This window comes from Schistocerca gregaria, chromosome X, assembly GCF_023897955.1.
Source record: "Schistocerca gregaria isolate iqSchGreg1 chromosome X, iqSchGreg1.2, whole genome shotgun sequence".
NCBI classification, from domain to species: domain Eukaryota; kingdom Metazoa; phylum Arthropoda; class Insecta; order Orthoptera; family Acrididae; genus Schistocerca; species Schistocerca gregaria.
The window spans coordinates 748,975,105-749,119,283 of NC_064931.1; the positions used below are offsets into that span (position 1 = coordinate 748,975,105).

General features: G+C 43.3%; 1 long non-coding RNA gene across 1 annotated transcript; it reads right to left on the bottom strand.

Annotated features, from left to right (window-relative positions):
• Window positions 1-2,411: 2,411 nt before the first annotated feature.
• Window positions 2,412-119,594, bottom strand: LOC126298647 (uncharacterized). Its single transcript, XR_007552637.1, has 3 exons — window positions 119,351-119,594; window positions 31,305-31,366; window positions 2,412-2,544 (listed from the first exon to the last, which is right to left on the bottom strand). It is a non-coding gene; the product is annotated as an uncharacterized LOC126298647 (long non-coding RNA).
• Window positions 119,595-144,179: the final 24,585 nt, after the last annotated feature.

Genomic DNA, 144,179 nt, shown 5'->3' on the forward strand with positions numbered 1-144,179 from the left:
ATACTAATGTATTCAAGTTCATTCTCTTATGTAGCCTGTCTATGTATTCCTTCCACTTTTGAGCTTTCACTGGTTTTCCATCTGAGTTCTTGACAGTCATACAGTTGCTTCTGTTTTTTCCAAAGGGCTCTTTAATCTTCCCATAACCGGAATCTATCTTTCCTTTAGTTATACATGCTTCTAAAGTATTGCATTTTTCCTATAGCTATCCCTGTTTAGCCATTTTGCAATTCCTATCAGTCTCATTTTTTAGACGTCTGTGTTCCATTTTTCCTGCTTCATTTGCTGCATTTTTATATGTTCTCCTTTTATCAATTAAATTCAGTATATCTTGTGACATAAAAGAAATTCTACTACGCCTTGTCTTTCTACTGTTTCATCATCGACGGCCTTAATTATTTCATCCCTCAAAGCTACTCGTTCGGTTTCTAAAGTTTCCCTTTCCCGCATTTCAATCAAGCGTTACCTCCGGCTCCCTCTAAAATTCTCTACATCCTCTGGTTCTTTTAATTTATACAAGTTTCGTTTTGCTACCTTTCTGAAACTTTTTCAGTTTTAATTTAGAGTTCGTACCCAGTAAATTATGGTCAGAGCCCGCATTTACACCTTGAAACGTCTCACAGTTTAAAAGCTGGTTTTGAAATCTCTGTGTTACTATTATACACTGAAGCGCCAAAGAAACAGGTATAGGCATGCGTATTCAAATACAGAGATACGTAAACAGGCACAATATGGTGCCATGCCACGTCGTGTTGAGGCACTTCTGCACTCTCGCGGAGACCCTACACGATACTAGTTAGGTGTACCAGTTTCTTTGGCTCTTCAGTACATAAACAATTTTAAACTTTAGAGTGTTCCCATGTTTCTTTCAGATATACAACCTTCTTACATGATCGTTGAACCACGTATTACCAACGATCAAATTATGCTCTGTGCAAAATTGTAGCGGCAGCCGCTGTGGCCGAGCGGTTCTAGGCGCTTCAGTCCGGAACCGCGCTGCTGCTGCGGTCGCAGTTTCGAATCCTGCCTCGGGCGTGCATGTGTGTGATGTCCTTAGGTTGGTTAGGTTTAAGTAGTTCTCAGTCTAGGGGACTGATGACCTCAGATATTAAGTCCCATAGTTCTCAGAGCCATTTGAACCGCATCTTTGAATCAAAATTGTAGCAGGTGGATTTCTCTTTCATTCCCTTCCTGAAGTCCATGTTCTGTTAGTATTTTTCCTTCTCCTCGTTTTCCTACTACGGAGTCCCAGTCCCACTCCCATTACAATTTTTCATCTACTTAATGTATCTGAATAATTTATTTTATGTCATCATACATTCTTTCAGTTTCTTCATCATCTGCGAAGCTATTTTGCATATGAACTTGTACAACTGTAGCGGATGTTCACTTCCTGTCCATACTGGCTATGATAACGCGCTCATCATGCTGTCCATAGAAGTTTACCAGGATTCTTACATTCTTATTCATTATTAGACCTACTACGGCATCACAACTATGAAGTTTTGCATACATAACCCTGTACTCACATGACCAGAAGTCTTATTCTTCCTGCCACCGCACTCCACTAATTCCCACTATATCTGACTTATAACTGTCCATTTAGTTTTTAAATCCTCTGAATCTAGCTACCCAATAAACAGATCTAAGATTCTACACTCGGACCGGTAGATTTCTAGTTTTATATTTTTCATTTTTTACATGACGACGATATCCTCCTGAACAGTCCCCACCTAGTAACCAAAGAATAAGACAGTTAAGCTGCATCAATAGCAAAAGCCATGTATTTGTTAATTTTTCATGAACAGCTGACCTGGAGCCAGCAATGAAGCTCACAACGACCTGTAAGTGGCGACGGACTGTTTTTGATAACGATTCAAGGAAAATGATACCACTAAATCACCCAATATTATCCTTACGTGTCGTAAGGCTGCTTCTGTTGTGTCAGGATTGACTGGGAGGGATGGTGGTAAATGGGATGTATCACCTCCCGTGGCTTTCAACGCACTCGTACCCTGCCATCGACCTGTATCAACGTGTTCTGAGACTCATCGGTCCAGGGGACTTACTTGCAAGCTTCGAGCGTCCAGTGGGCCGTGGTAACCTTTCTGACACGTAATGAGTGATGAACAGAGGTAAACATGTGGAGTGATGGCTTCTGCATCTCGTAACGACGTGTTTTTGGGTGATCTGAGTGCTCATTGGGCGTTGGTATCCTGAACGAATTGAATTTCCAGATGGTCAGCGACGCTCCCTGTGATGAACACATTACTGTTAACTCTTGTGGCAACTGTTTTCCACAATTTAAGGGGGTATTCCTCTTTGAACTCATGAAAACTCCGTGAATTTCGTAATTTTTTTCAAGTAAAATAAAAAGTAATGATAAATTTGATGATTCAGTTTTACTCCATACACTTTTGTCTTCAATAAATCATTTTTGTGTCCACATTTGGCGCTCCCTGTAGGCGCTGCGGCAGGTGGATGGACCCCTTGCAGCCGGAACGCTGATCATCTGCGGGAATTCTCGAAGCTCTCCTATTCGACCTGTAACAAAATAATTTTCTGTTAGTCTCTTTCAATATATTTTCTGTCAGCATACATAGGATAAATGGAAAATATTAAGTTCTAAAAAGTGGGTTTCTTGTTGAAGCAAATGTTAGTTATTTCGCAAAAAAAAAGAAATCGAAAAGAAAGGGTGCATCGAAAAAAGACCTTTGAAAAAATCGCAAAATGGCTATGTTCCCTGATAGAGAATTCCATTTACAATTCCGGCATCAAATTCAGATCAACACCATATGTACCATTCTCAAGTTATGTTTCTCGCCAGTTTAAAAAATGCGGGTGCAAGACAATTGCGTTTGAAGTTTTGGGTTACGTTTTTGATAGCTCAGTTAAACATACCTCTAGTCAGCGACCACTGGACCTTAATGCAATCCTTCCAGATCCAAAAGAAGGTTCTCCTCCACCTTATTCATGGCCACAGTAATATTCTATCCCCCTTTGACACCTTCTGTCATCTGCTGCTATGCTCGCTCGATACACTTTTCGTACGTTTTTATGCAGAACTATTAACTGGCTAGACCGGTCACAAGTTCGAGCACGTTCATAATTTCCACATTGCCTGTTACGCCGTTGTTGAAATATACATGCTGCTACAACAGCCGCAATGTCGACTGTTTTTTTTAGTATGAATGGTTTTTTTGGAGACATTTTTTTACAAATCACCTTGTAACTCGGTAACGGAGTTTTTGACTTACTTAGGATGAACACTACAAAAGCAGATATCTCACAGGACATTTGAAGCGAAATAAAAACATCTAATTTTTGAAATTTTGAAATGGAGCACCCCTGTTATGGGAGTCTCGGCACACTTTCGAGACGGTAGTGCGTGGAAAGCTCAGTGCCTGACCCGGAGATGGAGTGTCCCAATACGCCGGGCGCCCACGATCTGGTGATGATCAAGTACACCATTTATATAGTGTAGTCAAAATATTTACAGGAACACGGACACGGGATTGACACTGGTTAATGGACATCACAGAACATGTTGGAAATGGCCACCGTTGATGCCGATGCAGCTCTGTGTTCGATTTATCGAACTGTACGATACGCATGCCAGTTCTGCCTGAAGGATAGCAGCAATAGCGTTTCCAGTGTCCTGCTGTAGGCTTTCTAGTCCCTGACGATTATTTGAGTATACCTGACCAAAGGTAAAAATCATAGGGAGAGAGATGATGTGATCGAAGTTGCGAGGAGATTGCACTGCCTCTGCTGAATTACGTCCGATTACATCTTAAGTTACGGTACACGAGTAAGAAAAATAACTATGACATTTCTTGAACGGAATGCAACGAGTATGACATGAGGAAACATTGAATTTGGAAAAAAGGTCGATTAATCACATCCGCCTATAACTGTCACAAACTACTGTCAAACAAATGTGGCAGTATGATGCACTTATTGTTACTGACTATCAGAGACGTGTACTCTAAACACAGACTGCTTCTGCGCCCTGCATTTCCTAAGAACTGCGGACGGACCATCGAAAAAGTACGTATTATATGTTATAAAAGTGTATATACACGAAGTGTTTAACGGTAGAATTTTTTGCAATGTAAACAGAAGTCCGTTACGTTTCAGTTCAGTGCTTACTTTTACTAATAACTGCGTACTCTGATAAAGATTGGCGTCAAACGAACAAGTTTTGCAAATAATACCTCCTGCAGACCACAACAAAAAATTACAGTTGCTTGCCTTCTAGTTGCCACCAGCTGGACTCGTACCTTGAAAGAGGAAGTTTCAAATGCACAAATGTTTCAAATGAATGTTGCAGCTCATACGAAGGCTTTCGACCGTCCTCCTTCCATGCACCAAACGCGAATGGTGTAGGAAAGGAGGAATATTGATAGCAGCTCATACGGTGAGTTGGCTAGCGATGTTTGGGTTGTGGTGCTAACCTCAACGTGTGTGGCAGAGCAGCGTAGAGCAACCGACGAGACTCATCAGAATCGGAGAAAATCGTGAGATAATACAGACACAGCTCTCGGATAAATGCCCCATATCACGGAGCGTGTAAAGGCCATCATTGCAGAACTGCGGTACACAAAACTGTGTGCATTGTGGATGTCGTGACTACTCACTTCTAACATGGGACAAAGGAGATCGGGCATATGTCGACAATTGCTCTTGCGGTTTGAATGTGAAGCTAATGCGTTCCTTAACAACACTGTGACATGTGAAGAATGCTTGGTTAACCATTTTGAGCCCGAAAACAAGAGATCATCAATGGAGTTCCATCACAATGTATTACAGATGCCAAAAGAGCTCAATACCACAACATCAGCAGGAAAAGTCATGCTCAGAGCTTTCTGGGACGTTCACGGTGTGTTCCATTTGGAACTGATGCCTATCGTCAAACTGAATTCTAGTTGGGACAACTGTATTTCGTCACCAGTGTGACTATGTTGACTAATAAATACACTGAGGGAAAAGAACTGCAACGCCAAGAAATAACTTAAGTAGAATAATGAATTTCGGGAACAAAAAGGAAATGTTTCAGATGGCTCTAAGCACTATGGGACTTAACATCTGACGTCATCAGTCCCCTAGACTTAGAACTACTTACACCTAACCAACCTGAGGACATCACACACATCCATGCCCAAGGCAGGATTCGAACCTGCGACCGTAGCACCAGCGCGGTTCCGGACTGAAGCGCCTAGAACCGCTCGGACATAGCGGCCGGCTTCAAGTAGAGGTATACTGCAAGTAGTTAAGCCGACGTATAGAGACCTGCACCGTATAGACTGTCGAGAGGTACTGCATCAAACCAGTCAAACTGAAGAGCACAACAACCGACATGAAGAACTTAGACCTTCCAGCATTTAAGCGTGCATGTATTGTGTTATACAGGTGCCGGATATCAATTTGTGAGCCGGCCGGTGTGGCCGAGCGGTTCTAGGCGCTTCAGTCTGGATCAGCGTAACCGCTACAGTCGCAGGTTCGAATCCTGCCTCGGGAATGGATGTGTGTGATGTCCTTAGGTTAGTTAGGTTTAAGTAGTTCTAAGTTCTAGGGGACTTATGACCTAAGATGTTGAGTCCCATAGTGCTCAGAGCCATTTTTTTTATCAGTCCCCTCGAACTTAGAACTGCTTAAACCTAACTAACCTAAGAACACCACACACAATCATGCCCGAGGCAGGGTTCGAACCTGCGACGTAGCGGTCGCGCGGTTCCAGACTGTAGCGCCTAGGACCGCTCGGCCACAACGGCCGGCGACTGGGTGTTGTTTTGTCCTAATCACCATCATTTCATCCCCATCGACGCGCAAGTCGCCGAAATGGCGTCAAACCGAAAGACTTGCATTCGGTGAACGATCTACCAGTCTGCCCCGGGGTAGCTGAATGGTCAGCGCGACAGAATGTCAATTCTGAGGGCCTGGGTTCGATTCCCCACGGGAGGCCCTAGTCACACGACATTTTCATTTATCACATAGCCTCACTTGTGGGAAGGCAAATTAAATACATCGATTCATTTGTAGTAAACTGGGAAACTTCGGTTTGTCTATGAAACAGACAGTTGCGGAAAGACACGTAATTTAGTAATCGTTTTACTTAAATAAACTTTTTAAAACAATATTTGTGGCTGGTCGCTGTTTTTAATTATAAATCTTATAATTCCTTACTGTCGCGCTTCTCCTAATGTTTGCATTTGAGAAGAGAGCATAAATCATGTATAAGGGACACTGAAATACTGTACAAGAGCAAGGGATCCATATAAGGTCGGAGCAACAGAGGATATTGATGGTATACAAGGAAGAAGAATAATATCGCTAACGTCCATCACTTGCACGAACTTAGAGCATATTTTAAATTCAAATAGCAGCGACGCTCAATAAGTAATGCAACACTGCTTTTTCTTAAGGCAGCCTGGTTTTACTCAGGATTCCAATACACCATATTATTCCCCGTTCATCTGGCTACAAAACTCCATTTTTCAACATAATCTCTGTTCAGTGCGACGGCCTTACGACATCTTACTGGGACGGCCTGTACGCTCACATGATACCTCTCTACTGGTCAATGTTGGAGCCAACGTCCTGCTGCATCAATAACGTCCGCATCATCCATGTACTACACTACTGGCCATTAAAATTGCTACACCACGAAGATGACGTGCTACAGACGCGAAATTTAACCGACAGGAAGAAGATGCTGTGATATTCAAATGATCAGCTTTTCAGAGCATTCGCGCAAGGTTGACGCCGGTGGCGACACCTACAAAGTTCTGACATGAGGGAAGTTTCCAACAGATTTCTCATACACAAACAGCAATTGACCGGCGTTGCCTTGTGAAACGTTGTTGTGATGCCTCGTGTAAGGAGAAGAAATGCATACCATCACGTTTCCGACTTTGATAAAGGTCGGATAGTAGCCTATCGCGATTGCGGTTTACCGTATCGCGACACTGCTGCTCGCGTTGGTCGAGATCCAATGACTACTAGCAGAATATGAAAAGGGTGGGTTCAGGAGGGTAATACGGAACGCCGTGCTGGTTCCCAACGGCGTCTTATCTCTAGCAGTCGAGATGACAGGCATCTTATCCGCATGGCTGTAACGTCTGGATACCTGAGTCAACAGATGGGGACGTTTGCAAGACAACAATCATCTGTACGAACAGTTCGACGACGTTTGCAGCACCATGGACTATCAGCTCGGAGGCCATGACAGCGTTTACCCTTGACGCTGCATCACAGACAAGAGCGCCTGCGATGGTGTACTCAACGACTAACCTGGGTGCACGAATGGCAAAACGTAATTTTATCGGATGCATCCAGCTTCTGTTTACAGCATCATGATGGTCGCATCCGTGTTTGGCGACATCGCGGTGAACGCACATTGGAAGCTTGTATTCGTCATCGCCATACTGGCGTATCACCCGGCGTGATGGTATGGGGTGCCATTGGTTACACGTCTCGGTCACCTCTTGTTCGCATTGACGGCACTTTGATTAGTGGACGTTACATTTCAGATGTGTTACGACCTGTGGCCCCTCATTCGATCCCTGCGAAGTACTACATTTCAGCAGGATAGTGCACGATCGCATGTTGCAGGTCCTGTACGGGCCTTTCTGGATACAGAAAATGTTCGACTGCTGCACTGGCCAGCACATTGTCTGCTCAATGGTGGCCGAGCAACTGGCTCGTCACAATACGCCGGTCACTACTCTTGATGAACTGTGATATCGTGTTGAAGCTGCATGGGCAGCTGTACCTGTACACGCCATCCAAGCTCTGTTTGACTCAATGCCCATGCGTATCAAGGCCGTTATTACGGCCAGAGGTGGTTGTTCTGGGTAATGATTTCTCAGGATCTATGCACCCAAATTGCGTGTAAATGTAATCTCATGTCAGTTCTAGTATAATATATTTGTCCAATGAATACCCGTTTATCATCTGCATTTCGTCTTGGTGCAGCAATTTCAATTGCCAGTAGCGTACTATCTGCGGAGTGCGTCCTTCTGTGAGCCAAACGGATGGTAGTCGGAAAGTGTGAGATCTGGACTGAAGGGTGGACGAAGGAGAACAGTCCAATGAAATGTCAGCACCACAAACAGCGACGTCCAGCTGAGAAGCGGTGTGTTTGATTTTGACACGTCAATCACCTCGAATGGGAGGGTCTGCACATTGCAGGAGTCACAGCTGTGTGCGGCCGGCCGGGCGCGGGAGATCGGACAGGTTTGCGCGACGTTGCCGCGATGATGACACACGCCTTACCCAACGACTCGCCGTGCTTTTGTTCACTTCCAGGTCTCTGTAGATATTCTGTAAGCGCCAATAAATACCTGCGATGTTCTGGTTTTCCGCCAAGAGGAACTCTGCTTGATATACATCTCCGTTACAGATGCCATTTTGAAGGCTGTGTACAGCGGCGCCACCTACCGGAACATCATTATACTATAGGGTCTGAAACGGGAATATTCCAAGACGTCCCACAACAATTTTTTACAACCTAAATTGGCAGGGAAAAAGTATGTTACATTACTTACTGAATGTCCTAGAGGAAAAGAAGGTTCTCTCAAACAATCAGCGCGAGTTCAGAAAGGAGAAAGGAGAGAGAGAGAGAGCGCGCGCGCACTAGTGTGATACCAGTATGTAGCGAGAACTAAATGCCACCTTCACAGATATCCAAAAGTACGCTATAGTCGTCTAATGGACAAAATACGACCATACGGAGTATCTTGCAGATACGTGATTGTCAAGAGGAGTTTTAGACTGACAGGCGTTAGTAGATTGCACTTGGCAGAAAATTTTAAATGACACATTAGGCAACATCGACAGTTTTACAACGAAACGTAATAGCACTACTGTTTTCAATATGCATAAACAATTTATCTCAATGTCTGCAACACTACAAGACTGTTCACTAACGGTAGTGTTATAAGTATAGTGACTGCACGACCGTAATGAAACGTAAAAATGCGGAATTTGGGATATCACGTAATAAATGGATTGTGTCTTTAAATGGGAATAAAAGCACTGTAATTCAGATAAGGAAGAAAAGGAAAGCCCGGTAGTATCCAATAATAATAGTATGGAGTCCGTCATAGCGTTTAAATAGATTCGTTTAAGACTAAGAAGCGATATAAAATGGACGAATACTAAGATCTGTAGTAGGGAGAGCCAATGAAGCTCTACGAGTCGTAATAGAGTTTCGAGGAAGGTGCAGCACATCTGTAAAGGAAATTGTGTATAAGACGCTAACGCTATCATTTCTTGAGTAATCAATCAGCGTTTGTAGCCTTCATCAAACACGCGTGACAGCAGATATCTAATTCAGGGACGTGCCGCTAGGGACATAACAAGTAGGTATAGGCCACAAGAAAGTGTAACACAGTTAGTCAGGAAATTAAATTTAATCTCACTGGAGAAAACGGGGCATTATTGCCGCAAAATCGTTCTCCCCAATTTCCATCCATGTATGTATCAATAATCAACGCCAATACATGGTACAAAAGGTACCACCCCCTATCGTGATTATACAACTATTCGTAGAGTATATATGTAGGTGTAGGATTACTGAAAGTTTAAGATAATAGGATTAGAATTGTGGACTTGGTATCATGCGAGCTGTGTCCAGTATTGTAATGCATTGTAGCATTAAGGAATATCAACATAGAATAACACCGAATATATCAGTAAACATACACATGTCGCAAAATACTCTCCACAGTTCACATTTGAACTTCACACATTTGTAATCGCTGATTACTTTTGTACTTAATTGATTAACGTATTGAGAGTAGGAAAGCAGCTACAGGCTAAGCCGAGAGTGTGCCTGTGTTTAGCTGCTCGTTTAAGCCGAAGGATTGCTGTTGAGAGCGTCAAAGTAGCGAGGTAAACGTTATTTTAATGTCGCTAAATGTCTGGGGAAAAATACAGAATAAAATAAATTTCTTTGGAGAAGACAGTGGTCGTGTAGGTACATGCCAAATATCCAACCTGGATACGGTGATCTCACGCGAACACAGACGTCCACGCGTTTCTCACACTATATGTAACTGAAAAGGCAGCACTCGAAGGAAGAGTCACGAAGAAGGCAGCATTCAGAAAGAGGCAGAACACTTAGAAATTCAAATGCCTGGACTGTCACGCCAAATTCAGCAGTACATTATCGCGTCTAAACCAAAATGCCTATGTACAGCGTAGACAACTGCCCTAGGGAACTCTGAGACATAGAGGAAAATGAAAGGAAATTGCTAAGGAAGAGATTGGGGTGCAAAAAGTAACAGGGGATGAGTGAACATTTCACTTGAGATCAAACAAGGAATTATACGAACAGTTTGAAAAAAAGGCAACCAAAATAAAGGAGAAAAAGTTGTCTCCCTGATCGTATTAAAATAATAAAACGAGGAAGGGTTGCAAAGGAGCTATTGACTCGCCAGTAGAACAGAAACACACAAATCCCAAGGGTGAAAGAAGTACGCTAGCTTCTAGAGCAGTTGTCAATAAAAAAGATTCAGAGCAAAAACAGCGAGAATGAAAGACCTATTCCACACCCACGAGAAAGCGAGAAGAACAGGAAGAGTATTCTCTGAAGAAGAGCCAGCATAACTAAGTCGGAGTATGAAGGAAGACTGGTGAAACATAAAACAAATTATGGCAGTTGTACAACACGATCAAATAAATAAAAAAACAAGTGTGTACCGTGAGTTGGGGCATGTGGTCGAGTTTCTTTGTAGAGTTGGTGGATAAAAACGTAGCCGTCATCAAATCCTTTGTGTGGCTCGCGTGCCCCCGGCTCGCTGCCGGGGCTGAATAATAATGGCGCTCGGACTGTCCCGGCCAAACAGGCAATTGCGATTTAGCCTGTCAGTTAACGATCCCCAGCGTCAGCGGGCCTACAAGGAAGCTGGCCCTCGTGCTGACAGCCGTCGCCCGTCGCACAGAAAGGCAGCAGGGGTGCCGTCTGCATATCGATGAACGGCACTCTGTCAGCGCGCTTGTCCTTATTAGCCCAGGTGCGCCCAAGGACAAAGGCACCACTTGGCGAGGGGAGTAATTGTGCGCTGCGGTGACAGCCTCTCCCCAGCCCCTGTCCCACACCGTCACCGCACGACACACTGCTGCTCTCCTGCAGACCGTATCTACTTATTCTGGAAACGCGGACAAAAAGGAAGTCCGTGACGCTGCAGTCCGCGACAGACTCCAGCTGCCTAGCAGATTTTTCAGTTCCCCTGCATACGCGACCAGTGACTTCACCACGTTTTTCCGCTTGTAAACACCGGATCGTCTACATCTGTACTCCGCAAGCTACCGTGAGGTGTGTGGCGCTTGGCACATTAAGGCCCAGTACCTCACCCCCCCCCCCCTCCTCGCCCCTCCACTTTAAGCCCATTCGCGGATGCTACACGGGATGAAAAGCTGGCCCATCCCCTCCACGTGAGGGCCATAATTTATAGAATTTTAGTATCGTGGTCAGTATGCGAAATGTATATATGCGTTAGATGAGTATGTGCCAAGCAAGATCGTAAGAGATGGGAAAGAGCCACCGTGGTACAACAACCGAGTTAGAAAACTGCTGCGGAAGCAAAGGGAACTTCACAGCAAACATAAACATAGCCAAAGCCTTGCAGACAAACAAAAATTACGCGAAGCGAAATGTAGTGTGAGGAGGGCTATGTGAGAGGCTTTCAATGAATTCGAAAGTAAAGTTCTATGTACTGACTTGGCAGAAAATCCTAAGAAATTTTGGTCCTATGTCAAAGCGGTAGGTGGATCAAAACAAAATGTCCAGACACTCTGTGACCAAAATGGTACTGTAACAGAGGATGACAGACTAAAGGCCGAAATACTAAATGTCTTCTTCCAAAGCTGTTTCACAGAGGAAGACGGCACTGTGCTTCCTTCTCTAGATTGTCGCACAGTTGACAAAATGGTAGATATCGAAGTAGACGACAGAGGGATAGAGAAACAATTAAAATCGCTCAAAAGAGGAAAGGCCGCTGGTCCTGATGGGATACCAGTTCGATTTTACACAGAGTACGCGAAGGAACTTGCCCCCCTTCTTGCAGCGGTGTACCGTAGGTCTCTAGAAGAGCGAAGCGTTCCAAAGGATTGGAAAAGGGCACAGGTCATCCCCGTTTTCAAGAAGGGACGTCGAACAGATGTGCAGAACTATAGACCTATATTTCTAACGTCGATCAGTTGTAGAATTTTGGAACACGTATTATGTTCGAGTATAATGTCTTTTCTGGAGACTAGAAATCTACTCTGTAGGAATCAGCATGGGTTTCGAAAAAGACGGTCGTGTGAAACCCAGCTCGCGCTATTCGTCCACGAGACTCAGAGGGCCTTAGACACGGGTTGACAGGTAGATGCCGTGTTTCTTGACTTCCGCAAGGCGTTTGACACAGTTCCCCACAGTCGTTTAATGAACAAAGTAAGAGCATACGGACTATCAGATCAATTGTGTGATTGGATTGAGGAGTTCCTAGATAACAGAACGCAGCATGTCATTCTCAATGGAGAGAAGTCTTCCGAAGTAAGAGTGAATTCAGGTGTGCCGCAGGGGAGTGTCATAGGACCGTTGCTATTCACAATATACATGAATGACCTGGTGGATGACATCCGAAGTTCACTGAGGCTTTTTGCAGATGATGCTGTGGTGTATCGAGAGGTTGCAACAATGGAAAATTGTGCTGAAATGCAGGAGGATCTGCAGCGAATTGACGCATGGTGCACGGAATGGCAATTGAATCTCAATGTAGACAAGTGTAATGTGATGCGAATACATAGAAAGATAGGTCCCTTATCATTTAGCTATAAAATAGCAGGTCAGCAACTGGAAGCAGTTAATTCCATAAATTATCTGGGAGTACGCATTAGGAGTGATTTAAAATGGAATGATCATATAAAGTTGATCGTCGGTAAAGCAGATGCCAGACTGAGATTCATTGGAAGAATCCTAAGGAAATGCTATGCGACAACAAAGGAAGTAGGTTACAGTACGCTTGTTCGCCCAATGCTTGAATACTGCTCAGCAGTGTGGGGTCCGCACCAGGTAGGGTTGATAGAAGAGATAGAGAAGATCCAACGGAGAGCAGCGCGCTTCGTTACAGGATCATTTAGTAATTGCGAAAGCGTTACGGAGATGATAGATAAACTCCAGTGGAAGACTCTGCAGGAGAGACGCTCAGTAGCTCGGTACGGACTTTTGTTAAAGTTTCGAGAACACCTTCACCGAAGAGTCAAGCAGTATATTGCTCCCTCCTACGTATATCTCGCGAAGAGACCATGAGGATAAAATCAGAGAGATTAGAGCCCACACAGAAGCATTCCGACAATCCTTCTTTCCACGTACAATACGAGACTGGAATAGAAGAAAGAACCGATAGAGGTACTCAGGGTACCCTCCGCCACACACCGTCAGGTGGCTTGCGGAGTATGGATGTAGATGTAGATGTAGATGTAGAATTAGTATACTTATTCACACACTGTGGGACGCCGCCTCCCGGAATTTTGTGAAAAAGGCTGCCAACCATCCATAATTTTTTTTCATACAATGTTTCTCATTGTATCCAGAATAAAATTTTCACCCTGCAGCGGAGTGTGCGCTGATATGAAACTCCCTAGCAGATTAAAACTGTGTGCCGCACAGAGACTCGAACTCGGGACCTTTGCCTTTCGCGGGCAAGTGCTCTACCACTTTTTTTTTAAGCTATCAACTACATATTTATCTAATTTTGTTCGATGAATCTGTTCGTGGCAGACACAGGTTCTTTGTCGATCTGTTCACTCAGTTTTCTTACTACAGAGGGTAGCTAACCCTCTGACCGAACACGCTGAGCTGCCGCGCCGGCATCACTGAGCTACTAAAGCACGACTCACGACCAGTCCTCACAGCTCACAGGAGAGCTTCTATGAAGTATTGAAGGTGAGAGACAAGGTACTGGCGGAATTAAAGCTGTGAGGACGGATCGTGAGTCGTGCTTGGGAAACTCCGTGCCGGCACGGTAGCTCAGCGTGCTCGGTTAGAGGGGTAGCTGCCCTCTGTAATAAAATAAATACATAAATAAACTGAGTGAACGGATCAACGATGAACTCTAACAGGGGTCGTGGGACGTCCTCAGCTCCGAGCATATCCGACTATATAAATGAGATTAAAAAATGATTAATAGAGCACTTGCCTGCGACAGGCAAAGGTCCAGACTTCGAGTCTTAGTCCGGCACACGGTTTTAATCTTACAGGAAGTTTCTCATTGTAGCTGAACATTTTTCTGCGACACCGTGGAGGGCCGTTACATTCTCCCAGGATATCTCAAGAAACTAGAACCACTTACTTCATCGCCGAAAATGTGTGAAATTCCACAGTTTGCTATTCGAAATTGGCGTATGTCGAGTCCCACGAGGATGTGGTCGCACATCATATTAGGTTGGTGCTAATGTTACTTACTTACTTACTTACACGTCACTTAATCGTATGCTTGCCCTACACTTCACCCCCACGTTTTATGGCCAGTGTTAGTTCGAAAGTAAGTTTAAGGTTTCGTCGACAACGAGATCATTAGAAACGGAGCTCAAGCTCGGACCAGGGAACGGTGGGGAAGGAAATGAGTCGTGCCCTTTAAAAGGAACCGTCCCGCAATTTGGCCGAAGCGATTTAGGGAAGTCAAGGAAAACCTAACCTGGCAGGGCGGACGGGAATTTGACCGTAGTCATACCGAATGCGAGTCCAGTGTGCTAGCCACTGCGCCGCCTGGCTGCGTAGTGTTAGGTCGAGTGCTGTCACTTTTTGTCAGTACAATCTCTTCATTACATCTACCGACGCCTCCCTCGTCTCCTGCTGCCGCCTAAAAACCCTGGTGACTTTCTACCTTTTTACATCTCCACCACCTGTCTCGGACAATTAAGCCTTCTCTTTTCGTTCTAATCACAATGCTGGGCGGTTAGTACTGATTCGTCACTACTGTGCTTCTATACTCTTTCGTTTTGGGGGGGCTTATATTGCCACAAAGGTTTCTTAGAAGTTTCCATGTAAAAGCTGCCAATTTTCGGTCATCATCTTTACTGAGAGTTGATGCTTCACGTGCATAGTGGATTAGTGGTTGGACTGAGGAGTGGTACTGTCAGTCTGATTCTTCTTCACAGTGATATGTTTCTTAGTACACATACTAGATTAAAACATGCTGTATTAGCTGCTGTCCTAGTGATCTGGTTCTAAGTATATGTGCTGGATTAAAATATGCTTTATTAGCTGCTATCTTAGTGATTTGTTTCTTAGCGTATGTGATACACTAATACTTTTTGTGTTAGCTGCTGTCCTAGTAATTTGTCTCATAGCGTATGTGCTACACCAGGATATGTTGTACTAACTGCTGAGTGTCTTGTCTTAATTTCGGTTTCACAGCTCTCTGTTATTAATATCAGAACACTACTCGAGACGTCTCTTTAGTTTCGTTACTTGTGAGCATATTCTCTGTTTCCCCCTCTCTAATTTGTACTACTGCCTTTAGTGCAGCGTTTCTGTATGTACTAATCATGTTAATGTTTTGTTTTCTTTCATTTACACTCTAAGGCAAATGAATTATCCGAATGGGACGGAAATCGGTAGATCCGATGAACATATACAGACAAACAAATGATTCACGGAGCTATGTTCCGTCTACAAAACTAAATATACAAAAGCAGCTAAATGCGTATGGAAAAAAAACTGCCTTTCATGTAGTCGCAAACATGGAGCATATCTCCACGTACACTGAAGCGCCAAAGAAGTTGTTATAGTCGTGATTATTCAAATACAAAGATATGTAAACAGGCAGATTACGGCGCTGCGGTCGGCAACCCCATATAGAACAAGTAAGATCGGTTACTGCTGCTGCCGGAAAGAGATCCTGCAAGAACGGAACCAACGACTGTTGACGAGAATCGTTCAACTTGACCGAATTGCAACACTTCCGCAGATTGCTGCTGGTTTCAATGCTGGACCACCAACAAGTGTCAGCGTGCAAACCACTCAACGAAACGTCATCGATATGGGCATTCGGAGCCGAAAGCCCACTCGTGTACCCTTGATGACTGCACGACACAAAGCTTTACGCCTTGCGTGGGCCTGTCAACACCGACACTGGACTGTTGATGACTAGAAACATGTTAGCTGATCCGACGAGTCTCTTTTCAAATTGTATGGACGTGTACGGACATGGAGACAATCTCATGAATCCATGGATCCAGCAGGTCAGCAGAGGACTATTCAAGTTGGTGGAGGGTCAGTAATGGTGTGGGGCGTGTGCAGATGGAGTGACACGTCTAGATAAGACTCCGACAGGTGACACGTACGTAAGCATCCTGTCTGATCGCCTACATCTATTCATGTCCATTGTGCATTTCGATTGAGTTGGACAATTCCAGCAGGACAATGCGACACCCCGTACGTCCATAATTGTTACAAAGTGGCTCTAGGAACACTCTTCCGAGTTTAAACACTTTCGCTGGCCACTAGCCACTAGCCACTAGCCACTAGCCCCAGAAGAGAACAGGACGAATTGTAACAGGCTGCTTGCGGATAACCCCTATTGACAAAATCTACCACCTCATGGGCGTAGCACCTCCAGACATCAGAAGGAGAACAGCAGCTGAAGTGGAAATAAAGAATTAGGAGACGAATCAGAGACACTCCCTGTATGGATGCGAACAACAAACACCAAGATTCAAGACGAGAAAAAGTTTTCTCCGGGCAACGCAACTAATCCAGACATCACCTGCAGGCCATAGGATACAACTCTGGCGTAGCTCATTATCAGAGAAATACTGGGACAACCCCAAGGAAGAACTTGCTACAGGTCATCATCTCCCATACATGACATAGAAAGTACCCAGCAGAATGAGAACTGGAGTATCTCGGTGTAAGGAGTAGATGAAGAAATGAGGTTACATCTCAGGGGACGAACTATGTAAGTATGGTGAACCTCAAGACCATCAGCACCTACTCAACTGCAGGAAACTGTCGGAATCAGTGGCCATGGACCATCTGATTATCGTCAATGAAAAGCCAGTCTGTGCAGCGGAATTCTGGTCAGCACATGGAGTATACACTGCTGGCCATTCAGATTGCTACACCACGAAGATGACGCGCTACAGACGCGAAATGTAACCGACTGGAAGAAGATGCTGTGATATGCAAATGATTGGCTTTTCAGAGCATTCACACAAGGTTGGCGCCGGTGGCGACGCCTACTACGTGCTGACATGAGGACAGTTTCCACCCGATTTCTCATACACAAACAGCAGTTGATGGGCGTTGTCTGGTGAAACGTTATTGTGTGCCTCGTGTAAGGAGGAGAAATGCGTACCATCACGTTTCCGACTTTGATAAAGGTCGGATTGTAGCCTACAGCGATTGCGGATAATCGTATCGCGACATTGCTGCTCGCGTTGGTCGAGATCCGATGACTGTTAGCAGAATACGGAATCGGTGGGTTCAGGACGGTAATGTGGAATGCCATGCTGGATCCCAACGGCCTTGTATCACTAGCAGTCGAGATGGCAGGCATCTTATCCGTATGGCTGTAACGGATCGTGTAGCCACGTCTCGATCCCCGAGTCAACAGATGGGGACGTTTGCAAGACAACAACCCTTTCCACGAACAGTTCGACGTCATTTGCAATAGCATGGACTATCATCTCGGAGACCGTGGCTGCGGTTACCCTTGACGCTGCATCACAGACAGGAGCGCCTGCGATGGTGTACTCAACGACGAACCTGGGTGCACGAATGGCATAACGTCATTTTTTCGGATGAATCCAGGTACTGTTTACAGCATCATGATGGTCGCATCCGTGTTTGGCGTCATCGTGGTGAACGCACTTTGGAAGCGTGTATTCGTCATCGCCGTACTGGCGTATCACCCGGCTTGATGCTATGGGGTGCACGTCTCGGACAACTCTTGTTCGCACTGATGGCGCTTTGAACAGTGGACGTTACATTTCAGATGTGTTACGACCCGTGGCTCTACCCTTCATTCGATCCCTGCGAAACCCTACATTTCAGCAGGATATTGCACGACCGCATGTTGCAGGTCCTGTACGGGTCTTTCGGGATACAGAAAATGCTCGACTGCTGCTCTGGCCAGCACATTGTCTGCTCAATGGTGGCCGAGCAACTGGCTCGTCACAATACGCCAGTCACTACTCTTGATGAACTGTGGTATCGTGTTGCTGCTGCATGGGCAGCTGTGCCTGTACACGCCATCCAAGCTCTGTTTGACTCAATGCCCAGGCGTATCAAGGCCGTTATTACGGCCAGAGGTGGTTCTGGGTACTTTTTTCTCTGGATCCATGCACCCAAATTGCGTGAAAATGTAATCACATGTCAGTTCTAGTATAATATATTTGTCCATTGAATAGCCGTTTATCATCTGCATTTCTTCTTGGTATAGCAATTTCAATGGCCAGTAGTGTATGCATGATACGCTATGTATGATAAATCATATTTAATATGTTATGTTCTGGATACCTATAAATAAATAAATAAAATCCTTGCTGGTGCACAAGCGGCATTCGTAAAAGTTCCTTTCCTTGAGCCCTAGAAAAATAAGCGTTTGCGGACCGCACATCTAATGTAAAGTGCTCAGTTTTCATTTATCTCTCGAATCCGTCAGTTTTGAGGCGACTGTGCGTTATGAAATTTATGGGTGGTTTTCTAAAAGCGCTGGGTGTGTTGAACCAAAAACAGCCTAGAATCTTTCATTTTAGGTTGTCCACAAGTGACCTGTCAAATACGAGCCTAATCGGTCGGCCGTATCTGAGGCGTTCCCCCTCTAAGAGCGACGGTTGGCGAGTCCAGTGACGTACTACAGCAGACGTTTGCCCGTGTGCGCAGCAGCGGTTCGCTGCCGCCTTCCAAGCAGATAAAAGCTGCCCGGAAGATGCATTAATTACGAACTACACAGATTATTGAATACACAGTCGTTAAGTCCCGGGGCGGTGTTTAGGTAGGAGTCAGCCGAGTTCGGGAGGGAAAAGAAAAACGAAACAAAACCAAATCCGCCTTCGAATAATAAAGTAAAAGATTGAAAACCGGTAATTATAATGACCCGTGGTTTGTTGCGCTTGTGATCAATATATATTCCTTACTGAGTCCGATGGGCGGAGCTGTTACATTTAAATAATAGGTTTTCGGTTGTGCATACAGGAACACGCTGTGCCTAGGAGCAGTCACACTTAATTGCAGCGCTACGTCTTCCAGGGCACTCCGGCGTGCACTCGTAACGTCGGCGTAGCTTATTAAATTCCGGCCGCACTGTGACGATAAAGCAGCGCCAGCCACAGGCCTACCGTCAGTAAAAAGCCACGGATATTACCAAAACACAAACTGTCACAATAATCTAACTTCAGTTTCTTCCGTCAGTATAAATTCTTCATCGCATTTTCTAAATTCTCACATACGACAAAGAGATTAAATCATGCTTTATTTAGACAGAAAGGCCCAAAATAATGCATTATCCCACCCTTTTCCTGTACCGTTGTGTGTGTTTTTTAGAGAGAGAGAGAGAGAGAGAGAGAGAGAGAGAGAGAGAGAGAGAGAGAGAGAGACAGAGAAAGGGTTTAGGTTGATGTCATAAAATATCCCTTTCAGTAAGGAAGTATTCTGTTTCAGAATATTGTTACACTAAAAGTTTTCAAGATTTTTCTCCTCTATCTCATTCGTTCTTCGATTTTTGTAGACAACTTCGTAGTATCTCGAACTTTTAGATACCAATTCTTTGAACACACGATATGTTATACTCCTATTTTTTGTGTTAACTAACGCTTGTGGTAGAAATTTGGAATGTCCCACAACAGCAGTTTAATCAAATGAGCACTTTCCTAGCGGAGTAATCCTAGGCTAATTGGATGAAGTCTTCTAGGTATTAAACTCAAAAGATATACGAAAACCGTCATAAATATAAGCCACTATGACTGACAAAGAATTTCAGCCGTTAAGTACAACCAGTACAATATTATTTACTGGAATTGTAATAAAATCGAATTTTCTGTTGATAGTGTAAATTATGATTATTGTATGATTAATTTTTTGTGATCTCTTGCTCTACGTAACGATGGCAGCAGGATAAAATGTTCTTGGATTTCCAGCCCCGTAAGCTGAGATAAAATTTTCGAGCTTTCGGAAGCTGTGAGCACCGTTTTCCACAGTAGTTAAAACATCTGACTAGCGGGACAGGCAAGGTTTCTGCCTCATATACGCCAGTTCGGGCCACCATTGAATGTTCTGGACACTGTTGCCTCACTTACGTAACACAGACTCCTTGCTTATACCGGCAGTCAGAAGTCTCAACTCCTGGGGACGATGGTTGAGCACCTTCCAAAAGCTCTAAAGTGTTATTTCAGTTGACGTGGTTTGATATCGGATACCATTTTATCAAGTTACAACTTCGCTCAAGACTCAGATGGCTCAAATGGCTCTGAGCACTATGGGACTTAACATCTGAGATTATCAGTCTCCTATAACTTTGAACTACTTAAACCTAACTAACCTAAGGACATCACACGTATCCATGCCCGAGGCAGGATTCGAACCTGGGACCGTAGTGGTCGCGCGGTTCCAGACTGAAGAGCCTGGAACCGCTCAGCCACACCGGCCAGCAGACTCAGATGTCTCGATGATCATTACACCACATGATACAAGAAATGAAGAATCCAAAGAGGAGGAAGGAGTGAGGCAAACTTCACGGGTTGAGGGGGTACGTGATGTCATTTCAGTGATTAAAAAATCGAGTCCAGAACTTGGTACAATGAGCCCACTTTTCAGCATGACGTTGCACCTCCTGTGTCCTGGATTCATGCACTCATCCGACTGAGAAGGGTGTCATAAAAGCGTTGTATCCTCTCATGACGCAATCTAGCCCACAATTGTTGTAACTGGTACGTGACATGCTGAATAACGAGACTGGGACAGTGTTTACATTCGAACTGGCCACAGTAGTACCCCAAAATCATGCAGACAGTTCGTAGAGACACGTGACGTTTGTGGACGGACATTGTGCTGTTGAAAAATGGCACCATCCACGCATGAGAGGTAAAGCATGAGGACTCAGAATATCCGTGACGTATCGTTGTGCAGCCAAATATCCCTCTATCACAACCAGACGTTCCCTGGAGTCAGATGCGATGGCTCCCAACACCATGGCACTAGTAATAACAAAATTATTCCTCTCCAAAGATGTGGAATAATGAGACCTCTATCCAGGTCGCAGCTATACTCACTGACGATGGTAATCCGGGGTAGTGCAGTACTACACTTCATCACTGAGCACCATGCGACACCATTAGTTCAAATGGCTCTGAGCACTATGGGACGTAACATCTATGGTCATCAGTCCCCTAGAACTCAGAACTACTTAAACCTAACTAACCTAAGGACATCACGCAACACCCAGTCACCACGAGGCAGAGAAAATGCCTGACCCCTGCGACACCATTCATCCGCAGTTCATGCTACCCTGTCACGACACAACTCCAGATACAGTCTTTTGTGTTGTGGTGTTAACGGCAGCCTAATCATGAGACGGTAAGTCCCTTGTCCGATAGCTGTTAGTCTCTGATCAGTGGTGCGGAATAACACAGAATGTTGCAGGCAGAACATTACTGGTTCTCAGATGGTCGGTGCATATGCGAAGGGGCTTCGATAAGCCTGGTGCACAATACGACGACCCTCCCTTATGGTCATTCATTCATTTCCGTGTCCGGTCAGCATTTCCAGATGGTAGCAACTCCGATGGCATTGTTGGTTCCCTCGATCAGGTCCTGTGTTGTGCAGGGCTGTTCAAGTTGATGGCATATTAGCAGGTGCGCCGGGTTTTGTTCCGCTCTCGCAGGATGTATCTCCATTAGCTGGAAGAATACCCCATTTTCTCATGTTGGTCTTGCATAGAGGAACGCCCCACGATTGAGCGATCTCCAAATAGGGCAGGCCAAGTCGTTTCCTGGAGCTAGCTCTTCCTTTACATGGATATCAGATGGTAGCTTGCTCTTCCACCTGGCGATGCGGTTAGACTCTGGTGTTCCCTCTAGTGGCTGAGCCCTGGCGATGAAGCTCTTTCTCGACTTCAGTCGACGGACTACAGCCTGATGATCATGCAGTGGATGTCGGGGATCATAAGTTTACTTAGCCCTCTCTATATCAGCAGCAACAGCCCTTCCAATAGTGGAGAAAGATATTCCAACAGCCTGCCTGTGTGTCCGAGCGGTTCTAGGAGCTTCAGTCTGGAAACGCGAGACCGCTACGGTCGCAGGTTCGAACCCAGCCTCGGGCATGGATGTGTGTGATGCCCTTAGATTAATTAGGTTTAAGTCGTTCTAAGTTCTAGGGGACTGATGACCTCAAATGTTAAGTCCCATAGTGCTCACAGCCATTTGAATCATTTTGAACTAAACACGAATGACACTAACGCACTCTGCTGATCGTTCTACATGTCACAAAGAACTGCAACTCTTATCATTTGCATACGCGCCACTGATGTGGTCGTATATGACGCTACATTGACTTCCTACCATGTCTTCTAGATGCTTCACTTTTTTGTCAGGCAGTATACACATTATCTGATCAAAAGAACCCTGACACTCCTATGTAATGCGGAATTAATCACTATATGCCACGAGATCCGGATCCACCAGTGTAAAAGTAGGCGAGAGTATTGTGGTGCCCGTAGACAGGCAGTAATAGTAGAATATTTCGGTCAGAAGACCTCAGTGACTTCGAACGTGGACAAATCATTAAATGTCACCTGAGTAACAAATCCATCAAGGAGATTTCAACTCTTCTAAAGTTGCCCAATTCCATTGTTGGTGATGTGATTGCTGGCCCGGATCTACAGGGGTGTGGGGAGGGGAGGGGGGTGGGGGGCAAAGCCAGGGTATCGCCCCGGTCAGTAATTTCAGGGGGGGGGGGGGGGGAGGGCGCCAAATTCATATTCTTGAAGAAAGGAAAACCTTATTTTACAAAGCGCCTGGCGTCTATTGATTATTCAGTTTATTTTGAAACGCATCTCTGTTGGCTCCTGAACATTTCTGACCACATCCTCCATAAGATGATTTTTGAATGCATGCATATGGTACGTAATGTCTCTGCCAGGGAAATCCCCATCGTATCTAGAAATAAAAAACTTTCCCGCAGACAAAAGGAGACGGGGCTATACGAGCTAAGCTGAATAAATGAATGAATGCCAGACGCTGTTTGTTTATGTGGTTGACTGAATGTGCGAATGAACAGCGTTATTATAATTGTTAGATTTAGATTGCAAGAGTGCAGAAAATTTTTGCCAGGTCGCTACACTACTCAAGACCAGTTGTTCAGTCCCTGGTTAGCAGCCGCTTAAGTTCTGTTCTCGGGAAAGAGCGGAAAACGCGTTGTACGAACACATAATAACGCCTAACCGGAGAATAAACGCGGGCTAACTAAACCGCTGATTCTGGCACAGTTTGTGAAGTTAATCGGGCAATACGTTTTGATAATGGCAGGTTCAAATGGCTGTGAGCACTATGGGACTTAACATATGAGGTCATCAGTCCCCTAGAACTTAGAACTACTTAAACCTAACTAACCTAAGGACATCACACACATCCATGCCCGAGACAGGATTGGAACCTGCGACCGTAGCAATCGTGTGGTTCCGGACTGGAGCGCCTAGAACCGCTCGGCCACAACGACCGGTTGACAATGGCAGGTATAGTTACAGAATTAGTGATTGGAAGATTGTTAGAACGAGGAAGGAGAAGAAACGGGGACATCACACAAATTATATGGAAGATTATGACGATTCCAAATTTGTATAATAATTTCATGCTACTACTACTTTTCGACCTCATGATTGAGAAACTGGAGCGTAGGAATGAAATGTGAAACTATTTCCTAACATAAAACTTTTTACTTGTAATAGGCCTAATTGGCATTTGATCCTGGTTCATCATGAATTATATTCTGTCGTGTTATTTATATAAATGAGGTAGATAAAATGATTATTTGTACCAAAACAGTCTCGCTTATTTGGCGTGTGCTACAACTGCTGCACTTTTAGCGAGGCGTATTTCGTTTTATCTAGCAGACAGTGACAAAATAGACATAATCAAATCGAGAAGCCACAGAACATTTTAATTTCCACTCCGCTGAATATATGTTTGATGGCTTTCATTACAAAATACGCACGTCCGAAATACAGTGACGTGTTTCAGACGGATGCTGTGTGAAGAGGCGTGGCACTTCACTTGCGCACACTTAAGACCAAATAATATTTCCTCGAACATATATTTTTTTATACAGGGTGATTATATTTAAAGTTAAACTTTTTAAAAGCTGTAGAAAAAACACCACTGGTCAGAATGACGTCAAACTGCAACGGGATATTACAGAAGAAGGGGGGAAATGTATGCCAGAAGAAAAAAAAACTAGTATGAAAATTGATCTATAGATGGCGCTGTATGTGTCAGAATACGTAAATGAAAACACCTGTCAAGCGCACGACTTATTGAAGTTGCCATAAACAAGCCGGGTAGACGGTTTTTCCTCCTTTCGCGCCTGCGAAGTTCGCCGTGACTGTCTCAATGCAGGATCGCGCTCTGCTTGCAAAGTTGCATTACAAGAATGATGACTGTGCAGACGTCGCTCTGCAGAAGTTGCACACACTGAAGGGTTTGAAAAAAGACGTTGGTACAATGACTGCCGTGGGTCTGGAGAAAATGATAAGGAAATTCGGAAAGACGGGTTCTTTTGGCCTGCAACCTGGTAGAGGGAGGAAACCAATTGATTCGACGTCAGTGAAATCAGTGGCCAATGCAATGCAGGAGGAGACGAGTGGTGGTGTGCAAACGTGTAGGGACATACCCGAGAGCACGGTGTGAAAAATCCTACAAAACATCCTTCTTGATATCCATTCAAAATTACCCATGCGCACGAGTTGCTTCCTGTTGACCTGCCAGCAAGGAGACCCTTGCTTCAGAATTTCTTGCTCGGATAGAAATGGACAATGATTGGCAGTGGAAGATTTTGTGGACAGACGAAGCCCACTTCCATCTGACAGGATATGTCAATACACAGAATTTTCGATTATGGGCAATGGAAAATTCACACGCAAATAAATCAGTACCACTTCATCCTGAAAAGGTCACAGTGTGTTGCGGGTTTACGGCGTCATTTATCGTAGGGCCATATGTTTTCCAAGAGACAGGTGCTTCCAGTCCTGTTACCTGTACCGTCACTGGTAAGCGCTATGAGTGTCTTTTGCGCAACCACGTCATTCCAGCTTTCTAACAGAGTGAATGTGTGGATGGGATCATTTTTATGCAAGATGGCGCACCTCCGCACATTGCAAATCCAGTTAAGCAGTTGCTGAAGCACCATTTGGGAAATGCTAGAATTATCAGCCGCCATTTCCCTACAGCCTGGCCGCCCCGATCACCTGATCTAATCCCGTGTGACTGTGGGGCTATCTGAAAGATGTTATGTTCAGTGTTCCGACTGCAAACGCAGTTGCATTGAAGGCACGCATTGCGCAACACATTCTGAACGAGCAGCTTCTCATAAGCCACATGTTTCTGTAACAATGTTAAGCGACGCTCGAGATGGTGTAAAGAGCGATGCCGGTGGAACTTGGGTGACGGAACGAGTGATTTTGAGTTATAAATCGCGTTTTACCCTGTGCCAGTCCGATGGTATGGCTTGGGTTTGGCCAATGCCTGGAGAACGTTACCCGCCATCACGTTTACTGCCAACACTGAAGTATGGAGTTGGTGGCGTGGCGCTAAGCGATATTGTTCGCGGTTAGGGTGTGGTACCCTTATCGCGTTTTAAGAAAACGCTAAATCCGGAAGGATATAAACCTTTTACAGCATTTCGTACAGTAGGAGAATAGTTCTGATTCGATTGTTGTTTGTTTCAGTATGACAAAGCACCTCTTTATAAAGCAGCACGTGTGTGGCAATGGTTTGTGAATAACATTCCTGAAATGGACAGGCGTGCCCAGACTCCCGACGTCAAGCCAATGTAACACCTCTGGAATGACTTAGAACGACGACTTCGCTCCATACCCCAGCGGCCACATCACTACTTTCTCTGGTTTCGGCTCTTGAGGAAGAATGGGCTGCTGTTCCTCCACAGATTCTCATACATCTCACTGAAAGTGAAGTGTCCCTAGCAGAGTTCCAACGATCATAAAGGCCAAGAGTGCACACACTCCATGTTCAAAAAATGTTGAAATGTGTGTGAAAACACTCTATGTTCATGTCCGCTAATATGTAGGTGAAATCTTCAGCATTTCAGCTTTTGTGTATCACTGTTGGTAGTTTAGAAGCACCATGAAATCTGAAGACGTGTTGTCGCATGTATATGAGAGTCCTAAATATTGCGCTTCGGCTCAAGTTTCGTGGTACTGGCACAGTCTTACAAACTTTAAATGCTACCCTAAGTATCTTGGAGCTTTTGTTTAGTCTGACGGTTATCATTTGACCTCTATCGAATTTATTTGGCGATGTCATGTCAGACTTAGATTGAAGTACCGATTGTCTTCGAATCTTCTAATTCTGCTATTGTCGTATTTCCCTACGTGTGATATTTCACAGAGACCTTCCAGCATTCCTTTCTCTCGAAACTGGTTCTCGCTTCCTACTTGTACATCCAATACGCATAGACTTCTTTGCTAACTATCCATAGCAAATGAGCGAGGTGGCCCGTTTGTAAGATACAGGACTCAGTTTCGTGAGCACGGGAGGTCAAATATCCGTCCACCTACTTACTTACTTACTTACTTATATTGGCCACACAAACCACAGCCGGTCTTCGGCCTCACTCAATCCAGCCTTCCACACTTTCCTGTCATCTGCATCTTCATATCCCAGACCCAGTATCTGCATGTCTCCCATGGTATTATCCTTCCATCTCATTCTCGGCCGTCCCAGAGGCCTCTTTCTTCGGCTTCTCCATCCATTACAACCTTTATTGCCGGGTTCTTCCCTCTCCTCCTCACATGTCTGTACAATCTTAGTATCTTAATTTTCACACTCGGTACGACGTCAGGCTGTGTGTATAATTGTCTGCGTTCTCTGTTTTTCCTTATTCTCCACTGTTCATTTTCTTTCACTGGTCCATACATTTTTCTCAGTATTTTATTTTCGAAAGTGCTGAGTTTTTTCTCTGTTTCCTTTATCAGAGTCCATGTCTCACTTGCATCGCACACTATTGGCTTGATCATGGTCTGATATATTCTTATTTTTGTCTGCCTAGATAGTAACTTCCATCTTATGATGTAGTGCGTAGCTCCTAGACATCTTCCCTGGCTTGAATTGTTGTTACTGTCTCTTGTTCTATAAGGTTTTGTTGGTTGATGTTGACATCGAGGTACGTGAATATGTCTGTCTTCTGTATTGTTAGATTTCCGATTTTTAGATGGTTTGGTCCTAAATGAGCTCTTCTTCCTACTACCATGAACTTTGTTTTACTTTTCGTCCAGCAGCACGGAATTAGATTTTCCATAATTTCCCTAATTTGCTCAAGACGAATGCCAGGATGGTTCCTTCGAAAGGACTCATCACATTCCCTTCTGTGCCATTCCCCAAATCGAGCTCGTGTTCTAATAACCTCGTCATCGATGGGACATTCAGAACTATCTTCCTTTACTGTCCACCCACGGCAATGAAACTACGAAAAAACACCGAAATTTGAGGTAAAATATTGATAGACTGTAAGGAAAGGATATTAACCCGAAAAAGCGATGTGCTAATTGGAATCGCTGTTCAGAAGCAACCAATCACACATCACATCGGTTGAGAAATATAGATGAACAGAGAAGCGTAGCAGTTGCGTTATTGTAATGGCTGACACAAATTATGCTCATTGATAGTTTACAATGCACGAAATGAGCGTACAAGTAGCTGGAAAGGCAGAACTATCCATGTTTCGAAGTTCGACAGTCGGTAAATTGTCATACCACCAGATTAGATTGAATATAATCAACCAAAACAAGTCTGGTCGGGGTGATACTGTCAGCAGTAGCGATGTTGATTTGTCGGCTCACAGTGTAGCTCATCTGACCGGCCATATTGTCACTGAATACTGGTCTGCAGCACGTCGCATTGAGTAGAGAGTCCAGCAGATCCCAACCTTCCTCTTTCCAATAGCCTTCAGAAGGGAGAGATCGTCAAACGTATCAAGGGGTCATACTGGAATATAGTGACTCATGCAGCTGGATCCTGGCAGCTATAGTGATTATGCCGCCTACACAAAACCAGTCCACTCACTTTAGAGCCTGCCATCCATGTGTGACGTCCACTGCGCTGTACATCCATGATCCCTCACTACACTGATGAGCTTCCAAGTATTCAATCGAGTTGTTGTTTGCATTCTAAGCACAATACTTCGATGACCGACCTAATCCTCCCCTTTAGGTGCTACGAGTTGCGCTGTTATCTGTACTCGCTGACTCAGCTACATGAGCAGGTTACAATCTCCTAACAACTCTATGATGATTCCACAACTTGTATTTTATGATGAGAGAGCAGGGGCTATAGGAAACTGGCGTTTCAACTAACTTAGTATCTCCGGCATAGTTATTTCATGGCGTGATTCGACAATGCCTTGTTGACGTGGCGCCAGTCAGACAAAAATAACAGGTGATTTATATCACTTTTTAATGTCGAGTCGTTCGAACTAGTTGGGGGATATCCAACATCCTTCCTGTGGTGACGAACATCCGTCCTGTGGTGGTGACTGGGAAAGTTTCAGTGAGGAGAGAAAACTATTACTTTATTTTTTTATTTTTATTCATTTTTTATTTTACTACAGCGATTTTTCTGAATCCCATGCATGGTTACCTGGTATCCAGAGAAATTTCACCAAAGTTCCATATCGCTATAGCTCATCCACCTTCGACATTTTGATCATAAGATTAACGTTGTCGTTCCTTCTTATTGCTGGAGTGTTAAGAGCTAAAGGATATCCAGTTCCTTAGGGGTTTTTGAATGAATCAGACTGGCATTATCGGTCCCCACCATTAAATTTATGTTATCTTTCCATATTAAAACTGCTCTGGATGGATGGTTATGGGTCTATTATAACAGATTATATTGATATTGTGTCATCTGTCTATTTAAGAGCATTCGCTTCGTTCTGAGACTCATTTGAAAGTATTCGCTCCTAGCATTGGACACTGTAAGTCTTGCATCCTGCCGGGCGGGATTAGCCGAGCGGTCTTTGGCGCTGCAGTCATGGACTGTGCGGCTGCTCCCGGCGGAGATTCGAGTCCTCCCTCGGGCGTGGGTGTGTGTGTTTGTCCTTAGGATAATTTACGTTAAGTAGTGTGTAAGCTTAGGGACTAATGACCTTAGCAGTTGAGTCCCATAAGATTTCATACATATTTGAACATATTTTTCTTGTATACTGCAACAGTTATTAGATGAGACCAACTCCCTTCACACAACTGCGTCATCCTCGCAGCTACCATCGTTGCTTATCAGGTCTCTTATAAACTGCTGGCCATAAAAATGCACCACTATGAAAGTAGTGCACAACAGATATCAAATTAGCATGAAGTGTACCACATGATGTGATAAGTATGCGACTGTCACTTAGCGCAACTGCACGGAGTAGGTAATAGTAACGCAATCTATGACCTGTACACAAGGGAAAAGTTATGCAGCGGAGTAATATCTACCAGCTTGTTGGCGCACTGTGACTTTCAGCCGCCAGCTGAAGGTCATACAAACGCAGGGGTAAACGGATGACTTCACAACCCACACACATCTCATCTATCATGTCATCATCATCATCACGTGACAATGCACGCCCCCTTGCCTACGACGTCATTCACAGACCAAGAAACCACACCTCATTTCTTGGAATGGTGGCAGCTACTAAAACGAAACAGCCAGTTGTATCCCAGCAATTTACAGGCCATTAAAACGAAACAGCCAGTCACAGTGTACTTCTCAGAGCTGCCATTATAAGCTTCGTCGCCAGCAACAGACACTTGCGCCAGCGCGAACACACATACCTGAATTTTGTGTCCAGTTAAAAAATATATAAACAATCTAAATTTTGCACTGTGTTCAAAAGTAACCGAAGAATCTGAGTTTTTCATTATGTTCAAAAACGTATGAATCTGAATTCATTGTATCATTTTCAAAAGTATTTATCAAAAAACAAAGTACGTACAGGGAGTAAGTTGCAGTATTTCCACATCTCAAATGCGTAAGCTTCATCATCAGCAAGACACACATATACTGCTGAGAAACATATTATACACTTGAGTACGGTTCAAAAGTTGGACAGAGAGACCGAGGGGTAGCTTCTGGGCAAGACTTCGTTCTATAGCAAAACACATTGCGAAGTCAGCAGCAGAGTATTTCATCAAATGCCCAGCTACAGAGGTGACAAAAGATAAAACACATATCTCGCTGGAAACTGTTGCTTTGTCTGCATAAAGAGAAGCCAGTACACACACATACACTCTCTCTCTTTCTCCTTCTTACAAAGCTTTTTTTTTTTTTTTTTTTGTAGTGCTGTGTTGTACGTATTTCTTACTACAGGTCGCAACATGTAATCTTCCAGCAGACACATTCTTGGGCTGTCTTCTGCACTGATCGAGTTCTGAATATGTAAGTAGAACAGATACGGATGACTCTTTTGTCGAAAATTGTCCTATCTACTAAGTCTAACAAACTGACTTTGAATTTAACTTTTCGTTGCTGTATCATCTTGGTTTTATTACACATAACAGACAAATAGCTTTTATCTTTCACATCAACATATCTCATATTAACTGTTCTATGTCATGTGTGATTATATTGATTGACTACAACTTGCACCATTACAGTCCATTTAAAACAACACTTCTTTGTGAAATGTTTAACCATTTTTCTTTTAACAGTTCTGTTGAATCACTCAACGACTGAAGCTTTCAATGTGGCAAATGATGAGCTGCGGTTAATCTTATGTTTATCCATTTGCTTCTCCAATGAGTATTGTAAAATTTAGTACCTAAGTCTGTAAGTAATATGGAGTCCCGTTCCTGCATGTGTATATTTTTCTAAACACATCTGCAGCCTCAGAATCACCTTCAATCTTTCTCTCTCTCTGTAATGCTTACTTGCGTGAGTCACAAACAATATAAAAATATTACAGAGGAAATGAGATGGGAATATCAAACAAAAATACTCTAGATACAGATTTCATTATAAACCAGATTATTTCTCAAATCGCAAATAGCAGTGATTGCTCATAATTTTTATGCAGTCTAATGAACTGCGTGCTGTTTTATTACCCATCTTATAAGCTCTTCAGGAAATTCGGTAGCATCGTCCTCTTCTTCAGCAAGATTAATAACTGTTAAAGAAAGAAGAAATCATAAGGTAATGCATTTTCTAATGATGATCTTAATTAATACAAAATGTGAACTGTAATACGAGGGTTGGACTTTAATAGTGGCAGCTATTTATTTACAGCTCCTACAAAATACGAGGGTTGTCCAGAAAGGAAGTTCCGGTCGATCGCTAAATGGAAACAACTTGTGTTGGACAGTGTCTCTAGTATGCCCGTCGATCGTGTCGCGTTACTCTTTTCAGTTTTGAGTGAACAGTGAACACGTAATGATGCCTAGGGAATAGCGTCTCCCGCCAAGTATGAGGGCCTGGCTAGAGATTTCGCCTGTGTCATGCAGCCCACGTAACACACCTTCAGAGCAGTTCCTCCTTCATGCCAATTCTCGGCCGCACAATGCAGGGGCAATGAAGACGCTCCTGCAGCGTTTCCGGTGAGAAGTGTTTGATCAGTCTCATCTCTGTTCACAAGAACCGCTAGCTATGAAGACAGAATTTGTCCGCAGACAACGAGCTGCAGACCAGCGCAGATAACTGGCTCAAAGCACAGGCGGCTGCTTTCTATGACGATGATGTTGGAAAGTTGATACGACACTATGATGGAACTCGAAGTTGGAGCGGCGACTATGTTCATTTTTGGAACAAAACCTACGACCAGCTTAGTGACAGAAGTGATGACACTTTCTGCAGGACCTGACCATCATTTTGCAGGACAATGCTCAAGCACGTACAGTGCAAGCTGTTACTGATTTGTTTGACAAATGGGGGTGCTAAGTGCTATACCACTTACTGCACTGCACTGACTTAAGCCCTCGTGAATTCAACTCGATTTCTAAACTGAAGGAAACATTTCACGGCATTCGCTTCAGAACTGCTACAAATTCGCAGGGCAATAGACCAAGCCGCTCGAACTGTCAACACAAATGGCACTGCTAAGAGTATCCTACGACTTCCACATCGCTGGCAACGGGTTATACACAATACTGGTGACTACTTTGAACGTACGTACAACTTTGAAACACGTATCTATTTTGTACGAGCTTTAAATAATTAGTTACCACTATTTAAGTTCCAACCCTCGTATATATCAAGAGAAATGAATTTACCTTGAATGTTTGGAATCTTCTTATTCTCATAACATGTGCTATTACGAACGTTCTCATCCACTGTAAGATCAATAACTAGCAAAAAAAAAAACAGTACAGACAACGAGATATTACAAATACGTGATCTTAAGTCAAAAGTAATCTGGAGATTAGTCTTGTATGGAAGTGAAACGTCGACGATACACAGTCCACGACAAGAAGAGAATAGAAGCTTTTGAAATTTGGTGCTGTAGAAGAATGCTAAAGATTAGATGGGTATATCACATAACTGATGAGGGCATACTGAAAAGATTTAGGAAGGCAAAAGTTGACTGACATCGGGGGCTCATCAGTTTGGTATTGTGGGAGGAGACCAAGAGATGAAGACAGTATGCACACTCAAATGGATGCTGCAGCAGGACCTTCTCGTAAAATTTGAATCAACAACTTTCTCCTCAGAGTGTGAAAATATTTGGTTGGTGCCCACCTACATAGGGAGATATGATCATCATAACAAAATCTTGAGACCAGAGCCCGCATGCTGTTCTAGAGTGGAGCGGTAAAAAAAGCAGCTGAAAGGTGTTTTGATGAAACTTCTGCCAAGCACTTAACTGTGAATTGCAGAGTAATCATGTAGATATAGGTTGCAATAGTTCTTCAGAGGTGAAGAAACTTGCATACGATAGAGTAGCTTGGAGAGCTGCATCAAACCCGTCTTCGGACTAGAGAGCATAACAGTGACATTGACAATAACAACACCGACAACCATAACTAACAGTGATTTCAATAAAGGAATATGTACGACCAATATCCATCTTCCTATATACTAACAGGCAGAAGGCTTATAATACCTGTTTATTTCACATCATTCGCCTCCACAGAACTGTAAAATCTTCATGGAATGCACATCTGTACAGTACGGAGAACTACCTCATGCAGACATAAAACCATCTTGAGATGCTTACTTGACAGAAAAAAATTTGTTCAGGGAAAGACATTACGTTAGTATCCCTCGATTCGGCGCAGTGAGATGCTGAAGACGAATATCTGGACAAATATAAATCATTACCAACAATATTACAGTAATATACCAAGACAAGAGATGCAATATAACATTTCGGACTTAAGAATTTGTTTAAATATTTGACATGCTCCCTCGAAAAGTGTGCATTATGCTTGAAATTAGACAAATGAAAGGTGGTGAAGACATGTTTTTCTGACAATTCAAAAAATGGTTCAAATGGCTCTGAGCACTATGGGACTTAACATCTGTGGTCATCAGTCCCCTAGAACTTAGAACTACTTAAACCTAACTAACCTAAGGACATCACACACATCCATGCCCGAGGCAGGATTCGAACCTGCGACCGTAGAAGTCGCGCGGTTCCGGACTGAGCGCCTTAACCGCGAGACCACCGCGGCCGGCTTTCTGACAATTCAGATGGCTCTAAGCACTATGGGACTATTCATCGGAGGTCATCAGTCCCCTAGACGTAGAACTACTTAAACCTAACTAACCTAAGGACATCACACACATCCATTCCCCGAGGCAGAATTCGAACCTGCGACCGTAGCACCAGCGCGCTTCCGGACTGAAGCGCCTGAAACCGCTCGGCCACAGAGGCTGGCTTTCTGACAATATTGAGTGTAATTTTGACAATTAGAAGGGCATTTTTCTGTATGAATATGAGAGTAATAAATCGTTTATACTGGAAAATAATATACCTCTAATTGTGAAGTTTAAAATTTTATTAACTGACGGAATGATAACAGAAGGCAAATACCAAAGATACTGCAGTGTAAGGAATTTATTCAAGAGTAAGACACTAGGAGAGTATTTTGATTTATATTTGAAAATGGGGGTACTGCTGCTTGTTGATGAGTTCGAAAACGTTGGTGGTATATATCTTAAAACATATGAATTTGGTCCTGCGCAATATATTATTTCACCTGGTTTGGCTTGTGATGCTCTATCGAAAATTACTAGAGCACAACTGTAGCTTATTACGGACACTGAACACTTCCAGCTTGTAGTAAGGTGTGTTAGATGCGGTATTGTTCATTGTTCATGCAGGTACAACAGGTTGATGCAGACACAACAGGTTCATGGCTAGTTATGTTGACACAACAGACCAATCTTATACAGGGTGTTACAAAAAGGTACGGCCAAAATTTCAGGAAACATTCCTCACACATAAATAAAGAAAAGATGTTATGTGGACATGTGTCCGGAAACGCTTAATTTCCATGTTAGAGCTCATTTTAGTTTCGTCAGTATGTACTGTACTTCCTCGATTCACGGCCAGTTGGCCCAATTGAAGGAAGGTAATGTTGACTTCGGTGCTTGTGTTGACATACGATTCATTGCTCTACAGTACTAGCATCAAGCACAGCAGTACGTAGCATCAACAGGTTAGTGTTCATCACGAACGTGGTTTTGCAGTCAGTGCAATGTTTACAAATGTGGAGTTGGCATATGTACATTTGATGTATGGAGTAGCACGGGGCAATAGCTGTGGCGCGGTACGTTTGGATCGAGACAGATTTCCAGAACGAAGGTGTCCCGACAGGAAGACGTTCGCAGCAATTGATCGGCGTCTTAGGGAGCACGGAACATTCCAGCCTATGACTTGCGACTGGGGAACACCTAGAACGACGAGGACACCTGCAATGGACGAGGCAATTCTTCGTGCAGTTGACGGTAACCCTAATGTCAGCGTCAGAGAAGTTGCTGCTGTACAAGGTAACACTGACCACGTCACTGTATGGAAGTGCTACGGGAGAACCAGTTGTTTCCGTACCATGTACAGCGTGTGCACTATCAGCAGTCGATTGGTCTCCAGAGGTACACTTCTGCAAATGGTTCATCCAACAATGTGTCAATCCTCATTTCAGTGCAGCTGTTCTCTTTACGTATGAGGCTTCATTCCAACGTGATCAGATTGTAAATTTTCACAATCAATATGTGTGGGCTGACGAGAATGTCTTGATTGGGCCCCATGTTCTTCCACCTACGCTCAATGGAGCACGTTATCATGATTTCATACGGGATACTCTACCTGTGCTGCTAGAACATGTGCCTTTACAAGTACGACACAACATGTGATTCAAGCACAATGGAGCTCCTGCACATTTCAGTCGAAGTGTCTGTACGCTTCTCAACAACAAATTCGGTGATCGATGGATTGGTAGAGGCCGACCGATTCCATGGCCTCCACGCTCTCCTGACCTCAACCCTCTTGACTATCATTAATGGGGGCATTTGAAAGCTCTTGTCTACGCAACCCCGGTACCAAATGTAGAGACTCTTTGCGCTCGTATTGTGGATGGCTGTGATACAATACGCCATTCTCCAGGGCTGCATTAGCGCATCAGGGATTCCATGCGACGGAGGGTGGATGCATGTATCCTCGCTAACGGAGGACATTTTGAACATTTCCTGTAACAAAGTGTTTGAAGTGTCGCTGGTACGTTCTGTTGCTGTGTGTTTCCATTCCATGATTAATGTGATTTGAAGAGAAGTAATAGTATGAGCTCTAACACGGAAAGTAAACGTTTCCGGACAAATGTCGACATAACATATTTTCTTTCTTTGTGTGTGAGGAATGTTTCCTGAAAATTTGCCCGTACCTTTTTGTAACACCCTGAATAGATTGAAGGGAATAGCCTTTACAGCTCGGCAATGTTGCAAAATGTTCCACTGTCAAGTTTTGTATGGCTTTCTACAGAGGGTGTTGAAACGTCTGATAAGGAAAACATATCCGACGATTCTTACCCAGGATAATTTTTATGAGCAGATCTCAACCGGGGCACCACAATCTGATAGTAACAATCCAAAGAAATTAATTTCGACTTTATACCATAAGAAACATTATGTTATTCATTACGGAAAATAAAAATAATGTTTCCATTATAAACTGCTATCAAAAAATGTCCTTAGAATTTTATCGTTTGGACAAGCTTACTGGATGAAACCATACATTGAGATTAATGCACAGATACGCATCACTGAAAGCAATAATACTGAGAAACAAATATTCAAACTGATTAATAATACTGTGTTTGGTAAAACAATGGAAATTTTTTTAGCTGATACCGAATTAAACAGGCCTAATGTAGTGTTTGATAAGCTATTAGCAGTAGGAATCGCTATTTTGGCTATTTCACAGAACCTTATAATAGACTTTTAATGTGGATAGATACCAAACCAGTTTCCACCAAAGCACGTACAACTGTGTAACACGGACACCAATAGCTTAATTTATCATATTAAAGTTGGGTCCATACATGAGTTGATACTCCAGGCTCCCTTGGAAATACCAGATAAAATTTTCTGCCGGTAAATATATACGGCGTTGGGTTAATGAAAGACGAGTTGAATAGTGAGCCTATTAACGAATTTATCAGTCTACAACCTAAAATGTACGCATTTGAGATTGAGCCGGCCGCGGTGGTCTAGCGGTTCTAGGCGCGCAGTCCGGAACCGCGCGACTGCTACGGTCGCAGGTTCGAATCCTGCCTCGGGCATGGATGTGTGTGATGTCCTTAGGTTAGTTAGGTTTAAGTAGTTCTAAGTTCTAGGGGACTGATGAACACAGATGTAAAGTCCCATAGTGCTCAGAGCCATCTGAACCATTTTGCATTTGAGATCCAGTCAGGATGTGTAATACGCAGAGCAAAGCGCGCGAAACAGTTTTCTGTAATGGAGTTAAACAATAATTATTATGAGTGTTGAATTCTGAAGTTAAGACAAGCGTACATCATGAAATTCAATCGAAGTGTCACTCATTTTCTACTGTTGAACAGCACAAACTAAGTTTGCCGGAATAAGATGATAAATGATTTATACTCCCAGATTAAATGAATATCTTAGCTTGAGGTGACTATCAACTAAATAATAATAATGATGACTGTTTTGAGTGTCTTTGCGTTGAGGCGGTCACTATCACCTGAAATGTGACAATGACTGATTTTATTGTGTATGTGTGGAAAATTGTAAAATGTGAGTTTAGTTGATGTGTGAAACATGTCATAGCATTGTATAATTTAAATTCTGAGTAAGATCCTTCACCATAGCTACAAAGTATGCAATATGTTCTGCGAAATCATGTATGCAAATGTACTCGAACCAGTGATATTATCATGACTGCAATTAGGACCTGATTACAGCACGCATTCTGTATCGGCATATATTCTAAAAGAAGTTTTAGCTTGTTTGCTAAACTGCATAAATTTTCTGTACTCATTCTTGCTACTAGGTGCGATACTGTTGTTTAGCTTAATCGGTGCACAGTCAACCAAGTGTGCATCTAACTTTTCTTCGGAATGCAATAATTTTTATAAGAAAATTTATGTCTGTATTACTTCCTGTTTGATTTTTTACCTCTCCCCTCCCCTCCTCCCTCTTCATTCAAGTAAACACCACAGAAAGAGAGAGGGACAAAACAGAGGTTAAACGTTTTGCAGTGTGTGTGTGTGTATGGGTGTATGGGTGGGTGGGTAGATGGGTGGGTGGCTGGGTGTGTGGGTGGGTGGTGGATGTTTGGGTATGTATGCGTTGGTGGAATAGGTGGGTAGGTGAGTTTTGCTGACGATAGAGATAGTGTATTTTAAACATAGAAACACTGCAAGTTACACCTTTTAAGTAACTTCGTTTATAAATACCTTTGAATGTGGCGCGAAATATGCTAAAAATTTATATAACTCACGTGTTTTTGAATATGGCCCCAATTTACACAGTTCAGGCGAAGCTTACATTTTTCCCAACTTGGAAATATTGTAGTACTGGCAATATCATCGAACTTGGCGCTATCTTGGATTGCAGTATTAGTAGGTCTGCAAAACGTAAGCGGGCCAATTCCGCCACCTTGGATTTTTTAAATTTTCTGCACCATCATCTTGCATCTTTTTTAAAATTTCTAGCCATCGACATCTTCCATTTTTAAATCCCCTGCGACAGTCATCTTGGATTAATAAACTTCCCGCCACAGCCATCTCGGATTTTTCGACGACTGCAGCGCCGACTAGTGGCGGATGCTAGAAATATGCACCAATGGCTCTATAGCCATACTATTCGGCGATTTTCTGATTCAGATTTTATTTCACTTTATTTTATTTTGTGAGAAGGTCACAAGAAGGAACGTCTAACACCAAGTGTCGGGATTCGACAGAAGCTGCACCCTGGCCTACTGAGATTGCAGTTTATCGTTTCACGATATTGCTGCTCGTCTTGGTCAGCATCCCACGACTGTCATACGAATATGGAAAGAATGAGACAGAAAGTGCATATTTGTGCAACGGCGTCTGGAGCACCACAGACTGTAAGACTGCGACCATTGTTGCGGCTTACCATGACGTGATTGGAGAGGTGCGCTAACGGTAGACCGCCCAGCGACCACATGGACCGCAGGAGGGGCCCCACATTGTCTTTCCAATGAGACGCGTTACTCTGTACAGTATCATGATGGAGGTATCCTTGAGTACAGGTGCCGGGAAGAACGAACGTTGCCAGAATGCATGTGTCACCGTGATACGGGCCCAGCCCCAGGTTAGTTGTATGGTGTGGGACTGGCTATACAATACAGTCTCCAGTGGTTCGCAGAGCGGGTAATTTGGGCCGTAGCCGCTACATTTCTGACGTGTTAAGGTTAGTGGCCGTGCATTATCTTCGTGGTCTCCATAATGTAATATTTCAGCAAAATGACGAAACATTATATGTCTCTCGTGCCGTCCTGGCTTCTATATGGACAGGTTGCTAGACTGTTGCCCTGGCCAGCACGTTCTCCAGGTATCTCAACCACTAGAAACATCTGGACATGAGTTTCCGAGAATCTGGCACACCGTCACTCGCTAGCTAAGACTGAGGAACTTTGACACAGATTTGAAGCAATATGGAATGATGCGTCCGTGTATGTCATCCAAGCTTAGGTTGACTCGATATTCAGTCAAAATACAGCCACTGCTGCTGCCAACGGTGCCAGCTCTATTTACAGAATTTGGCACTCTGTATACCCCCAAATCACTTACAAATGTAGTCATTTGTTCTTTTTACTAGACAGTATACAGACTATAAATGAATTTTTAATATCTTTCTGTCCTCAATGGTGTCGAGTCTTAAGGGCCAACAATGATTACGGGGTGGTTAGGAACGATCTGAAAAGCTTGAGAAGGTGTTTTAAGGTAGATTGTGCTGACAAATATCTATCAAGAAAAAAATGCGGTAAGTTGTGCCGTTTCCGAATTAGCATTGAAATTAGCCAATCAGGCCGTTGCGAGCGAAAATTCAAGGGACTCTGTAACACCTATTTTCGACCTATTTTGTATCGGTATCGATATTTCTGTGTCAATTTATAGTATTGATTATGTATAATGTTGTATCTTATTTTTTGTCTATGTATAGATGTTTCAGTTATGTGAAACTTTTGAGCGATTTTGTTTAAATTATGCTTGTGGATTTAAATAACTAATGGAATGATTGTTGTGTATTGTACTGTAAATGACTTGGTTCATAGTTAGGGAACATTGGGTTGAATGTAAAAGATGTAAGGAAGCTCCGCAATTATGGAAGTAGACTGGCGGAGTGGAAAAGGTGTGGTTGGCGCGCAAGTGGAACTGTGTCCTTTGTGACGGCTAAGGAGTCTGGGCTGAGCAGTACTGTCGTTAACATCTCGTTAGCAGTGGCGGATAATTTTGGCTGATATTCCCGGAGTTTTGAGGTCAGAAGAGCTTAAGGGCACCATTTATGGGACTCGTATGCTGCATTTGGTGATAGCAATATCATGGCACGGTTTTTGACCCTATAAAAATATAATTTCGACACCAAGAAGATATGTAACAGGGCGACCACCGCAGTATTGCTATGATTGCATCGCCGCCAGGTTAACAGCCACTGAAAATTGCGCCACCAGTGCCACCAGCCTTCCACTAAATTGTTTATATGTGGCACTCTGTAAATGGGCCAGGTATTTGTGAAATTTGGTTAATTTTAATAATAATCGTGGTGTTGCTAAAAACTCCATCTTACACCCGTCATTATCTGAAATCACAAACCTGGACAGGAATCCTATCCTAGTCAATTTAATTCCGAATGTCCTAATTTATTATGAGGAATTGGTTGAACTTGAATTTAACGTTGTGTTGTCAGTTACACAGCCAATTATATTTTTGATTAAGAAAGAAGACTGCTTATGAAAGCACATCTGTTATTTAAAGAGTTATAGTTTGTTGTGCTTTACTTAATTAATAATTAATGATATCAATACTTACCATTTATCATACATACTGGTGTAGTTTTGTTAATGAGCATGTTTCTTCAGACCATAAAAGTTTAAGGGTCCTAATGTACTAGGCTAGTTAGTTAATGAAGCAATGCAAAGGCTCCTTCAGAGCCAGTGTAGCCAGATTTGCATTCTGTTTAGTTGCTTCAAACCGAGTTTAAGAAAGAACCATTCTAATGCAAGTTGGTAAATGCACAGGCATAGAGACCCTGTACTAAACAATGAAGTTATAAATTATGATCATTAGCAGGCCACCTGGTTTCAATTCAGAATTATTTCAAGCTTTTCCGTGTCCAGTATTGCTACTAATTTCATGTGTGTCGGTAATTGGTTTTATAAACTGTTGCACCTAGTTCAAGGTACGTGTTGTTGAGAGGCATATGTTACTGTTCGCTCTTTCATTGGTTGTTGGTAATGCAATAATCTGCGAGATTAGGTTGCTGTGTTGTAGTATGAACAGATACTAGGCAAGATTTTAATGTGTATGTCAAGAGAGGTTAGGTTAGCCTTAACACTGCCTTCTGTTTACCATTTTGCTTGACACAAGACTGTCTAATTAGGATGGCGACCGGTTTTAATATGTAATGTTACAACTTACTTTTGTACTGGGAGAACGTCTGTTCCTGCCCCACCGTTTACTGATGGCTATACTTTGCTGGAGTGTTTCGGAAACGAATCTCAGTTTGATAGTTCTGTTTCCATTACGTTATCTCACGGTCACGACTACTCAAAAATTGCTCACATAGGTATAATGTTAGCATCGATTGCCGTTTAAGGTGGTCGGTGGTACAGTTTCAACCCGACGTAGACGGTGTCGCCAGAAGTATTCTTTGTTTCGTTTCCTGAAACCGAAAAAGAGAGCAGTTCAAACATTGGACATGGGACGCTAGTAGGGACCAAACCCGAGCCAAAGGGTGAGCAGTCTCATGTGCTATCTGCGCTATGAGAACAACTGACACTAATTTAATGTGGTGGGCAGCTTGAATTCGGGTGCGCGACGGCCTGATTGAATAACTTCAATGCTAATTAACTCGGAAACGTCGCCACGTACCGGTTTTTTTTGTAACTATTATTTTCGTGGTTCATGGTGTGAGTTCCTGTAGTCATGTCCTAGTTCATGAACCACGGGCAACGTATGAGTGGCCAAGTAAGTGGTCCCGACAGTCGGGATACCAGTTACTTTGGAATAAGGCTGGGCATCTCGGACATATTCTGAGTCTTGGTCACCTTTGTGCTCATACGGCAAAGACTACCAAATCCACCGGTTAGTCCCTCAACCGTTAGGGGTAAAACTCAATGGGACTCGGGGCAAGTAAGGCTAGCAACCTGCTTCCCCGATACTTTAAATATGATGCTGGCAACAATCAGAGCAAAATGCCTCGGACCTTTGGAGGTGACGGAGTCCCTCCTCTAACTGAGAAACCAGGGACTCCTAAGATACGACTTGTCAAACAAATGGTAATGAGATGGGGAGCTATTAATATCAATGGGGGCTACCCTGGGAAGAAGGTAGAGCTGGCAGAGGCTGCAAGTAAGATGGGGCTGGACGTTTTAGCTGTTAGTGACATTCGGGTAAGGGGTGAGAAAGAAGAGGAAGTGGGAGAATACAAGGTCTACCTGTCAGGAGTCAAAGCAGGAATAGCACAATGGGGTGTAGGGATTTACATCAGGAAAGAAATGGAACCTAGCGTAGTTGCAGTAAGGTATGTAAACGAACGACTGATGTGGATAGATTTGACAGTGTCTAGCAAGAAAATTAGGATTGTGTCATTATATTCGCATTGTGAAGGGACAGATCAAGATAAGATGGATAGTTTTTATGAGACACTCACTGATGTAGTTGTTAGAGTAAAGGACAAGGACAGTGTTCTGCTCATGGGTGATTTTAATGCCAGGATTGGAAATCGAACAGAAGGGTATGAAAAGGTTATGGGTAAAAATGGAGAGGATATGGAGACCAACAGGAACGGGAAACAACTCTTGGATTTTAGTGCCAGTATGGGCTTAGTAATCACAAATTCCTTTTTTAAACATAAGAACATTCACCGGTATACTTGGGAAGGCAGGGGAACCAGATCTGTCACTGACTATATAATAACAGATCAGGAATTCAGGAAGGCTGTGAGGGACACACGTGTATTCAGGGGATTCTTTGATGACACTGATCATTATTTAATCTGCAGTGAAATTGGGATTGTGAGGCCGAAAGTGCAGGAGGTCAGGTCCATATGTAGGAGGATAAGAGTGGAGAAACTTCAGTATAAGGAAAACAGGCTCAAGTACATAACAGCGATCTCAGAAAGGTACCAGTTAGTTGAATGTAGTCAATTACAGTCATTGGAAAAGGAATGGACAAGGTACAGGGACACAGTACTAGAAGTGGCTAAAGAATGTCTTGGAACAGTAGTGTGTAAAAGTAGGATGAAGCAAACAGCTTGGTGGAATGACACAGTCAAGGCAGCCTGTAAAAGGGAAAAGAAGGCGTATCAAAAATGGCTACATACTAGAACTCAGATAGACAGAGAAAGTTATGTTGAAGAAAGAAACAAAGCCAAACAGATAATTGCAGCATCCAAGAAGAAATCTTGGGAAAACTTTGGAAACAGGTTGGAGACTATGGGTCAAGCTGCTGGAAAACCATTCTGGAGTGTAATTAGCAGTCTTAGAAAGGGAGGTAAGAAGGAAATGGCAAGTATTTTGGACAGGTCAGGAAAACTGCTGGTGAATCCTGTGGATGCCTTGGGCAGATGGAGGGAATATTTTGAACAGTTGCTCAATGTAGGTGAAAATCCGATCAGCAATGTTTCAGATTTCGAGGTAGAATGGGATAGGAATGAGGATGGAAATATAATCACATTTGAGGAAGTGGAGGAAATGGTCAATAGATTGCAGTGCAATAAAGCAGCTGGGGTGGATGAAATTAAGTCGGAACTCATCAAATACATAGGAACGTCGGGTCTTAAATGGCTACACAGGATAATTGAAATGGCCTGGGAGTCGGGACAGGTTCCATCAGACTGGACAAAAGCAGTAATCACACCAATCTTTAAACATGGAAACAGAAAAGATTGTAACAACAACAGAGGTATCTCTTTAAACAGCGTTGTGGGTAAAATCTTCTCAGGTATTGTTGAAAGGGAAGTGCTAGTATTAGTTGAGGACCAACTGAATGAAAATCAGTGTGGGTTTAGGCCTCTTAGAGGTTGTCAGGACCAGATCTTTAGCTTACGGCAAATAATGGAGAAGTGTTATGAGTGGAACGGGGAATTGTATCTATGCTTTATAGATCTAGAAAAGGCATATGACCGGGTTCCTAGGAGGAAGTTATTGTCTGTTCTACGAGATTATGGAATAGGAGGCAAACTTTTGCAAGCAATTAAAGATCTTTACATGGATAGTCAGGCAGCAGTTAGAGTTGACGGTAAATTGAGTTCATGGTTCAGAGTAGTTTCAGGGGTAAGACAAGGCTGCAGTCTGTCTCCACTGTTGTTCATATTATTTATGGATCATATGTTGAAAACAATAGACTGGCCGGGTGAGATTAAGATATGTGAACACAAAATAAGCAGTCTTGCATATGCGGATGACTTTGTTGTGATGGCAGATTCGATTGAAAGTTTGCAAAGTAATATTTCAGAGCTAGATCAGAAATGTAAGAACTATGGTATGAAGATTAGCATCTCCAAAACGAAAGTAATGTCAGTGGGAAAGAAATATAAACGGATTGAGTGCCAAATAGGAGGATCAAAGTTAGAACAGGTGGACGGTTTCAAGTACTTAGGATGCATATTCTCACAGGATGGCAACATAGTGAAAGAACTGGAAGCGAGGTGTAGCAAAGCTAATGCAGTGAATGCTCAGGTACGATCTACTCTCTTCTGCAAGAAGGAAGTCAGTACCAAGACTAAGTTATCTGTGCACCGTTCAATCTTTCGACCAACTTTGTTGTATAGGAGCGAAAGCTGGGTGGATTCAGGTTACCTTATCAACAAGGTTGAGGTTACGGATATGAAAGTAGCTGGGATGATTGCAGGTACTAGTAGATGGGAACAATGGCAAGAGGGTGTCCACAATGAGGAAATCAAAGAAAAACTGGGAATGAACTCTATAGATGTAGCAGTCAGGGCGAACAGGCTTAGATGGTGGGGTCATGTTACACGCATGGGAGAAGCAAGGTTACCCAAGAGACTCATGGGTTCAGCAGTAGAGGGTAGGAGGAGTCGGGGCAGACCAAGGAGAAGGTACCTGGATTCGGTTAAGAATGATTTTGAAGTAATAGGTTTAACATCAGAAGAGGCACCAATGTTAGCACTGAATAGGGGATCATGGAGGAATTTTATAAGGGGGCTATGCTCCAGACTGAACGCTGAAAGGCATAATCAGTCATAAATGATGATGATGATGATGATGATGAACTATTATTTCTCGCCAAAACCTATCCTGCAACACCCTTAAAAGCGTGTAGACTGTTTCCGACCACCCTTTACAACATTTATAGTAGAGATCCTGCCCTACAGTACATCCGATGCTAGATTCGTTTTTGATTAGGTTCGGTAATTGAAAACGAGGTATTAAGTTCTATTCCTTCCAGTCTAATAACACAACTGGCGCCATAATTTCGACATTTCGCTGGAGGATTTCTGTTTGACCGCCACTGTCCCCTCCTGGAGCTAACATTTCGGCATGTAGTTGCAGCAAACTGTTGTGATGTGATTATTTGACATTTAGAACACAAGAAATTCCTCCCTTTAAGTTCGAATAACATGCAGAACAGACGAATGAATGATTGCGTAGACTTCAGCTGGGTAGTTATGAGTAGACACAGAGACTCTTGCGTGCCTATGGGACAGTTTTTATGCTATGATTGCTGCGGTCTATACGATCGCTCAGACGACAGTTTGACCAAGCAGTAGAAGGGTTCAAAACCCGTTGAGTTTCAAGGCCCGCGTCAGGATAGGTCTCATTTCTTGTTTCTCAGTTGTGAGGCTACATAACAGTGGTTTCACTACATCTTGAGCGTTAATTTCTTGCATTAATGTAGGATCTATGGAGGAAGCAATTTAGATAATGAGCCGATGACTCAGAATCTCTCGGGGTATTTCGGATTTTGTGTACTTTACCAATGTCTTGGCTAGGATGATGGGAGCGAAGGCTGTATTTGTGCAGAAATTATGGACTTGCTATTGAATAATTTAAGGAACTTTACTGATTTAAATTTCTGTGTATATCATTTTTGTATATAACGGACAGCATCAGTAATAATATACAATAATTTATTCTGACAGTATCAGTACTAACACACAATAATTTGTTCTGGGTTACTTGCATCTTCTTGAAGATGATGTTTTTAGGTGACGCCTGTATTTCGGAGGCATATGTGATCACTGGAAGAATAAATACCGCATTGGTTTTTAATCTTGGTGTTTAATGCATGTTTTTTTTTGTCCTGGTATCCATCTGATATAGTACCGCGCAATTTCTGTTGCTGATGTCTTCCATGTGTTATCTGAATATGAACTTTTAATCAGTAATTAGACCTAAAAAGTTTACGCTGCTTTTCCATGACACGGCTGTTCCATTTGTAATAGTTTCTATGTGTCAAATAGTGGCAGCAGGAAACTGAAAGAAAAATAAGAACGGGCAAGTGTGAATGTTCTGCTAGGACTTGGCAATATAACACAGAGGATCGGCTTTAGTCTTACAAGGCCATACTTGGGAGACAAGCGGACGTTGTTTAATATGCTAAGGCCGCACGCTTCACCGGGATGACTGCATAGCAGCTTCTATCCCACAAGACTACTGATGCAATCAGCACCTTGTCATAGTTCATGACTGTGCAGCTTGTAACCGCCTAAACATGAAATCCAGCTTTGAAAATTTAATATCTGTAACAAGTAGCACGAAAAGAGATAAACGACAGGAAAAGTTGAACTCGCTGAATAATACTTGCCTGCGATATTTTAGGCGACAGATGAATTATAAAATGACTTTGCAGTCTTCTAGGAATACTTTAGAACCACTCAAGGATACCTCGAGATGTTAAGAGAAATTACATTTCATTATAATTTTTAATATTTTATTTAAAACATCTGGAAACTGATTGGTGAGACACAGTTTTGAAGTTATTTTTGTTGTTGTAACAAATAATTATTACTATATTCGGAAATTTTGTTTAATTTTAGTGCATGTGGGTGATCTTGACACTCATGTGAAACCTAAGCGTTCATTAATTTCGAACATTCTTGCAAACATCACATGCCCATAAATCAAATATCATCAATACCACATAAGAGAGTTTCATTTTCTCCATTATTTTCTCGCACTTCGTTGCGTTCATGATCCTCCAGATTCAGCTGCAAAATAGCACAAAATAAACGATCGTATGTTCCACAGTAAAAAATGGTTCAAATGGCTCTGAGCACTATGCGACTTAATTTCTGAGGTCATCAGTCGCCTAGAACTTAGAACTAATTAAACCTAACTAACCTAAGGACATCACACACATCCATGCCCGAGGCAGGATTCGAACCTGCGACCGTACCGGTCGCTCAGTTCCAGAGTGCAGCGCCTAGAACCGCACGGCCACTACGGCCGGCTTGTTCCACAGTAGCTGGCAGGAACCTTGTGAAATGTATCATTACTGATCGTCGCTCTGATCGGCGGCTTCTAACCTTTTAAGCTTGTGCAGAGCGACAGTTACGGTTTCAAGTTTTGACGTTTCTGAGGTTTTGTCACTTTTCCATCTAGAACATGACAGTAAGTTTAGTTTTAGCCATTGTTGGCAACGAACTTAAATTTCAATTAATTTATATCTGTGACTTAACAGGAAGTCTTTCAGCTCTCACACGAAAGGGCGGTGAACTGATTAACCTGTATTTATACTCTCGCCACTTGACTGTTGTCCGAGGCCCCTGATAATATTCAAGAACATAGAGTGTTTCTTGGTATTTTGTCCCCTTTCACGGCTGGAGGAAGCGTCGTCTACTGTTCAGCAAAGTACACTGCTCCGCAAAAGTTCAAGAAGAGATCAGTAGAGTAACATAACATATCGACAACTCGGTAGAAATGACTGAAAGTGAGGTAGCATGTTGCCAGAGGTCTCTCAGTTGAGCACAGCAAACTGGACGTCACATAGTGTGCGGTCTGTGTAGCTATAGCGCCAAATGGGATTGTCCCGCAACACGAAGCAGTTGAAAGAACGAGGAAAAGACAGTATGTTTCAATCAGCGAGCATTTACGATGCTCCGTGGATGTGTTCCTCATTACAACATGGTTCGGGGACAACATCTGGACGACTTCACACGGGAAAGAATCATTGGGAAAGTGGAAGAAGGTCGAAGTGTGACGAGTGTATGCCGGCCGTGGTGGTCTCGCGGTTCTAGGCGCGCAGTCCGGAACCATGCGATTGCTACGGTCGCAGGTTCCAATCCTGTCTCGGGCATGGATGTGTGTGATGTCCTTAGGTTAGTTAGGTTTAAGTAGTTCTAAGTTCTAGGGGACTGATGACCACAGCTGTTAAGTCCCATAGTCCCATAGTGCTCAGAGCCAGTTTTTTGACGAGTGTAGCCCAAGAGTTTGATATTGCTCACAGCATTGTTTCACGTTCATTGGGAGCGTTGCAAAAACAGACATGTCTGATGGGATACCGCAATCATTGGTTATATAATGTTAATTATAACCCGTCTTGATTGCAGAAATGTTTATTCACATGACTGGTTTCGGTTCCTCTATAACCATCTTCAGATCTGCAATTTCTGTTACAGGTGTAGCCCGTCCACATACTGCAACCTTCACATGCTGCGTCACGCATGTGAAAAAACAAGACGGATTATAAGTAACATTGGGAGCGTTCCGAACCATTGCGCTGCTGCTGGAAAAAGAGGAGGTGAATTACAGCAGCAGATGACCGCTACATTGTGCAACAGGCAGAGGGTGCAATTACAGCCCCACCTAACAGGACTGCAAGGCACGCAATCTGATGCTCCATACTGGCGCAGCAAATGCACGGGGGTGGTCTCTCTGCCCGACGACCAGTGCTTTGTTTTTTGTTGACACACGTACATTGGCGGCACAGTTTGCGATGGTGCCAAGAGCATAGGGACGGGACCAATGACGAGTGGGGTCGCGCGCTCTTCTAGAATGAGAGCAGATTCAGTTTGAATAGTGATTCTGGACTATGCACTGAAACGGTCAAATATTTCTTTAAGAAAGATAATATATTTATTGACCACAGTAGACAAAGCTAAGCTTGTGGAGTACAAAATGTGTTGGAATTAATTAATTAAATATTTATTGCACATTAAGCAGCCTTGGAATACCATTTGGCATTTCCTGAGAAAACAAGTTTTAAGCTTCCAGTTTAAGAAAAATATTGTAACTGCTTTAAATAGAACAAATGTTCTTAAAAATTCCTTGTAAACTATCAAAAGACGAATCCATAATTTAAATATATGCAAATGCCTTCCAAAGCCCAACTCTTCAAATAATGTAAGTAATTACAAATCAATGCCACACGCCCAGGCAAGCGCTACTTTAACACATGAAGGTCTAGTTAGACTGTGGTCCAACACAACCACAAACTAGTCACGCCCTGCATGGCCACATACCATCAGTTCAAAAGCAAAAAACAGAAAATACGTCAAGGTTTCCTGCATCGCATAAGAACTTATTAAGCACTAAAATATAAAACAAATAGATGAACTAATAGACTCCTGCTTGGTTTAAGATTTTAATACAAAAACAATGATAAATTTTACAACTAAAGAACAAGGTGAACGAGCCCCAGTTATCACCTAAGGTCGTCTTAACGGCACAGTAGTTAAAAACACACAATGTGACTGTCATCATAGTTCCGGCAGCACAACTTGTTAATAGCAGTGCAACCCTGGAATTGAATAATTAGCACTTGACGACATCTTAAGAGCACAGTAATTTACAAGTATCTAAACTCGCCAATGACAACTAGTTTCTACCATACAACTGTTAGAAAATCAAGTATGAACCAGTTCACTTCCCTAGCCCACTATAACAACTTCCAAAGATAATTGTATTTTTAAGAAAAATCACCTGCAACTTTGTACAGTGCCTTAACTGACATGAGTGCGAGCTTTAGATTATGCCACAAAATACACGGTGCCAACACAGGCGTAGAATTACCAAATACAAAATATACCACTGAAAACTACCAGTTTTACATTTGCGGACCAAGTTCACTACTTCACATCTAATTAGCAAAAGGGAAGTGCTGACTAAATTAAATAAATCCGCAATGCATCCACTACATTTATGGCTATTTTCGAGCACTCGCAGCAAAATCAGAATGGGATTCAATAAACGGCCAGTCTGTGTCCAACGAACAGCAACGACTCCTCCCGAGGCGCCACACCCGAAGTCAATGCGTCCACTTACTTCCCGAAGCGAACCCTCGCGGTGCCTTCCTGCCTTCTTCCGGGATTCGGAATCAATTGCTTTCAGCCGGCCAGCGAACCCCACACTCCTCACTGAATTGCAAATAACTTCTCTCTCTCTCTCTCTCTCTCTCTCTCTGCGCGCGCGCGCGCGCGCGTGTGTGTGTGTGTGTGTGTGTGTGTGTGTGTGTGTGTGTGTGTGTGTGTGTGTGCGTCTGTCTCTGCAGTCGTGGAAGCACTTTCCTACCCTAGCTTTCCGTCACCGAGCCAACTGCCCAACTGCCACACACACAGAATCCGACCATTGTCCACAGTGCTCACTTCCTTCACTCCACTACATGCGTACATGCGCCCGATCGTCAATTTGACTTTGAGAGTCTCCTCTGGTTAGGACCGCCACGCAACGAACCTGCCACTCACGGACCAAAGATCATCTTGACCTAACGGTCATATCGATAGGACCACGCCACGGGTCGCGCTAATATGGCGAGAGATGGGCATATTTAATGCACCCAGGAACATTATCGAATACGATAGTTTTAGTGATGAACGTGTTATGGTGTATGTAGGCATAATTAATGCGTATTTTCAGCTGTGCATTCGTCCCTGCTTTCATTTTTATGGACGACAATGCACGGCCATATCGAGCAACGCAGATGGAAAAGCTCTTGGAGCTGAGGATATTTGGTGAATGGACTGGCCTACCAGTTGCCCCTACGCAAATCGCATGGAGCACATGTGAGATGATTTGAGTAGATTTGAGCACGTCCATATGCACCAACGACAGCCTAGAAGTTGTCAACTGTACTGGAGGAATGGAACGTCATGCCACAATCTTTTGGCCAGCGTGGGAGAACGTGGCAGAGCATACATTGCCATCGGTGGTGGTCACACACCGTATTAAGAACCATATCACGCCCATGTCATCCCTAGGTGACTATCATAAATCGCGGTAACTTAAGGGTAATTATTCTCTCTGAATAAAAGTGCCTTCTCTATTGGTCTCACAGCGTATGTCTTTCATTTATCCTCTGTATAATACTGTAGTAGTTATTTCTGTGTGTGGTCGAAGTTTCATCGACGTATTGCACGACAGAGACACACAACGCGAAAGTTACATTCGTCCTTAAGTTCTGCATACCAGTGTATTTTATTGTTGCAAACATACTTAAAAATTCCCCGTCAAAGTATACGCCTACTCTTACATTTCCTTACATTTTATACTTAAAATTGAAAATAAATTTATTGAAACGAGTGACGGCGTTAGTTAAAGGAGCACTTGATACGTGCCGAGCTCCCGCACATCCGCCGCCGAAGCATCTCTGTGCCACAACAGTTCCCAATAGACGACGGCATGTGCTGATTGCCATCCTCCCCACGCTCTTGCCATAATTCCTGCTATTACTAGCCAGAAGAGAATACACAGAACACCAATTGATCAGAAAGCACCGAGGACGTGGATCCTGAAACACGGCATTTTAAAATCAAATCAAATGGCTCCAAACACTACGTTACTTAACACCCGAGGTCATCAGTCCCATAGACTTAGAACTACTTAAACCTAACTAACCTAAGGACATCACACTCATCCATGCCCGGGGTAGCTTTCGAACTTGCGAGCGTAGCAGCAGCGCAGTTCCGGACTGAAGCGCCTAGAACGGCTCGGTCACAACGGCCGTCTCACGGCATTTTTAAGATCGACCTGTTAACCTAGTATTCAGCTCACCCATAACTGATAAATTGTGTTTTTCGGTTCTGATTAAATTTAAAACAGCAAGTCTTCATGTTCGCTAAACTAAATACAGTGAATTGTCATGAAGTGTAGCATTAGTTCTTACCGCCAGATGTCAATGCGCGTGGTTTCCGAAGTATAGACACCATGCGTCCGTCTCTCTCTCCGTAAATGACTATACATTTTTCGCAAATATGATTGTTTCTTTCAATTATTTGTTTGGAATTTGTGTGAAATAATTTTGTTCTAATATTGCCTCTCACACAGGCATTTTAAAGCAATTAAGATAACCATTTTTCTCACATTCATAATCCAGACATGAAGGTAATGTAAAGCTACCAGACAAGACTTTTCAAAAAACCATCAAGTTTCACACTCGAGCCATCTATCTACACGTAAGCTGGTCAGAAATTCGTGTACAGCGCTTAGGCAAGATGTTTATACCGTTGCTTTCGGCTGAGGAAACTCATGGAAGCCTGGACAAAAACTGACGTAAAATGACAATTTTTAGAGCGATGATACGATGTATATAATTTTTTTTTTATTTTACTGTCTTGCTCACATATTTTTTGAACGAACTTACCGCTCTCGGCTATGCAGTTGCCATCTTCAGAATCTCCATTCTGCCGCACTGCATCAAGTCACAATCATGTAAAAATATCAAGTGCGACGATTGTGCCAAAAAAATACATAGAGCAAATTGGTAGATCCTCCAGTAAAAGGTTCCAAGAACATCTGAATTTAACAAATTCCAAATATACATTAACGACGCAGTTACGGGAAGAGGGGCATATTATCACAAGTCTTGCTGAAAATCTTGTTATACCCTACAGAAAAGAAAAAGGCCAGGATTTCAATTTATTGAAAGGGGTGGAAATTTTTAAATACAGGAGAAAAATGTAGTATACAGAATTCGCTCAATAGTAAGTTGGACTAACAGCACATAATAATTTGAAAAACTTTTCTTGCTTGTAGGGTAAAATATATATAAGTGAAAAATATTTTGTATCATATTTTTAACGTGAGGGAGCGGCCCAACGTGTTTAGCCACGTGGGCATTGCGACAGAGCGTCCACGTGACCGTTGTTATTTACGCGTTGTTTCTTGGTGGCCGATGAAGGCAGTGCGCACTTCTGCATGTTGCACCTTCCATATCTGTTTTGAGACAGATAACGAAGTGGCGTGCATAGTTTATTCTACTTTGTACCTACGGCCATGCACTATTACCACAGGTACCTACGTTATGAGCCGTATCTTCGAAATCGGCTTTAGCCTACAGCATTGCTTATTTACATGTTGCTTAAATATTGACAGTACCCTCAGAATGGCAGTACCTTGACTATGAACGTTGGGTTCACGTATCACGGATAAATGTAAGACTTTTTGGGGGATAAGTCTTCAAATAGTCTTTCTACAGCAGTACAAATTTCCAATACCGTTTATAATTATATTTCAGTTCTCAAATACGTAGGGTGCACCTGAAGATGCGGCTGTACACCGTGAAATCGATACTAAAACCAAGTCTTACCAGCTGTCAGCGATGTTTTCACTCATCATGAAAAAATAATATGATTCATAATTCGTTAAACTCTTACGACTTATTGCAGTGTATCACAATGAGAGATTCTGAAGATGGCTATTGCATAGCCGAAACCGATAAAGTCTGTTCAAAAAGGTTCGCGATCAAGACAGTTAAATAAAGAATTATAAAGCCTGCATAACTAAGTACAGTTAGTTGGTAAATAATCGTCAGGTTCCATTGAAACTGCAAATTCTAGAGGCTCATCCTCCTGTGGTTTTCCAGACCATCATACAACTGCCTCAGAACTGCATACTTGCTTCTCTCAAAAATCTACCTAGGACAGTTAAATAAAAAATTATAAAGCCTGGATAACTAAGTACAGAAAGTTGGTAAATGATCGTCAGGTTCCACTGAAATTCCTCCTGTGGTTTTCCAGACCATCATAAAGCTGGCTCAGAGCTGCATACTTGCTTCTCTCAAAAATCTAGCTAGGACAATGCAGTCCGTCGGGCATAATAGCCGCAGTATAGTAGCATTACACGTGTTGAGGTTGGGTTGTTTGGGGAAGAGACCAATCAGCGAGGTCATCGGTCTCATTGGATTAAGGAAGGATAGGGAAGGAAGTCGGCAGTGCCCTTTCAAAGGTACCATCCCGGAATTTGGCTGAAGCGATTTAGGGAAATCACGGAAAACCTAAAGCAGGATGGCCGAAAGCGCGATTGAACCGTCGTCCTCCCGAATGCGAGTCCATTGTGCTAACCACTGCGCCACCTAGCTCGGTGTGGAGAGGTATTCCTGCTTTTATTAATGACATATAATATCTGTTTCACTGACTTTAGAATCTTGAGCGTTCTGGTATCACATGGCTGAGTCCGTACATTCGCTTACGCTAGCCCCACAGAAGGAAGAACTAGTGGAAGTCGACAGACCTTCGGTCACACTCCGCTTCGACAGTTGATCTACCATTTCCATTGGTGTTACGCAGGAGTCTTTTGACTGTACATGTTTATGTTGATGCTCCTGTTTGTGAGTAAGGATTTTTCTCAAAACATTTTTGAAAGGAAGTTTCTGATCACTCAATTTGGTTGCCCAGAGTCGATGTCGCTTTATGGATCAGATTTATAGCAATACTGACTGACAGAATTGGGCCGTAGCATTTTAGTGCCGTTTATGAAGAATATACAGGGTGAACCAGAAATCCACCGCCTAGATTTCGGAGGCTGTTCAAGGATATTTTCTGAGGAATTTGGAATTAGGGACCCGTGGCGTCCGATGGCTAGTTAAAAAAAATTAAAAAAGGCTCTAAGCACTATGGGACTTAACATCTGAGGCCATCAGTCCCCTAGACGTAGAACTACGTACACCTAACTAACCTAACGACATTACACACGTCTATGCCCGAGGCAGGATTCGAACCGTAACAGCCGCGTGGTTCCAGACTGAAGCGCCTAGAACTGCTCGACCACAGCGGCCGGCGGCTCATTACAGAGCAATAATATATTAAGATTTATTAGGCTTGTTACTCCAGTTACCGTATTTTTTTGGGTGGGGGGGGGGGGGGGGGGGGCAGCCTTCACAACAGTGAAAAATCCTGTAATCTGCGGTCACCAAAACGTGTAACAGTAACCAAAGAGTAATGCTACACCTCACAGCTGCAAAACTACTGTGATGTGGTTGCCGTAGCTACGGGAACAGCTCGGCACAAAGTCACGTTTCTGGTCTGCCACTGCATTCAGTAAACCCTACACGAGGTGCAGATTGGCATTCATCTGTAAACCTATTGATACTGCAGTGTATCACTGTTAACGTACAACCAACATTGCCAGAGTAACAAACTTGAGACAGAAGAGAGCAAAACTGAATGCAATCATGAAGGCGACGAGTAAAGTGGGCATTAATGTTGCCAATATAGAGGACCACGAGTGAATCGAACAAGCAACATACATAGGGCTTACTGTCGCAGTATGTACTGTTGTGCAGATATTCTCATTGCAATACAGATACAAAAGTAAATAGGTGTAAGAAATCAAACAAAATGCAATAACTCTAAAGAGCCACTGAAGACCACGGATTCCTTATACCAAAATACTCATAAAATACCCCTGTACAACTTCTGAAATTTTGTCAGTGGAGTTGTCGTAGCATATCAGTATACCAGATGGTTATAACTGAAGAGCAGCTACTCACTGAGGTCCAGTGTAGGCTGTAATTATCGTATCGCAGATAAACCTGGTAGGCTAGATACTCTAATGCGTTAATACGAAACCAATTTATGTTCGATAAAAATTAGTTCCCATTTTGGTCACCAGGTGCAAATCTGGCGCTGCGAAAGCAAGAGAGATATATTGAAATATTACCATATGTAGTGGATTAGGAACGGGATGTGGGCGGAAAAGGTCAAACAATTGAGAAAGGCATAATGTTGACATTATTAACCGCTGCTTACGCAATTTCTGCAATAAGAGCACCGGAGATGTCGTCGACAGCGCTAGGTTTCCACCTGGTGGCCAAAATTGGAACTATTTTTTTCCAGCACAAATCAGTTCATGTAGCCATGAAAAACAAAGATGTAGAATGCTGATAAGGTTTGTTTTATTTTAAAAGCTTTCTATGAGTTTTCACGTAAAAAATTCAGAGACATTAACAAAGCCAGATCTGTTGAGGAAGCGAGATTAAGTTTTCTTTGACGTTATTTCGCAATTAGAGGAAAAAACAGGACTCATATGATTACGTAAAATGGCACCATAAACTGCCTTCTAATTATTGTTTGATGCGTTTTTTTTTTCTTTTTTCGAGCAAATAAATGTTAACGTTATGAAATGCTTGGACGACACTTTTTTCTATTTTTACAGTTCGCAAAACCTGGAAAAGATACAATTCCACGTTTCTCAGGAACATCCGCTATGAATTTTGCTTTGGGCGTGTATAAATTACTAATAACTGCGAGTTCGTTAATGCTGGCACTACGTCCCGACTTTTTGGTAGGGAGACTGGATCTTATAATCTATTTTTCGCCGTTCAGTACAGGGCTCAGTGACGTGACAGTATATTTACGTTCCGTCTAGTGTGGAAATACCACCATTTGACAGTACCGTTCCGTCTCGCAGCACTCCGTTGACATTCACTGTTAACCGTTCTTTAGTGCTCCGTGTCCTAAGACGTCACTGTAACTAAGACGCTAAATTATAAAAATGTTAGGTATAAATAAAAAGATAACGGTTACCAAGAGAGCCGGAGCTATTCCTGAGGACACTTGTAGCACCATAATACGAGTCCCTCGGGCGACAGATGTAGGGCTGCTCCCGCGACGCGAGACGTCCGGAAATAGGCTGGGGAGACGGCGGGGAGATATCGGCAGCGACTCAGTCGGTGCGGTAATCGGGTCGTGGGTGACTGAGCCGGAGTGCGTGGCGCATGGCGATGCCGCATTACGCAGCGGGCGCACGCATCGCGCGCTCTTCTGGAATTCTCTCAACGTGCGTGCAATGTTATAGTACTCGTCACTTTCAGCCAATATGCCAGCCGGATTCCTGCGCAGGCGAAATACGTGACACGCCACGCTGCGACTCGCACCTACGTTTCGGGACACGCAGCGCCTTGCCCACGTAAAGCGCGCTGCCCTATGGTATTCCTCACCGTTTATGTCTCATTCAGAACTCAGAAGCGTCAGGCTCCCTTATACTCCTTGTTCCTGGACTTACACCGTTCTTTTAAGAACCGAACACTTAAACCGTCGTCACACGGGACGAAGCAGCTAACGTTGACCTGCACGCAGACGGGATATCCAACGTCACGAGACACAGCGCCGTCGGCACATGGGACGAGATGGTTAACACAATTTTGCGCTCCCAGCGTCCTCTAGCGGCAGTTGTCGGCATTAGTTGGCTCGCAAAGCATAAAGTTTGTCTACGAAATTGGACACGCGTAAGATTCTACATTAACTCTATTAAACCGCACATTACCTCCCTCGTACACGTGCTAGTCATGTTGTTCAGCCTGTGGTGTACATAAATAAAAACTTCGGTATCCGTGAAAATGGAATAAGACAAAAGCGAAAGATACATGTCCAGCCAGTAAGGACATCATCGTATAAAAGTTCACCAAACCGAACGAACTCACTCCTAACAGAGAGCTCACTCGTATTTACATTACAAATATTAAAGAAATTCTTTCTATTAATTTCATAAGAAAGACTCATAACCTTTTAGAAAAATCGAAGGTGGAAAAAAATTTGGTACATCGGGACACGAACCCCCTACCCATATGCCCTCTGTTCCATAATGTGACACCTATACTAACGAGGATGGTCTCCTAAAGGCTTTAGTCACCGACACGTTATTAATTGACATTTAATTATAGCACATCCTAACAAGAACGACATGTATCTCATGACTCTTCAAAGTACCGTTGGCTTCAAATGGCATACTTTCATAACACAGTAGTTATAACGCGAAAATAGCTAAATACGAAACTTCTTTAACCAACAATATGGCGCTTCAGTCCGGAACCGCGCTGCTGCTACGGTCGCAGCTTCGAATCCTGTCTCGGGCATGGATGCGTGTGATGTCCTTACGTTACTTAGGTTTAAGTAGTTCTAATTCTAGAGGACTGATGACCTCCCATAGTGCTTAGAGCCTTTTGAACCATTTTTGTACTAATATGGCGTTTCCCATTATTTTATTACAAAAAGTCGTACCAATAACGATCCGTTCTCGAGACATTCAATGCGATGGTGCTTAGACACAGAATATACACTGAAGAGGCAAAGAAACTGGTACAGCTGGCGCATGTCGTGTAGGGCCCCCGTGCACATACAGAAGTGCCACAACACGACGTGGCATGGACTGGACTAACGTCTGAAGTGAACTGCTGACAGCTCGAGTGAACTGACACCATGAATCCTGCAAGACTGTCCATAAATCTGTAAGAGCTCGAGGTGTTGGAGATCTCTTCTGAACAGCGCGTTGCAAGGCATCCCAGATATGCTCAATATTGTTCTTGTCTGGCTAGTTTGGTGGCCAGCAGAACAGTTTAAACTCAGAAGAGTGTTCCTGTAGCCACTATGTAGCAATTCTGGAGCGTCGCATTGTCCTGCTGGAATTGCCCAAGACCGTCGGAATGCAAAATGGACATGAATGGGTGCAGGTGATCAGACAGGATGCTTAAGTCCGTATCACCTGTCAGAGTCGTATCTAGGCGTATCAGGGGCCCCATATCACTCCAACTGCACACGCCCCACACCATTACACAGCCTCCACCAGCTTTAACAGTCCCCTTCTCACATGCAGGATCCATGGATTCATGATGTCGCCATACCCGTACTCGTCCATCCGCTCGATACAATTTGAAACGAGGCTCGTCCGACCAGCCAACATGTTTCCAGTCATCAACAGTCCATTGTCTGTGTTTACGGACACAGACGAGGCGTAAGGCTTTGTGTCGTGCAGTCATCAGGTGTACACGAGTGGACTCCGAAGGCCCATATCGATGATGTTTTGCTGAATGGTTCGCACGCTTGACACTTGTTGATGGTCCAGCATTGAAATCTGCAGCAATTTGGGAAAGGTTTGCACTTCTGTCACGTTGAGGGATTCTCTTCAGTCGTCGTTGGTTTCGTTCTTGTAGGATCTTTTTCCAGTTGCAGCGATGTCGGAGATTTGATGTTTTACCGGATTCTTGTAATTCACAGTACACCCGTGAAATGCTCGTAGGGGAAAATCCCCACTTTATCGCTACCTCGGAGATGCTGTGACCCATCGCGCTTGTGCCGAATATAACACCACGTTCAAACTCACTTAAATCTTAATAACCTGCCATTGTACCAGCAGTAACCGATCTAGCAACTGCGTCAGACACTTGTCTTATATAGGCGTTGCCGACCGCAGCGGCGTGTTCTGCCTGTTTACATCTCTCTGTATTTGAATACGCATTCCTATATCAGTTTCTTTGGCGCCTCAGTATAATTCGATAGTAGTCCATTACCCTTGTTTCACTTTTGTTGTTATTGTTTTCAAGACACTATGTACATTTAAATCAATATTCTGCAATCCACCTGACGGTATGTAGCGAAGGGTACTTCTTGTACCATTAATTGAAAACTCCTCTCCGTTTCATTCGTGAACGGCAAGTGGGAAAAATGACTGTAGGTGAACCATTGTATTAGCTCTAATATCTATAATTTTATCGTTGTGGTCATTTCGCGAGACGTAAGTAGAAAGAAGAAGTAATATGTTGTCCGAGTCTTCTCGGAACACAGTCTCTCGAAATTTCAATAGTAAACACCAACGTGATACACAACGCCTCTCTTATAGCGTCTGCCAGTGGAGTTTTTCGAGCATTTCTGTAACGCTCTTGCGCCGCAGTAACAATCTCGTGACGAAACGCGCCGCTCTTCGTTGGATCTTCTCTTTCTTCCATTAATATTACCTGGTAACCGCCTCAGACTGATGACCAATACTCAGGAATCGGTCGGATCAGTGTTTTGCAAGCCACTTCTTTTGTGGATGAATTACATTTCCTTAAAATTCTTCCTGTGAATCTCAGACTCGCACCTACTTTTCTACTATTTGTTTTATGTGGTAATTCCACTTAAGGTCATTCCCGATGGTTAATCTTAGATACTTTACAGTAGATACTGTTTCCAGCAATTTGTCATCAATAGTGTACTTGTGCAGTAGTGTTATTTTCCTATGTGTGCTCAATATGTAATATTCATTCACTTTCAGGGACAACTGCCAGTCCCTGCACCATTCATCAATCCTCTGCATTTCGTCTTACATATCGCTAGTCTTGCAATCGTCCTATAAATAACCGCATCGTCTGTTAACAGCCATGTGGAGCTTACCATGTTTTCCACTAGACCATGGGAGATCAAAAAGTTTCCTTTTGAGGGTGTTGCTGTTGACTACATGCAACGTAATGCGATTCCGATGCGGTTACATAAACACCGGAATTTAGACAAGGAGTTAGTGTGGCATGCGTGTCTTTCCGACGTGCGTACGGTAAATGAAGAAACGAACTTTGGCGACATAATTACTAAATGCGTCCAAACAGGCCCAGCGTGCTGTTACGTTTTCTTGGCTGCCAAAAGACATGCGCTGATAGACATCCATCGGAGAATGAAGAATGTGTCTGGGACAGCGTCTCTGTCAAAAACTACCGTTGTGGTATAGTGCGCCAAATCCTGTGCTGGCCACAATTTGACACTTCGATTTGGAAGGCCACCCTCATCCATTACGACATGTGGGAGCGGGTCTAGCATCAGCCCAATAGTCCTCCTCTCTCCCCATGCTATCATCAGGCCTTCGGTCCTTTAAAAAAGGCCTCGAAGGGTGGACGAATCCTGTCAGACGCGGATCTTCAGCAAGGAGCTACGGTATTCTTCCAGCAGCAAGACACGGTGTTCTACCAAACGATTATCTACCATCTGGTGCGTCGGTGGGATGATTGCCTCAGTTCTCACGACGACTTTGCCTGATTGGCATACCGACTCTGGACTGTTCGGCCTTCAATTGGATACTTTGTGATCGCCCTTTATATGTATTATAAACAGTGATGGTCTTATCATACTTCCTTGGGGCACTCCTCAAATTACATTTGCATCTGTGGATTTTGTTCCGTTAAGGGTGACATGTAGAGTTCTGTCTGCAAGGAAGTCTTGAATCCAGTAGCAAATCTGTACCTATTCTCGATAAGCTCGTATCTTTTTTCACTGACCAGCAGGTTCGAATCCTGCCTCGGGCCTGGATGTGTGTGATGTCTTTAGGTTAGTTAGTTCTAAGTTCTAGGGGACTGATGACCTCAGAAGTTACTTCCCACAATGCTCAGAGCCATTTGAACCATTTTGAACTAACCAGCAGTACGGGACAGTGTCAGGTGCCCTCCGGAAGTCCAGAGACTTGGTATCAGCCTGAACGCCAATGTCTACAGCGCTGAGGATCTCTTGGTGGAACAAGGCAACCTGAATTTCACAAGATTTCTGTTTGCGGAATCCATGCTGATTTTTATAGAGGAGATTTTCGTTCTCCAAACACGTCACAATTCATAGAGCAAAACTCATGTTCCATAATTCTACAACAGACTGTCGCAGCGACATAGGTCAATAATTATCTGCATGTGTCTTACGACCCTTCTTGAAAATGGGAATGACCTTTGCTTTTACCCAGTCGCTAGGTACCCCTTGTTGCTCCAGCGACCTACGATAAACTGCTGCTAGAAGGGGAGCAAATACTTTCGCATAATCCGTGTAGGACCTTATAGGTATCTCATCTGGTCCCGATGCCTTTCCACTACTAAGCAATTGTAGTTGCTTTTCTATTCCGCTATCAGCTATCACAATATCAACCATTTCGAAGTGCACACGACGTTGGAAAGGAGGGACTGTATTACGAGATTCCGCATTGGAACAATGAATTCAGTATTTCGGCCTTCTCTCTGTCATCTTCCGTTTCGATGCCAGTATGGGCACTGACCGACTCAATGGAACCGGTTACTGATTTTAGGTAAGACCAGAATCTTAGAAACTTTAGCCAGGCCGAGTGGCAGAATTTTACTTTCGGGGTCATTGTGCGTTTCGCACATGGCCTCCTTATGCTCATTTTCCTTTCGTTCAGTTTTTGTTTGTCAGCGACAGGGGTTGGACAGCAATATGGAATCACCGTGATAAATTCATGCTTGAATATAAATGCAAGTTCTAATGAGGCCTGCAGATTGCGCTGTTTCATTTGGCCACGAACAGCACCTGTGAAATGTCTTCAATACGATGCAAGTGTCAGTCACGGTCAGAACAATGTTCTGTGTAGTTGTGAATGCATTACGTCAGAGCTAAGTGAATTTGAACGAGGGAAAATTGTTGGTGCTCGTATGCTGGGTGATTCACTAACCAAGGGTGTCAAAGTGTTTTTTGTTTCAATGGGCATCGTATCGAAGATTTATACCGCATACAGGAAAAAGGAGAAACAACGTCCGCTAAAGTCCCAAAGCAGACGATAGTATGTGATGAGTGATAGTGACAGACTGTTACTAAACAAGGTTGTGAAGAAAAATGAAGTGGACAACAGCTGCGAAAGTCACTGCAGAACTGAATGTCGCACACCGAATCCTGTCAGCACCAAAATAACATGAATGGAGCTCCATTGGTTCGATTCCTGGCCGGGTTGAGGATTTTCTCCGCCCGGGGACTGTGTGTTTGTGTTGTCTTCATCATTTCATCATCATTCACGAAAGTGGCGAGATTGGACTGAGTAAAGTTTGAGAATTTGTACGGGGGCTGATGACCGCGCAGTTGAGCGCCCCTTAAATCAGTCATCATCATCATCATCATCCATTAGTTGGAAATTACAGGGCGAGCTGAAATTCAAATTACAAAACTATTCACCTGTGATGTAAATGTCCGTACCAGGAAAACATGGTGCCGAAACCATAAAACCTGGACTATGGAGCAATGGAGGAAAGTCTTGGAGAGATGAGTCGTACTTTACATTGTTCCTAACATCTGGACGAGTTTACATTCCAAGAGTGAAAAAGGCGTGTGTTCGGTGGTGATTTGTGGAGCTTTGTCGTGGTGTCCCATGGGCTCCATGGTTGCCCTGCAAGGCCGCATTATTGACAAGGGTTATGAGAAAATTTTGACTGATCAGGTCCACTCCATGGTACAATGCTTGTTCCAAAACTGTGAAGATGTGTTCCAAGATACTGTTTACTAAGCTGGTATCGTTCACCACTGGGTTTTTACGTCGCATCTTAGCCGGCCAAAACAGTCACCTGACTGTCTCTGGATCACAGGGTCCTGGGTTCGATTCCCGGCCGGGTTGAGGATTTTCTCCGCCCGGGGACTGGATGTTTGAGTTGCCCTCATCATTTCATCTTCATCATCATTCATTACAGTGGGTAGATTGGACTGTGTAAAAAAAATTGGACTGTGAAAAAAGTGGGACTTTGTACAGGCGCTGATGACCCCGCAGTTGAGCGCCCCATAAACCAAACATCATCATCACCTGATCGCTATATTAATGAGCCTTTGTGGTCTACTTTGGAGGGAAAGGAGCGTCATCGCTACCCACCTCCGTCATCGTTACCTGAAATTGCCACTAGTTTACAAGACGAATGGTATAAGGCTCCCTTGAAAACCATACAGGACCTGTACTTACCCATTCCGAGACGACTTGTACCTGTTTTGAATGCCAATGTGTTTCCTGCACCATATTAGGCTTGGTAATGTGTTTTAGGTGTTTCCACATTTTTGTCCAATCCCTGTTGTTTTAGACTGCTCTTGACCCTTTTAATACTGGTGGTTTTTGTGCCAGACACCACCGTTTCATTATTTTTTTTTAATGTACCAGTGCCTTTTGCATGAAACCACAGCTGCTATTGTAAGACCAGGACATTCAGTGGTGCACAGAGGTACTTCTACGAATGTAGTGCATTATAGCAGTCACTTAGAGCGTTGAAAGCAACAGACGGTGCAGAGGTGGTGCTGCTTGATTGTAGGATTGTTTTTATTTTTTTTACAGTTAACATTTTGAGGAGATCATTGCCAGTGAAAGTGAGGATATCTAAAGCTACTGTAATGTAATTTTGAGTTTGTACTATGGCTTTTATGAGTGGTGCAGAAATGAGACTACTGAAGCGTAGTTTTTGGCATAAATTTATTACATTTTAGGCCCATTTTTCATTGTTATTTAACGCTGTAATTTGAATTATTCATTATGAGCTCATGGAAGTTTCGAGATGCAGTATTGTGTCTACGAGAAATGGAAATCGCTTTCAAATATATTTCATGAAATGTCCGATGGTTGAAAACTATGTCCCAGAGGCTCTAAAGTGAAACCATCTTCTTAAAACAATTATTTACTTTCTGACAATTTCTTCCTGTATTCGGTGTTTACAATGATAATAAAGGTTAATTTTGTGGTAAATTATATTCGAAAGTGAAACCACCTCCTTAAAATAGCTATTTACTTTTCTCCAATTTCTTCTTCTATTCGTTACTTACTATGATGGTAAAGGTCAATTTCGGAGAAACTCTAAAATCATGTTTTTTTATATTATAGGGCCTCATAGGGTTAAATCTATGATGAAGCTCGCTTTGTTTACGTAGCTGATTTCTAACACTGTAATTAAACTGCAGTGGGATCTTCCTTTCACTTACGAACTTGCTCGGAGCGTACAACTGTTGTTTCAAATCCTTTGCCGCCCCTTTCAGAATTACAATGCCATCGGCAAACCTTGAAGCTCTTACTTCCTCTCCATGAACTTTATTTATTTCCCTTTCCAAATTATTCCTTGATTTCCTTTACTGCTCGCTTAGTGTACAAGCTGGTTAAAACTGGAGATAGGTTACAACTCTATCTCACTCCCTACTCAGAGACAATATTTGACATAGAAAACTACACTGAAGATACACCTGTCTAATATCTTGTAGGGCCAACCCGAGCACGCAGAAGTGCCGCAACACGACGTGGCATGGATTCGACTGTCTGAAGTAGGGCTGGTGGGAATTGACACCATGAATCCTGCAGGGCTTTCCATATATCCGTAAGAGCACGTTTCAGTGCATCCCACATACGCTCAATAATGGTCAATATCTGGTGCGTTTGGTGGCCAGCGGAAGTGGTTAAACTCAGAAGTGTGTTCCTGGAACCACTCTGAAGCAATTGTGGATGTGTGGAATGTCGCATTGTCCTGCTGGAACTTCCCACGTCCGTCAGAATGCACAATGGACATGAATGGATGCAGGTGATCAGACAGGATGCTTACGTACGTGTCACCTGTCAGAATCAAATCTAGACGTATCAGGGGTCCCATATCAATCCAACTACACACGCCCCACACCATTATAGAGCCTCCACCAGCTATAACAGCTCTTGGTCACATGCAGCATCCATGCATTCATGAGGTTGTCTCCACACCCGTATACCTCTGTCCGATCCATACAATTTGAAACGAGAGTCATCCGACGAGTCATCAACCTTCCAATGTCTGTGTTGACGGGCCCAGGCGAGGCGTAAAGCTTTGTGTCGTGCAGTCATCAAGGGTAGACGAGTGGGCCTTAGGCTCAGAAAGCTCATATGGATGATGTTTCGTTGAATGGTTCGCATGCTGACACTTGTTGACGGCCCAGCGTTGAAATCTGCAGCAATTTGCCGAACGGTTGCAATCGGTCACGTTGAACGATTTTCTTCAGTCGTCGTTGGCCCCTTCTCGCAGGATCTCCTTGCGGCCGCAGCGATATTGGAGATTTGATGTTTTACCGGATTCCTGATATTCACGGTACACTCGTGAAATGGTCGCAGGGGAAATTCCCCACTTCATTGCTACCTCGGAGATCCTAGTCCCATGGCTCGTGTGCCAATTATAATACCACTTTCAAACTCACTTAAATCTTGATAACTTGCCATTGTAGCAGCAGTAACCAACGTAACAACTACTAGGCGCTTCAGTCTGGAACCGCGCGACCGTTACCCTCCACCATACACTATAATGTAGCTTGTGGAACACAGATATCGATATCTTATCCCTCGACTTCTTTTATCGAGCATTCGCATTTTAGGCAGATTTCGGCACTACGTTGACAGCCAACCGTAAATTATAAAGTAAACTTCAGTCTCCCAGCGTCGCACACATGCACCTTTGTGAGAGGCGCCCTGGACAGTAACTATGACACTGAACTAAGAAACATGGGCATCAGCGATCATGCAGCGTGTGAACAGTGTTACTTATAGACAAACGTTCCATGCTGTTCGTTAAAGCGCCCTCCTCTGCAACACTCCTGGCAGACTTTAAAAGCAGTAGAACAGTAACGAGATTATCATTAGGCTAAAAAATAGAATTCATCAGACAGAAACCGGCGTTCGTTAAGTGGTTTCATTAAGAATGGCTCTTTGTTCTAAATCAGTGCTGTTAGCAGCACAAAATGGACCCAAATTGCTATGTGTCATACATTAAAACGCATTAACTAAATGAACTACATGCAATTGCACGTAAGTCAATTTTTATCACAAAATGTGATTACTGTGGAAGCGGATAATATCGTTGCAGCCGATAGACAGGCACAAGGCGCTAACAGATAATTTGCAACAAGACTATAGAAACAGCAGTGTTGAGGGGATACCGTACAATATTATTAGCCAAGGATCAACATTCGCGTTTCACAGATTTTACTTCTCAGAACTTTTTGGGAATGTCAAGTCCTGTATAGGCACACAAAACGCCTTTTGCACGATTTAAAAAGGAATTCTTTCATAAAAAGTGATTGTATTGGTAAAAGACTAGATCGAATGGCATGACATGTATCGTTCAAGCTTCCGAGACAAGGAGGTGAGAAAGACCAAGATGTACGGGGCGGGCCAGATTAACTGTCGATGATGTGGCAGATACGTCTGCCCGACGATTGGTTTTAGGCGATTATCCACACCTTATTAGACACAAAACGAGGTCGCAGGTTCGAATCCTGTCTCGGGCATGGATGTGTGTGATGTCCTTAGGTTAGTTAGGTTTAAGTAGTTCTAAGTTCTAGGCGACTGATGACCTCAGAAGTTACGTCGCATAGTGCTCAGAGCCATTTGAACCATTTGAACCATTCGACAGAAACTTTTATTTCACTTTCTTAGACATGAAAGGTATCAATAAATATAACCTTTAGTTTCTGTGGTCTATATGAAGGACATTAATCAGTCATATATTTAACATTACGTGAAGTCAACGGGTTACGATACTTACGATAACAAAGTACTTGCGACCATAAAATAGAACAATTAGAGAAAGTCGAACTTTTCAAAACAGTCACGTCGCGGAAAATTTTGAATACGTGTTCTGCATATTGAGGCCCATAGTGGTCAGAGCCATTTTTAGCCAACTCTTAAGTGTTCAGTGAGAACAATTTACGTGTGCAACGATAAGAATGCAGTGGGAATACATTTACATCTGTTGGACGAATTTTATGAAAACAAACACTCGAAACCGAGGTTTCACGACAATTACTCTGTAAAAAACACACCACATGTCATAAAGAAAGCATTTAAACCGTCTGAGGATGAATCACAACGATTGGAAACGGGTAACGGTACCGTTTGAATAAAGGAACTGAAAGTAAATTTGTGGCTGGTTGCTGTCCTGACACCATCAACATTTGCCATCATGAAGTTGTTACAACGTTACTAGTCGATAGGCTGTTGGGAGCGTGACAGCGCCCGGCCGCAGACAGGCCACGCGTGCCGCCGTTTCCAATTCGGAGTGCGGGCGAGACGGCTGCTGTCAACGTGCGAGCAGGCAGCAGGCAGCAGGCGCGGGCGCGTGGCAGCGACTAAGCTATTCGGAGCGCAACCGCAGCCGGTGGCTGGGCCGCCTGCCCGCTACACGCCAGTATGCGGACGCGGGATACCTGCCGTCGAGCTTCCCACAGCGCGTCCAAGCACCGGCACCTAACGACGGACTTGCGCTCTCATCGGGCTGAGCACTGTAGCGTTATTAATGCACGTGGAAAAATGTACACTACTGGCCATTAAAATTGCTACATCATGAAGATGACGTGCTACAGACGCGAAATTTAGCCGACAGGAAGAAAATGCTGTGATATGCAAATGATTAGCCTTTCAGAGCATTCACACAAGGTTGGCGCCGGTGGCGAACCTACAACGTGCTGACATGAGGAAAGTTTCCAACCGATTTCTCATACACAAACAGCAGTTGACCGGCGTTGCCTGGTGAAAAGTTGTTGTGATGCCTCGTATAAGGAGGAGAAATGCGTACCATCACGTTTCCGACTTTGATAAAGCTCGGATTGTAGCCTATCGAGATTAGGGTTTATCGTATAGCGACGTTACTGGTCGAGATCCAATGACTGTTAGCAGAATATGGGATCGGTGGGTTCAGGAGGGTAATATGGAATGCCATGCTGCATCCCAACGGCCTCGTATCACTAGCAGTCGAGATGGCAGGCATCTTAACCGCATGGCTGTAACGGATCGTGCTGCCACGTCTCGACCCCCGAGTCAACAGATGGGGACGTTTGCAAGACAACAACCATCTGCACGAACAGTTCGACGACGTTTGCAGTAGCATAGACTATCAGCTTGGAAACCGTGGCTGCGGTTATCCTTGACGCTGCATCACAGACAGGAGCGCCTGCGATGGTGTAGTCAACCACCAAACTGGGTGCATGAATGGCAAAAAGTCACTTTTTTGGATGAATTCAGGTTCTGCTTACAGCATCATGATGGCCGCATCCGTGTTTGGGGACATCGCGGTGAACGCACATTCGAAGCGTGTATTCGTCATCGCCATACTGGCGTATCACCTGGCTTGACGGTATGTGGTGTCATTGGTTACACGTCTCGGTCACCTATTGTTCCCATTGACGGCACTTTGAACAGTGGACGTTACATTTAAGATGTGTTACGACCCATGGCTCCACCCTTCATTCGATCCCTGCGAAACCCTACATATAAGCAGGATAATCCACGACCGCATGTTGCAGGTCCTGTATGGGCCTTTCTGGATACAGAAAATGTTCGACTGCTGCCCTGGCCAGCACATTCTCCAGATCTCTCACCAATTGAAAACGTCTTGTCAATGGTGGCCGAACAACTGGCTCGTCACAATACGCCAGTCACTACTTTTGATGAACTGCAGTATCGTGTTGAAGCTGCATGGGCAGCTGTACCTGTACACGCCATCAAAGCTCTGTTTGACTCAATGCCCAGGCGTATCAAGGCCGTTATTACGGCCAGGGGTGGTTGTTCTGGTTACTGATTTCTCAGGATCTATGCACCCAAATTGCGTGAAAAGGTAATCACATGTCAGTTCTAGTATAATATATTTGTCCAATGAATACCCGTTTATCATCTGCATTTCTTCTTGGTGTAGCAATTTCAATGGTCAGTAGTGTAATACAGATGCCCGATTGTATTAAATAAACTGGCAAAAAAAAAAGTAAAATAAGAAATTGCCCAGTTGACAGTAGGACACACTTCATTGTGTATACACACAATCCATCCAGACTGGGAATCGAGGATATCGACGATTTTTGCCTGCTGTTGACAGTGATACTTGCAAGATATCGGTCCAGGGATACCACGACTTTCGAGAATGTTTTACTTTCAACTTTGAAGTCGGATAACAAATTACAAAATAAATATTATTTTCTTGTGATATAATTATAAACTAACAATTTAGTGAAAGTTCCTGGCAGATTAAAACTGTGTGCCGCACCGAGACTCGAACTCGGGACATTTGCCTTTCGCGGCCTAAGGCCCTGCAGTCATGGACTGCGCGGCTGGTCCCGGCGGAGGTTCGAGTCCTCCCTCGGGCATTGGTGTGTGTGTTTGTCCTTAGGATAATTTAGGTTAAGTAGTGTGTAAGCTTAGGGACTGATGACCTTAGCAGTCAAGTCCCATAAGATTTCAGACACCTCTGCCTTTCGCAGGCAAGTGCTCTACCATTTGAACTACCCAAGCACGACTCACGCCCCGTCCTCGCAGCTTTACTTCTGCCATTACCTCGTCTCCTACCTTCCAAACATTACAGAAGCTCTCCTGCGAAAGGCAAAGGTCCCGAGTTCGAGTCTCGGTGCGGCACATAGTTTTAATCTGCTAGGAAGTTTCATATCAGCGCACACTCCGCTGCAGGGTGAAAATCTCGTACTGGTAACAATTTTGTGTCTTTCCCTTTACCTTTTACTTGCCAAGTTTCATGATTCTAGAACTACTGTAATTACCCTATATGTTTTGCTGAATGGGTTTGCGAGTATTAAAATACACTCCTGGAAATTGAAATAAGAACACCGTGAATTCATTGTCCCAGGAAGGGGAAACTTTATTGACACATTCCTAGGGTCAGATATATCACATGATCACACTGACAGAACCACAGGCACATAGACACAGGCAACAGAGCATGCACAATGTCGGCACTAGTACAGTGTATATCCACCTTTCGCAGCAATGCAAGCTGCTATTCTCCCATGGATACGATCGTAGAGATGCTGGATGTAGTCCTGTGGAACGGCTTGCCATGCCATTTCCACCTGGCGACTCAGTTGGACCAGCGTTCGTGCTGGACGTGCAGACCGCGTGGGACGACGCTTCATCCAGTCCCAAACATGCTCAATGAGGGACAGATCCGGAGATCTTGCTGGCCAGGGTAGTTGACTTACACCTTCTAGAGCATGTTGGGTGGCACGAGATACATGCGGACGTGCATTGTCCTGTTGGAACAGCAAGTTCCCTTGCCGGTCTAGGAATGGTAGAACGATGGGTTCGATGACGGTTTGGATGTACCGTGCACTATTCAGTGTCCCCTCGACGATCACCAGAGGTGTACGGCCAGTGTAGGAGATCGCTCCCCACACCATGATGCCGGGTGTTGGCTCTGTGTGCCTCGGTCGTATGCAGTCCTGATTGTGGCGCTCACCTGCACGGCGCCAAACACGCATACGACCATCATTGGCACCAAGGCAGAAACGACTCTCATCGCTGAAGACGACACGTCTCCATTCGTCCCTCCATTCACGCCTGTCGCGACACCACTGGAGGCGGGCTGCACGATGTTGGGGCGTGAGCGGAAGACGGCCTAACGGTGTGCGGGACCGTAGCCCAGCTTCATGGAGACGGTTGCGAATGGTCCTCGCCGATACCCCAGGAGCAACAGTGTCCCTAATTTGCTGGGAAGTGGCGGTGCGGTCCCCTACGGCACTGCGTAGGATCCTACGGTCTTGGCGTGCACCCGTGCGTCGCTGCGGTCCGGTCCCAGGTCGACGGGCACGTGCACCTTCCGCCGACCACTGGCGACAACATCGACGTACTGTGGAGACCTCACGCCCCACGTGTTGAGCAATTCGGCGGTACGTCCACCCGGCCTCCCGCATGCCCACTATACGCCCTCGCTCAAAGTCCGTCAACTGCACATACGGTTCACGTCCACGCTGTCGCGGCATGCTACCAGTGTTAAAGACTGCGATGGAGCTTCGTATGCCACGGCAAACTGGCTGACACTGACGGCGGCGGTGCACAAATGCTGCGCAGCTAACGCCATTCGACGGCCAACACCGCGGTTCCTGGTGTGTCCGCTGTGCCGTGCGTGTGATCGTTGCTTGTACAGCCCTCTCGCAGTGTCCGGAGCAAGTATGATGGGTCTGACACACCGGTGTCAATGTGTTCTTTTTTCCATTTCCAGGAGTGTATATGACATAAATCGCCGTATCATTTGAATATATTGACTCAGAAGCTAAAGTTTATTACACCGCCAAGGGACCATAGACCACAGTAGGTAACATTAATTTTAGTTTGATGCGTCTACCCCTTGCTGAAGAAAAGGGGCCTTAACAGATGGATGGATAGACAGAGAGTCTAATAACAAATGACAATGTTTTTCGTGTCCACTAATTACAGCCGGTGGCCGAGAGGTTCCAGGCACTTCAGTTCGGAACAGCGCGACTGCTACGGTCGCAGGTTCGAATCCTGCCTCGGGCATGTATGTGTGTGACGTCCTTAGGTTAGTTAGGTTTAAGTTGTTCTAAGTTCTAGGGGACTGGTGACCTCAGATGTGTTCAAATGTGTGTGAAATCTTATGGGACCTAACTGCTAAGGTCATCAGTCCCTAAGCTTACACACTGCTTAACTTAAATTATCCTAAGGACAAACACACGCACCCATGCCCGAGGGAGGACTCGAACCTCCGCCGGGACCAGCCACACACTCCATGACTGCAGGGCCTTAGGCAGCGAAAGGCAAATGTCCCGAGTTCGAGTCTCGGTGCGGCACACAGTTTTAATCTGCCAGGAACTTTCACTAAATTGTTAGTTTGTAATTATATCACAAGAAAATAATATTTATTTTGTAATTTGTTATCCGACTTCAAAGTTGAAAGTAAAACATTCTCGAAAGTCGTGGATGAGTGTCCTGGTGAGAGTAATGTGTTCTCTCTGAATTGGCGGCTACTTCACGACGAATATCTGGTGGCGCTATGCCTGCGAGCTGGTACAGTTTTAGAAGTGGGATAGCTTTTAAACAACTTGTAATAAGCGTAAGCGCTTCGTTCAACGCCATCTCATCTGTGTCTGCGTGGATGGATTTGTACCGGACTGGAAACGCATACTTTGCAGAGCTGTCAGATGTTGGTTTTGCCGTCGCTCTCTGGGTTTGTAGTCGAGCGGCTGAATTCAGTGATCAGCTGTATGGTGAATGGCGGAGGATGTTAATGTACCAGCATCGTTTGTCCACTTTCCATTCCATTCGAGGCTGTACACGGAAAGAAAGACACCCGATATCCAACGACATTTTATTATCGTGGGCATTTCGTCACATGTACGTTGGAGAAAGTTGTATGTTTCTTGAATCGATTCGGAAAGGAGTTTCGTGAGGCTCTTGGCGATTTAAAAAGCCTTCCTTACACTAACTAAACAAACCGGTCACAAATCACGCAACTCCCCTTTGAATATTTCCTATATCTTGCGATAATTCAACGTGGTAAAGGTCCCATAACGATGAAAAGAATAATACTGGAGAATTAGACAAACGAGTGTTTTGTAAACGACCTCTTATGCTTGAATTACACTTACTAGATGTCTTCCAATAAACTGAGTTCCCAACGCCTAGATTTACGTGATAATTCAAACTTAAATCGTACCGGACAGACGCCTAGATGCACTACTGGCCATTAAAATTGCTACACCAAGAAAAAAAGCAGATGATAAACGGGTAGTCATTGGACAAATATATTATACTGGCATGTGATTACATTTTCACGCAATTTGGGTGCATAGATCCTGAGAAATCAGTACCCAGAACAACCACCTCTGGCCGTAATAAAGGCCTTGATACGCGTGGGCATTGAGTCAAAAAGAGCTTGTATGGCGTGTACATACAGCTGCCCATGCAGCTTCAACACGATACCACAGTTCAAGCAGCATTGCTTTTCTGCTATCACTGACAAAATGGTTTAAATGGCTCTGAGCACTATAGGACCTAACATCTGAGGTCATCAGTTGCCTAGAACTTAGAACTACTTTAACCTAACTAACCTAAGGACATCACACACAGCCATTCCCGAGGCAGGATTCGAACCTGCGACCGTAGCAGGAGCGCGGTTCCGGACTGAAGCGCCTAGAACCGCTGGGCCACAACGGCCGGCGCGCGATTGAGGTTGCACGGTTTTGATCAACAATAGTCTCATTATTCTTCCTTTCATTTTATTTTAATGATAATAACGACGTACAGCATTTGTTCTGACTCGAATACATAAAATATTCGCAACTTACTTAGAAAAGACGTAGCTCCTTCAGAATATAGCGTCTTAACTACTGTGCCATCTCGCCCGATACCCCGTCACTCCTGGTTTCTAAATGGTTTCTAAATGAGCAGACTTGCCGTATGTTTATGAAAGACAAATACAAATAGCAGTCTCATGTACAAGACGACCAAGGGAGATTGCAGAGAAGCAGGATCCAAAACCTGGTACTTCTACCTGTCTCAAGAACACGACCATACGCTTTCGCCGGTGATAAGTGGGCGATGGAAAGCGTGAGAATGCGGTGGACTCGTACTTGAAGATTTCCTGCTCCACCTCAAATTGTGCCCGCGATTCCAAGACAATAAGGGGGCGCTGCCCGCTGCCCATTCGGCGCACAATTGGTCCCCGTTCCTCCCAAGCACAATGCACGGCCTCAACGACTGTGCACGGCCAAACAAATTCTGCGCCGTCCAAGTCGGCAGCAGACAGCTGTGCTCGGAGGTAGCCCGGCGACATTTGGCTTCCTCAGTGCAGACCACTTCTTCCGCCATGATTAACCCAGTAACGGACCCGATGAAACAACTACTTCTTAACCATGTGATATCATGTCTCGCATCACCTCCGAAATCTTACAGGGAAAAACCGATCGAGGTGGCGCAGTGGTTAGCACACTGGACTCGCATTCGGGAGGACGACAGTTCAATCCCGTCTCCGACCATCCTGATTTAGGTTTTCCGTGATTTCCCTAAATCGCTTCAGGCCAATGCCGAGCTGGTTCCTGTGAAAGGGCACGGCCGATTTCCTTCCCCATCCTTCCCTCACCCGAGCCTGCGCTCCGTCTTTAATGACCTCGTTGTCGACGGGACGTTAAACACTAATCTCCTCCTCCTTACAGGGAAAACCTCCAAACGAAATATTCATGAGCGATATCTGCGAGTTTTACACTACAATCCGATTACGATATTACTCTACTTACTGAAGAGAGTTAGTGATGTTACAATAAACACGTACATTACTGACTAACAAAAACGCATCGCACTGTGGAAGCTTTCAGGATGGTTGTGCATGTACTGCCAAGTGGTGCAGCGTGCCCTCGTGAAATATCAAGATAAAAACTCACGATAAACCGACCAAAGCGCCATCACTCTCAGGTGCAATAATATAGTAGTGGAATAGTAACTATGTACTTTCATTTGTGTTAACCTCTAAAGTTTAGAGAAAACTTTCAGATCCATGAACTGTAGTAACGAAGGCTGAATTCAGTTTGATAGGACATATCTGAACATGCTCTGGTTTGCTGATGACATTTTGCAGATACAGTGTGACAATTATTGAACTATACGAAATTAAATCGTCATAGCTTCTGAATGGGTTGCGTTAGGACGTTCAAACAGCACATTTGTCCGAGGGGCATGATGGGAATTAATATGCGCATTATAGCTTGGTTTAGTGACGAAGCCCAATTCCAACTGGATGGGTGCGTCAATAAACAAAATTAGCGCATTTGGGGGACTGAGAATCCTCATTTCGCGATTGGTGACTATGTGGCTTGCAGTGTTCACTAACGGAATAATCGGTGTGGTATTTGTTGATGGCCGGCCGCTGTGGCCGAGCGATTCTAGGCGCCTCAGTCCGGAACCGCGCTGCTGCTACGGTCGCAGGTTCGAATCCTGCCTCGGGCATTGATGTGTGTCTAGGCGACTGATGACCTCTGTGTTAAGTCCCATAATGCTTAGAGCCATTTGAACCATTTCTTGATGGTACAGTGACCACCGAATGGTACGCGAAGGTTTTGGAAGATGATTTCATTCCCATTATCCAAAGTGACCCCGATTCGACAAGATGTGATTCATGCAAGACGGAGCTCGCCTACATCCACGCAGGAGGGTGTTTTACGTCCTGGAGGAGCGCCTTGGGGACCGCATTCTGGCTCTGGGGTACCCAGAGGTCACTGGCATTGGCCTCGACTGGCCGCCATATTCTCCGGATCTGAACACATGCGACTCCTTTTTGTGGGGCTATGTTAAAGACAAGCTGTACAGCAATAACCCCAAAACCACTACTGAGCTGGAAACGGGCATTCAGGAAGTATCCACAGCATCGGTGTTCTGATACTTCAGCGGATCATGCAGAATTTCGCTACTCGTCTGCGCCACATCATCGCCAAGGATGGCAGGCATATCGAACATACCGTAACCTAAATCCGAATATCTGTAGTGACGTTTACATGTTGAATAAAGCGTATGCAAGCTGTAGTTTGTAACAAATTTACGTTTTTCCAAATAGGTTAATAATTGTCACCCTGTAAATTAATACAAAGAGTGGAGGAACTTAATGTAGCAAGTTCGAAAGTAGGTTCAAATGCTCTGAACACTATGGGACTTCACAGCCATGGCCATCAGTCCCATTGAACTTAGAACTTCTTAAACCTAACTAACCTATGGACAGCACACAACACCCAGTCATCACGAGGCAGAGAAAATCCCTGACCCCGCCGGGAATCGAACCCGGGAACCCGGGCGTGGGAAGCGAGAACGCTACCGCATCGAAAGTAGGTCTTGAAAGAAATTTTAACAAGAAAAACAGAATATATAACCAGGTTATTGAAGATAATACATTGCAAATTAACTATGACGTCATAGATCCAGTTGATGAGTTATTCTACCTAGAGCAGCTGAAGGTAAAAGAAATAAACAGAAGAGTAAAAATGGCCCGAGTGCTTCTCGTAAGCCACATTTGTTTCTGAAACAAAGTTAGCGATGTGTCTGAGGAGAAAAGCTTAAAGTGAGTGCGTGCGATTCACCAGTTTTGTCTTATGGCAGTGAGACATGGGCTATTAGTGTGGAAGTCATTCAAAAGAATTGTAAAGAAGCACGTTGGGAATTACTAAGTGAGACGGGAAAACAGTTGAATGGATCACGGAACCCTCTGCATTGGGTGACGTAATTATAAGTGAAATGAAAAGGAAATTGTGGACTGGACGTATAGCCAGGGAAATGGATTGACCGACGAAGTTCTTTGCTGTATTTCAAGATATAAGAAAAAGCTGAGTGGACGGACTGAAGGGTGACAGGTATACGTTAGAAAATGGGCAGCAGTAACATCAATGGGATCCACTGTAAACAGCAAAGCACAGAAAAGTCTGGAGGAGATGGTTATATAGTAGTGGATGTCAAATGGCTTAACTTGTTCCACATTCTGTAACTGAACTGCGTAGTCCAGAAATGGTATTACAATTCACTTCCGAAAGATACTACAACCTCCCCAATCTTTCCCAAAAATCTTATCTCTAATAGATGTTCTATCTTAAAATCTTCTGTTATTATACCATATTCAGTTACATTCCTCTCTATTAATTCATTTTCTCACTCATCTTCCTTTTCTTCAGCGCCTCTGCTATCAAAATTGGTAACGCAATTTGTAGGCTAGCGGCACTCCCATAAAGGTAGCGGATTCCAGTCCCAGTGTAGGAAACGTTATCACAGATTTTCGTTGAGAAGGGGAGCATAATTAGTGTGGTGCAATTAATGAGCATCATTTCATGCTCCTCCTCTGTCTTGAGTAAAATAACACTCTTCTCCGCAATACCTCATCGTGAAACTTGGAAGAATCAGGAGTATCCTACAGAAATAATATTTCCATGAGGATACCACCAACGGTGACTGCAGAGAACGACAGACCATGGAGCACCTAGTGGCTTGTCAACTGTGGCCTGGCCGCGGTGGCCGTGCGGTTCTGGCGCTGCAGTCCGGAACCGCGGGACTGCTGCGGTTGCAGGTTCGAATCCTGCCTCGGGCATGGGTGTGTGTGATGTCCTTAGGTTAGTTAGGTTTAAGTAGTTCTAAGTTCTAGGGGACTGATGACCACAGCTGTTAAGTCCCATAGTGCTCAGAGCCATTTGAACCATTTTGAACTGTGGCCTGCATTTTGTACATATCCTCTGCATGCAACTCTGAGTGCGATTAAAGTTGTAAGGTTTTGATCAACAGTAGGGTAGCCTGATTATTCTTCCTTTCATTTGATTTTAATGGTAATAACGATGTACAGCAATTTTTCTGACTCAAATACATAAAATAACCGCAACTTGGGTGGAAAAGACTCCTCCAAACAGAAGACATATTCTGAGCTCAAACGTAATGATGCATAGAGAGCAGTATTTCCTCTACAGTGCCAACTAGCAAGTATTCCGAAAATACTGGTCATGCGAAACACTGCCCACGCTTTTCTCGCATGTGGTACTGAAAGCTACCTACCGCAGTAATCAGACGGATGCAGCATATCTTGAGTTCCAAACAGCGTTTGACTCAGTACCAAGCCATCGCTTGTGAACAAAATTATGATAATATGGGATATCCAACAAAATTCGTAACTGGGCTGCGGATTTATTAGTAGGGAAGACGTAGCATATTATCTTGGATAAAGTCTAATCGAAAGATGTAGAAGTCGGGATCTTGCAGTTAATGTTGTAAATTAGTGACCTGGCAGACTATATTAATAGTAACCTCCGACATTTTACAGCTAATGCAGTTACCTGTAACAAAATGTTATCTACGTGCAAAAGCTGGCCGACCGGAGTGGCCGAGCGGTTCTAGGCGCTACAGTCTGGAACCGCTCGACCGCTACGGTCGCAGGTTCGAATCCTGCCTCGGGCATGGATGTGTTAGTTAGGTTTAAGTAGTTCTACGTTCTAGGGAACTGATGACCTCAGATGTTAAGTTCCATAGCGCTCAAAGCAATTTGAACCATTTTTTTTTGCAAAAGCTGCACAATTAACCAGTTCGATAGTGATAAGATTTCAAATTGGTACTTGGATTAGTAGCAGCCTTTAAAAGTTCAAAAATATAAAACTGTCTACTCCACAACAAGCAAAACCTCAATAAGCTATGACTAAAACATCAGTGTGATAAATGAGAACCAGCAAGCGGCTGCAAATTCATTGGTACAGCAATTTCTCGGTATATGAAATGAAATGACCACATGGGCGCAATCGTGGGTAAAGCACTTGGCAGACCTTAGATCACTGTTACTATACTGGAAAAATACAGTCCGTCTAACAAGCATACCCATTGCTTTTTCACTCACAGGTTTTCAGCAACCATTGGTAATGGACAGAATTTAAAAGAAAGGATATTACTCTTACCTAGAAAACATCTTTAAGACAGTGTTGTTCAAGTAAGTAAGTCGAATACCAAACAGTATTAACAGAGGACATTGAACGTATACAGAGAAGGGCAACTCGAATTGTTCAAAAATGGTTCAAATGGCTCTGAGCACTATGGGACCTAACTTCTGAGGTCATCAGTCCCCTAGAACTTAGAACTACTTACACCTAACTAACCTAAGGACATCACACACTTCCATGCCCGAGGCAGGATTCGAACCTGTGAGCGTAGCGGTCGCGCGGTTCCAGACTGTAGCGCCTAGAACCGCTAGGCCACTCCGGCCTGCAACGCGAATTGTCATAGTTTTGTTTGTCTCATGGGAGAACGTCACGAAACGCTGAAAAACTGGTAGTGACAGACGCGCTTCAAAAGTGATCCCAGCCACCGCCCCCCTCCCCTCCCTCCCCCCCCCCCCCCTCCCACCAGTTTCCCGCTACAGCCTATGTATAATGTTTCAAGTAGCAAAAATAAGATACGATTCTCGTGATATATTACAACCCATGGTGTATAGCGCCCGTAGAGACTGCGAAGACAAGATTAGAATTACTACTACCCTCACAATGATTCATTCTCCCCCTGCTCCATATGCGGATGGGACAGGAAGAAATTGTAATACGTAGTACAATGGGAAGTATGCTCCACCAAGCATTTGTAAACGGTTCACAGGTTATCTCTGTACATGCTGAGTAGGGCTATACATGCTGAGTGAGGCTATATGCCGACTCTAGACTGGGTTATACATTAGTAATTGTTCAGTCAAAAGATTCATGTTTCCTTGTTGGTAATTATGTCTCTCTCCTGTTCCTCCATTGTTTAGACTACTGTGTGTAGTAGACCCCTACGTTATTAACTAAAAAACATGGAATCATTAATCGTTATGCTTGCCTCAGTTTGAAGGAACTGCACCGCTATGCCTTATACGTTCTTATGTAATCACAAAAAGAGTACAATGGAAAGAGAATAAAATTGGTTGAGGAATTACAGCAAATACCTGTCAAAATTTCTAACAAACTGCGGATTTATTGTCTGTGTAGCTACCAGCGTAGAATAGGCACGTGATTTAACAATAATGAAAAGCACTGCGCTAGACCCGTGCTATCAAAGTTGCGTTTGGAACGAATCGCACAGAGCGCAACTAGTCGCTGCCACTCACGTATGTCACGTGGGCCCTGCTGTATATATTGTCAGTAAAAACTACTGCGGTGTGTTATGAATCAAGATTCCACGGAAGGCACATTCTGAAACAGTGATACGCCAGAAAAATAGATAAAAGCGTCAAGAGAACAAAGTATTTCTTGTTCAGCATAGACGACGGAAGGAAAGCCGAAATATTAAAACTGATTTCTCGAAACTGTTTCACTAAAAAAGAGCGTACTGGGGTTCCTCCTTTCAGTCGTTGCACGAACGCCAAACTGACATATATCGAGATAAGCGCCTGCAGGACAGAATAGCAACTACAATCGTCCAACAAATGGCGACTCGACCTGATCGTTCGATTACACGTCTGTCGAACAATCACTCGAAACGGTTATACCCATGATTTATACGGGTGTATACATACGAAGCGATTAAAAGTGGACCGAGAACATCAAACTAATAGTGGGAAAAAGGTGCCACATTGAGATTCATTGAAAGAATCCTCAGTATGTCCAGCCGACTCACGAAGAAGGTAGCTTACAAAACTCTCGTTCTACATATACTTCAGTATTGCTCCTCCTTTTTAGATCCATAACAGGTATGGCAGATAGAGAAAATATTAATATCCAAAGAAGAGCAGCGCGTTGCGTCACCGTTTCGTTCAGTGAGCGCGGAATGAAACGGCAGAGGCTACAAAGAGAGGCATTGTGTATCACTATTTGATTCATGATCGAAATTCCAAGAGTGTACGTTACTAGAAGAGTCTACCACTATATTACTTTCTCCTAGATATGAATCGGGAAAATACTATAATACACAAGGCAAAATCAGAGAGATTCGGGTTTACATGGAGGCTTACCAAAAGTCGCTCTACACGGGCGCATTCGCGACTGGAACAGGAAAGCGGGAAAGCGGCAGTGGTACATGAAATACCCTCCACCGTACGCTATAATGTAGCTTGCGGAATACAGATGTAGAAGACATATCTTATCCCTTGACTTCTTTTATCGAGCATTCGCATTTTAGGCAGATTTCGGCGCTACGTTGACAGCCAACTGTAAATTATAAAGTAACTTCAGACTCCCAGCGTCGCACACATGCACCTTTGTGAGAGGCGCCCTGGACAGTAACTATGACACTGAACTAAGAAAAATGGGCATCAGCGATCATGCAGCGTGTGAACAGTGTTACTTATAGACAAACGTTCCATGCTATTCGTTATAGCGCCCTCCTCTGCAACACTCCTGGCAGTCTTTTTAAGCAATAGAACAGTAACGAGATTATCTTCAGGCTAAAAAATAGAATTCATCAGACAGAAACCGGTGTTCGTTAAGTGGTTTCATTAAGAATGGATCTTTGCTCGAAATCAGTGCTGTTAGCAGCACAAAATGGACCCAAATTGCTATGTGTCATACATTAAAACGCATTAACTAAATGAACTACATGCAATTGCACGTAAGTCAATTTTTATCACAAAATGTGATTACTGTGGAAGCAGATAATAACGTTGCAGCCGATAGACAGGCACAAGGCACTGACAGATAATTTGCAACAAGACTACAGAAACAGCAGTGTTGAGGGGATACCGTACACGATTATTAGACAAGGATCAACATTGTTCAGAACTGCGATATTTTTCAAGTTCGCGTTTCACAGATTTTACTTCTCAGAACTTTCTGGGGGTGTTATATCCTGTACAGGCCCACAAAAAGCCTTCTGCATAATTTAAAAAGAAATTATTTCATAAAAAATGATTATATTGGTAAAAGACTAGATCGAATGGCGTGACATGTATCGTTCAAGCTTCCGAGACAATGAGGTGAGAAAGACCAAGATGTACGGTGTGGGACAGATTAACTGTCGATGATGTGGCAGATACGACTGCCCGACGATTGGTTTTAAGCGATTTTCCACACCTTATTAGACACAAAACGAGGTCGCAGGTTCGAATCCTGCCTCGAGGATAATGGAATGTATTCTAATTAAAACAGGTGTTTCTGAGGGAATCAGATGAGGAAACGAGACACTTAAGTAGAAAATCAGGTTTGCTATTTGGGCAATAAAATAACTGACGATGGCCGAAGTAGAGAGGATATAAAATGCAGACCGGCAAAGGCAAGAAAAGTGTTTCTGAGAAAAGAAATTTGTTAACATCGAATGTAGGTGTTCAGGAAGTCTTTTCTGAAAGTATTTGTGTGGAGTGCAGCAATGTACGGAAGTGAAACATGCACGGTGAACAGTTTAGCCAAGAAGAGAATGGAAGTGGATAAATCACGTAAATAATGAGGAGGTACTGAACAGAATTGGGGAGAAAAGAAATTTGTGGCACAACCTGACTAGAAGAAGAGATCGGTCGGTAGGATATACTCTGAGACATCAAGGGATCCCGAGTTTAGTATTGGAGGTAAGTCTGGGGGTGGAGGGTAAAAACCGTAGTGGGAGACCAAGAGATGAATACAGTAAGCAGATTCAGAAGGATGTAAGTTGCAGTAGTTACTCGGAAATGAAAATGCTTGCACAGCATAGAGTAGCATGGAGAGCTGCATCAAACCAGTCTTCGGACTGAAGACCACAACAACACATAAGACGAATTGCTAGCTAGTCCAGAAATATGTACTTTGAAGAGATACTACAAAATCAGTTAAGACAGAAAAAAAATCAAAAAATGAACAAAATCTAATTTAAAAGAGGTATTTATATTAAGGAGGGGAAATTACAGTTAACGCATTTTCGACGACGCTGTTTACATCTGCAACAGTGTATATACTCCGGAAGCCACTTTACAGTGCTTGGAGGAGAATACATTGTACCAATTTTTATGATCTACTACATTAATCCATTCACGTACTGAGAGAGGAAAAACATTACTATCTACAGTCTTTTGTGTGTGACCTAGTCTCTCGTCTTATTCTGTTGGTCCCTGCGCGATATATACGATGCCTGCAGCGGAACTGTCTGTCTTCCTTCAATCCGGCGCCGTCCGGAACCACGCGGCTGCTACGGTCGCAGGTTCGAATCCTGCCTCGGGCGTGGATGTGTGTGATGTCCTTAGATTAGTTAGGTTTAAGTAGTTCTAAGTCACTACCTTTCACCTTCCCTGTTATTATTTTTATGTTCTTCCCGTTTCGCATATTACCCTTAAATACTTCTAATGAGCAACACGCTCCAGATGTTCACCACTGTTCTTGTAGGAAGTCGGATGCTATCTGATACCTTCCGTTAGTTAGGCGACGACACTCGCATTTACGTACATTCAGAGTGAGCTGCCATTCATTACACGAAATGGAAAATTTATTCGACTCCTTTCATATTTCCTTACGATACTGTACTGCAGACTACAGAATCGCCGGCAATAAATCTAACCTATGGACATCACACACATCCATGCCAGAGGCAGGATTCGAACCTGCGACCGTAGCGATCGCGCGGTTCCAGACTGAAGCTCCTATAACCTCTCGGCCACGTCGCACAGCTCGGAAAAAATCCGTTTGTGTCGCGCCAGTCACGTCAGCCTACGCATGCAATGGTAGTTCCCTTTTCCCGCTTCTGCTGGTCTCCGACCTTTGGTGCAGGATGACAGAAAATGGTTCAGGATGACAGAGGATGTTGCAAGTAGTCTATTACTCGTTCTCTGATGGCAGGCGCAAAAAAGAAGGGGTTACGATATACTTGGTGCGCCATTCGACGATACTGCCTTGTGGTGGTCAGACGCCTCGTCTGTACCATGACAACGAATATGCCTGTCCTCAAGTTTTCATGCAGCTCAACATCGGGCTACTGTCGCCACCAAATGCCACACATACATGGATATTACACGATCCGACCAGCCGGTCAAATGGAGACACGCAGTGCATCCCTTCTAAACTGTCCCAGGTGCTGATAACGATGTGTCACGAGAGCAGGCGTCATTCCCTGTCCTTCTCAGCGATCACTCAGAATCTCACGCTGATCACACGATTTACATACCCTGCCAGGTCTGGTAACCACACTAAATACGAACAACACCAATTCATACTGGAGACCGCTCTATCTGTCGTAGCGAATTGCAACTCTGACCATTTACTTAAGTGCCGATGGCGTTACGTGTACCAAGTTACGCTGACATTAGACCATGTTTCCCGAGTGCTTCGCGTTTTTTGTCAGGCAGTGTAGTTTGCAGGCAGCGCGCACTCTCGAATTCGGAAGGGGACAGGCCTCGTTCTTCAAACAATGGTTCATTCACGGAGAGCACATAGACCTGTGAAATCGAGTTAGACTGTTTGAAACATGTGCTTTGCATCAATATTAGCGACATTTGTCCAAATGCAGTAGCGTGTTGAGTGAGAGACTTATGAGACTTAATCTCTCTTATCCCATCCTCTTCGTTCCTACGCAAGATTTACGATGGTAGAACAAAACTGCCACATCGTTTCCCTGTAATATCGTTTCTCTAAATTTACTCAACGGGTTTCCAACAACATTACCGTTTTTCTGCCAAATATTTCCATTCAAAATCCCAGGCGCCTCTGTTACACTTTCCAACGACCTAAACTGATCCCAAGGATTCTATCAGCGCGTCTCCCAAATCTTTCGATTTAGGCTACAAACCTACTTGACAAGGGCTGGAAGGGCTGGGACAGTACTCCAGAACTGGACGCACTAGCGTCTTGTAGGCGATACGGGTGCACTGCACCTTTCCAGAAACCAAAAAATAAATCTAAGTTTGTAATTGACAGTCTCGACTGCTAATTTTACGTGTTCGTCCCATATCACATCGATTCTTAGTATTCTTCTTACTTTTCTTCTTCTTTCCCCTAACTTTCATCCCATCTAGTACAGGGTCAGATTTTTCAAGGTCTTGAAACTTTTGATTTCATTATTTAACTCTGAGTCCGCCTCCGTAGCTGAGTGGTCAGGGTGACTGGCCACCTTCCAGGGGACTCGGGTTCGATTCCCAGTACTGCGTGGGATATTTCCTTGGTGGGAGGGCCGGTACAGAGTGCACTTCGACTCGTGAAACCAAACGAGGAGCTACTCGACCGATTAGGAGCGGTTCTGAGGTCAAAAAACCCAACAACGATCGGAAGAGGGGTGATCCGACCACATGCCTCTCCACACCGCACCCGATGACGCCACTGGCATAGGATGACACGGAGGTCGAGTCTGAATGGCTCGTCTCTGCCAGAGAGTGGAACTTTATTTTTAAATTATTTAACTCTGAGTCAGGATCCTTTTCCTGACTCCATAGCCGTCGATGTAACGCAAGGGAGGGAAGTCGTGTTACGGAATTTGTCTGTGAACTGTGTAACCTGTGCGATCGTAGTCATCTGGTTAGTATCCTATGTTCTGCAGGTGATCCATGTCTTCCCAACACGATATCATATTTTAACTGTTTGTATATCATTTTCAAAGCCGAAATTTCGGAACTAGCCCAGCATTTGCCTAAACGAGCGTGGGGAAGCACCTACAAACCACACACAGGGTGGCCGGTGTACCAGAGCATGATTGTTAATCAGCAACGTGAATTCGATCCTAGTGTAGTTCACCTCCTTCTGACGCAAACTAGCGCTCTGTGCCTTATTCTAGACGAGCAGTCATTTCATATCGATTCCTAGTTCAAATAGCTCTGAGCACTATGGGACTTAACAGTGGAGGTCATGAGTCCCCTAGAACTTAGAACTACTTAAACCTAACTAACCTAAGGACACCACACACATCCGTGCCCGGGGCAGGATTCGAACCTGCGACCGTAGCGGTCGCGCAGTTCCAGACTGAAGCGCCTAGAACCGCTCGGCTACTCAGGCCGGCCGATTACTAGTATTACTTCAACAATGTGCTCCAGATGCTCCAGACGTTCACCATTAATCTCGCAATCGGTTACCATCGGGTTCCTTTTCTTTCTTATACAGGGTGAAAAGTATTTAAACCGACAAACTCTGAGAGGTTGTAGGGGACATCAAAACAAACATTTTCCCTAATTTCATTTTTTCCTATGTGGTGTATTTAAGCTGGTAGAGGAAGATTTCTCTGACAGCAAATTAATTAAACCAACAAACACTTTTCCATGTTTTTCTGACGAAGAGACAACACATTAACACAACCCAATTTCAGTTACAGTAGATTTTGAAAAATGCCTCCATTGACACGTAAACAAAGCTTACACCGTCGAATCATGTTCTGTCTGACACGGGCAAAAACTCCAGGAGTATCCTGAATTGTTCCTGCTGGTGCTACTATCCGGGCAACCAGATCCTCTTCTGATGCAACAGGAGTTGCGTAAACAAGGTTGCGCATCTCTCCCGACACAAAAAAAGTCCAGAGGGGACATATCTGGGGATCGAGCAGGCCATGGTATAGGACCACCTCTGCCAGACCAAGTTTCTGGGAACTGTCAGTCCAGGAATCGACGGAAACGACTACTGAAATGTGCCGGCGCCCCGTCATGCTGTAACCACATGCGTTGTCTTGTAGGGAGCGGGACGTCTTCCAGCAATTCTGGCAATGCTCTGGAGAGAAAATTGTAATAGTACCTGCCATTTAATGGCCTAGGTAGCAGATACGGCCCAATTGAACAGTCCCCAATAACGCTGACCCACACATTAACGAAGAACCGCACTTGATGAGCGCTAGTAACTGTGGGATGTGGGTTATCCTCACTCCAAGCATGCAGATTGTGCATGTTGAAGACTCCATCACGCCCGAACGTTGCTTTATTGGTAAACAACACAGAGGATGGAAATGTAGGATACATTTCACACTGTTCAAGGTACCACTGCAAAAACTGTGCTCTGGGTGGATAATCAATTGGTTTCAGGTTGTGGACACGCTGTAAGTGAAATGGACATAACAATTGTTCTCGAAGGACTGTTCTTACATTCGTCTGATTCGTCCCCATGTTACGTGCAATTGCACGAGTGCTGATTGAAGGATCCCGCTCCACATGCTACAAGACAGCTTCCTCAAATTTTAGCGTTCTTAGTGTGCGACGGCGTCCCTGTCCAGGTAATCTGCTAAATGACCCGGTCTCACGCAGACGTTGGCACACAGCAAAAAACGTGGTATGATGCGGCATACGGCGATTAGGATATTGTTGATAAACTCGCTCTGCAGCTTGTCCGTTGTGGTGCGCTACGTAGTACGCACCAACCATATCAGTGTACTCACTCCAGGTGTATCGCTCCATTAGTAAACAGAGATATTGCACTACTACACTGGTGGACAGCAGTTGCCTACAACTGAGGAATGTAATACGCTCTCTAACAACTGAAGATCGTAATACGGCCTCTAACAACTTAAGAGCATAATACGGCCTCCACCGGTTTAAATAATCCTCATAGGAAAAATGACATTAGGGAAAAGTATTTGTTTTGATGTCCTCTACAACCTCCCAGAGTTTGTCGGTTTAAATACTTTTCACCCTGTAGAATAATCTTGCATTTATCCACATTTATAGAGAGCTGCTATCCATTAAATTGAAGGTGTTGACTGGAAAAATTTATCTTTTCTATAACACACACTGTACGCCAATCTAGTTCAGATGCAGCTGCTGTAAGGAGGAAGCATTCCAACGATGGTTATCGCATCACATTCATTCATCTGAGCTACCATTGTGCCTCACTCCGAACAAGCAGCAATGCATATTGTGACACTTTTGCGGTGCAGCTTTCTCCGCGGAGGAATGTGACACACAGGAGTAGCGAATGACCTCGAAAGCGTCCGAAACGCTGGCAGTAGCTCGTGGCTGTGGGCGCCGCCTAGCACTGCGGCCGTGTTCTTACGATGGCACTCCCTAAGAGGCCGGCGACGTGTCCCGCCTGTTTTGTGCTCATCCCTAACAATACTTGCCCGTGACAATTGATTCTCTCTCCTAACACGCCAATTAATTTGTTGGTCGAATACAGCTTCATCATTCCGTTTGGGTCCGCCGTAAAATTCCCAATTCTCGCCGGTGAATTTACGATTATACGTCGGCTGTGCGGACCGATTCAACGCTCGTTTGGATGTGTAAACGCGCCCAGCCAGCCGCTGTCCCGCTGCCCCACCCCACTTCAACCCCGATCCCTCCCACAACCCCCTCACAATTTTCACGCGACGTCTCGGCGGACGATACTACCTCGAACCGATTCAATGCCCCAGGGTCTATAACTTACCTCCGTGTAACGTCAGCAACTACTCGTTACTGCTAGTTAGCACTAAGCGACACTTCCAGTCGTAATACAGAGCCGCAGATTTCGACTGCCATTCAGAGACTTGAAGCACTGAAATCTAACGTGTTCGTTAGTGCTTTTACCGTCCCTATTAGTTCCAGAAATTGCACTTTTCATATCAGCATGTTTCTTCTTGAACTATGCCGATGTATACATCAGAACTTCAGTTCCTATGTCAATATTTGCTTACCCTTTTATCGCAAAATCTAAAATCTCATCTCCACTGAAACTTAAGAACGAGCGACTCTCTATCTGTTGAGGACTTCTACTCGAACTACGAAGGAAAGGCCCAAACCAAGCACATTATCATCATTGATACACAATTTTACGTTCGCTATATACCGGGTGATCAAAAAGTCAGTATAAATTTGAAAAGTTAATAAACCACGGAATAATGTAGATAGAGAGGTAAAAATTGACACACATGCTTGGAATGACATGGGGTTTTATTAGAACTAAAAAAAAAGTATTGCTACTAGACGCGTGAAAGATCTCTTGCACGCATCATTTGGTGATGATCGTGTGCTCAGCCGCCACTCTCGTCATGCTCGGCCTCCCAGGTCCCCAGACCTCAAAAAAAAAAGTTCAAATTGCTCCGAGCCCTATGGGACTTAACGTCTGAGCTCATCAGTCCCCTAGAACTCAGAACTACTTAAACCTAACTAACCTAAGGACATCACACACATTCATGCCCAAGGCAGGATTCGAACCTGCGACCGTAGCGGTCGCGCGGTTCCAGACTGTAGCGCCTAGAACCGCTCGGCCACCCCGGCCGGCCCCAGACCTCAGTCCGTGCGATTGTTGGCTTTGGGGTTACCTGAAGTCGCAAGTGTATCGTGATCGACTGACATCTGTAGGGATGCTGAAAGACACCATCCGACGCCAATGCCCCACCATAACTCTGGACATGCTTTACATTGCTGTTCACAACATTATTCCTCGACTACAGCTATTGTTGAGGAATTATGATGGACATATTGAGCATTTCCTGTAAAGAACATCATATTTGCTTTGTCTTACTTTGTTATGCTAATTATTGCTATTCTGATCAGATGAAGCGCCATCTGTCTGAAATTTTTTGAACGTTTGTATTTTTTTGGTTCTAATAAAACCCCATGTCATTCCAAGCGTGTCTGTCAATTTGTACCTCTCTATCTACACTACTCCGTGATTTATTCAGTTTTCAAATTTATACTGACTTTTGATCACCCGGTATATTCTTTCGGTCCGAGGAACTGCATGTATCAAAGCTCTATATTTATGCGAGTCGCTACATACATAGTTTACATAATACTAAAAATACTACAGTATACTGCTTCCTTCACTTTTATTTTAAACACTACTACGTGGTCAGTGAGCGGATTAAGGAGTTTAAAATAAAAATTACTCAAGCAGTAAACCGACAATGTTTTGTGTAATGTCTAACCAGGCGCAGCCCTTAAGCACTTGACAATATTCCGACACCGTCGCAATATTTGTTACAGGTAGCCGATTAAGAAACAAAAGCATGTAAAACAAGAGATTTTCCACATTGTACAGCATGTCGGAACACAAAATACGGAAACGTTAAGAGAGTATGTGACTTGCTTTTCGTTTCTGGACGGTTTCTCCAGGGTTAACAGCATCATATCGCCTAGATTCTGTGACTTATAACGTACAATTAGTACAGAAGATTGCTAATATAACCACATAATGTCGGGCCTGGTGGTCTAGCGGTAAACTGCGCGAATCCAAAGCGAGAGGTCGTGGAATCGAATTCCGGTCGGACTACAGAAACTTTTAGTTTACCTTTAATCCAGCTTTCAAATATCAACGATGTGAGAAGTCCCCAAGAGCGACACGTCATGCAGATTCCACGTTAAACCGCAAGTTTCCTGTCCCCAGTTGGATATCAGGTGTAGATTGCCGACGCGCAAGTCGCCGGATGGCGTCCACTTGAAATACTTGCACCCGACCATTGAAAGACACGCATTAAATTAGTTAATTTACCGCATTATATCTCCTGTGAAAAATGAATGGATTGCACACAGAAGACTACGACTGAGTACAACACCGAGCGAGGTGGCGCATTGATGAGACTCTGTACTCGTACTCAGGAGGACGTTGGTTCAAATCCCAGTGCGGCCATCCAGGCTTAGGTTTTCTGTGGTTTCATCTAAATCGCCTAATACAAATGCAATTTAGCTGTCGCAGATTTGTCAACTTGACAGTATGTCAAACTTCTTTTTCTAGTCGGCTTCAGATTAAACGAGTAAAGAGCGTACTGAAATATTGGGCGACTCTGTTCCTGTACTGCATTATGCGTATTATCCTATGCCCTCTCAGTAATCTTCCTCGGTATTAACCACATTTTTAAGAATCTTTAGTGACATTACAAGATGGACTGCACAACTTAAGAAGTCGTTTCAATCACCAAACCGAAATCGGCACGCGACACTCGAGCATCACACAGAGAACATTAACATTTTGCGTCGGAAAGAGTAACTAAAACACGTCTTGAACAGTGACTGGAATACGATAACTTATCAACACAGTGTCCTTTCGGTTTCCGTAAGGAATAAGGCAACAATGGGAAATACTCAGACATTCCTTCCTTCTTTAACCGAAAGCAATATTTTACAGCAGAATTTATTAATATTAGAGGTATACGTAGTACCGTCAACCTTCCGATTTTGCTTCAGAAATAAAGTATTGTCGGTTTAGTATAATAACTTATATATGGAACTAAAATATTTCTAGGTCCCGTTCGGTGTCAAGAGCTTCCCTCACGGATTTTTTTCTGACTCCTCTTTTTTTTAGTTTACCCGTCCAGTATCTTAGTATCGGAACTTTGAAATTTTTCGCTTTGACCTACGCATTACAATTTTAAGCTACTTATTTGTTGGATGCAAAGGGTTTGTCAGTTTCAACATAGAAATCCTATGAATCTCTCTAGCTGACATGGCGTACTCTAAGGTTAATGAGATTCTCTAATTTGCTAGATCTCTCATTTCCGAGAAAAATTATTTAAGCAATGATATGGCGTCCAGCTGACAGACTTGCATCCGACCATTCAGCCAAGCAGTAAATTAATTAATTAACCACATAATGTCTCCTAGGAAAAATGAACGGATTGCAGGCAGAAGAATACGACTGAGTATAACACCGAGCGAGGTGGCGCAGTGGCGAGACTCTGGACTCGTATTCAGGATATTCATGATATGGAGGGATCACATTTATTGCAATATAAAAAAGGACAACAGTATAAACGCAATTAGATCCTTCCTCAGGACCTGAAGGATGCTGATCCTTGACACTGTAAAAGGGCAATATCCAATCAGTCGTTTTTAACAACATCTCTTTTTTTATTTTTTATTTACGCGTCAAGTTCCGTGGGGACAAATTGAGGAGCAAATCTCCAGGTTATGGAACGTGTTAGTACATGAAATTACAACATAAAAGTGATAACAGATAGAATAAAATGTTTATGAACCCGAAAAAAGTCAAGCCATGTGTATAAGAAAACACAATCAACAATATAACATTGGAATCAGTTTAGGCGGCCGCTGTGGACGAGCGATTCTAGGCTTAAGTCGGGAACAGCGCTGCTGCTACGGTTGCAGGTTCGAATCCTGCCTCGGGCATGGATGTGTGTGATGTCCTTAGGTTAGTTAGGTTCAGGTAGTTCTAAGTCTAGGGGACTGATGACCTCTGACGTTATGTCGCACAGTGCTTAGAGCCATTTGAATCAGCTTAATTTTTCAAGGAACTCCTCGACAGAATATAAGAAGTGACCTATGAGGAAACTCTTCAGGTTAGATTTGAAAGAACGTGGATTACTGCTAAGATTTTTGAATTCTTGTGATAGCTTATTGAAAATGGATGCAGCAGTATACTACACACCCTTCTGCACAAGAATTTAGGGAGCGCGATCCAAAGGTGACTGGATTTCTGCCAAGTATTAACTAAGTGAAAGCTGCTAATTCTTGGGAATAAGTTGATAGTGTTAACGAGAAAAGACAGCAAAGAATATATATATTGGGAGGCCAATTTCAGAATACCCTGACTAGTTAACGGGGGTCGACAAGAAGCTCGCGAACTTAAACCACTTATTACCCGAACCGCCTGTTTCTAAGCCATAAGTATCCTTTGAGAATGGGAAGAGTTAGCTCAAAATAAAATACCGTATGACATAAGCGAATGAAAATAACCAAAGTAGACTAATTTTCGTGTCGATCACTTACTTCAGATACCATTCGAACAGTGAAAATGGCAGCATTAGGTCTCTGAACAAGACCCTGAACATGGGCTTTCCACGACAGTTTAATATCTATCTGAACACCTAGAAATTTGAACTGTTCAGTTTCACCAATCATATGCCCATTCTGTGACATTAAAAAGTCGGGTCTTACTGAATTATGTATCAGAAAGAGCAAAAAACTGAGTCGTACTGTGATTTAGCGTTAGTTTATTTTCTACAAGCCATGAACTTATGTCTTGAACTGCACTATCTGAATGAGAGCCAATGTTGCTGTGGGATCCTGTCCACTCGTCTAACACAGGGTGCCTAGGAAGCTGTTTTCTCGGACAACTAGACACCATTCAAGCAAACCTTATTAATGTAGTTTATTACAATAAGTTAAATTGACAATACTTAACTTTGGCTTTTCTACAAATACGTGTCGCAAGCAATTGGCGACATGTAAATAATCAATGTTCATCGATGTATACAATTTCCATGCCAGCAATTAATATACAGTAGATGACAAATCACGGCTAAAGAGTCAGGATGACGGCTCCTCTTCTAGTGCGGCTCTTCCCGTCCAGCCGCGGCTAGGCTGGCGCTTCGCTTTTATTCTCTTCGTGTAGATGTCGCTCCAGTCGTCGTGTCCTCGTAGCTAGCGTACTATTGGCTGCCGTCGTCTCCCAGCCTTCTCTGCTGTTTCATTCAGGCCGAAGTGCCGGCGCTTGATGTTACGCCAAAACATTTGAACACAACATCCTATACTACTAACCTAGTGTCATCAGCAGACAGAAATATTTTTATCACAATGATCTCCAACATGCTCTTCCGTGCATGACATGGAACACTTCCGATGTGTGGAGATACATGAGTTATTCAAACGAACGCCCGACTATTGCGTCTACTACATCCATCTCTACCAGTATGAATTGTTCGATATCAGTTTTCAACGAGTACATTTGCCTGACACAAGATACAGCAGGCTGATCGTTACGTGACCGTAACGCAAACTGGGTATATGCAGGGTGTTCCAGGAGGAATGGTCAGTATTCAGGGATATGACAGGAACGGCCGTTGGAAGCAAAAAAGACTAGTAAACATGGGCTATGAGTATTTGTTCAGCAGCAGAGATGTGTTTCACAGTATCGATGAGCCGCGCGGGATTAGCCGAGCGGTCTCGGGCGCTGCAGTCATGGTCTGTGTGGCTGGTCCCGGAGGAGGTGCGAGTCCTCCCTCGAGCATTGGTGTATGTGTTTGTCCTTAGGATAATTTAGTTTAAGTAGTGTGTAAGCTTAGGTTGGCTCTGAGCACTATGGCACTTAACATCTGAGGTCATCAGTCCCTTAGAACGTATAACTACTTAAACCTAACTAACCTAGGGACATCACACACACTATGCCCGAGGCAGGATTCGAACCTGGTGAAGTAGTGTGTAAGCTTAGGGACTGATGACCTTAGCAGTTAAGTCCCATAAGATTTCACACACATTTGAACTTTTTTTTTTTTTTTTTTTTTTTTACAGTATCGATAAAATCTCCTGTAACAACCTCTATAAAAGCTTTGTCTTTGACTGGAGACAGCGAAAAATATTTTGTCAATGGACTCGATCCGACAGAAATGTAATTACAATTGGGTTCCCATTTAGATACCACTTGAAATCTTAGATGTCCACTATTTCAATACAAATGAAAATTACCGACGGCACTTGACAAATTCGACTATTAGTAATACGTACACGTTCTTTCCTTCAAAAAACAGATATAATAAAGAATTTCAAAAGTCACAACAACGTTGCACATTGGTTGCGGACGATATCAATACGACAGGGCCTCAAACAAGTTCGATGCTCTGGCTTTCAGGTACTATTTTTCTCCTTAGGCAGAAAGAATATGTTACAGTCTACTGTAAAACTCAAGATAGTGAAACAAAGATTCCACAGCTCAGAAAATAAATAATTTGTAAAATACAGTGGCGGGAGCCCCACTCATTGGCACACCGCCCAAACTATCAGTTCGCCCCGTAAAAGGCCTCATAGTTCACTCTGGAGCACTACATGGAGTATTACTAGTACCATACGATCACGTGACCGTTTACATAAATTGTGATTAGGGGTTTATGTGACATGGCACTACTATGCGACTCAACTTCTGAGGTCATCAGCCGCCTAGAGCTTAGAACTAATTAAACCTAACTAACCTAAGGACATCACACACATCCGTGCCCGAGGCAGGATTCGAACCTGCGACCGGAGCGGTCGCTCGGCTCCAGACTGTAGCGCCTAGAACCGCACGGCCACTCCCGGCCCACAATGGCAGAAGCGAGGAGTAGTGTTTGGAGGTGCCCATGACACAACGTGTCCAATTTTTTGGTGTATCTACGCGAACTGTATGATGCGTCTAAAAGGAATTGAATACCACAAATACGACACGCAGCCATGAGCCACGGCATAACAGGGGCCGTAAGCGACAGCGTCCGGAGCCGAGTGTCCCGCCTAGTCAATGAAAATCAGTTTCAAATCCGACAGTAATTGCCGCTGACAGTTAATTCAAGTCCATCTCAAACAGTTTCGGAGCGAGCATTGCGAAGGGAACTACATTTTATTGACATCTTAAGTCGGGTACCTCCGAAAAAAATGGCTCTAAGCACTATGGGACTTACATCTTAGGTCATCAGTCCCCTAGACTTAGAACTACTTAAATCTAACTACGCTAAGGACATCATACACATCCATGGCCGCGGCACGATTCGAACCTGCGACCGTAGCGGCAGCGCGGTTCCGGACTGAAGAGCTTAGAACCGCTTGGCCACAGCGGCCGGCGTACCTCGGAAAAGGTCATTGCTCACACGGGCAAATAAGGCTGCACGTCTTCAGTGTGCCAGGCAACACAGAAACTAGACAGTAACTGACTAGTTTCGTGTAGCGTTTCTGCCTCTCCTCAAATGATGCCAGACATCGAATGTGCCTTCGGCGCGATGAGGCATTTAACCTGCCGTGTTTGGAGTTCAGGTAGTAGGTGCTTATATCAGGTTTTGGGGGTGTTTTTTTGAACCACGACTGGTGCCCAATAATTTAGGTTGTCGTGAAAATGAACCACGATTATTTCAACATTCTTGGCGACCAAGCGTTACCCTTAGTTCGACAACTCGCGTGGTGTTTATGCCGTAGACACTCCTGTCTTCCAAGGTGACAACAACCGCATTCACAGGACTGATCACTTACGTTCACTCAGGCACACTATCGCACCTCTAGTGGGCCACAAAATCAGCTAATCCTAATCGTTCAGAAAATGTCTGAGACTAATTGGAACAGCTGGAGTAAACTTGCAAACAACATCCCGGAATTCGGGAGGTCTATAGGACGGTCTCAATGAGTGGCTTCAGCGTGATGCGACATATCTGAGGAAACTTACCCACCCTTCCCCTCGCGGGAATGAGGGCAGGTGGTTTTACAAGCAATGAGGGTGGTGTATCCAGCGGGTGTTAATTTTTTGTCTGGTGTGCTTATGATTGAGGGCACAATCAGATTTTTGTCACAATACATGAATGGACAATTTCGCGAAACATATTAGAGTTTGGCGTCCCGTCTACATTAAGGATTCTTATCAGATAGGATTAACGGAGTACATCGAGAGAGTTCAAAGAAGGGCAGCACGTTTTGTACTATCGAGAAAGATAGGAGAGAGTGTCACGGACATGATACAGGATTTGAGGTGGAAATCATTAGAACAGAGGCGTTTTTTGTTGCGGCGGAATCTTCTCACGAAATTTCAATCACAAAATTTCTCCTTCGAATGCCAAAATATTTTCCTGACGCCGACCCACACAGGAAGAAACGATCATCATAATAAAATAAGGGAAATCAGAGCTCGCACGGAAATATACACGTGTTCTTTTTTCCCCCGCGCTGTTCGAGAGAGGAATAATAGAGAATTAGTGTAAACGTAGTTCGATGAACCCTCTGCCAGGCACTTAAGTCTTATTTGTACAGTAGCCATGACGATGTAGATATAGAAGATAGTTGGAGACGAAGTACCAGGCTTCACTTGTTAAGGAACGCACGTAAGTCCTTTACAAAATAATCGAAGATAATCCTGGTTCTCGTGATCAGAAGAACGAATTGCAACATGTGACCACATACTGTTCCCTCGCAACTTTTCCGAATATCGGTAAAAAAGGTTATTAGAAAAACTTATACAGATGAAAGTCTTTGCCAACGTCTACTGCAGTTCTGCTGTATACTGAAGATACAAACGTGCAAAACACTCCTTTAAAGTATGTATGGAAAACTAATACACTTATATAATTCATTTTTCTGTACTGTCGCTGGACACATTAACACTCTGATTCTATTGTGTATGCTGTTTGTATGTGTATGTTTTAAGTTCTATCAAGGGTTATCAGTGAAAGTATTAAGATATATGTAATTGTTATGACATGGTGCTGAGTTCTTTCAATACATATTTCCAGGAATTGGCTACATTTTTCCTGGAGAAATCGGCTCAGTGTATGGTTAAACATCCCTTAGTTTTAACGAAAAGTTATATTTTACTGTTATATTATTAAGTAAGGCATCGCAGCTGCACTCGTGTTGCACATTCAGAAGATTTTCGCTGTTGACAGATGCTATAAACAGATTACCGACAGATAACACGACACGATGAATTTTATCTGGATTTTATGGTAGTCATTTTTAGTAGACAATTTTTATATTTGAAGAATGGTAATGGAACGAAACTTTACGACTTCCCGACATTATACCACTCTTTTCAGATTCGAATTTGTTCCTTGTTTATCAACACCGGAGAAAAACTTTCAGTTTCGTGTTTTCTGTTTATTGGAACAACCACGTACTAGCTTTCCCATAATTCTATGACGTTGCAAATTATTCAAGAGTACAGCGTGCTCTAATCGATCAAATTTTTTAATTAAATCCGAGAATATACTGTACTTACCGCCATCGACGTTTTATTTAGTCCTGCAAGCGCCAAAGAATCAAGAATCATAAATTGCATTTCATATTGATCACATCCTGAAGTCGAACTGAAATTCAACAAGAAATTATCAATACCGATATGTATTACTACTTACTTGTATGTTACCTTCGTAGGTATTGGTGGAAAGTATATTAGCATATGATTGTTTGCATTGTCTCTCTCCCACTGTTTCCAAACTGGGTTTCATTAACAGTATGGTAACCTGTCTGGGAGTTGAAACCACACCAACAAATTTTTCGATTCTTAGTGATCGAATGATCTATCAGCCTAATCTTTTATTTTAGTGGCCGTTACCTAGCAGATAAGAGTTGATGGGTTTTAACTGATACGGGATTTGTTTCCATTCGATTCTGGCTGCTCAGTAATAGCCTACTCCAAGGACTGAGGTTTTGCAGTAAGCCGGACGCGGTGGCCGTGCGGTTCTGGCGCTGCAGTCCGGAACCGTGGGGCTGCTACGGTCGCAGGTTCGAATCCTGCCTCGGGCATGGATGTGTGTGATGTCCTTAGGTTAGTTAGGTTTAAGTAGTTCTAAGTTCTAGGGGACTTATGACCTAAGACGTTGAGTCCAATAGTGCTCAGAGCCATTTGAACCATTTTTTTGCAGTAATTAATGTCATGTAAGTTTTCACTGAGTAAGGTAATATACAGTATTATCATCACACACAATAGGAGACAGTCATTACCTTTGTCATATTCACCTACAATCTCAATACAGATCGAACATATCGGAATATTGTTGCTCGCTGTTCTAATAATCTGCGCACGCTATCCACACGGCAATCCATTGGCCAGCGCGATAGAAGCGAACGCGTAATATCGGCAGTGCGTGTTTTATAATCCCCTTTTTATAAAACTGTTGCTTTGTCACTCACCAGTTTAATTCTTGCAGTTTACTGAGAGTCAACCCACGGCGCTGTGGACACACTCAGCCGTTACGACATTTCCGGTACACGTCCTCCCGCTACGCCATTACAATCACCACACTGCTCTGACAACACTGTCACTCGCTCGACGCACGCGGCTCTTGACAATCGATTCCTGGCTTGCCCTCGACCTGTTCAGAGCAAAACATGTGTATCTCTGAGTAATGGACCGTGGATCCCTTACAGAGTGTTGTAAGAAAATCCTGTAATGTGAAGTTTGTGGAGAACAGGAGCACTAGACTTCTTCAGAAATGCCTTATACAACGTTCCACTATATCCCAACTGGCTATCGTCCCTCCTATTTTCAATTGATAATACTAAAGAAAACCTCTTTCCGTTTTAAAAGACTGCCATTCGTCGGGGTGCTCTGGTGTTTGGCTGCTGGCTAAGGCCAAGCTCTTCGAAGCCGTGAATACTGGTAATGGGGAACAATGCAATCACCAAAACTCTTCACCATTACTCTTCATCAACATAACTTGAGTCAATCTCTAGCCTCTTCGTCAGAATGAGTGCACAAGTTAGTCATAGCACTGAGAAATAAAACTGGCTTGTTTTGTTGATAATAAACGATGAAGAAGAGTTTCAGCAGACAGGGTGGGTCCATCTTCTGCTTCAACCATCGGACGCCTGCGACACCAACAAAATTTAACATATTTTAAAGACTCGGAAATGAAGAAACCGACAGTTACTCGGAAGGAAGCAAGTTTTCCTTTCTGATCGATCACTGGCAACAATTACCAATACTGTTCAAACAGACGTCAAGTTTAATGAATCTCGATGCCCGCAAATATACAGAAATTCTGTTTCACGAATATGCTGCCCCTGCTCGATATATCAGTCATTCTGAAAGACAAGACGCTCTTCGGAGACAGCAAATTCTGCAAACAACCATATTGCTGAACTCTGTTTCTGAATATTACGTGAAACGTTGCTCGCAGCATCTACATCTTCACACTGGTTTTTAAAAATTTGTAAGTAACAACGGATCTCAGACCATAACCAAGCATTCTCTAATAGCGTAATATTAATGTATTCCACGTTCTTAAATACGAGGCATAGTTCATTCTGGCCCTCTCTTTTGATGAGAAATGGAAACGAAAATTCATTCTTGTAGAGCTTCATATAAAGTCAGATGGTTGTGCCGCAAAGACAGTTTGAGTTCAGGAAGCTTAGACGATGTCGTGTCCATTAATCTGTTTAAGTAACGTTGAAAACGCTTCCTTCACTCTGTCCTGAAGTTTCATTTACGTACTGCCATTTGAGAAAATTACTTTGCAGCCATCATTCTCCACGGTCATGCATTTCAGAGGAAATCTGTTCTACATTATTATCGAAGAATTGTGATACTAAGATAATTTATCTTTCAAGCTTCACAAAGACATTCGAATATTACTGCGGGTATAATAGTGTTTAAGATAATTGTCAATCAATCAATGTTTTTGCAATATATCAGAAAAGGGATCAGGAAATTGCATTTTCAACACAATATGGACCAATAGCGACTTGACGCTGAAGAAACTAGCACCCAGCGAGCACCTAGTACAACGTATGGAGGAAAAAACGTTCCAGATTTTTCATTCTAAGACACTAACGAGTAAATTCGATAATGTTATAGCTCTGACGATCATAGTCCTGATTGTGTTGATACATTATTCTTAAAGCGGTGAGGGACAGTAAGGGGCTTATGACACAGCGACTTTTTTGTCAGCGACTGGTGTACACTTGTTAATAAGATCACAATACTGTGTTGTGTAACAGTAGCGAAGGCCATGTCCCGTTATATGCAATCTATGGACCAATACACTGTATGCATTCTGAAAACGTGAAGCTTATAAATGTTTACCACAGTTTAATTGTACTGTTTGTAACTTTTTACACATTCGCGTTCTTGGAGCAAAAGCTTTCACTTTAAAAGCGTCTGAAACTTGGAAAAATCTCAGAAATTGAGCTTCAAACGTAAAAATAATTACGAATACAGATTACCTCGTTTTGTATACACAGACGGTCATGAATTGCGTCTCGTACATTGAATAAAAAATGTCAAGTGTTTTGAATCACTGATTTAGTAATAATGATGAATACATTTACAAACACTTGTAAAATTATTTCTGCAGATGTCAAAAATTTTGAATTCTTTTTCTCGCAAATATCATCCAGAAAAAAAAGATTGACACTTGAAGATACATTTCATAATCGTCTGCTGTACTCACATCGTTTGACGAAGATAACAAGTTGTTTGTACCGGTACGGTTGTAGTTAATGTTTTAATGTTATCTCTGGAAACTAAGTTTCAAACTACAGACTTAAGGAAAGCATCTGCAAAAGGTGTGGTCCGTTAAGATGTACATTTTCCACGGATAGCTGATGACACCGAAACAAAAGAGCAATGTCGTTCCATCTGGTTGTTGCTGAGAGAAATAGCCCAGCCGCTTTTGGAAACTTTTCTTAAAATCATATCTCTACCATTTTCCAGCAAGTACTTCTTCCTCTAAGTTTCGGGGAAAACCAGAAACACAAGAAAACATCTTCATACTCTAAGTCGATAGTAACAGAATTTACTTGATTTACACTTTACTGACTTCATCCGTATATTCGTTACCCTCCAAAGACAAGGAAGAGAAATTAGAAAACTAATTGTTTTGGACTGAACATAATAAAATCCTGATTCCAGAAACTTCGATGGCCTTGTGCAGAATAAAAACGTAAAGGCTAATTACAGGGAAATTATGTTTTCCTCTTTAAAATTTCATTTCCAAGAGTAGCCAGTTACTATGTGAATCATTTGATAAATGTTCTGAAGTTCTGATCGATGACTGTATATGACATGTAGGCGTTTCATTATTACATTAATTTTGTATTTTTTTGTATTGCGTAAATGATATTAAACGCGAAGTAGTAAGAAACTGAAATTTAGTTCGCTGCATCGTTTGCAGAGAAAAAAAGGAGATTCGTGGCCGACCACTACACATGCTCCTCAACGTCGTTTTTTCGTCTTTTTTTTGTTTTACTGGAGCTGAGTGCTGCAATGGACTGCTGCTGACATCTAGCGACAACTCCGCACAGCTCACGATGCACGCGGCAACGCACGCTTCCAAGCAGGACAATGTTTCAAAGCGCTGTTTTTATTTGCAGAACTGAACGGTCCATCGCAGTTCGCTCTGACACTATAATGTCACACCAGAAATTTTTTTCGCTGGTGGTAAATGTTATATTGAGCCACATGACGTACGAGTTTTCTGCGACATGGAGAATACTCTTGCAAGCCTTCACGAGTCGTCGTTACTAGTCAGACGTTTCCCCATACTTCACCGGCTAAGCATTTAAATTATTCTGACTGAATTAACTGTAAATATTCATCGAATTGGCTGGCAATGCAGTCTTAAATATTTTTTCTTAAAAATTCATGTTGTTTGTAAACTGCTGCGAACAGTGTCTCTACCTATTTTCAACTCAGAACACCTCAGTGTAGTGTGGATTTCCGATTCGGAAGCCGGCCGCTGTGACAGAGCGGTTCTGGACGCTTCAGTCCAGAACCGTGCTGCTGCTACGGTCGCAGGTTCGAATCCTGCCTCGGGCATGGATGTGTGTGATGTCCTTAGATTAGTTACATTTCAGTAGTTCTAAGTCTAGGGGACTGATGACCTCAGATGTTAAGTCTCATAGTGCTTATAGCCATTTGAACCCGATTCGGAGAGTAACTATCACGCAATATTCTCATAGCTTCGTGCTACGATATCCTAATGACACTGTTTTTTTTTTTCCTAGCAGTTTACATCGGTGCAAAAAATCGTTCTTTTACCTCGGTTCAGACTGCGGTTTAAATGGTTGCATGAGATGGTTCACTGACGTTACGACAGCAACGCTACATGCTTTGAAAACCATTGTGTTGCTCAAACTAAATTTTGGGTCACTTTACGCTACATTACACTGAATTTCAAGTTTCTAGCGGAAGTGCAAACAAAATCATTAAGAAAAGACGGTAAAACTTCAGTAACCCGGTGAAACATTATAGACAATAACTTTCGAAAAGATTTTTACGATAACAGTTGAAGCAATCAGTATCCGCAAATACTCACATTAGTGTTAAGACGTTGTTAGTAGACAAGCATACAAAGGCAGCAATTCTGATTTTTTTTTTCATTTTCCTTTTTTTATTCTTTTTCTGAAAACTGTTACTCCTACAGCGAAGTAAAATTGACGATATTTATTTATGGTGAAGAATTCGGGTATTTATGCGTTTTGCATACTCGTAAATTTGTCAATCATAAATAATGCATCAAAGGCATCACTTCTTTTGCACAAGTAATATTTGTGAAGTAAAAATTCAACTACGAGAAGGTGTGTGCAGATATTTTCATTGTGGGATTCGCGTGTAATGCACTACAGATAATCTTTATTTGCATTCAGACATAGGCGCCAAGGACTGAAACAGACTTGGTGGGCTTCTTCATTCCGACGTCGCAGAAGTCTACCGTCTGCATTCTTAATCGCTTTGTGGCCAATGTCTTGATTGCCGCTTATATTCTGGTGTATGCCGGGGCTGATGTGTCACCTTCCATACAAATGCATCACACACTGCCATCATGCTCTTTCCTACAATTTTCTTTTCTTTGTCTTCACTTCACCCATGGGATTTTTTGTCGTGACTATTCCGTTACCTTGAACTTCAGTTCTGTCTTTTATTAATGACAATTTAAAGTATTAACGTATTTTCACATGCGGTTCATTGATCGAACTGCAACTGAGAGAAACATGAGTGTCAGAGATTAGACTGAATTTGTTTACTATTGATGGACTGATTATCACGCGTTGAATCTCACAGTACATGTGAAAGTAACCTGGAAAGCAAATCTGTAAATGTGAGGAAATAAACTGAAACTCCAGCTTTTCTGGAAATAAAACTGAAGTCCTGTTGCATGTTCTAGAAAAAGAGTTTAGCAGCATTATTTTCATAGTTTTTAGTCGTTGCTCCAAATAAACAATAATTGTCTCGATTTCCCTAGCACGACAATATCATTTTATTTTTAAGATATCATGCTCCACATGCAAAAAATTTTTAGTTTTTTTCAGGTAAGATGGTTAGTTTTACTGCTGCCTTAGGTAAAGTTTATAGAGCTGGTTTCCAGTACTTTGAAAATGGGTAAATAAATAGAGTAACAAACAGCAATCGTCAGAATCACAGGATATCATCTCACTATGAGAATTCATACTATTTAGTATGACGGAAACATAATGAAGAGTTCGATATCATTAGAGTATGCAAGTTACATGACTGAAACACTACATGTTATAAGACCACAAGAAGTTTTATACAGCTGGCAAGATAATTCGTACTTAAACTGTTAGTTACCTTAATAACACGTAAAGAGTAGTAGCGTTCTCTCGGGCAATGTATCCATTGACAGTAATTTACGTTCCAATATTTCACATCTACGTTCATAATTCAGCAGTATGTTAATTCCTCAATTAGTTACATGTCTTACTTTGAATCTAACAGCATCACAATTAATTAAATCAATCGTGAATACGAAAGTCGATCTGTAAATCATAATGCTCTACTAGGCAATGTTCTGTAAGTAGATAGTATGCAGCCGCCTGCTTCAGAACTGTGACATATCCATCCGGTAATAGGAATCCGATTCGCAATGAAACATTTTCACAAACATAAAGCATTGTCAGAGATTAACTGAGGAAGAATACCAGACCTAAGGGATTTGTTGGCTTAATCACTCAGCAACCAAGAAACACTTCAAAATAGGCATTACAGAATTTTGCTTATGCAGCAAAAAAGTTTGGACTCCACTTTGGATATCTACTTAAAAGATGCTGCCTCAGTAGTAAGAGAAAAGGGAAGATCATATATATTTACGCGTTCAATTATTATTGTTGTGTTGTTATGATCATGCAGTTCGTCATTCTTGTGTCTTTCGAACTACAGTATTCTCTTTATTTCAGCATAACTGCTAAATACCACAGCATCGACGGTCTTCCTTACGTACCCATATGTAGACCTATTCCACCCTTTCAATTCCAATTTTCAACAATGACAAACGTCATGTTGTACGGATCACCGTCCTGTCTGCCCATTTATTATGTTCTGTCTTACTCACTTTTTTCATTGACTCGCTGAAAGACATCTGTCTAATCTTCAACAGTCTTCCGTCACAACAGATTTCGATAACTTCTAGTCGTTTCATTCCTGTTTTCCTCACGACCCACATTTCGCACCCTAGCATAGCTGTGCTCTCAACATCGCTCTTGAGAAGTCTAGTCTGGTCTTAAAGTTTCTATTTTTGGTTATTAGCAGCTTATTTATATGTATAGGAAGCCCCTGAGCTTGTGCACCCCTTGCTACCATCCCTCTCTTGATTCTTTTGCCGGGTTCGATTCGATTCCCGGCGGTGTCAGGGATTTTCTCTGCCTCGTGACGACTGGGTGTTGCGTGATGTCCTTAGATTAGTTAGGTTTAAGTAGTTCTAAGTTCTAGAGGACTGATGACCGTAGATGTTAAGTCCCATAGTGCTCAGAGCCATTTGAACCAATCTTTTGTCTATTACTGTTCCACTTCCGAGATAGCAAAATTCGTCGGCCGCTCCGAGTCCCTCTTTTCTAATTCTAAAAGTTAGCATGTTAATCCGTTACGCAAACGATTACCTTAGTTTTCCTTTTATTTACTTCTTTTTTTTAAAAAAAAATCTGGTCCCCAAACTTGACTTACTCAGGGAATTATAGGAGACGTTGACTCCGAATCGATAAGGGACTTCCCATTTTTCGCATATAAAAATCATTGCCGGTTGTGCAAGAGCCGAAACGTAACAGAAAAAGACTGCTAGGACCGACGGGTGGGTTTAACGTGCCGATATCATATATTGGTTTTGACCCGTGACGTAATGATGCTGTGTCGTGTGATGTCATCCGTACACGACAAGAGAGAGAGAGAGAGAGAGAGAGAGAGAGAGAGAGAGAGAGAGCAGAACACTAACAACTGTGATAGCAGAGCCAAATGTGAAGTAGCCCGAGTGTTCGGTAGGTTGAAAGGTTTGGTTATGGTGTCATAAGAATAACTACAATACTTGTTACGACGCGAATTAACTGAGCGAGGTGGAGCAACGGTTCCACGATGGACTCGCATTCGGGAGGACTACGGTCCAAATCCCCGTACGGCCGATCAGATTTAGGTTTTCCGTGATTTCCCTAAATCGCTCCAGGCAAATTTCTGGATGGTTCCTTTGAAAGGGTTCGTTTCCCATCCGTGACACAATCCGAGATTGTATTTCATGTTTAATGACCTAGATGTCGACGGGCCGTTAAACCCAGTCTTCCTCCCTTCTTCCTTTTATGACACGTATTTTAGGCATGTTTCACTCGATGATTGGCTTATGATCGCTATTTTTTAGATGCCATCAGTCGAAGCAGGTGGCCAGTATCGGTAAGTTCAGTATTTCTAGACCGACGAAGATCAGAATGGGACCTTAACATTTTTAGTCTTACATGTGCCCATTTGGCTACCTACTAATACAAAAGCGAAAATGAAATGAATATATGTTCCCTGTCAGTAACTGACAAATAACTCGCAGGGAAGGTACTGTAATTGTGAGTTTTTTAGCAGTCGGACCGGCGAGGGTGGCGCGACGCAAAACGCGGTATTGGGCACGCATGAGGCGTCGAGGCCCTGCCGCTGGCGGGACATAAAGGAAGAGTTGGGTTATTTCGCCCGGAGTATCCGGCCGGCAATAAGCTCTCGGTGAAGGCCGAGCAGACCCGTGTGTTAAGAGAGGAGAGCATAACACAAATCTAAAAGGCTGTATGGAAGGAAATGAACGCTTCAGTGGGAGCACAAATAAAGGAGCGCGTGAGGAATGGGGCGCCGCCGGCTACCCGCGCCCTCGCCTATTCAACATTCCCAAAATCTGGACGGCCTATCATTTCCTTCGCTCGCATTAATTGTACCCAGATAAATCTACGCGGCCTTATTTATTAAGAATATTATACGGAGCTGTAAGTTTAAAAGCGCAACAAATTATCTTATTACTAATACGCATCGCTGGTACATTCTTTCTATAAACTTAATTTAGAACAAAAATCTCGACTATATATCTCTAATGCGCGCTAATATATCACTTTAGCCTTTACAGAGTAATATGTGGTTGCCTTGTATAAATATCCATATTCATATATTTTCGAGTTTCGACCGTTCCGCGCCCGTATTAGGGAATTCAGCTTCTGGGGAGATCTGGACAGTGAGAATTTATTGTGAATCATAAATAATGTAATAAGGCGCGCCGCGGCACGCCCACGGACGCGTCACAGCGCCCGCCTGTCACCCCCTCCCCCTCACCCCTCCCCCCTCCCGAGACAAAAAGCCCGCAGGTACGGAGGTAAGGCTAACATCATCTTACAGCTGCACGCGCCTCTATTGCTTCTATTTGCGCGCTTCTCAAATCGCAAAAGGAGATCAGGCGTAGCTGATTTTGTTTTCTGCGCTTCTGTTACAATATGCTACTGGTCGAGACTTCATTTGCGTTCCAGGTCTCTTCCAGTTTCTTCAAAACTATCTACGATATCCAGCATTGTAAACTAACGTGAAATCAAACAATCTATGAGTACAAACTATAACTAGATACTTAAACCCATAAAACCCAACAGTTCCGAAAATGCAACAGCTTCATTTAGTTTGCACTCGGACTCCATGCGGAACACGTATTCAAAATTTTCCGCGACGTGACTGTTTTGAAAAGTTCGACTTTCTCTAACTGTTCTATTTTATGGTCGGAAGTACTTTGTTATCGTAAGTATCGTAACCCTTTGACTTCACGTAATGTTAAATATATGACTGATTAATGTCCTTCATATAGACCACAGAAACTAAAGTTTATATTTATTGATACCTGTCATGTGTAAGAAAGTGAAATAAAAGTTGCTGTCGAATGGTTCAAATGGCTCTGAGCACTACGCGACGTAACTTCTGAGGTCATCAATCGCCTAGAACTTAGAACTAATTAAACCTAACTAACCTAAGGACATCACACACTTCCATGCCCGAGGCAGGATTCGAACCTGCGACCGTAACGTCGCGCGATTCCAGACTGAAGCGCCTAGGACCGCTCGGCCACCCCGGCCGGCTCCCTATTTACCATCGGATGCTAAATATCAAAGGTAAAGTAGACATCAATCCAGACACACGAATAGTTTAAACATCCCAGTACAGTAAGTGGCATGGTCACGGTTCACCACATATTTTTTGTTACTGCGTTAAGTGAAACCCCGGCACGCCATTCGGAAACTACAGGATAGAGAAAGCTGTGAGAAGTCAGCCAATCGCACGCTGACCGGACCTCCTTTCAGGATGACAACGTGACACCAGCGGCCCCTATGTCAAGAGGGCATAAAGCCGCGACAGACGGTGATGGGGAGTTCAATAGCAGCGTCAATTCTATTCACTTCGCTTGTACTCTCTACGTAGTACAGACTTGGAATCGTTTATACTGAAGAAATTTTTTTTGTATGTCGCCCTTTGCTTGCGACACATCTGTGTAATTGCAAAAGTTAAGTGTTGTAAATTTCTTTTTGCAATTAAACGCATTAATAAGATTTGTTCGAACGTTTGTCTAGCGAACCGAGTATGCAGGATTCCTAGACACCAAATTTTTATTGACATCTATAAAGGGCAGGGGAATAGTGTACTATAAACCAATATATTCTCCCTTTCCAATCGCGGATGGAGCCTGGAAAGCACGGCAGTTTGTGCTCCTTTGCGCAAGCTGTTATTTTGCCTAATTTACGGCAACTTCCTTTGAAGATTTGTCAGTTAAGATTTCTGATCATTTATATTCCACTGTCTGTCCACTAATATATGTCTGTGGCCATTCACACGACCATTCTTCGTATACGCTTGATTCCCTTGAAGTCCAAACTGATATTGGTCCCATACACTGGACCAGTATTCAAGTATATAGTGTGCAATCGTTTCGTAAGAAAGCTCTTTTATAGACAATGAATCGTAGATTGTCTTATTTTCCGCAAAAGAGCTTATAAGGTCGTTCCACCTCATATTTCTACATATTACTCCTCCAAAATGTGTCTATGGTATGACTAATTCTGTATGTCACTCATTAATTCTGCGGTCAAAGAATACTGCACTTTTATGAACCGTGAAGTGCATAACTCGGACTTCTCTTAATTAATATTCACTTTCCAGTCTTTGCATCGGTATCTACCTGTATATTGCGGCATTTCCTCATAGATAACTGTATCATCTACGAGAACCCTAAAGCTCTCCGACAAAACACGAACAGCAATTGTCCTATTACACTCCCCCGCTACTCCCTCCTCCCCCCCCCCCCCCCCCCCTGGAGCACACCAAATATTACTTCGATGATTGTAGATTACTTGCAGTCAAGGATAATGTGCTGTGAGGAAGTCTTCGATCTAGTCGAAAACACGAATGTATTTCCATTATGTCGATGTGGTACCGTATAAACAGCTTTTCGAATCTCCGCAAACACCTATTCTCCTCCATCCATCGTATGCGAAGACGGAAGCCAAGTTTTGCATCGTCGATGTTTTCAGAACTCGTGCTGCCTTGGAAGAAGAGAGTTATTTGTTTCTTACTAGTCGCTTTCAGAAAGTAAGCGTAACTCCAATTCGAAATGGTTAGCAATACTTTTTGTCATCACGCTGTAGTATTCTCTCCCTTGTAGTCAAAAATTAGTTACCGAGTGAGGTGTCGCTGTGGTAAAGCACTCAACTCGTCTTCTTAACGACGTTGGTTCTTAACCCCAACTGGCCATTCAGATTTAAAGTTTTCCGTGATTTCGCTGCATCGCTTATGAGGAATCCTTGGTTTGTTACTTTCAAAGGGTACGATCGGTATCCTTGCCCATTTCGAGCTAGAGCTCCGTCGACAGTGAGTTAAACCCTAATGTTCCTTCTTACAAAGAATAAAGAAAGTAACCGAAAACCTCATACTTTTTTATTCTGCAACGTAAAACCGTGAATGTTAAGACATAAATAACAATATGACAAACTGTTGGCTGCATCTTGTTAGTCATGAAGCCTTCTCAGTCAGTTTTACACACTGCCACCTTGTAAGGTGGTCAGGTGTTAAACAACGAAAAAGTAGGCAAAATCCAAAGGTGGAACTCAAAACTCCCAGGCTTTACTTGATGATGACGTGCTATATTGCAGACGGTCAACGGAGCGGATAAAATTTACAATTTTTAAGACAAAATAAAAATTGAAAAAATTCTTTCGCATCTCAGAGTAAATGTCAGTTTAATAATTTGTTCTGAAAATATGAGAGTCCGACTAGGCGAACCGACGGAGGTGGCGTAGTGATTAAGATGCTGCACATACCTACATCGATTAAGGCGAATACTTATACGGTTCCTTAAAAAAGGACTTCGCCGATTTACTTCTCAATCCTTCTCCGGTATGAGATTGTGCTCCACCTCTAATGACGCCTATGTTGACGGCGCATTAAAACCTATATGTCAGCTAAGGATAGAGTTTAAGCCACTAACTTAGTTTAACGCTTTCTGAAATACTCCTTCAATTGTTCAAGTTTTCCTTTCCAGTCTACTGTTATCCGTTTCCTTCGCTGCCTTCTTGGAACAGTTTTGTCTTGAAAATTTTCCCATTTCTTAATATTGTTTTTGTATATTGTTCTGTCTTTAATTCCTTGTTCGTTTATACCAGTTGCCTCTAGTTCTCCTTGCACTTTGCTAAGCTAATTGGGTTTGCTTTTTAATTTTTCAAGATGTTGTACAATTTCTCATGTCCCTCTGCTGGATTCATTCTTTTCTGATTTCGTTTGTAATTTTTTCTACATGTTTTTATAATTAAGTGCTACTTCTCGACTTATTTTTTTTTAAATTTTGTTCTGTTTTTCTGATTTCTTCATTTTCTTTTATTGTATCTGATGCACGTGTGCATTACTCCAATATTAGGCCTACTGTCTTGCAATGACGATTTATTTCAAGTTTAGAGAGTATTTTTCATTAAAAACATCTTTTGAGGAGTGGAATTTTTCGTAATCTTGCTCTGATAGAATTCTTTCAGCCAATAGTAGGTATCATGATTGCCACCATATGCTTAAAATTTTTCTGTTCGTCTGACAGTTCCGTACTTTCATTCTTTTCTGATGGAAAAGTCTTATTGTTTGTCGTTTGTCGTTAACTGTTTGTTTCGAAGGAGACTTGTATGCGGCTTTTTCTGCAGTTTAAGTATTTCAATCTGTTTTCGTGCTATTTCTTTACTCTCTGATACAACTAATAAATCACCTGTAAATACTAAACATTCAAATTTGAAAGTAGCCCTTTTCCAGGCAATTTGTAGTCTGCATTTCACAGACTCTGTCGAGCCCTTCCTCCATTCTCTCATCACTTATTCAGGTATAAAGTTAAAAAATTTGGAGGTAATCCATTCTGTTGTCTAGCTCGTACCTTAATCTGAAATGTGTCTGATATTTCTCTCATCGGTTTTACCTTATATTTTGTATTTGTTAACGTTTATCGTAAAAGTTAACGTATTTTCTATACTATTACAAATTTTCACAGAGTTTTGGATAAAATCAGACTGTCTCTAAAGTAATAAGGCTTTTCAAAATCTGAAAGTGTACATCATGGTTCCTTAACTTTTTGATTCCTCCTTGCAGTGGTAGGTTACGATTAATTATCTATTCTGCAGAGGACCTACCTCTTCCAAACTCTGCTTGCTGCACTCCTAATACTGTATCTTGTCGTTCTTCAATTTCAAACACAAATACTGCAGGGATCAAAGATTTTAGTTGTTGAAGTGTGTTTTTTGATGCATACTGATTTGCGGTTATATCTTGGATTGGCATCGAGTGTCTGAAGATTCTTCTATTCCACCAATTATTTGTCTGTATTATATGTTACGCCGCAAAGTTCAGTACATTTTCGTCACTCTGTAGCAAGCCTTTCAAAACGCAGTTCGCACCAGTCGTAAATTGCCCAGGACGATTCCTTAGTCTTAATCACATACTTCTTGCAGTCTCTGGAAATGGTGGCAGGATAATATTCGTCTGATCGGGATTTAATGAAACTAAAGTGAAGCAGAGTCCCTGGTTTTGGGTGCTGGGAAGGCCAGTCCAGCACCTGCGTCAGAGGTCCCACATGCCGCACTTTCAGCACAAATCTAGAAAATTGCGGGCCCTCTAATCACAGCCTGCGAGTAATCAAGCGAAATCACAGTTAATAACTCGGTCCGTTGCAAGCGGAAACGCCTTTCCCTGCCTTTTCGCATACTGATTCCCTCGGAGAGCGTGGTCCGGTGCCAGATGTAGGAATATAATACGGCCTTTCCTTTCTGACATGGAGCTCTTACAAGGCGTCTGTTGTAGATAATGCACGAAAACTGAGCTCAAAATCAGTAATGTCTGAGGCTTTTGACGCGAATGTAGTACCTAGGAAACGATTTGTGTTCCTTAAACGACTTCACGTTCGCCATTGACTGTACATTTATTACAGTATCCGCTATTGCAATTTCGACATTGGGTAATTTTCAAGTGGTGCTGAAAAAGCAACATCAGACAATATTAATAAAACGAATAAAAGTGACATGAACCTCTATGCCTGTGTTGACTACTGCTGTGTTTCAACCACTTGTAACCACCTGAAAATGAGCGAAGGTCGAAATTGCAACAGTGGATATTGTAATAAATGTACAGTCATTAAACAAATTCTACGAGACTGTGAGCTCACAAAAAATGCAAATGTGGTCTGTTTACGTTAGTACTTTATTACTGAGTGAGATTCAGCTTTTGGAAGAACTCGTGTGACCATTTTTCCATTGCCTTCAAATATTGTACCCTACTCATATTGTTTAAATTAAATCTCGTTCACACCTCTGTGGCTATAACTTTTTTTTCCATACTGAACATGTTTCGGATAGAAATTCACTTTCAACAACTGTAAAGGAATGAGAAACTACTTTAGCTTGGTGATATCTTGCAAATACGTGCATTTAATATATAGGTTGACTCTTACACACAAGATTACAGCAACCACCAACTTCTTATAATGCTATTTATTTACTTAAACAGCGCCGTTACCGCTTTTGATAGGTTCATCTTCAGACGGCTAGTCCACGTTCTACATCACATTTTGAGTTTTATTTCCCCATCTGACTAAACTTCCTTGGGCTGGTGATGCCCTACAACCAAAACAAGATGTGAGATAGCGGCTTTTAAATCGTAATTGTGCCTCACGACGATTTTAAGTGATGTAAACAAACTATTATTATTAAGTGGAAGATGTTTCGGTTACTTACGATGAAGAATCCGCGCCATTACGTTCCAGTGCAGGTTATTTATCATCTTAGAACGTAATGGCGCGGATTCTTCATTGTAAGTAAACGAAACATCTTTCATTTAGTAATAATAATTTGTTTACATCACTCAAAATCGTCGCGAGGAACAATTACGATTAAAAAGACGCTGCATCACATTTTGTTTTGGTTGTAGGGCATCAACACCCCAAGGAAGTTTCGTCAGGTGGGGAAACAAAATGTAATGTAATACGTGAACTAGCCGTCTGAAGATGAGCCTGCCGGTTTAAAACCGGTAGCGGCGATGTTTAAACAAATAAATAGCATTTTAAAAAGTGGCTAGTTGCTGTAATCTTCTGTGTAAGAGTCAACCGACATTTCGTACACAGCCACGGGCTCAATATGTCAGTTTTTACAAAATAGCACATGCATTTAACACTCCCACAGTGAGGGGTTCTATATTCGTCAGTGGAATATGTAAATAGACATATACAAAGAGGGCAGTAGTCAAGATAATGTTGCGGCAAAGCACTAAAAAATCACTTAGCGTGATCAGCTCACGATTTCAAGTGTACCTAACCCTGACCGAGCGAGAGGGTGCAGTTGTTGGCATACTTTACTTGCATCCGAGAGGGCAGCACTTAAAATTCCCGCCCGGCTACCAAGATTTAACCTTTCCCTGATTTCTGTAAATGGCTTAAGGTGAATGCCGGGATGTTTCCTTTGAAAGGGAACGCCCGATTTCCTTCCCTATCCTCACCAGCTCCACGCTTGTGCTCCGTCTCTCATGACCCCTTCGGCGATAGGAACGTTAAATTCTAATCTTTCTTCTTTCCTTTCGAGGTGTAACTGATTGCAGTTTGTGTACACAGAGAAGAGAGCTGTATCAAAGATCAGCAACAAAAAATATATCGTTGTGTAAGCAGCTTAAAACTTAAAACATAACTGATGACAGTTTGTGTATGAGAAAACAAGTATTTTAATCAAGTAAAATGTTTTCACTGTAGGATGATATTTCAAACAGTTCTGTTTGCATAAACTGTCATCAGTTACATTTGAAGCTGTGTGCTCGTCACACGATGTGATGCTTTTGTTGTCCTTTTTTCCAAGCTTTTCCTGTATGTTATCCTGACAATTCCCCATTCTTCCATACGTGTATTACAGTGCCAAAAATGGTAGCCCTTACCACTACGAATCTGTTAAATGCACGTGTTTGTAAGATGAGATCATGAAGTTAATGTCTGTTCTCATACCTTCACTTTGTCCTGATGACTATTGAGAACGCACTTTGCTAGGATATATGCTCAACATGAGATATAAAAATTTACAGCGAATCGACAAGTATCTGAAGATGGTGTTATTTAAACAACTGATATTAGTAGAAGTCATGTATCCTACAAAATATTTCTTCGTTTGGCGAAGATTTTTAAAAATGCGTTAATTAGACTTCCTTGGCAGGGAATGCAAAGTAATATAGTTTCCTGTGAAGCGTTTTACTTCCATGATTTATGCACTCCTCTGTTGGTAATCACGGGCTAGTAAAAATCCAACACAAAGAAACATGCAACATTTCTCTAGATACAAAGTTCAAGCTAAGACTCCAGCTAATAACGAGAATGCAGCTATGTTATTTGGCCTTATAGTTATAATTGGTGGGCTAAAGCACTTTAATTTTCAGCACTCCGTCTGTTCTCTGCTCTTTGGCCAGGGAAGATTCGCGGATAACGAACTTGAAGCAGGGTGAATTTCTCCGAAAAAGTTAAACGATCGCATGGGCGCGTACCTGTTTACAGTTTCTCCATAAAGAAAGTGGCGATTTAACAAGGTCCGATATTCGGACTTGGAAAGAATTTCCCTTATCGCAGCGCTCCGTGCTGTAATTTTGTATGATCGTCATGGGAAATCTCCAACCGAAACGCAGGGCGAGGCATATAATTACGGCTGTTCTGATATTAATATTTCTTCCTCTGTCTACAGCAAATGAAAATCGATCTTATTCTTCGTTTTTCAGAAGCTGAAATCACACGAACTTCGATAAAAAGTTAAATAAATCTTAAACGCTTACGAGAAAAAAATACCGACCGAATAATACTGGTTACAGCAGACTTGCCGGACAAAAGAATAACACTGAAGCGATCCGTGCAATGTCTGAGCAGAGATATTGCTTTGTTGTCCTATTACGACACCTGATAAATCCCCAGAAATCACGCTCCTGTCTGTAAAGTTGGTTGAGGACAATGCTCAACAGCTAGTTTGTACATTTCCTGACTGTACCAGGGCCTATCGGCTAATTAACTGTGCTAGCTTCTGTGCTGGCCAACTAATACAGATGCTTTATCGAGTTAAATTACATTTAGCTCCCAGTTTTTTTCTCACTTCCCCGTCTCAACGGCTATATTAATCGGCTTCCATACTTAGCGCAAACACAGGGAATCATTCATTAAAGGGATCAGGCGAAATGGATCGATAGTGCTACTTAATGTGCTGTGAGTGTTGCCTAAGAGCAGCTTATCTCGAGTAAACGCGCACAAAAAAGGAAATGGCTTCTCTCCGAATTTAAGACGGATACTTGAGAATGGGAAAGACGAGAAAAAGTGCGTGTCGCTTTGAAGCAGATGGAACATTGGTGGTAATAATTACACAAACACTTCAACCAGTAGCAAGCCAACACTGAAACTTTTTTACTTACTTTTACAATACTACGGAAAAAGAATACACGTACAGACCCAAATTATCCACAGCAAAGTACATTTTATTTATTAAAAAGGAAGATACGTCAGCGGCTACTTCCGAGCTACAGACTCGCTTTGAAGCAGGTAAACGAACGTATTTATGTTAGGAATTTGAGTGGTATAGAAAAAATGAGCCGCGAGCAAAATATTTGTGCAGCCCACAACGTTTAGTACGACTCTTAAATCACTCATGTAGTCTCAAGAAAATTCCTGTCCGTTTAAACAGGCGAAAAACTAGCTCGATACTGCAGACTCGATATTCGAAAAGATTAGCGCGAAGCACAGAAATATTTCGTCAGCACACGGAGGTGTGAAACAAATATGGCGAATTGATCTTTCCTAAAACTTGGCTTTCTGCACAACAGTTATAAAAAAATTTATGTCCTCCGTTTCTCTTTCACAGGAGTCAAGCATCCGCCTGTGCACGATACCGTTGCACGTAAGATCTACGTAATTCAACTAAAACAAATCGTATTAACATCATAATTTGCTTTCAGAACGACAAACAAATTCGAATAATTTATATAGGTGCGAAGTATGAGTAACTTCATTTCTAGTGATTTAGCCACAACATCTAACAATAAAGCTGTTAAATGAAATTTAGCCGTGAGATGTACCATTGAGCTGTCATTTCGTGCGTCGCCGGTAATTGTCCCTCTTTCTAATGAAGATATTCGTTGTTAATAGGACTCATTATGATCAGCTTCATCTAGCAAAGATAACCAAACTTCAGTAAAGTGTAAGGATGCCAAGGAACGAAAACGTTGATACAGAACCTAAAAGAAGAATACAAGAGTGTGAAAAAAAAAAAAAACGTTCAGGATACACTGGCATGCCTTTGCACTAAAAATTACGAATAGACAACTGATTAATTTATTCATTCTTCTATGATATTTGTTTTAAGGGCCTGAAGGAATTAGAATAAGAGAGAAAATGCGGACAGATGTCACTTGAATCTCTGGCATATGTAATCAATAGTTCATCCATAAGCCACCTTAACGTGTGCTACAGATTTCGTTTCAAAAGTGGACAAAATTCATGCTCATTCTTATTTATTGTTTTGGATATGTTCCTTGATACATTTTCAGAAATGAGAAGTTCAAAGATGAGTTAAAAATTACTCAAAGGTCTTAAATTCCACTCTGTTGGCAGTAGTTACTGTACTGATTTTTCAAATACGAAGCAGTTCTGGGTGCAGATCGCTTTTAACTTCTGCTACTATCAGAAACAAACGCACAATGTCACAAGCAACAGGAAAAATACTGAAGTATAATTCCTGTGGAATGTTTTGCGATCAACTTTTGACGTCTAAATGACGGAAATACAATTATGTGAAACATTCTAGCTCCCAAACCGGCTCTAAGTTCCAGGTACGGTGCACCCTCCTTTTACATCTCTATTTGCAGAAAAATGGTTGTGCTGAATAAGGAGCATTTTAGCACATTATGGCTTGTCTAGTACTCATGTCATTATAGTACAAAGATTGTCATTTGACGTATCGAAACAAAGCATGGTATTCATATGAATTCTAGAAAAAAGTGGATTGTTTACCCGATCATCGGAGTACTTATCACATTATTACCACAAACCGGATACAGTGAAGAGCACACAGCTCCCACTCGTTTGTCTGATGTAGTAGCAATACATGAGCGGGAAGGATATATTTTTGTGCCTTTAAGGGAACGTACAGGAAATGTATTCGCAATTACTAGTATCTACCATCTTCGACCATATTTGGAATGACGACAGTGAAAATTTGTGCCAGACAGGGACTCGAACCCGGATTTTCCGCTTTACACAGAGGAACGTTGCATCTTACTTCTCAATATCACAGACACTGCCTTTTTATATTATATATATATATATATATATATATATATATATATATATATATATATATATATATATATATATATATTCTACTTCAAAAGTAGAAAGATACGAAAGTCGTGTTGCTCATAACATATGGCTCGATTTACACTGGCCAGCTAAACAAATGAGTATCAGACATATTTCGAGGACTGTTCACTGAACAATCCGTACATCTCTAGACAGATGTTTGAAAGACCCACAACATCGGTGCGAGATAAAATAGGCCGATTACGAAAATTTCCTCGCTAGACGTTCTTAAACAGAAAAGCTGCGTGGCAATTCGCTTCCTTTTGCTGGTGCCCGCGGAGTATTACAACAGCCTTTTGCATTTGGGATGGCTGTACCCGCACTCCTTATGCTGGCCCGTCATATACGTGCAAGTCACTACAAATAATTACGGACTTTTTTCCCGGGACGGAGAACTGGGGACGAGTATCGGTGACGGGCGTGTATACAGCGCCTCTCTCCTCTCCCTACCTCTCTCTCTCTCTCTCTCTCTCTCTCTCTCTCTCTCCCTCCCCCGCCGCCCCCGCAGACGAGTATTCTGTTTTTTTGTCTTTCCGCATTTATGCGGCCCGCGTGCGGCCACCTCCCAGTCTCTTTTTCTCCCCGAGCGCTGTTTGCGCGCGTTTTTGTCTCCGCATAGCGTAGTGCTCCAAAATATCTCCGTGTTTTCTCCGTTAACGACTGTTATTGTCTTAAAATGTTGCTTCTTATTTCTTTTATCGTCTCCCACCACCCATCCAGAAACGAGTTCGGGCAGTCATTCTTGAAAAGAAACTTCCAAACAGAGCGAGAGCAGTCGAGGCGCGTGTCTTAGGAACCTGTACAACGCGTAGTTTGCCTGAAACTTTTCACCAACCCCTGTGTACACTAAGCGCTAATGTATCAGTTCTTATCTCGTCAAACGTCAATTTTACCGCGAGTGAATTAGGCGCAGCAGTGATATTCCAGATACTATGGTACGACAAAACGGCAAACTCTGAAAAGTTCGATAAAGGTGCAACAACCACTTTTCTAATTTTTATCCTCTCTCCTCGGAGCGGTCAAGAGGTAGCGCGTTATTTTAGCCGCAATAGGATCCACAGCCACCACAAATTGCGTGAATGACAAGCTTCTGCCACAATGCTGCCATTAAATAGATTGAAATACAACTATCCTTATACCAGGTGGTTATAATTAACGTGTAGCTACTCACAAAGGTCCAGTGTAGGTCGTAATTATCGTATGTCAGCGAAACATGGTAGATATTCTAATACGTTAATGTGGAACCGATTTACGCTGGAAAAAATTGATTCTAGTTTTGGCCACCAGGTGCAAATCTAGCGCTGTGAAGGCAAGAAAGATGTATAGAAATGTTTCCATATGTAATGGCTTAGGAACGGAACGTAGGCAGAAAACGTCAAAAAAGTGAGAAAGGCATAATCTTGACGTTATTATTAACCGCCGCTTACAAAATTTGTTCAATATGAGCATTGGCGACGTCTACAATATGCTGTACAGTGCCAGATTTGCATCTGGTGGCCAAAACTGGAATTAATTTTTTTCCTTAGTAAGTCGTTCCGCATTAACGCATCAACATATCTGTCAGGCTTCGCTGCCATACAATAATTACCCCCCACACTGTACCTGCATATTAATTATAACCACTCTGTATTTTGATTTCATTATTCTCCAGTTTCGGCTTCAAAGACATTTTCATAGAAAAGTATAATATAATTCATCAGAATGGTCATACTTGGGATAGAGTCAAAGCACTCAGCAGATCACACAATGGAAAAAACGCAGAGGTTTGGTCAGACTTCCAAACCAAAGATATGATCCCAAGAGTATACGGAGTGGCATAGATATAGCGTATCACTTTTAAATCCAGTCGTTCTTATTCTCCAAGGTGATATGCTACATTGCTGACTTCGTGTCATGTTAATTATGAACCATTGTGCGCTTTTATGAGTTCACGGGCTCTAGCCCACGCACCGTCGTTTTTATGAGTTGCACTATACGAGCATTTGAAAATCGCTTCATAGCCGAAACTACGCTGTAATGAAACCGAAGTGAAGGAATGTTTAAGCCATTTAATGACTGCCAGTTTGACAGAATGTTATCATTCAGAGAAGTAAAGCGTTGTGTTCTTCGTATCGGCCAACGTTAATCGTTATACACACTGCATTATTATTCCGCCGTACGTGCCGACGATGCGTAAAAAGGTTTATTATTTTTCCTCACCCTGTCGGTCCAGAGCGAAATCACAATCATCTGCCCCGTCCACGTTAGGTAGCTGTGCAGCCGTTAGCTCTACCGTATGCCGCTCCTCGGAGGTGTGTGCGAGGCTATCAGACAGGACACGACTGTCAACTGTTCGATCAGGCCCGCCGCTTCTCCGAAACTCGCGCGGTATCTCGAGAATGCAAACAGCTTGTCCCAAATAAACTGAGGCCTCTGACGTCGCTCCCTTTTATCGCGCGCTGCCGATCGGCTACGGCTGTTGTACTGAATGCGTGTTAATCACAAAGCGAAGGCGCCCGTACTGCGGCGCGCGCGCGCTGCGCCTGCCCTCTGCCGGCGGCGCACTCAACCAGCTGCGGCCGCCCGCGGCGGAAATTCGTCACCGCCGGCCGCCAGCCGCCAGCCGCCAGCCGCCAGTTCAAGAACCTGGCGCCAGCCGCGGCAACGACGCCCTTCCGGGGACCGCGGGGGGCGCTACGTCGCCAGCATCGACACAATTGCGAGCACATGCAACACGAAACCCCAGCTACACGTCCAAGGAGCCACGCTGCAAAAGAAGTATTGACCAGGAACATGAAGATTATGGTTTAACGTCCGTCAACGACGAAGTCATTAGCGACGCAGCTGAAGCTCGGAAGGAGAAGCAAATCCCGTCCTGCAGTTTTCAAGGGAAACATCCCGGTATTTGAAACGTTTCAGGCAAACTACGGAAGATCCTAATCTGGATGGCCATCCTCTGGCATGCAAGCCGGCCTAGGTGGCCGAGCGGTTCTAGGCGCTACAGTCTGGAACCGCGCGACCGCTACGGTGGCAGGTTCGAGTCCTGCCTCGAGCATGGACGTGTGTGATGTCCGTAGGTTAGTTAGGTTTAAGTAGTTCTAAGTTCTAGGGGACTGATGACCTCAGAAGTTAAGTCCCATAATGCTCAGAGCCATTTCTCGAATGCAAGTCCTGTGTCACGTACAGCGCCGTCGCCCTCGGTAAGAACAGAAAAAAAAAGATTTCCGAAAAGAAGGAAATCCCTCAGAAAAAGTTTGTAGGGTTTTCAAGAAAACTTGGTTGTTGTAACATCTGACCTAGCAAGGCGGCGCGATGTTAAAACATGGGACGACATTTCAAATCCTTGTCCGGTCAGCAACTCCGATTTTCCATATTTTTTTCTTGAATAAAGACGTTTCCTGCGTGAGGCTGTTTGTTTAAACTGAAATAATTACTTCATTTCGTCATTACGTCGATTTTTTTTCACGTGTTATGTATGGTGGTAGGTGACAATATCAGCATATGGGTTACAAATTTTGCACAGCACTTATGGAACTTCACATCTGCAAAAATTGTGTTTGTACATACCATGGCTGCGCTTTGTTCTTATGTTGTTCCTTCCACACAGCAATGTTCGTCGTAACATGTTGGAGGCATTAAAAAAATGGTTCAAATGGCTCTAAGCACTATGGGGCTGAACATCTGAAGTCATCAGTCCACTAGACTTAGAACTTCTTAAACCTAATTTAACCTAAGGACATCACACACAACCATGCCCGCGGCAGGATTCGAACCTGCGAGCGTAGCAGCAGCGCGGTTTCGGACTGAAGCGTCTAGAACCGTTCGGCCACAGCGGCCGATAGGAAGCATAAAATATTATTTCTCGTGATGCAGGCTAATAATGGCTAAGTGGCGAAATCAGCTAAACACTAACAATGAAAGGAAAAGGTTATTTAGAATAAAAAAATACCGCCTCAGGCAGGAAATCTATAACGCCTGTGGACCTATGCATAAAAAAATTCTATACGTGATTTCCCTAATTTGCTTACAGCAAATGTCGGGACGATTCCTTTGAAAAGGAAAGTGCTAAATTCATTCCCCATTCTATCCCATTCCGGAATTCTACCCAGTCTCAAATGAGATCATCGACAGGAATTTAAACCTTAATCCTTTTTCCTTTATTCCTTTCAGCATGTCATACACGAGTTAACAAAAGACTTCGGTACTGCTTCATCAACTCTCAACCAAGCTGCCACCTTTCAATCTATCCTAGACCTTGGGCTACGCTACAGATCAGTCTGACATCACAACCTGCACGCCAAAAAATCAACTGGACGAAACACAAACATTGTGTTCTGCTCTCTTTCTGTTTGCGGGCGTATGACGTCACACTCTATATCATTATTACTTCACGTGTCAAAGCTAACGTCCGGTAACGACAGTCTCAAGTTGGCCGTCAATATATGCAACCAAACTTTTGACAAACAGAAGTATTCAAAAGAATGATTACTCTGATGCTTCGTTAAGAATAAATTGCTCATCCTCACCCATGATCGCCGAATCCCCGCTCACGACTCACGCATGCTGGCAATCTGCGTCCATATCAAGTAGATATCGTTCAAAGGAAAGGAAGGGAGATTGGAGTTTAACGTCCCGTCGACGACGGGATCATTAGAGCTGGGGTACAAGTTCGATTTGGGGAAATATGTTAACATACTTCTATTTCCCCGTGAAGGTTTTTTCTTGCTGTTGCTAGTCTACATTTTATATCGTACCTACTTGTTCCGTCGCTGGTTATTTTGCTGCCGAAATAATGAAATTGGTCTACTACCAGCCTAATATATTTCCCTAAATATCACCTGACATGATTCGACTACACTTGTTTACCATCGTTCTATTTATGTTCACCTTACCACCTCTTCCCATGACAGTACATATTTCGTTGAACTGATCTTCCACGACCATTGCCTTCTCAATACGCTATCATGAAAAATCCACAATGGCCACTTCAAAACGTTGTGAAGGTTCATAAACTGATCCACAGCAAACCGAACGCAATGAACCAACCGACCGACTGCTGTCCACTCGATTTATGCTTATTTTTTATATTTCAACGAAATCAGCGCACCAGTTTTCTTCAACAAAACACTTGTATGTTTCCCATTTTAACTTAAAACGCTTCTTTATTCACCGCCTTAATATGAAAAAATACAGGTATCTTTTTCGTGATGTCTCACGTAATCCGGCCGCGGTGGTCTCGCGGTTAAGGCGCTCAGTCCGGAACCGCGTGACTGCTACGGTCGCAGGTTCGAATCCTGCCTCGGGCATGGATGTGTGTGACGTCCTTAGGTTAGTTAGGTTTAGGTAGTTCTAAGTTCTAGGGGACTGATGACCACAGATGTTAAGTCCCATAGTGCTCAGAGCCATTTGCCATTTGTCTCACGTAATCCAGCAGTTTTGTCTTCAAACCTTCGAGGTAGGTTACAGCATGAAGTTTCTGATATTTCCTTAGTCAAGGTGAATTTAGAAATTGTAGTCGTAATAAAAGCTGTGCAATGGTAATGTTGTCCCTGATCAAGAAACTTGTTTCACTTGTACTTTTCATAAACCGGAACTACTAATACATTTCATTTACTTGGGACTTCAAATTGCCTCCAACTGCTAACAATTATTTAGGGGCGATAAACCTAACATATGAAATGAGAATTTCGTACATTCCGATACTCTAACGCAGGCCTCCATGGCAAACGTTCTCCCCGAGCAGACGGTGAGTGCAAGTCAGCGAGCAGCGAACACTGTGCCCTCTCCATTGTCGTAAGGAATAGGAAGGATGCTGATATTTGGTTTGTGGGGCGCTCAACTTCGTGGTTATCCGCGCCCGTACAAAGTCCCAATTTTTACACAGTCCAATTTTCACACAATCCGGTCTAGTAACTGTTGCGAATGATGATGATGATGAAATTATGAGGACAACGCAAACACCCAATCTGCAAGCAGAGATAATCCCCAATCCAGCCGGTAATCGAACCCGGTACCCTGTGATCCCGAGGCAGCAACGCTAGCCACTAGGCCAGGAGCTGCGGACGAATAGGATGGGGAATAACGTAAACAAGGAGATCGATCCTGATGAATAAGCCTGTAGAAATCTATGATCGCTTTATGTTGCCTGTCAAATTGCAAATACGTCAAGCTGCATATCAGCGCGACGTGGATACTTGAAGGCTTCCCATTCAGTGGTGCTACGAATCCTGTTTTTTTTTGTTTTTTTTTTTCCCAACATGACTGGCGCACCTTACGCAGTCATAAAACTAATAAATTCCTTGACAAACTTACGTTTTCTACACTTTCTTTAACAATGGTAAAAATGTCACATTCGACAATGTGCCTGTGATACGTAAACGTTCATAGGGCGCTAAAGAATACAAATCTTCACAAAGATTTTGAAAGGTGGCTTTGAACGTCGTTTGTCATGAGCTGTGTGGGACGCGTGATTGTCATGTTTGATAACGGCACCACGTGAAACTTCTACCGGTGAACGGAAATGCTCTGCTGCAATTACCAAGGATTCTTTTATTAAATCACCATCTGTGTAAGGACACGAAGACTTTACTAAAAGTAGTGCAGTTTTGTAGCTCATCTTAACGGCAGGCTCAATTGAGTTTTCTCCCTTTCCTTTCTCCCCTTCAGCTAGCTTCCTTTTAAGATTAAAAACCTCTTGTACACGTTTAGATTATTCACATTTGCCACATCTGTATTCCCTGATGTGGTAAGACATTTAGTGCCTTTGTATATTCAACTTCCTAAAAGTATCAATGTCTTATGATACACTGACCATTTTGCGAACCCATCTTTTTGTGAAACCGGTAAGTTCCTCGCACTGTGGAGTGAAGTGCGAAAACATTGTCACTGTGATAAATGCCGATTCGCCACCGCTGCTATTAGGTGGCGCTACAGTCAAACCCGGCTGTCCGTTATTACACAGTTGGCGGTTCTCATGCTTTGTCGCGACCACATCATGCGCGCATTTTTCTTTTTCCCACCAAGTCTCAACCGCTGTGCTCGCGAGCAAGGCTCTGAGCGGGGGCGAGTGCTGATACTCAAACCCAGCGATTTGTTAGGCCCTACTCTAAGGGAAGGAACAGAAATTGTACTGACAATATGTTGTAAATTTTCCAAGAAATGTGTAATGGCGTGAGCCTAAGTAATAGTGTGATGGTGATCTGATCGTTAGGTGAACGTAACGCTCGATGCTTTTCGACAGGAGTGGACTATTAGTAGGCACTGCATGTAGTATAGCCCTTCTTTCTCTGTCAACAACAAAAACACGACACTGCATTCTTAATGCATTTACAACAGCCATCCGCCGGCCACTGTGGTCGAGCGGTTCTAGGCGCTTCAGTCCGGAACCGCACTGCTGCCGCAGGTTCGAATCCTACCTCGGGCATGGATGTGTGTGATGTCCTTAGGTTAAGTTAGGCTTAAGTAGTTCTAAGTCCAGAGGACTGATGACCTCAGATGTTAAGTCCAAAAGTGCTTAGAGCCAACTGAACCATTTTTTTGACAGCCATCCAAGCCAGACTGTCACATTGTGACATGATACTCAAATTTAGAAATGAAGCGCCACCCAGTAGTTGTTAATAATGAAAACATAAAAGGTTTCGTTAGCTGAAGCAAAAGAGAGGACATACTAACCAACAACGTCACTTGACATCGCGAAGTAATCAGTAGAAATTCATTTGGCGAGAGATTTAATTAATCGATAGTGGTTTGAGTACTGAAAAATTGTGGCATCCGACCAGTAGCTTTTATTAGCTCTCAAAGTTGTCACATCAGTGTCGGCTCCACCGACACGTCATTATCGCATTCGAGCATCTGACCATGGTTTCCGATCTTCGGCCTATTACAAGCAATTCACATACACAGCTTTCCAGATAAGTGTCGCTGCAGTGTGGTAACAGCCTTATTAGAATATGGCGGCCACGCGGTTTCACCAAAACCCAAAAGAAAATATTTTACAATTCTGCGCCGACATGGGTTTCTTAGAACAAATGTTTCAGATTTCTGTAGAAGAATAAAATGATATATTTAAAAATTACTGCAAAAAACGGTGACAGTTCTCTCGTATCATTTAAAATCAAGTGTGATTAGCACAATGAGAGGCTGATCAGAAAATTCACTCAGCTTTATTCCACTTACGCTTTACTGAAACAGTTGGTTGTCGTGGGGAACAACGTCATGAGATGCAATAGAAATCGTTAATTAGGTACTATATTACTGTAAACTTTAAATATTTGTAATTCTAAAAACAAGTATTTACTTAAATACGCCACAGCCACGCGAGGTAGCGACGCGATCTGGGGCGCCTTGTGACGGTCTGCGAGGCTCCTACCGTCGGAGGTTCGAGAGGGAGTCCTCCCTCGGACATGTGTGTGTGTGTGTGTGTGTGTGTGTGTGTGTGTGTGTGTGTGTGTGTGTTTTGTCCTTAGAGTAAGTTAGATTAAGTACTAGCTTAGGAACCGAGGACCTCAACTGTTTGGTCCCATAAGACCTTACCACAAATTTCCAAAGATATGCCACAACTGATGATAAAAATTACAGACGAGCTAAGGAAGTACTCATGAAGTATGATCTGACAAAATATGATAAGGCACCAATGATTTCAATATCTAAAGCGATATATACATGGTGTTAAATGAAGTATTCCATATTTTGAGATATGGTAGTAGGGACCTAAACAAGAAAAAAATATTCAGCAAAAATGGGCTCTATAATATACACTGTGAGCACTTACTCACCTTCGTTACTGTGAAACACATCTTCTTTACCGCTAGCTCTTCGCTATTGCGAACCAAACACAAAATGTAGTGAACAAATGAGTAAGCAAGTGAGAACATATTACTCTGTTACTATGAAACAGCAGAGCTTCTAATGAAATCTTCTTGCTAATATATACCACCTGTATTTTTGAACCATCGCTAGAGGAGGTGCTCAATTTGGTGTCCATTCGTAGTAAGGCATGCTTCTGTTCGACCGCTTACAGAATCCCGCAGTCTCTCAAAAACTCTAGGTTGATCACGGATGTGCTGGCAAGCACTAATGACACGTTCCTGTAGTGTTCGTGCGACATAAATGGGGCTTGCTTTCACCAGAGATTTCAAATGTGCCACAGTTCAAAAATCCAAGGAAACGAGCTCGCCAACGTATTGGACTTCCCTGACTTACTCATTGCACATTTAAATGTCTGTGTGACGTACCCTCGGACACTTCGGAGAAAATGGGCTGGTGCTCCATCGTGTATGAACCACATCACCAGCCGTTATAGGACGAGTACCTCCTCTAGCAGGACAGGCAAGTCGCTTGATAGGAACTGACGGTACAGCGGGCCAGTCAACCTGTTTGGTAGTGTTTAAGGTGCTATTAGTCTACCGCCAATAATTCCTGGTCATACATTAATTGAATATCGGCGCCGACGCTTTGTTTCTCAGCTGCGTGTGGATGTGCATCGGCCTACATATGTTAGCTACGAAAACTGACGGTCCCAAAACGGCTCTGAGCACTACGGGGCTTAACATCTGCGGTCATCAGTCCCCTAGAACTTAGAACTACTTAAACCTAACTAACCTAACTAACCTAAGGACATCACACACATCCATGCCCGAGGGAGGATTCGAACCTGCGACCGTAGCAGTCGCGCGGTTCTGACAGAAGCGCCTAGAAACGCTCGGCCACTGCGGCCGGCTTGACGGTCCCATCTCGTGTGAAATTAGCCTCGTCTGTGACCAGTACCATTATCGTGGAAAGTGGATTTTCGCCATATCGCTGCAACAGCCATTGCCAGAACTGCAATCTGGCAGGCTGATCTTGTGGGTGAAGGGCTCGGGCACGCTGACTTGATATGTGTCTAGCAACTGAGGCAGTATCGCCTGCACTAGAGGACAACTAACCCCGATGAATGGTGAAATTCTACGTATACTAGTTCCAGCATCTTCTGCCACTGGTTGCAATAGTCGCTCCTCCTCAACAAGAGTACGAATGGTGTGAGGTCTGCCACGATCTACCGCTGCTGGAGCTATGAGCCAGAGTCTGCTAGTCGCTGGAAAAGACGGGAGAATAATTGTATAGATGGCATCCTGGGTTCTGGATATTTTTCAGTGCGCAGGACACAGGCTCGTAGGTTGCTTCCATTTGCCAGATCTTAACGTAATATCATGTCTGTCATTTCCCGTGTGGAACAAAAGGCATCCTTTATGCTGATAAGTGCAAAGATAAACCACAATGCAAAACCATTTCACCGACTGGTTCCATTAGAAGTAAAGTATACTCTGCGCTTAACCGGAACTATGAATACGGTTCACAGTAACAACAATAACAGATATTTACTGTATGCTATATCCGTGGACAATACCAGAGGAATATGCTCTCATTTGTTTACTGCGCCCGCAGCTCGTGGTTGTGCTGTAGGGTTCGATTCCCGGCGGGTTCAGGGATTTTCTCTGCCTCGTGATGACTTGTTGTTGTGTGTTGTCCTTAGATGAGTTAGGTTTAAGTAGTTCTAAGTTTCGTTTTTTTTTTTTTTTTTAAGTGATGTGTTTTACAGTGGCGAAGACGAACCAGCGCTCATAGCTGTTACGGTATGCATATTAAAGCCTATGTTTACTGGGTATTTTTACCTTGTTTTTATCCATACTGCCACCTCTCAGAATATGGAATACTTTTTTAGTATGAGTAGTTCTACACTTATGATATGCGAGGTTATGCTTCGCATACCAAAGTTTATGTGACCAGTGAATGTAACAAAGACATGTGCTGCAAATGTGTCAATGCATTCCTCTCAAAAAGACATTATACATATTGAGTTATCAGGAAGATTAGCTGCACTACATTTGGTCTATTTTCGCAACAGAGATACACGTACAAGATGACTGGTAGTAAATTTTGGGCATAGTGTCGCAGATTCTTATCACTTTGCTGCAGGATATACACAGTAAACACGATACAGCACAGTAATGATATAAAATACACGAAATGTTTCCGGAGCGTTAAATTTTCGGTATAGCATATGAAAGAACAAAATCACGAGGGAGGTTGTAAAACTTGAAGCTTACGTGAAGGAAATAATTATTATGGTTGTGTACGTCTTCTAATTAAGTATTGCGAGTTTGTTCTGGCCTGATAGTTCCTTTCTCCAGTCACTGCTACAGTTAATGAAGTAAGGTTTATAACCAGTAATAAGTATATAATCCGCAGTTACCTGCACCCTGGGTACAAAATGGCGGACAATGTATGCAACAGTACGTTCTATGCTCCAAGGCCATAGTTTTCCACCCAGGTAGTATAGAGATCACGGCCCCCTGGTTGAAATAGTCGGACGTGCGTGCTGTAGCTTCAGCCGCTCGCCTCAGTCTGAAGACGGCCGAAAGGTATTCAGCCGAAGTATCAATGTATGTAATGCAGTTTCTACCATTGCACGTCTGAACTCCAATCGATATGATGTCGAAATTTATTCGATCGCAACTGCTGCTACGAAAAATTACTAGTATTTTCAACAGCAACAGCTAGCTAGGGAATGATGTAAAGATTCAATAGAGTTTCGCCAAGCATTTCACAAAGATAACGCCCCGATAGAGGACGCTTAAAAATTCCTGTCTTCGCTGCAGCAAACAGGAAAACAAATTTCTTTGGTCTCTCCGTTCGCCTGGCGCGTTGCTATATAAGCATGTGTGGCTTTCCTGCTGTTGGCAAATGATCTGTCAGCAGTAAGAGTCACGTTCTGTGAACATAGATGGGAACAGAGTGGAAGGCATCAGCTTATCAGCCCATCAAACCCCTGTTTTATTTACTGTCTTTATGTGTGGAAACTGTTCTTTTGGCTCATGGTAGCTTTAGAAAATATCTATTCTATGGCAATAAGAAGTAACTTGCTCCCACCTCAATAACAGAGAAGCCGACAGAGCTCTGGAAGTATACCTTGAGAACACGCGCCTCAACCACAACAAGGAGACAAGGTACCTAGGCGTCACGTTAGACAGAACCTTGTCATTTAACTCTTACCTTACAAAACCAGCTGCCAAGGTGAGAACAAGAGACAACCTCATTCATAAACTCTGCGGAACCACCTGGAGATCAACTGCAACAACTCTGAGGACGTCTGCACTGAGCCTGGTATACTCTGAGGCGGAGTACTGAGCAGTAGTATGGCTAAACAGTAGTCATGTGAACAAAATCGATGTCGAACTTAACAACACGATGCGCATTATTTCAGGAACCGTTAGGTCTACCACTAACATATGGCTACCTGTCCTGAGTCATATATCATCCCCAAAAATACGACGAGAAGCAGCTTTGGTCTTGAATACAACAAGATCGAAGCAAACCCTGAACTACTGGTACACATCGATATACCTGATCTGAGTACCAAAAGGCTTCATTCAAGACATACTCCTCTTGCTCTCGACAGCTTCACTGGGTCTGACATCAACTCTTGGAGAAGAGAACGGCTCCAGAATGCCCCAACAACTTGCAAGCTAATGCCTTGTATTATCAAGGCAGTCACTGGGTTTGATCAGCCCAGCAAGATCTAGTCAACTCTGAACCGATTAAGAACTGGGCATGGAAGATGTGCTGACTCACTCTTCAAATGGGAACTGCTGTCTTCACCAGCATGCGACTGCGGCGCGTCTAAGCAGACCATTCAACACATCAGAGAACAATGCAGTGCTAGAGAGTTCAGTGGAGACTTTGAAGAATTCCTCGTTGCATCCCAAAAATCCATCGAATATATGCAAGGACAAGATGCTTGTCTGTGAATATATGTAATTTTATGTAATGTAGAATAACGTGATCCAGTATTGAAATGTACTTAAATACCATACGCTAAATAAAATGTGGCAATGACCTGGAAGTGATAGTGTATGAAAGAGGAATCATTTGCAGGTGGTACATTTCGACTGCCTATCGATGACGAGTGTATATCTGGAAGTCTCCAGTGAAGTCATTCAAGCTCATTTAATTGTAGGTCGCAACGAACAATATGTTGTCTTTCTTAATTAAGTGGCCTATCTGTCTCTTGTTACTGACATACAGGCTAGGATCAAGGAGGGTACTTGCCCACAATATACTTTGCTGTACAGCAGCTGTTCGTACCTTTTGCCGCCATGCTCTGTGAATAATTACGGTTAACAGCTAGGTGTGTGGTTTGAGAATGGGTGTGTCAGCTCAAAACCAGTAACCACTGCAGCAGAATTTCATATCAATGCAACTGAGACGGACGAAATAAAAAATTATCCGATTTCCTCAGAACGGAACAGTTGCAGACCTACCAGCCTATTGCACCATGCCTCAAATAAGCAACAATGCAGAAATGCGTGCTTTGTGAGGAGCTGGTCAATCACTGTATCCCACTATTTTTAACTCTCGACGTACAGTCCTTGTGCTAGCTAGTAGTACGTGTGATTCATTTCGCTGATAGCATACGATTTTTTACAACCACTCTCCACAATGTTCGACGATCCCTGTCGTTAGTACATGAGGTTTGCCTGGTCTTGCTTTAGCTATGTTTGTTCCTTCGCGTTTCCACTTCACTGTCACGTCAGCAACAGTCGACACTGGTAGCTTTAGAAGGGTAGAAATGTCCCTATTGGATTTGTTACTCAGATGACATCTAACGAGTAATTCACATTCGAAATTACTGAGCTCTCCTGACCGACCCATTCCGTTGTTACTGCTACTTTATTGGCAACACAATACTCCACTACATACGAGGGTCGGTCAAAAAGTAATGCCTCCCATTTTTTTTCTACTTAAAAAAATTAAGTTAAGTGAAAAATTTGAATTTGGCGCCATTCCTCAAACCTTCTTCTGCAATCCACTGCAGTAGTAACTTTCTGTGTCAACAGGTGGCAGCACAGCAGAAGTTTGTAAGATGGCCGACATCGATGTTCGTTTGAGACAGCGTTGTGTGATTGAATTCTTGAATGCAGAAGGTGAAACGCCCATACGCATTCATGAAAGACTGAAGAAGGTGTATGGTGTTGTGACAGTGGATGTCAGCACTGTTAGACGATGGGTTCGTCGTTGTAAGGAAGCTGAAGGGCAAACACCGTTGACTGACGAAAAGCGGAGCGGCAGGCCGGTGAGTGCAGTGACTCCACACAACATTCAGCAAGTTGATGACATCATTCGTGGTGACCGTCAGGTGACTGCAGATGAAGTGTGTCGCATTATTTCTCTTAGTAAAGGCAGTGTGATCACGATTATTAAACAATTGGGGTACTCAAAAGTTTGTGCACGGTGGGTTCCAAGAATGTTAACCGATCAGAATAAAGAGGCAAGGAAAACAATAGCCTCCCAACACTTGCAGCGCTTCCGTTTGGAGGGAGATGAGTTTCTGAAAAAAATTGTGACTGGGGACGAAACATGGGTGCATTTTTTTGAACCCGAATCAAAGAGGCAGTCAATGGAGTGGCGTCACACAAGCTCGCCGAGGAAGAAAAAATTCAAAACTGTGCGATCGGCAGGGAAAGTTATGGCAACAGTTTTCTGGGATACAGAGGGTGTGATTCTGGTTGATTTTTTGGAGCAGGGATGCACAATAAATTCTGTTCAATACGTCACAACCCTCAAAAAACTTAAAGCACGTCTTCAGCGAGTTCGCCCAACAAAATCAATGGCAGATGTTCTTCTTTTGCATGACAATGCAAGACAACACACCAGTCGTCACACCTCTGACGAGATTGTCAAAATTGGATGGGAAGTTTTGCCTCATCCCCCATACAGCCCTGACCTGGCACCATCAGACTTCCATCTGTTCGGGCCACTAAAAGAAGCTCATCGTGGGATTCATTTTGAAGATGAGGAGGCCGTCAAAACATCCGTGCGTCAATGGCTTAGGAAGCAGAGCTGTGATTTTTACCGTGCTGGGATACATGCCCTTGTTCAAAGATGGACCAAAACTGTAGAGATGGGCGGAGATTACATTGAAAAATGACAAAATGATCCTCAATGTTGTGGTTTTCAACCTATGTAATTGCATTTAAATTTCCTGACAATTAAACGTAGAAAAAAAATAGGAGGCATTACTTTTTGACTGACCCTCGTATTTTACACGGGCAAGTCCGCTACTACTGATGTCTGCTGGTCAGTTCTGCCTTTCATAGGGATCTCCAGATACTTCTGACCAGATAGTGCAGACGATTACTTTCTCTCGTTCAGTGCGTGAATGGATTAGAACAGAAAATCGACAATATTGGTAGGAAGAATCCTCGGCCATCAGGGTACAGTGGCTCGCGGAGTATATACGAGGGTTGGAAGTTTAATGGTGGCAACTATTTATTTACAACTCGTACAAAATAGACACGTGTTTCAAAGTTTTACTGACCTTCAAAATAGTCACGAGCATTGTGTATAACCCATTGTCAGCGATGTGGAAGTCGTAGGATACTCTTAGCAGTGCCAGTTATGTTACAGTTCGAGCGGTGCAGTCTACTGCCCGACGAATTTGTACCAGTTCTGAAGCTCATGAGAGCTTAAGTCAGGGGAGTGCAGTAGGTGGTATAGCACTTAGCAACCCCATCAGTGAAACAAATCAATAAAATCTGTTTCTCAGACTTACACGACCAACTGAGACGTTTTCTTGTAGAATTGTAGAAGGCATTACAGTACAATGCATCAAGATGAAAAAAAAAGAAAAAAACTTTATCTTCGTAATCTATTTTCCATTTCCAACGTCTACACGTTTCGCGTTATGAATGAAATGTCATAGTCACAAGCTTCCAGGGAATTTCAAAATAACGTTTCTCAGTCTGTTGTTTTGTGTGCCTGTTTCTGTGATTTAAAAACCCATAAATCCACTAACTGCAAAGAAAAAGATTTATGATTCCTATCGTACTACACATTTGAATTTTTCTTAGCATCAGACGACATCCGCATCATGGAGGTTTTCTGTCTGTATGCTGCTTGTGAAGCACATAATTGCACTGGAGTAACCTTTCCGACTTCCGGACCTGATTGCAGGATCCTCGTATGGACTTACGTTTCCGAATCGGGAACGCCACCGCGCTTACCACCTGGCGTCCGCCTCAAAACCAAACTATTGATTCCTTCGTCTAAGCGACTTGTAGACCACTCCAGGAGCTCCTTTCTCTGTGCATATACGCTATACATTGTATTATACGACTGCCGTACAATCACTGGAGACAGTCACATGCATTAAACATTTGTGAACACGGATACGGAAAAAAATTGGAAATTTGTGGTAAGGACTATGGGACCAACTGTTGAGGTCATTACACACTAATTAATCTAACTTAACCTAACTTACGCCAAGAACACACACACCCATGCCCGACGGAGGACCCGAACCTCCGACGGCGGGAGCCGTGCGATCTGTGACAAGACGCCCAGGACCGCGCGGCTACCCCGCGGCGATACGGAAAAATTTAAAGTTATACGACCACATAAAACTAATCGTACATGAGGCAGATATCAAACTGGTTTACATTGGAAGAATACTTAGAAAGTGCAGTCCACCCACGAAGGAGGTAGCTTGCTAAATCTACTTCAGACGTACTTGCGTATTGCTCGTCAGTCTCTGACACCCTCACCAGATAGGATTCGTAGATGAAATAGCCAATATCCAAAGAATAGGGGCACTTTTCCTTACAGGTTCGTTTGGTAGGCGCGAAAATGTTACGAATATTCTTATCCAACTTAAGTGACAGACGCATTATTCATCACGGAATGGTGAACCTACATACTGTTTCCTCCAGCGTAAATCTCTCGAAATGACGATACGGTAAAATTAGAGACATACGAGCCCACACGGAGGCTTACCAGCTATCGTTCTTTCCACGTATCATTCGTGACTAGAATTGGAAAGGATGGAAGTGACAGCGCTACACAAACTACCCTCCGCCACATACCATAAAGTGCATTTCGGAGAAATAGAGGATATGACAGGCACGATCATTCGAAGCAAAAATGTCTAATAAACATGGTCACTAAAGTGCATACCTTAAAGGGCTACGATCACCTCTTCATCTTCCATACTGTGAAACAAATCTGTGCAACTGCAAGCTCTTTGCTTTCCACATTTTGGGAGGAGGAAATATACACACAAAAATAGACAAGAAAAAATTGTCAAGTAAACATCGGCTGTAAGCTTCATACCTTAAGAGCTATGAGCATTTGTTCAGTAGAAGAGGTGTGTTTCACAGTAGGAACGATGAATAAGTGTTAATAGCACTCAAGGTATGAACTTCAGAACGCACGTTTAGTGAACATTTTTTACTTATTTTGGTCCATATTGCCACCTCTCAAAATATGGAAAGCAAAGAGCTTGCAATATAAGACATTTGTTTCAGAGAGTCGAGGATGAAGAAGTGTTCGTAGTTATTTAAGTACGTATTTTTGTGCTTCAAGTTTACTAAAATATTTACTCTTTGTCCCACTAAGACGTCGGAGATGGGCCACTGTGGCCAAATGAGCATTCCAAATCTATACTATTACACGTAAGATATTTCGCAGAGAGTGGAATGTTCCAGGCGCTAGAGTTAAGAAAGTTTTGATCAATTTTTGCAACGCAAGGAAACCCTGACGTAGAGCTTCAGCACGCATTTGTATCATGCTGTTGGGTTGGAGATGATCAGCACTGCAGACATACACGTCGTAGCACACACAACGTAGAAAGTTTCATTCTGTGCATCAATGCGGTGATCCACTCAAGCAGATTATTATAACTCCTGCAAAGGATGCTAACCGCAGCCACCAGTTAGGCTTCCACCAATAGTAGAAGAAAGTATTTTGCGATGCCTTTTAATTCATAAAAACGATTTATATTATCTTGATGACAAACATGCTAGTTGCTGCTGTAACTGTGTGTGAAGCTGTACTGCATCCCATAGTGACTGCAAGACCTAGTGACCGAATCGAGAGGAAAGCAGTGAAAATCATTTTATGCATAAACAAGTAAAGTTTCAAGCAGACTTTTACAGCACTCATAAATCGAATGCTACGCTGGAGACACGACGTAATGAATACTAAATGGTGAAAGAACTGGCTTACAGAAATATTTTTCTAATGTTCCAGCCATCCAACAAATTACATCACAACGAAGCTACTGCTCAATGTTTTTATTTTAATCTGTCGTCGACCATTATAGACTAAATAGCAGCAGTGTTAGAGCAAATAGCAAGATGGAATCATATATGGCCTCACTGAATTAATCTAGCGAGTCCTTTCACAGGAATCATTCAGTTATTTGTCTTAAGAGATCTAGGGAAATCACGGAAGACTTAAGATTGGATGTCCGAAAGGAGGCATGAATCTCTATCCTTCCCAAGATGAGTCGAGCATCTTACCACTTCGCCACCTCCTGGTCACAAATACGAGTCGACTGTGTTAACCACTGCAAAATTCTGCTCTTTGTTATGCTAGACCTGTTTTATAGGAGTTGAAATATGGTCACTCACTGAAGGTAGTTAAAGGGTATGTCAAGGAATACAGACATGAATTAAATTGATAAAACTGATAACAATGAAACGGCTTTATATAATTTTAAATATGATAAGCAACTGTCTCATACATGATGACCAACGTAGACAAGACCAATTACACACTGACAATAAAGAAAAAATCCCCTGTGAATGTGTGCAATTACATAATTCTTAATTAAGGTGACAGTTACTCTATCATTTACATTTTCTACAATTCTGAAATGAAATCACATTTTCAAGTGTTACAGCATTTTAGTTTTGTTTTTACATGCATGACATTCCGCATGTTAGTGTCATCTGTCTTTCGTATCTGCAAGGTATTCAGGTTTCTTCCTAAAGAAGAAAATTCTAACACACAATTTACAACCAGTCATTATCCTAGGTTCCCATATGTTCAAAATGTTCAAATCTGTGTGAAATCATATGGGACTTAACTGCTAAGGTCATCAGTCCCTAAGGTTACACAATACTTAACCCAAATTAACCTAAGGACAAACACACACTCCATGCCCGAGGGAGGACTCGAACCTCCGCCGGGACCAGCCACACAGTCCATGACTGCAGCGCCTAAGACTGCTCGGCTAATCCCGCGCGGCGGTTCCCATATGTATTTTATTTTTTATTCCATAGGACCACTGCCACAATGTCACACGATCATACAACCTAATAATAATAATAATAATAATAATAATAATACAAAATAATCCACTAATGATGAGTACGAAATAGGAGCAAGTGGCGGCCCTGTCCCGGTATTATGAATAATCTATCATACCCTTAAAACGATGTGTGAAACTACGGAAAGCCTAAATCAGTAAATTTGTTTTAACTCCTCACCACAAAACATTATATCAAAAATTTCATTCATTTTATACTGAAGCGCCAAAAAAAACTGATACAGGCATGCGTATTCAAATACAGAATGGTTCAAATGGCTCTGGGCACTATGGGACTTAACATCTGAGGTCATCAGTCCCCTAGAACTTAAAACTACTTAAACCTAACTAACCTAAGGACATCACAAACATCCATGCCCGAGGCAGGATTCGAACCTGCGACCGTAGCGGTCGTGCGGTTCCAGACTGTAGCGCCTAGAACCGAATGGCCACAGAGATACGTAAAAAGGCAGAATACGACTCTGCGGTAGGCAACGCCTGTTTAAGACATCAACTGAGTGACGCAGTTGTTAGATCAATTACTGATGTTACAATGGCAGGTTCTCAAGATTTAAGTGAGTTTGAACGTGATGCTACAGTCGGCGCACGAGCGATGCGACAGAGCATCTCCGAGGTAGCGACGAAGTAGGGATTGTCCCGTACGACCATTTCACGAGTGTACCATGAATATCAGGAATCCGGTAAAAAATTAAATCTTCGACATCCCTGCGGCCAGAAAAAGGTCCTGCAAGAACGGGACCAACGACGACTGAAGGGAATCATTCAACATGACAGAAGTACAACTCTTCCGCAAATTGCTGCAGATTTCAATGCTCTGCCATCAACAAGTGTTAGTGTGCGAATCATTCAACGAAACACTATGGACTTTCGGAGCCTAAGGCCCACTCATGTACCCTTGATGACTGCACGACACAAAGCTTTACGCCTCGCCTGGGACCGTAAACACCGACATTGGACTGTTGATGACTGGAAACAAGTTGTCTGGTCGGATGAGTCTCGTTTCAAATAGTATCGGGCTGATGGATGTGTACGAGTATGGAGACAACCTCATGAATACATGGACCCTGTATGTTGGTGGGGGACTATTCAAGCTGTTGGAGGATCTGTAATAGTGTGGAGCGTGTGCAGATGGAGTAATATGGGACCCGTACTACGTCTAGATACGACTCTGACATGTGACACGTACGTAAGCATCCTGTCTGATCACCTGCATCCATTCACGTCCGTAAGGCATTCCGAGGACGTGGCCAATTCCAGCGGGACAATACCACATCCCACACATCCAGAATTGCTACAGAGTGGCTCAATGAACACTCTTGTGAGAACACTTCCGCCGACCACCAAACTTCCCAGACATGAACATCATTGAGCAAATCAGGGTTGCCTTGCAACGTGCTGTTCAGAAGAGATCTCCATATCCTCGTACTCCTATGGGTTTATGGACAGCCGTACAGGATTCATGGTGTCCGAGGACGTGGCCAATTCCAGCGGGACAATACCACATCCCACACATCCAGAATTGCTACAGAGTGGCTCAATGAACACTCTTGTGAGAACACTTCCGCCGACCACCAAACTTCCCAGACATGAACATCATTGAGCAAATCAGGGTTGCCTTGCAACGTGCTGTTCAGAAGAGATCTCCATATCCTCGTACTCCTATGGGTTTATGGACAGCCGTACAGGATTCATGGTGTCCGAGGACGTGGCCAATTCCAGCGGGACAATACCACATCCCAAACATCCAGAATTGCTACAGAGTGGCACAATGAACACTCTTTTGAGAACACTTCCGCCGACCACCAAACTTCCCAGACATGAACATCATTGAGCAAATCAGGGTTACCTTGCAACGTGCTGTTCGGAAGAGATCTCCATATCCTCGTACTCCTATGGGTTTATGGACAGCCGTACAGGATTCATGGTGTCCGAGGACGTGGCCAATTCCAGCGGGACAATACCACATCCCACACATCCAGAATTGCTACAGAGTGGCTCAATGAACACTCTTGTGAGAACACTTCCGCCGACCACCAAACTTCCCAGACATGAACATCATTGAGCAAATCAGGGTTGCCTTGCAACGTGCTGTTCAGAAGAGATCTCCATATCCTCGTACTCCTATGGGTTTATGTACAACCGTACAGGATTCATGGTGTCAACTCCTTCCAGCACTACTTCAAACATTCGTCGAGTCCATGTCACGTCGTGTTGCGGCACTCCTGCGCACTCGCGGGGGCCCTACACGATATGAGGCAGATGTACCAGTTTCTTTGGCTCTTCAGTTTAATAATAACCACAGTTAAATCGGGTTTAGGTAATCGTGCTAAGTACACTAAAGTACTTGCTATTTACCCCAAAGTGCCTTTATCTATTATAGAGGCTGTTGGAGATGTATATTGCAGAGCACACACGGACATAGTAGAGGTAAACTGATGCAAAAAAATTATATTAAATTGTAGAAGTCGCGTATACAGACGTGTCACATTTGCTTCAGTGGAAAGAAGAATCTTGGAGGTAACGAGAAAAAAGACTAGAGGACTGATAAACAGTCTTTTCTCTCATCTATTGGATTATGACCTAGTAAGTACGAGAGGATTTCAAAAAATTAGTTAGATATTATTATGACAGACCAAGCAACTTGTTTTGAATGCAGCACTACACTTCAAACAAGGGAAACTTCCCACCGCATTCCCTCGGATTTAGTGGTAAAATGGCCCAGTGGATAGCCCGTCAAAAACTGAGCCCAGATCAGTCATGAAAACAGGCAGAAGGTGTTTTGAACTGTGAAAAAAGAAGCAAAATCGAAACAGTGAAACGTCCAAGCTCTAGATGCGCATCATCGAACGAATTTAAATAGCCACGGCGACTTGTTTACATGGTCACAGCGTTGGACTGCAAAGGGGAATCTCTCTCGTGTGTCTTTTTTTTTTTTTTTTCACTGTCCATCCTGTCACTGATGTTTCTGTGCTCCTTCTGTAGTCTTGGCAGTTGTTATACTGTACTTTGGTTATAAACTATGAGTCATTTGGTAAGAATATATTGTCGGCCGTTATGGCCGAGCGGTTCTAGGCGATTCAGTCTGGAACCGCGCGACCGCTACTGTCGCAGGCTCGAATCCTGCCTCGGGCATGGATGTGTGTGATGTCCTTAGGTTAGTTAGGTTTAAATAGTTCTAATTTCTAGGGGACTGATGACCTCAGATGTTAAGTCCCATAGTGCTCAGAGCAATTATAACCATTTTTTAAGAATATATTACCGTCTCAAGTAAATGTGATGAATAGTGAGAGCAGAGCCGCAGAGACCTCCCACAGAAATGAAAACATCAAATAAATGAGTGTGAACCATGTTCCAACAAAGGAATTCAAGAACCTCTTGTATAGAACAAATAGGAGGCATGCACGTCTGGAGGTCCCTTCCCGACACCTCGCTGTTGCAAACGGACGTTACACCAAAACACAAACGTAAATTTGTATACACCAATCAGACACGTCAGTGATCGGACGGACACTTAATAATTTTGTGAAGAAAAGGGGGAGACGAGTGAGATATGAACACGGACCTCCCCTTCGTAGTCCAAAACCGTGACCACAGAGCCACGACGCTGTGGCTATTGAAACCCTCTTGGATCATTCACTGTTTCTGTTTTGCACCTCTTTTTTTTTTCATACTCGATCTGTGGACCATCTTACCAGTAAATCTGAGCAGGAGAAGGGGGTGGGTGCGGATGGGGAGTTTCCCTTGTAAGTGACACAGGTACATGACACTTAGTTTTCACCATAGTCACAAAGTCTCTGTAAATAACTTTCGAAATGTGCTACAAACTGTTCAATTCTTCGATAGTAGAAAGCCGCACCTTGGTCACGGAGCCAGTAGGAGCCGCTGTGTGAATATACTGTGATTTCTGCTAATCAGTTCCACGATCGGGTACACACTGCTGCCTGCCGTCGATGTCGCTAGTTTTCACACTCGATCAGAGTCAGCCACGTCTATGCGGCCGTGGTCAAACTGTTGGCATAATCTCCCTACGGCTGACCGTGAAATTGCAGTTGGTCCATATACCACCACAATTTCGCGGTAAATTGGTGTGCAATTTCATCTACATCTACATAGATATCCGCAAGCCATCATACGGTGCGTGGCGGAGGGTGCCCTGTACCACTACCTGTCATTTCCTTTCCTGTTCCACTCGCAAACAGAACGAGGGATAACGACTGTCTATATGCCTCCGTGTGAGCCCTAATTGATCGAATGTTACTCTCGTGGTCCTTATGCGCAATATTATGTTGGCGGCAGTAGACTCGTGTGACAGTCAGCTTCAGATGCCGGTTTTCTAAATTTCCTCAATAACGTTTTTCGAAAAGGTCGTCGTCTTCCCTCCACGGATTCACATTTGAGTTCGCGGAGCATCAAAAATGGTTCAAATGGCTCTGAGCACTATGGGACTTAACTTCTGAGGTCATCAGTCCCCTAGAACTTAGAACTACTTAAACCTAACTAGCCTAAGGACATCCCACACATTCATGCCCGAGGCAGGATTCGAACCTGCGACCGCAGCGGTCGCGCGGTTCCAGACTGTAGCGCCTAGAACCACTCGGCCACTCCGGCCGGCTCGCGAAGCATCTTCGTGACACTTGGGTGTTGTTTGAACTTGCCGGTAACATATCTAGCAGCCAGCATCTAAATTGCTTCGATGTCTTCCTTCAATCTGACCTGGTACGGATTCCAAACACTCGAGCAGTACTCAAGAATAGGTCGCACCAACGTACGATATGGGATCTCCTTTACAGGTGAGCCAATCTTTGCTACGATTCTCCCAATAAGCTGAAGTCGACAAATCGCATTCCTCACCACAGTCCTCATATGCTTGTTCCATTTCATATCGCTCGGCAACGTTGTGCTCAGATAGCTGTGTAAAGCAGGATACTAGTAACACTGCATCCGAACATTACAGACTTGATCTTCCTACTCATCCGCATTAACGAACATTTTTCCACATTTAAAGCAATCTGCCATTCATCATACCAAGTAGAAATCGTGTCTTCCTACAGTCACTCAACTTTGACACCTAACCGTACACCACAGCATCATCAGCAAACAACCGCTGATTGCTGCTCACCTTGTCCACCAAATAATTTATGTATAACAGAACAACAACTATCCTATCACATTTCCCTGGAGCACTCCTGAGGATGCCCTTGTCTCTGGAGAACACTAGCCGTCGAGAACAACATACTGGGTTCTGTTACTTAAGAGGAGTCACTCACATATGTGTGAACTTATTCCATATGCTCGTACCTTCGTTAACAGCCTGCAGTGGAGCACTGTATCAAATGCTTTCCGGAAATCTAGAAATATGAAATCTGCCTGTTGTCCTCATCCATAGTTCGCAGTAAATAATGTGAGAAAAGGGTAAGCTCAGTTTCGCACGAGCGATGCTTCATTCTCAGAAAAGTTTTATAAATTCGAACTGAGTATATATTCAAGGATTCAGCAGCACATCGATGTTGCGGTTATTGGTCTGTAATTTTGCGGGTCCGTTCTTTTACTCTTTTTATACTGTGGAGTTACCTGTGCTTTTTTTTCATTCACGTGGGACTTTGTGCTTCACGAGAAATGCAGATTAAATAAGGGGCCAAAACCGCAGAATATTGTTTGCACAACCAAATTGGGATTCCATTCAGACCTAGTGATCTACACTCCTGGAAATGGAAAAAAGAACACATTGACACCGGTGTGTCAGACCCACCATACTTGCTCCGGACACTGCGAGAGGGCTGTACAAGCAATGATCACACGCACGGCACAGCGGACACACCAGGCACCGCGGTGTTGGCCGTCGAATGGCGCTAGCTGCGCAGCATTTGTGCACCGCCGCCGTCAGTGTCAGCCAGTTTGCCGTGGCATACGGAGCTCCATCACAGTCTTTAACACTGGTAGCATGCCGCGATAGCGTGGACGTGAACCGTATGTGCAGTTGACGGACTTTGAGCGAGGGCGTATAGTGGGCATGCGGGAGGCCGTGTGGACGTACCGCCGAATTGCTCAACACGTGGGGCGTGAGGTCTCCACAGTACATCGATGTTGTCGCCAGTGGTCGGCGGAAGGTGCATGTGCCCGTTGACCTGGGACCGGACCGCAGCGACGCACGGATGCACGCCAAGACCGTAGGATCCTACGCAGTGCCGTAAGGGACCGCACCGCCACTTCCCAGCAAATTAGGGACACTGTTGCTCCTGGGGTATCGGCGAGGACCATTCGCAACCGTCTCCATGAAGCTGGGCTACGGTCCCGCACACCGTTAGGCCGTCTTCCGCTCAAGCCCCAACATCGTGCAGCCCGCCTCCAGTGGTGTCGCGACAGACGTGAATGGAGGGACGAATGGAGACGTGTCGTCTTCAGCGATGAGAGTCGCTTCTGCCTTGGTGCCAATGATGGTTGTATGCGTGTTTGGTGCCGTGCAGGTGAGCGCCACAATCAGGACTGCATACGACCGAGGCACACAGGGCCAACACCCGGCATCATGGTGTGGGGAGCGATCTCCTACACTGGCCGTACACCTCTGGTGATCGTCGAGGGGACACTGAATAGTGCACGGTACATCCAAACCGTCATCGAACCCATCGTTCTACCATTCCTAGACCGGCAAGGGAACTTGCTGTTCCAACAGGACAATGCACGTCCGCATGTATACCGTGCCACCCAACGTGCTCTAGAAGGTGTAAGTCAACTACCCTGGCCAGCAAGATCTCCGGATCTGTCCCCCATTGAGCATGTTTGGGACTGGATGAAGCGTCGTCTCACGCGGTCTGCACGTCCAGCACGAACGCTGGTCCAACTGAGGCGCCAGGTGGAAATGGCATGGCAAGCCATTCCACAGGACTACATCCAGCATCTCTACGATCGTCTCCATGGGAGAATAGCAGCCTGCATTGCTGCGAAAGGTGGATATACACCGTACTAGTGCCGACATTGTGCATGCTGTGTTGCCTGTGTCTATGTGCCTGTGGTTCTGTCAGTGTGATCATGTGATGTATCTGACCCCAGGAATGTGTCAATAAAGTTTCCCCTTCCTGGGACAATGAATTCACGGTGTTCTTATTTCAATTTCCAGGAGTGTACTTGCTTTTAAATCTATCAGTTCTTTTTTCTCTACGCCAGGGACGCTTATTACTGTGTCGTCCATACGGGAGTCTGTCCGATGGTCTAGTGACGGTATGTTTGCACGTTTATCCAGAAGAATCGTACTGTCCCTCATCCTTCAACTTTGGAGCTCCTTTCCAGTTGCAGCGTCATTTCACACCCAGACTGTGCTGTACCTGCTAACCGTATCGTAGCAGACTTTGCAGGAAACCCAGAACTCGCACTGTCTTCTGACAATGCGCCACAGTTATTGCGGAATGGTGTTAGCGCGGGACGACATGGCGCAGCTTACTTTTTGAATTCCCGGCGTATAAAATTTTAAATGGGGATGGATGTAGCACGCAACTTGATACAAAAGAAACGAAACTGTTTGCGTAAATGTGGAATTATCGTGAGTGCGAGTGCACCACTGTTCATCAACCTTGAATAGTTTCCGTAGGTCGTGGTGTAAGTAGGCTGTTTAGGTTTTTGTGTTGGTAACGTCACGTAGCGCTCTGTATGAAAGTCACTGACTGTGCTGTGTACAGTCTGTTGCTGATTTGTATTGTTCGAACAGTCGCTATTGTAGTGTTGGGCAGTTGGCTGTTAACAGCGCTTAGCGTTGCGCAGTTGGAGGTGAGCCACCAGCAGTGGTGGATGTGGGGAGAGAGATGGCGGAGTTTTGAGAGCGGATGATATGTACGTGTGTCCACCAGAGACAGTAAATTTGTAAGACTGGATGTTAAAATGGTTCAAATGGCTCTGAGCACTATGGGACTT